This window comes from Dipodomys spectabilis, unplaced genomic scaffold (assembly GCF_019054845.1).
Source record: "Dipodomys spectabilis isolate Male_0828 unplaced genomic scaffold, ASM1905484v1 ptg000125l, whole genome shotgun sequence".
Lineage (NCBI taxonomy): Eukaryota > Metazoa > Chordata > Mammalia > Rodentia > Heteromyidae > Dipodomys > Dipodomys spectabilis.
In genome coordinates this window covers 17,110,585-17,254,763 of record NW_024870802.1, presented here as the reverse complement: position 1 = coordinate 17,254,763, position 144,179 = coordinate 17,110,585, and the positions used below count along the sequence as shown (strand labels likewise).

The window sequence follows — 144,179 nt, the reverse complement described above, 5'->3', positions numbered from 1 at the left end:
ACCAATGATAAGGCTTATTGGACATTCCATGCTTGGTATATGTTTAATCCTCATTTGTACTCCTAACCAGTGTCAGATTACTGCTTTCAGATAACCTCTGAAGCTCTTACTGGTGAGAATATTACTTCCTTTGACAAACAAGAGAAACTGCAGTTTTAAGTCAGCACAGGTGTTTCTATAGGCAAGTGCAGTTTGGGATCTATCGGTATTAGAAGCAGAGGGTGGGCCCCACAGAGGCTGCCCTAGTACATGAAACATCCTCCCAAACAATTTCTCACCAGCAGCATTTTTTGCTCCAGACAAAGTTTTAAGCAAAAATCAAGGGGACTCTGATACCATCAGTATCCCCTAAATGGTCTCATGTCTTTATGTTCTCTCATCCTCACAGATAGTTCCTTTCAATCACTCACAGCTTCTCAGAGAAGTTAGCTTTCATGATTTAAAAAAAATCAATGTCTAATATGCTATATGAGTTTTTCAATTTAACTTTTAATCACAGAACTTTCCTTACCATGGAGCCTCAGAAAAAAAAATCATAAATTTGACTGTCTAACTAAGATGGGGAAAACCATCCATAACATTTGCAATTTTGTGGCTGAGACTAAAATAGACAGTAACCCACTCACATAATACATTAGTTCATTCCGTGATTAAAATAGAAACTGGAAAAGTCACAAGCATGTTACACTTTTTACATGGATTTTGTTTTATGATAACAAATCATGCTATTCTACCTTCAGCAGTACATTTAAAATATGGTTTCATTCATATCTTTCAGAGAACATTGGCCAAACATGAAGAGTACTTACCTTGGTTAAAGATTTAGTGATGTCTTTAATGTCTATCTGCAGTATATTTCCAATAATTGGGAAAGGAGTGGGACCTGGAGGGAGCTTCCTTCTCCCAGAGTTCTGTCTCCATATTGAAAAGAGAAGAAGACAAGAGAGACCCAGCACCAAGACACCTACTGGACCCATTGAGGGTTTCTCTTCTTCTGAGAGTACTGTGAGCTTGCAGGGCAGACCTTTTATAATGCTCCCTGAGACTGTAGGTGTGCCTCTTTAATGTTTTAGTCATGATTAGGTAGAAGTTTACTTTAACCTCTCTTCTGATTAGACTTTGTCCTGATGATAGAGATAAAAGTAGAATGACCTGTACACATGTCCCTCTTTCCAGAGGCCACAGAGGCAATTGTGATTTAGTTGCACTTGTTAGCGATCAAATACTGCTACTTAAAATACAAACCTACCTGCTTTCAATGTTCAGCTATGGTTAAGAAGTATTAAAGTGAACAACTTGAACATTATTCAAACATGGCATTCATTTAAAAAAATGGTTGCTATTCTAAGGTAGATGTACAGAGGGGTTACAATTAATAAGTCAAAGAAAGAGTATATTTCTTGATTCTCAGATTAGTGACACGTTGGGAAGTTTTGGAAATTAGGGTATTCTGTATTTTCTAGGAAATGTGTATTTAAACTTGTTTTTTGCTCTATTCAACACTTCCAGATGTGTTGTCACTACTGAGACTCTTCAACAAGTTGGTAGACTTGTCCATGGTTATTTCTAACTCAATGTAAAATATCTAGCATCAGTTATGCATTCTGAAAAGCCCAATATATATTGAGTACTGAGCAAAAGTTGCAGGTCCTTGACCATTATACAACAGAAAAATGGAAAGCTAAGATCTTTATTATTTTTCTTTTTCTAGTGAGGTAAGGGAGGAGGAGCATGAGTACAGAACTGTGGATGCCACATGGCTCATAGGTGGAAGAGCTCGGGTTTCAAGGAGATGTCTCATGGCCATTGCCATGCACCATGGCTTCTTGAAGAACAGTCCTGGAATTCTCTTCCCACCATTGCAGCATTGAAACTTGTTCAGTATAACTGAAGAGAAAGCCTTCGTCATGTGATTTAGTGGTGCAGTAGGAGGAGTAGTGGTGCAGCTTTTCTATTTTTCATTCACAACTAGAAAAGCTGTTATGCTGATTTTGGTCTCTTTTTAAGGAAAGGAAAATAAAACAAGATACAATGTTTGCATAAATGAACATGTCAATGTGAAAGCCTCTTGTATAACTCATTGATGCCAATAAATAATACACAGTAAAGAAGGGACAGTATAGAGAGTAATAGTTACTGAATTATGTGGTTATAATTGAGTCATCAAGGATCATAAGGACATCTAAACTCAAGTAAAATACAACCACAGGATGCAAAACTGAAAGACTCATATACTACTAAATTAACATATAATGTTTGGAAAGTAATGCATTACTAAAGGTATGTTTGTAAGGATATCATATTTGTTCTAAGTTGACTAGAGCAGATAGTTTTAATTTTAATTTTTGGTGGTACTGGGATTGAAACTCAGGCTTTGTACTTACAAGTGCAAAGTGCTTTAACACTTAAGACACACCTCCATCCTTGCTTTAGTTATTTATTTTAAATATAGCATTTTATATTTATGATCACTCAAGCTATCCTGGACTATAATCATCCTACCTAGCCCTCCACCAAAGCTAAAACTACAAGCACACACCCCCATGCCTGAAGCAGGGTTTTGCTATTTCTCAAGTTGGCTCATTGCAATCCTCTGAAACTTTGCTTCCTAAATGGTAGTTGCCCCTAATGGGATTACAGGCCTGAGCCACTGTACTTGGTCTCTTATCTTCCTTTGTATGGAAAATTAAGACTTGTTAAAATCCAGTTGCCTACCATTGTTTCAGCCTGATATATAGGGATTTTGAGATCTTACATAGTTATCATAACCATTTTTATTCTCTCCTTTTTCCTTGCCTGCCATTAAATTGTTTCCTTTTAATGCTTAGAAACTGAATATTAGATATTGAGGACATTGGTGAAAGTCATAAATACCAGTTAGTTGAACTGAGCCTAAAACACACATTTCCTTAGATTCTATTTGTCTTACATTAGCTATGATGTCTACATTCCCTTCCTCCAGATGAAAACATTCAGTTCAATGTGTTTACAAAAAATTCTTGACTTTGTTCTTAATCAGTGACATTCCAATAAATATACCTTTAGTTAATAATTAATAGAGTTCAGAAAAGTATGCGTTTATAACCTTTAGAGTTTGAGTGACCCCAGATGCTGGAAAGCACTTTATGTAGAAAGAGGAAGTGGTAACTGCTTGACCTACATAGCTATAGAAGAAAAAAGTATCACACCACCTTATTCTGCGTAAAACAAGCTCAGTACTTTTGATGCATCGTTTTATACCATGAGAAATAGATGCCCCTTCTTTGGTCTTCTTTCTGGTGAAATGAGGATCCCACATGACCCTTTTCGTTTTACAATGATATGAACAATCTTTGAGACCAAGTAGTCTGAATTTTATAAAAAAAAAAATGTTGTTTTTTTTTTTTCCAGAAAGTGAGCACATGGTTGTTGGGTCTTTGTCTGTCTTTGGACAGACGGGGTCCAAGGAGAGGTAAGTGCAAAGTGAGGCCACTTGCCCATTCTCCAGCCTTCCTTAGCCCAGGAGACAATCAGAAGCAGCAGGGAGTCAAGTCAAGCAGGAACTCGTTAATTAACAGGGAGCATCCCCCTTTTTTTTTTTTAAATTTTATTTTATTTTATTTGAGAACATACTGTACAGAGGGGTTACAATTACATGGGCAGGATAATGCATACATTTCTTACCAAGCATTGCAGCCTCCTGCTTTGTTTACCCTTCACCTCCCTTCCCAGCCTCCCCTTCCCACCCACCCAATCCTTCCCCCCCTCTGCCCCCCACACAGACATTGTAAACCTCGTTTTTGACATGACATTTTGTACTTCTCATTGTTGCAACAGGTCCACCTGAATCCTTAAACGACTTGTTTGTCCCCATCTCCTCCACATGTTATACTGACATCAAATATAGTGAAAGTGGGGGTTACAATGTGGGGGAGGGACATACAAAGCAACAAAGAAATAATCTTATAAATGCGTTAGAAACACATGCATGAAAGAAACGAAAACATTAAAATACATATTTAAGGGTTCATTTTCCTAACATCACATTATCTGACCTTTTCCGCTTGACTCATACCTATACTAGATATTGCAAATAAGGGAAACCATGGGACCTATGTTTCTTTGGGCCTGGCTTACTTCACTTAATATCATTTTTTCCAAGCCTTTCCATTTCCTAACAAATGGGGAAATGTCATTCTTTCTGATGGAGGCATAGAATTCCATTGTGTATATATACCACAATTTCTTGATCCATTCATCTACTGAGGGGCATCTGGGTTGGTTCCATACCTTAGCTATAGTAAATAATGCTGCAATAAACATAGTTGTGCTGGTAGCTTTAGTGTGGTCTTTTTTGTAAACATTAGGGTAAATGCCCAAAAGTGGGATTGCTGGGTCATAGGGGAGTTCTATGTGAAGTCTTTTGAGGAACCTCCATACTGCTTTCCAAAGTGGTTGAACAAGTTTACATTCCCACTAAGAATTAAGTAAGGTTCCTTTCTGTCCACATCACCTCCAGCATCTGTTCTTGTTAGAGTTCTTGATTTTTGCTGTTCTAACTGGAGTGAGGTGATATCTCAATGTTGTTTTGATTTGCATTTCTTTTATGGCTAGAGATGTTGAACATTTCTTCATGTGTCTATTGGCCATCCTTCTTTCTTCTTCAGAGAAGCTTCTCCTTAAGTCTTTTGCCCACTTACTTATTGGGCAGTTGTTTCTTTGAGGATTTGTTGTTGGGTGGTTTAATTTTTTGAGTTCCAAGTATATTTTAGATATGAGACCCTTGTCCGTTGTATGGCTAGTAAAGATCTTCTCCCAATTTGTGGGCTTTCTATTGATCTTGCTAGCTATGTCATTTGCCCTGCAGAAGCTCTGCAACCTTATGCAATCCCATTTGTCCAACCTTTCTTTGATTTGTTGTGTTTCCGGGTCTCTATTCAGAAAATTTCGGCCTGAGCCAAGGAGACCTAGGGTTTCTCCTATTCCATCTTGTAATGTTTTCAGAGTGACTGCTTTGACTTCAAGGTCTTTGATCCATTTGGAGTTAATTCTGGTGCAGGGTGATATATAAGGATCTAGCTTTAGTTATCTACATGTAGTTAACCAATTTTGCCAGCACCATTTACTGAAGAGGCTGTCTTTCTTCCATTCTATTGTTTTAGCTCCCTTATCGAAGATTAGATGGCTATAGGTCTGTAGCTTCATTTCTGGGTTTTCAATTCTCTTTCATTGGTACTGAGGTCTGTTCTTATGCCAATACCAAGCTGTTTTGATTACTATGGCTTTATAGTAGAGTTTGAAATTTGGTATTGATATTCCTCCAGCAGTGTTCTTTCCGTTGAAGAGCGTTTATGCTATTCGGGGTCTTTTATTGTTCCATATGAATTTTTGGATTGGCTCCTCTATTTCCTTGAAGAATGAGGTTGGAATTTTGATAGGTATTGCGTTGAATTTGTAGATAGCCATGGGAAGTATTGCCATTTTCACGATGTTAATCTTTCCAATCCAGGAGCATGGGAGGTTTTGCCATTTTTTAAGTTCTGTGTTGATTTCCTTTTTCAAGATTTTAAAGTTTTCATCATAGAGGTCCTTCACTTCTTTAGTTAAGTTAATTCCTAGGTATTTTATTTTTTGTGGGGCTATTACAAATGGAGTTGCTTTCCTAATTTCAGCCACACTTTTCTCATTGTTGGCATACAGAAAAGCCATTGATTTTGGGGGGTTAATTTTATAACCTGCTACTTTGCCAAAGTTTTGAATCAGCTTGAGTAATTTGAGAGTGGAGTCTATGGGATTCTTTAAATACAAGATCATGTCATCTGCAAAGAGGGAGAGTTTTATTTCTTCTTTCCCTATTTGGATCCCCTTTATGTCTGCATCTTGTCTTTTTGCTGTAGCTAGGCATTCTAATACTAGATTGAAGAGAAGTGGAGAGAGTGGGCATCCTTGCCTTGTTCCTCAGTTAAGAGGAAATGGCTTTAGTTTTTCACCATTGAGTACAATGCTGGCTGTAGGTTTGTCATATACAGCCTTTATTGTATTGAGGAATGTTCCACGGATTCCTACTTTTTCCAAAACCTTCATCATGTAGGGGTGTTGGATCTTGTCGAATGCTTTTTCTGTGTCTATTGAGATAACCATGTGGTTCTTATTCTTTCTCCTGTTGATGTGATGAATAATATTAATTGATTTGCGTATATTGAACCAGCTTTGCATCCCTGAAATGAATCCTGTTTGATCGTGGTGTATGATTTTTTGGATGAATTGTTGAAGTCGGTTGGCCCAAATTTTGTTGAGAAGTTTTGCATCAGTGTTCATCAAAGAAATGGGTCTATAGTTCTCTTTCTTTGATGAGTCCCTTCCTGGTTTTGGTATGAAGGTTATGATGGCTTCATAGAATGTGTTCGGTAGTGAGCTTTCTCTTTCAATTTCAATGAATAGTTGGAGGAGAATTGGTGTGAGCTCTGCTTTGAAGGCCTTGTAAAATTCCACTGTAAAACCATCTGGTCATGGACTTTTCTTAGCTGGGAGGTCTCTTATTGCTGTTTCTATTTCAGTGCTTGATATGGGCCTGTTAAGATAGTTTTACTCATCTTGGTTTAGTTTTGGCATGTCAATATTTGCTAGGAAGAGGTCCATTTCTGTCAAGTTCTCAAACTTATTAGCATAAAGTTTTGAGAAGTATTCCCTTATAATGTTTTGAATCTTGGTTGTTTCCATGGTGATGTTTCCATTCTCATCTCTGTGTTTATTAATTTGGGTGTGTTCTCTTCTTTTTCTGATAAGATTTGCTAAGGGTCTGTCAATTTTGTTAATTTTTTTGAAGAACCAACTTTTTGTTTTGTTGATTCTTTTTATAGTTTTTTTCGATTCTAATTCATTTAATTCTGATTTGATTTTGATTATTTCTTTCCGTCTACTGGATTGGGGTTTATCTTGCTGCTCTTTTTCAAGGAGGTTTAGATGTGTCATTAAATTGTTAGTTTCAGATCTCTCCAATTTGTTGATGTAGGAGCTCAGAGCTATAAACTTGCCTGTGAGTACTGCCTTTGCTGTGTCCCAGAGGAGCTGGTAATTTGTGTGTTCATTTTTGTTGAATAGCATGAACATTTGAATTTCCTTTCTAATCTCTTCCATGACCCACTCATGATTCAGCAGTGTGTTGTTCAGCCTCGATGTGATGCCGGACTTTCTTTGGTGGCTTTTGGTGTTGAGTTCTAATTTTATTCCCTTGTGGTCAGAGAGGATGCAAGGTATAACTTCAATGTTTCTGAATTTAGACAAGTTTGCTTTGTGGCCTAAAATGTGGTCTATTTTAGAAAATGTTCCATGTGCTGCTGAGAAAAACGTGTGTTCTGATGCTGCTGGGTGAAATGTTCGGTAGATGTCTGTTAAGTCTAGTTGATCTATGCAGCTGTTTAGATCTGCGGTTTCTCTGTTGAGTTTTGCCGAGTTGACCTATCTAGTGGGGAGAGTGGTGTGTTAAAATCCCCAACAATTAATGTCTTTGGATCTATATGGGATTTGAGGGAAAGTAGTGTTTCTTTGATAAATTTGGATGCTCCATTGTTTGGCGAATAGATATTTAGAATTGTAATATCCTCCTGAAGGAGAGATCCTTTAATTAGTATGTAGCGACCTTCTTTATCTCTTCTCACGAATTTTAATTTGAAGTCTATTTTATCTGATATTAGGATTGCAACTCCCGCCTGTTTATGGGGGCTGTTTGTTTGGTAGATTTTGTTCCAGCCTTTAACATTGAAAATGTGTTTGTTTTTTCAGGCAAGATGTGACTCCTGCAGGCAGCAGATAGAAGGGTCTTGTTTTTTAATCCAACTAGACAGTCTATGTCGCTTAATTGGAGAGTTCAGTCCGTTAACTTTAAGAGATAGGACTGAGAGGTATTTGGGAGTTCCTGCCGTGTTATCCACCTTCTTGGGGGCTGCGAAAACTGTGTTCTTCCCATGGTTTTTGGATTCTCAGTTTGGGTGCAGTTTCTTGGTCTTTATTGTGGTCTTGTTGGTTTTCTATGTGTAGGACATCTTTAAGAAACTTTTGTAGGGCTGGTTTGGTGGAGATGTATTGTTTCAATTTTTCTTTGCTATGGAAGGTTTTTATTTGGCCTTCAGTTATGAAGGAGAGTTTAGCTGGGTACAGTATTCTTGGTTGATAGTTGTTTGTTTTTAGGGCATGGCATACATCATTCCAGGCTCTTCTTGCTTTGATTGTCTCTGCTGAGAAATCTGAGGTGATTCTAATTGGTTTCCCTTTATAGGTGATTAACCTTTTCTCCTTGACAGCTTTAAGGATCTTTTCCTTGGTCTGAGTTGATCCTGTGTGGATTATAATGTGATGGTGGGATGTCCTATTCTGGTCTGGTCTATTTAGGGCTCTAAAAGCTTCTTGTATCTGAATAGGCCTATCTTTTTGTATGTTTGGGAAGTTTTCTGCTAGGATCCTGTTAAACAAATTTCCTAGACCATTAACTTCTGTTTCTAGGTGTTCCTCTACACCCATTATCCTTAGATTAGGCCTTCTGATGGTGTCTTCCAGGTGTTGGATAGATCTATCATATTTCTTGGACTTGTCTTGGATGGTTGTATGTTCTTTCTCTATAATATCTAGGTTGTCTTCAATACCTGAGATTTGATCTTCTGCATGGTCTAACCTGCTGTCAAGACTCTCTATTTTGTTTTTTATCTCTTTTCCTTCTAATTGGTCAGCTTTGATGGCTTCAAGTTCTTTGTTGAAGCTCTGTTTTAGGTCTTGTATGAATTCCTTTACTTCTTTAATTTGGTGGTCAGTGTTTGTTCTCAAATCACTTAGTTGATTGGTTATGGTTTCTTTGGACTCCCATTCCTTCTGTTGGGTTCCATTCAGCATTCCCGTTGTGGTCTCCCTGACTTCCTTCAGCTCTTTGTTGATGGATTCCATGAATGCCTTTACTGATCTTTGTGTGTTCTCTACCTGGTCTCTCAATTCTTGTATTACTCTTTGAATAGCTTCCTCCCGTTCGTGGGATTCCTGTAGTTCTCTTTCCTCCCGTTCCTGGGATTCCTGCAGTTCTCTTTGAGTGTTCTCAGCCTGCTCACGCCATTCCTCCCTTTCTCTTTGAGTATTCTCAAGTTGTTCACACAAATCCTGTATCAGTTTTTGAATAGCTTCCTCACACTTATGATATTCCTGTATAAGCTTTTGGGATGCCTCCTCTCTCTCCCTTTCATGCTCATACAGAGTCCTTTGTAAGTTGTCAAACTTCTCATTTATCATGCTTGCCAGCAGTGTTTGTAGAGCTTTTTGGGAACTCTCCTCTGGACTATTCATTATCTGTTCTGACCCCTGATTATCAAGATTGGGAATTGAGATATCCGGATTTGCCATTTTTCTTGTGTTTTTCCGGCTTACTCTGCCCATTTGAGATGAAAATAGCACCAGTTTTGTGCTAGAACACTATCTTAAGGCAACCATCAATCAAAGTTTGCATTTGTACAGTCAATAGTCTACAGATACAATCTAGTTCAACAGATACATCTATTCAACATCAAACAACTATATGTTAATGGGCTTTGAACCACAGAGAAGAATTTGGAAAACCAGAAATTAATAGGGTTAGGGAGAGATGTGGTTAAAAAGTAGGAATAGATTGGTATGGCGAAGCACAGGGAGAGTTAACTATGTCCTAATCTCAATGCAGGAAATAGGTTGGGTAGGATGAAAGTAGAGACAGAAAAAGAAGAAAGGGAAAGGGAAATGAAAAGAGACCAGAAAAAAATGATATTATTATGGAGATTAAAAGACCATCTATTTAGAGAGGAATGTGAGTATATTAAGAGAAGGGAAGGGACATAGAAGAGAAGTGAAAAACTTAAAAAAAATGCTTAAAATATTATATAGGTATAAAGAGGTAGTACTGCTATTAAGGAATTTAAGTCTCAGAGGTTTTGAATTGAGTAATAAATTTGTGGATTAAGTGTGTACACAATGGGGGATAGGGTCTACTAGTTAACTACGGGTTTATCTGAGGATGTGCAGGACAAGAGTTAAGTCACATAAAGAAGATCAAAAGAGAGGAAAAGGTGGAAAGGATAAGAGAAAAAAAGATCAGAAGTTCACTAGAGCTAGACAAAAAACAAAAAGATAGTTAAGAAAGAAAGAAAAAGAGAAATAAGACAAGAAAAGAAAGGAAAACGCACATTCACGTATTCCTAAAATAAAAATTATAAGAGGGAAAAAAAGTTACTGGATAACAATTATTTTTTCAAAAAAGGCAAAAATTAAAGATTAATAAAATTTTTAGAAAAGGAAAAAAATTTTTTATATATATAAGGTACCAAAAAAAAAAAGAAAAAAAAAGTTCTTTGATTTTTTTTTTGATTTTTTTGGGAGGGGTGGGAAGAATCCTGTATCTCCCTTTTGTCTGTAACCAGCCTCTTGTTGGAGTCTCTGGTCAGCTTGAGGTCCTGTGGCTTGATTGGTTTCTTAAGTCAGTTTGTTCGAACAGGCAGAAAAATGCTCTGCTTTACCCAAGATTTTGAGATCCCCCTCCCAGATTAGTTTAATGGGAGGGTGATCTGCTTTGAGAATCACAAAAGAGGGGGAATGCAGTGGTGAGGCTAGGTTCTGGGTAGAGTTGAGGCCTTTCAACAATCAGTAGCTTTTCCCTGGGGCTATTTTGTGAAAAAACTCACAGACCCCAGTCTGAAGCCATTCTCAGTGTTTCTGTTTTTCAATTGATTGTTGAGGCTGCTAGAGGGAGGGGCAGCCTCTGGCTCTGGTTACCCAGTGAGGAAAGCCACTCCAATGGCTGGCGCCTGAGCTGGGTGACTTTTCCCTGGATGGAGCTGAGTCTGGCAGGTCACTTCGCCGTTAAGTTCTTGTGACCTGCTAAATGACTCGTTTTATTCCAAGGCCTGAGTTGGAGCTGGCAGCTCCTCCGAGCTTTGTCGCTATCCAAGATGGAGATCACCGGTGCTGGGGGGGAGGGATGGCCTTCCCTCCTCTGATCCCTGAGAAGGAGTCAGAACGTCGGGCTTCTACTCACGCCGAGTCTTGGATCCTGGGTTGTCTCTGGTCTGCAAACTGCAGGATGAAGATGTCCGCTCCTTGTCGGTTCTTGCTGGTGTTCAGTAGAATCCGCTCGCCCGCTGTGTCTGGCTCCTTTGTCCCAGACTCTCTGTGTGAGCGTTCAGGTATGGCCCCGGCTGCGGTCTCCGCCGCGACCCTGCCGCTGCCGCTGCGGCGGCTGCTGGCAAGCGCTCAGATGTGTCTTCTTGCCTTGGCTTTCCCTCTCTTGTCTAACTCTCTGTCCTGTGATGGCACACTTGGTGTGATTCTCTGGCTTAGGACTGTTCACTGGAACTCTAAAACTGCTTTCTATGCGAGAGCTTGTTCAGATTCCAACTTCTCCTCTGCCATCTTCCCTGAATCCCCTCTCTTCCTTCTTTTGTGATATAGCATTACCCATACTTAGGGTTTTACTTACCCCAAAAGACTGCTTAGCCTCGGCCGGTATCTTTTCCCCTCGTGCCCCACGTTAGGCACCAGATGTTGGGTTTTTGTCTGTCTTTGGATGGACGGGGTTCCAGGAGAGGTAAGTGCCAAGTGTGGCCTCTTGCCCATTCCCCAGCCTCCCTTAGCCCAGGAGACAATCAGAAGCAGCGGGAGTCAAGTCAAGCAGGAACTCATTTATTAATAGGGAGCATCCCCTTTTTAAAGCAAAAGACTGCTTGGGAGGGGAGGAAATGGAACCAACCAATCACTGAAAGGCCATACCTTATCATGCACCTAAGCTTCCATGAGTTGTTTACACACTGAACCTAAACAAATCCGGGTCTGCCCACTCAACTTCCTCTCAGGGACATCTTTGCTACCTGTGTTCCCCACAGATTTCCCCACACATTGTGACAAGGTAAGATTAGAACCAAATGTCTGGGGCTGAGAAGGTGGCTCAGTGGTAGAGGGCTTGCCTTGTATGCATGAGGCCCTGGGTTTGATTCCTCAGCACCACATAAGCAGAAAAAAAAGCTGGAAGTGGTGCTATGGCTCAAGTGGTAGAGTGCTAGCCTTGAGCTGAAGAGCTGAGGGACAGTGCCCAGGCCCAGAGTTCAGGGCCCAGGACCAGACAGGAAAAAAAAAAGAACCAAATGACTGGGTGGCTTTGCCACGGATCATTTTCACCTATTTGTGAAAATCTTCTCTTGGCCTTAATTCATTAACACTTCTCTATTCTACCATTATTACAAATACTTGAGTACGGTACATGTGTCATAAGACTTGAAGATAAGTCCACTCTACTCAGCCCTCTGACTTTTCTCTCCTTGAGTACACATACTCTGCCAGTCACAGACTCAGTGCTTTGGATCTACTGTGACTTAGGGCTTCTGACCACTGCACCCTTCACTACTTGAGACACTGAAACTTCACTGTGGGTCCATGTGAAGCCTTCTCCCTGTCCACAACCAACTCTTGTGTTCATATTTCACCCAAACATTGTTGCAAGCTATCCCAAGATTCCCTGAGCTATGACTGTTTTCAAGCCTGCAACAAACTTATTCTCAGCAGATTGCCCTTTGTTAGAAGCCCCTGAGATGAGAGGAGCAATGACACATTTTTCTTTAAGAGAGGCCAGCCTTATACCTCAAAGTAGTCATTATTTCCTTAAATCCCCATCCTGGCTTTAGGGTTTGTGGAAGAGGTGTATTTAGTATGCTGGTAGAATTGTCAGTCTTGCCAGTGCCATCTGACTTACCTTGTAATTGTGTCTTGGGATTCCTCTAACCCTCCTGTTGGACTATTAACAGTGTCCAGAGCTGTTTTCTAATTGTTTCTATTGAGAATGCCTCTCTGTGCTTCTCTTTTGTCAGTGAAAATGTGAACTCATCCCTCTTGTCTTCTAGTCTTGATTTTCTCTCTTTCACTTGATCTTCCCTACTGGTAGGGCTTTCAACCAAGTATTTTCTTTTATTTGATCTATTGTTCTCTTAGCTTTTCAAACCCCCAATTAATTTCTTACCAAATTGCATCTCTTGAGTCATTCTTTGTGTCATAAATTGGCTTCTTAATATTATGTAGCTGCCTATTTTATTCTGTTTGATCTCATTAAAGTATTCTTGGCCCTTTGGATTTCATTGACAATAGTTACAATCATTTTCATTATGTTCAAATAGTTGTACAAAGGAGTTTTCATGAAACCTGTTCCTCTATGTATGTGATGCATTTGATCAGCTACCCCTTCCTTCATTCTATCTTATCTGTCTAATTCCCATGATTCTCCTCCATCTTCCTGGTTCCACTCTCAGTGAATGATGTGACTTCATTCACTGGACATTCCTCTCTCCACATGACAGCTCCTCCCCTTAAATTGTATCCTGGCTCAGACCAGCCAGGTTTCAGCTTCCTAACATACACATCGTTGAACTGTTAAATGTGTTCAAGGAGTTATACCATGAAACCCAGGCCTTTTCAGTTTGACTGTGTATATACTCCTGTGTGTGCTGTAATATATGTTTATATTTTAAATGTAACTTCCATATATTAGATAAGTCATGCACTCCATCTCTCTCAGGCTGATTTAACTCAATATGAATTTTTTCTAGCTCCATCCATTTCTCTGTAAATGATGCAGTAGTATTATTTCTGATAGATTAATAATAGATATACAATACATGTGTGTGTCTATGTAAAGTGTATGTGTATGTTTCATTAAGTCATTGTGGGCTCTTATGTATGCATTGTCTATTTTCTGCTGATTCTCTTGCTGATTTCTGTACTGATTTCGAGGTGTCCATGCATGGAATGTTCTCAGGCTTCAGTGCCCACTGTGAGTTCCTTGGGCTTCTACTTCTACCGTCTATGGATCTGCATTTCTCTCAGTATGCTCTCAGCACTCTTGATGAAATCAAAATTATTTTTCCATAGGACTCACTTTCAGAGCAGTTTTGTCAAGATTTAGCTGTGAGAATATAGAGCGTATATTGAGTGTGTCTCTAGGAAGAATAGTTAGCAATGTCACCCACCATCATCTTATCTCTTTTTTCTATGTTTATCTTGTGCTAGCTCTGGGGCTTGAACTAGGACTTGGATGCAGTCACTGACTATTTGTGCTCAAGGTTAGTGCCCTACCATTGAAGACAAAGCTCTAGTTCCATATTTTATTAGGAGTTAGAGATAAGAGTCTCAGAGACTTTCCTTCCTAATTTTTGAACAACAATTCTCAGATCTCAGCCCCCTAAGATATATATATATATATATATATATATATATATATATATATATATATATATATATATATATATATATATATATATTACTCACACTGGCTAGTGATCCATATACTCAACCCTCTTTAGATTTAGTTTTGAGACTAGGTCCTATAAGAGCTAACCCAAACAACAAAGAGATAATACCTTATCCTCCACCTAAGAATTGTTGATTGCAATAAGAAAATAGATAACAAATGCTGGTGGTAAGATGGGTTAACTAGAGTTCTTGTGCATACTGGTGTAAATCAAAAGTAGTATAGACATTCTGTAATATTGTCTGTGAGCTCTGCAATTTTTTTGTAAAAAAAACTATAGTAGGATCAATCAATCCCAATGCTTCTAAATTTCCACAGAAAATTTAAACAATATGTTGATGACAAAACTGTAGCCCATTTTACTACACCTAAGGCACAGACATGTTGCACAAGCACCCAAAAGTTAAAAAGGTAAACAATAGGCTACATGTTTACACTATAATACTAAACATATTCACAAATATAATCTTTTTGTAAAACATGTTGAAGTAGAAACATTACATTATTGAAATAGTCCAACTATAAACATAATTATTGGATTATTGAACTCCTTGAAATTGAGCATAGAATAGATATTATCAGGCTTTGAGAAGAGTTTTGTCTAATGAGAATTTAGGAAGTTTGATTGCTGTTATTAAGTTACAATTAGAGAGGAATAAAAGTATATGATGCTAGCTGGGAGCCAGTGATTCATAATTGTAATCCTAGCTACTCAGGATGTTGAGATCTGAGCATCATGGTATCAAGTTAGCACAGGCAGGAAAGTCGTCAGACTATGAACTGCAATTAACTACCAAAATCTCAGAAGTGGGCTCTGGTTCAAGTGGTAGAGCACTATCTGTGAGGAAAAAAATAAACTCCAGAAAAGCACCTAGGCCCTGAGTTCAAGCCCTTGGACCAGTACCAAAACAGCACAGATAAAAGCCCATAATGTCTAATATATAGTAGAGGAACTGGGTTATGATAATATGTTATGCCAAGGTCACAGGACCCCCTGCAAGAAGACCACCGAGAGTCAGACTCTACAGCTGTTTTATTTAAATGTGCTTCAGCTCAGTCCTCATCCTACACTCTGACACAGCAGAGCCCAGGAGGAGAGCTCAGAGCTAAGGATTTGTGGGTCTTATATAGGCACACAATCAACCAGGTGTTTTGATTACCACCACATGTTGCTTTGCTAGACAGAAACAAGCAACAAGTGGTGGTCACTGCTTCAAACTTTAACTTTTCATTCCCCCCCTTGACTTATGGTCCTAAGCCACAATCTTGTGGCTCTGGCCCAAAACTAAACTCCAACAGTTCTTGATCTTGAACGAGTATACCAATAACAATCAGTCCATTTTTCTTTTCTTGAGGCATATGTGCAGTGGTTGGGTAGGATGCTTGGAGAATTCCCATGTTTCCACATGGTCATCCAAGGCAAAGGGGTCAGCTGGTCTGGAGTGGGAGCAGTGGATCCAAGCAGCAATGCCGCCCATCTTAAGGTCAGTGGGTGTAGCCAGTAGCACCATGTAAGGTTCCTTCCACCGTGGTTCCAGAGATGGCAAGTTGTGCCTTCAACACCCAGTCCCCTGGTTGAAACAAATGGGGGGTAGGAATAGAAGTAGAATCATATAATACTCTAAGCTGGGGCCACATACTCTTATGTACCAGCTGTAAATAGTAAAGCTTACACAGAAATTCAGTTTCATCCAAATCAGCAAGCAATTCAGTCTGAAGGCTAGGGATAATGGGTGGAGGGTGTCCATACATTATTTCAAAAGGAGTAAAGCCAAGCCGATAGGGTGAATTTCTTATTCTAAACAAGGCAAAAGGAAGGAGTGATACCCAGTCTGTGCCAGTCTCCAAGGCCAATTTAGTGAAGGTCTCTTTTAGAGTCTGATTCATTCTTTCTACCTGACCTGAACTCTGGGGTCTATAAGCACAGTGCAATTTCCAATCCGTCCCCAGTGCGTCGGCTATTCCCTGACTTACTTTTGAGACAAAGGCCGGTCCATTGTCCGACTCGATGGTGGATGGGAAGCCATACCTGGGTAGGATTTCTTCCAGGATCTTCTTAGCCACAACGTTCACAGTCTCATGCTTTGTTGGGTAGGCTTCAACCTATCCTGAAAAAGTGTCTACAAAAACTAGCAAATATTTATATCCAAATTTTCCAGTTTTAATTTCTGTGAAGTCTACTTACCAATACACACCTGGCCTATCTGCACAGAGTCGAGCTCCTTTTTTAACAAGTTGATTGGGGGCATTGGTGAGCTGACAGGCCTTACAATTTTTAACAATGTCTTCAATGAGTTGATTTCCTTGCCTAATTTTTACTTCTGAGTGTGGGAGCAAGTCTTGCATTCTTTGGGTTCCCATGTGAGAGACTCAATGGATTCTCTTAAGAATCCCCTTGCCCAATCTTTGTGGCAAGATAAGTTTCCCCTCACCAGTTTTCTACCAGTCTTTGTTTCCTTCTCTGTCCCGGGGTTTATAGGCCATGGGAATTTTCTTTATCCACTCCAAGTCTTCTTGGGAGTACTGAGGCTCAGGAGGAAAGCTCATGGTCCTGAATCTCCTAAAGTCAGTACTTCCGCTCTGGGCTTGAGGGCTGCCTCCTTAGCTGCCTGATCAGCCAAGTTATTTCTTTTGGTTATAGAATCAGTTCCCTTTTGATGGCCAGGGCAGTGCATAATGGCAATATTTGCTGGTTCCCATATGGCCCGGATGAGGCTTAAAATTTCTTGTTTGTTTTTAATAGTCTTTCTCTCAGCTGTCAGCAGCCCCCTCTCTTGGTAAATGGCTCCAGGGATATGCACAGTGGCAAAAGCATACCTACTGTCCGTGTAAATGTTTAGTCTCTTCCCTTTTCCCATTTGTAGGGCTTTTGTTAGTGCCACTAGTTCTGCTCTTTGTGCAGATGTTCCCTGGGGGAGTGCTTCTGCCCACACTATCTCAGTGTCCGTGGTGACTGCTGTGCCCACGTACCTTTTTCCATCTCGAATGAAACTGCTGCCGTCTGTGAACCAGGTATGCTCAGCATGCGATAGTGACGAGTCCAACAAGTCTGGCACCTTTTCCTTGGCCAGGTCTCTCTTTTCACGCTCAATTTCATGTTCTCTGTCCTTCCTTTTCTGTCTTTGCTCCTCTGTCTCTCTCTTATTGTAAACCTTTTCCACCATGGCTACTAGATCCCTAATAGACTTTTCACCAAATCGGTCTAGAGCCTGCAACTTTTGCTTTATGTCTGGTGAGGCAAACATAATCATCTGAGCCAACTCTTGGGTGTCAAGATCATACGGAGTATATTGACTAAAAGTTTCCATGAGCTGCTCAAGATATGCTGCCAGACTTTCACTTCCTCCCTGTCTAACATCATAAACTTTGGCCATATTAGTAGGTCGGCGAGCTGCTGCCTTGAGACCTGCCAACAGAGCCTGGCGGTAGACAAGGAGTTACTCCATACCTTCAACTGTATTGTAGTCCCATGTTGGTCAGATCTCAGGAAAATAGGCAGCGATCAGGGCAGGATCCGTGATGGGCGCTCCTATGGGGCCAGGGATATGTTTCCGGGCCGCCTCTCCGATACGGTCTATCTCTTCAGTGGTAAAAAGGACCTGTAAAAGCTGACTGCAATCATCCCAAGTGGGCTGATGAGTAAAGAGAATAGTTTCAAGCAAACGAATTAAATCCTGGGGTTTCTCAGAAAAGGGGGCATTTGGGTGCACCAATTGTATAGATCACTGGTAGACAATGGCCAATATTGCAGTTGCTGTTGACCATTCACATTTACAGGACCTACAGCACGTAAAGGAAAAACAGCTGCACTAGAATGGGGGTTGATACCACAGCGTCGTCGAGTGACTGGCCCCTCAGAAACTTTAAGGGCAGGTGCCAAGGGTTCTATAGCTCCCTCCTCCCCTGGATCCTTCTCAGGTTCTGCAAAAGGAACCTGGAAAGGGGAGTATGGGGGAGGAAACATTTCTTCTTCCAAGTTATCTCCCTGAAAAACCAGGGGGTACCTTTTCTTTTCCTCTGTCTCAGTTTCTTTTTGTAAGTCTAGGGGGTTAGATGGAGTGGTGCCCATGGTTTCCAGTCCCATCAGTCGTTCAGTCTAAAAAACAATAAACAGTACAAACAAGACACATGCAGGCCTGACAGTTACAAAAAAAAAGCTTACGAAGTGGAGATCTCCCGAATTGGTCCGCTGACTCCTGTAATGGGACACCCATGCCCCACAGCAGAAGGAGCAGACCCACAGTGGGTGAGTTGGGCCTTGGTTAGGATGCCCTCTGGGTCAGTTCCGGCCCAAGACCGAACCGACCCCTGCCCCACAATTCACAAGGGCGAGGTTCCAAGGACCCACGCCCCACATGGCAGGGTTCCAAGGACCCACAACCCACATGACAGGGTTCCAAGAACCCCCCTCCCCAAACGGCGGGGTTCCAAGTACCCCTGTTCCACATGGCAGGGTTACCTCCAACCCACAAGAGGATCTGGGACGTCTCCCAGTTCCTCCAGAGTTGTCGTGCAAGCACGTCCACTTGGACAACCCTTTAGGAATCGGAGCTGCTGTCCTCACAAAGGAAAGCGAAAGTTAAACAGACAAAAAACAGGACAAGACAAACTAACAAAGACAGTGCTGTTTTACCTTTGGAGTCTGAGGTCTTGGGGGTCTTTGGGGAGTATCCAGGACGAGCCCCCAGACACTCCAGCTGTTTTATTTAAATGGGCTGCAGCTCGGGCCTCGTCCTATACTCCGACACAGTGGAGTCCAGGAGGAGAGCCCCGAGCTAAGGATTTGTAGGTCTTATATAGGCACTCAATCAACCAGGTGCTTTGATTACCACCACGTGTTGCTTTGCTAGACAGAAACAAGAAACAAGTGGTGGTCACTGCTTCAAACTTTAACCTTTCCAATTGTGTCTATTTTCCAAAGAGAAGACATGACTGAGAATGATTTATCACCCACAAATTGCAAATATGTAAGGATACAAATATGTTTATACTGATGTGAACTACATACTACATATATATATGCTTCAAAAATACCGAAAATATACCATAATTTTAGCTTTTCAACATATCAGTTGAAATTAACTTAAATATCAAAAATCGTGTCTCATATTTTTACAATCTTGAAGGTTTTCTTGGCATATGGTTTAGTGGCATAACAACACATTGTACACACTTCATGCACCTGAACCTACAAACAATTCTATAAAGAATTCTATTTATAAAGCCATATCTATAAAGAATATGTATAATATGTGGATCTGTGTCAGTGTACTCATGTATTTCAGAGTCACATCTCCACATAGACTTTAGTGTTAACTGAAAATTGCCAGACAAGTTTGTTCCCTTTGGGAGAGTGGAGGAAGTGTAATGACAAGTTACTTTGCATTATAATATTTTAAGATGAAAGGCAAGGAAAAGAATTTCAGTCCTGTTTTAGATGTACACTATCATGGAATAATGACTTTAGGTTCTTGCTGTACTCATTTAGATGGAATGTAAAACTACATGGAAGGTAGAAAAATAATAGAAAAGGAGATGTTTTCTAGGATTTTTGTCTTGGGGAGAAAGAAGAAGACTCAACCCATATGAATAACACCCACAAATATGGAAATACACATTCCCACATGGATCTAGGTTGTCTAAATAGTATTTCAAGTTTTCTTATATGTTCACAGAAACATCAAAACAGGATCATGATTTTTAACTTTAATTTATTTTCCTAACTATGATTCATTTCCATTCTATTTCCTTATAGGCCGGATATGCTTTTAAGAATTGTCCATCTGTTTTGAAATAAAAGCTCAAGAAACACTGAGTGACACTCAGTTGACTCTGTTTTCTACCATCCTCCCCTTAAATTCTTTAGTTTTTCATTGAGTGCAAAAGGGGCCTCTTTGCATTTCTGTTTTCTTTCAACTTCCTTGACACAGGAAAGGAGAATAAGAATGGTCAGAACAATCAAGAATATTTGTTATCAAGAACATACAGAGGAAAAATGGCTCCAAATTATCATCTGTGAGTCATTTTGTCATTTTTCAGTGATAGCATACAAACCACACAGATGCAGCTGTGCACTGGAAATTGGCATGGTCAAAACAACTGCAATAAAACACAAGGAATAGCAGGTGTGTTTGTGCAATGACACCCTTCCTCCCCACCCCCCCCACTCTCACCCCACCTTCCACTAATGTACAAAGTGATGAATGGGTTTCCTGGATCTTGAGCACAGCAGGTGAAATGAGCATGGAATGGAGGGAAGGCATCCTACACAGGGCAAGAAGGAGCCAGGGTCTCAGAAGAAGTGCTATCACAGTGCACCTACTCAGACAAGAATGAAGCAGAGCTGGTAAGTGGGTGGAAATACAGCAAATACATTGGCCGCTGGGATGGTGTAGATGTCCTTTGAGTCAACTAGAGATTTTAGTTTAAAGTTCTGTAAAATGGTAGTCAGCAATAAAAACAGCTCCATATGGGCCCAACCCTCTCCTACAAAAGTCCATTTTCCTAGAGAAACAAAAAAATCCACTAGCATGTAGTTATTCCTGGTATGTAATTGTTACAATATTAAGCCCTGTGTTTGCATCTACCCCAGAGAATATGCTTGTTGGATGGACTTTGGAATGGGTGATACACAGGCAAATGGACTAATGGTAGACTGATACCTGTTGAGAAAGGCATGAAGTAGTCACTTTTCTTAAAGTTGCCACTCTTATCTAGAAAGTGGCCAGGATCAAACATTTCTGTATTAGGGAATTCCTTGTTATCATATAGCACAGACATCAAAATGGTTGTGCACTGGAAACCACATGTACAGAACATCAGGCTAATAAAATAATTCATGAAGTTGAGAATTACATTTGGAATAAATTAGTTCTATTTTTCAAAAAAAGAGCAATGACATTTCCATTGAGACAGATGTTGCAATCAATGGGACTGTTTCTGAGAATAGGGACAAAGATAAGAATAATGTGCCCTCAAAAAGCATTTGAAGTTCCAATCACTCTGGTATTGCAAAAACTTTTGAGCCTTTCATGCTTTCTTCAAGAGTGGGCTCTTGTGCCTGTCCCACCTCTCACTCCAGTTTGTCGCTGAACATTCCACACAACTCACGTGGATTATGGATTCAAATGATAGATTTAAGGGGGAATTCTCAGAGCACAGGATTAAAGGATTTTAAAAATAAACATCAAAAGGGTGAACAAAGAAAGCAATGGTACTCTCTAGACTCTACGGTGAAAATGAACCATCTTATGAATGAATCATGAATGAAGTCATGAATCATGAATGAAAATGAATCATCTTATGGGTGAAGATGGGAGGAAACAAACTTGGAGAGAAAAAGGGAAAGGGAGACTTGGTCCAAAAGGAATATACTCTACCTGACATGCAACTGTAACCTCTCTCTACATTACCTTTATAATAACAATAAAACATTTAAATAAAATCATCAGGTGTGTTCTTCTAAAATAAAAACAAGTTCAAAAAGCAGGCCTAACACCTGTCATAATTCAGTTTGTTTCAATACAAAAAAGTCTTTACGAAACAGTAAGCCTTTGAGAAAACAAAAGTGAGGATAGAATTAGAAATTTCATCCTGTTTAGCCTTTCAGGTCAGGATCATTGAGTCAAGCAAGGGTCATTAATGGAAACAAAAGTAAAGAAGGTAACTTAGTTATTTCTACCCAGTATTAAGTACTTTGCCATTTTGCATAATAACATGTAAAATGCAAACATCCACAACAGAGGGATCTGACACATACCATCTTATTAAATGAAGGAGTCAGCATACATGGTATTGGATTATGTGAAGTTATTGTCTCCCTCACTGACATGATTGTCATACTATGCCATCTTCATTATGAATTATTTCTGGAATCTAAACCATCAAAAACAATGACACAAAAATCACCCTTTGGAACTTTGGAAATGCTGCTAGTTTGCTTCTTTGGGAAGGTCGAGATACTGAAAGAAACACTGAAAGATTCCTAATTTATGAAAATAAAAAGTAGAAACATCAATCAGGGGCTGATGGCTCCTGCCTATAAACCTAGCTACTCAGGGAGCTGAGATCTGAGGATGCCAGTTCAAAGCCAGATCTTGGAGGAAAGTCTGTATACACGTTTCTCCAATAAGCTACCAAAAGAAAAGTCACAAGTAGAGCTATGGCTCAAGTGGTAAAGCACAAGCTTTACTAAAAGAAGCTCAGGGATAGAGCCCAAGACCTGAGCTCCAACCCCATGGCTGGCACACAAACAAACAAACAAACAAGTGAAGATATCTATAGTCAGTCAAGGATGGAAGCCTATCAAGTGTCTGAGGCAAGATGACAGCTACTTTGGACCTGCTGGAATGAAGACTTTTGTGTCACCCTTTTGTCAACTCCTTCCCCAGATAGTTGCATTACAGGCATGAGCCACCTACATAAAATCTCTAATTTTGATGACAGAATAGCCCACAAATTTATCTCACATATGCCAGGCACCAGTGGTTCATGACTGTAATCCTAGCTACTCCGGAGGCTGAGATGTGAGGATCCAGGTTCAAAGACAGCCCAGGTAGGAAAGTCCATCAGACTCTTCAACTAACCACCAGAAACTAAGCATTTTGTTCAATTGGTAACTGTGTAGAACAGTATCTCAAAATCCACAAAAGTCAACTATGTCTAAGTTAATTAATATTTGGATTTTATTGGAGTTGGTGTGGGTTTACTCCCTCAGGATGGATATGTACCATTTTAACCACTGAGAAAAAGTCTGCCTTCTCTTCCCCTCTCTTCCCTTCTTTGCCCTTTCCTTCATTTCTCTTCTAGCTTTATTCTTTCCTTCCTTCCTCCCTCCCTCCTTCCCTTTCTTTCTTTCTTTCTTCTTTTCTTTCTCTTTCTTCCTTTCTCTCATTTTCCTTCTTTTTTTTTCCTCCCTAAAGTCTTTTTTTTAATTTAATTTAAGCTCCCTAAAGTCTTTTTTTTTATTTAATTTAATTTTATTTTTGTGAACATACTGTACAGAGGGGTTACAATTACATGGGCAAGATAATGCGTACACTTCTTATCAAGCATTGCAGCCTCCTCCTTTGTTTACCCTTCACATCCTTTCCCCGCCTACCCCACGCCCCACCCAATCCTCCCCCCTCCCCCCCCCCCCCCACCACCAACGTTGTAAAGCTCGTTTTCGACATGACAACTTGTACTTCTCATTGCTGCAGCAGGTCCACCTATATCCTTAAACGACTTGTTTTTTCCCATCTCCTCCACAAGTTATACTGACATCAAATATAGTGAGAGCAGGTGTTATACTGTGGGGGAGGGGAATACAAAGCAACAAAGAGATGATCTTATAAATGCATTAGAAACAAACGCATGAGAGAAAAAAACATTAAAATACATATCTAAGGGTTCATTTTCCTAACATCACATTATCTGACCTTTTCCGCTTGACTCATACATATACTAGATATTGCAATAAGGGAAACTATGGGACCTATGTTTCTTTGGACCTGGCTTACTTCACTTAATATTATTTTTCCAAGTTTTTCCATTTCCTAACAAATGGGACAATGTCATTCTTTCTGATGGAGGCATAGAATTCCATTGTGTATATATACCACATTTTCTTGATCCATTCATCTACTGAGGGCCATCTGGGTTGGTTCCATATCTTAGCTATGGTAAATAATGCTGCAATAAACATAGTTGTGCTGGTGGCTTTAGTGGGGTCTTGTTTGTAAACATTTGGGTAAATGCCCAAAAGTGGGATTGCTGGGTCATAGGGGAGCTCTATGTGGAGTCTTTCTAGGAACCTCCAAACTGCTTTCCAAAGTGGTTGAACAAGTTTACATTCCCACCAACAATGAAATAAGGTTCCCTTCTGTCCACATACCCTCCAGCATCTGTTGTTGTTAGATTTCTTGCTTTTTGCCATTCTAACTTGAGTGAAGTGGTATCTCAATGTTGTTTTGATTTGCATTTCTTTTATGGCTAGGGATGTTGAGCATTTCTTCCTGTGTCTATTGGCCATCCTTCTTTCTTCTTCAGAGAAGTTTCTCTTTAAGCCTTTAGCCCACTTACTTACTGGGTAGTTGTTTCTTTGACGATTTGTTGTTGGAGGATTTAATTTTTTGAGTTCCAAGTATATTTTAGATATGAGACCCTTGTCTGTTGTATGGCTAGTGAAAATCTTCTCCCAATCCATGGGCTTTCTATTGATCTTACTAGCTATGTTCTTTGCCATGCAGAAGCTCTGCAACTTCATGCAATCCCATTTATCCAACCTTCCTTTAATTTGTTGTGTTTCCGGGTCTCTATTCAGAAATTTTCGGCCTGAACCAAGTAGACCTAGGGTTTCTCCTATTCCATCCTGTAATGTAATGTTTTCAGAGTGTATGCTTTGACTTCGAGGTCTTTGATCCATTTGGAGTTGATTCTGGTGCAGGGTGATATATAAGGATCTAGCTTTAGTTTTTTGGTTTTTTTTTGTAGGTCGTGGGGCTTGAACTCTGGGCCTGGGCGCTGTTCCTCAGCTCTTCAGCTCAAAGCGAGTGCTCTACCACTTGAGCTACAGCGCCACTTCCGGTTTTCTGGTGGTTTATTGGAGATAGGAGTCTCACGGTCTCTCCTGCCCGGGCTGGCTTTGAACTGCGATCCTCAGATCTCAGCCTCCTGAGTAGCTAGGATTACAGGCGTGAGCCACCAGCGCCCGGCTTAGCTTCACTTTTCTACAAGTAATTAACCAATTTTGCCAGCACCATTTACTGAAGAGGCTGTCTTTCTTCCATTCTATTGTTTTACCTCCCTTATTAAGATTAGATGGCTATATGTCTGTAGGTTCATTTCTGGGTTTTCAATTCTATTCCATTGGTCCTCAGGTCTGTTCTTATGCCAATACCAAGCTGTTTTGATTACTATGGCTTTATAGTAGAGTTTGAAAATTGGTATTGATAATTTTGATAGGTATCACGTTGAATTTGTAGATAGCCTTGGGAAGTATTGCCATTTTCACGATGTTAATCTTTGCAATCCAGGAACATTGGAGGTTTTGCCATTTTCTAAGTTCTGTTTTGATTTCCTTTTTCAAGATTTTAAAGTTTTCATCATAGAGGTCCTTCACTTCTTTGGTTAAGTTAATTTCTAGGTATTTTATTTTTTGTGGGGCTATTACAAATGAAGTTGCTTTCCTAATTTCAGCCACACTTTTCTCATTGTTGGCATACAGAAAAGCCATTGATTTTTGAGGGTTAATTTTACACCTTGCTACTTTGCCAAAGTTTTGAATCAGCTTGAGTAATTTGGGAGTGGAGTCTATGGGATTCTTTAAATACCAGATCGTGTCATCTGTAGAGGGAGAGTTTTATTTCTTCTTTCCCTATTTGGATCCCCTTTATGTCTGCATCTTGTCTTATTGCTGTACCTAGGCTTTCTAATACTAGATTGAAGAGAAGTGGAGAGAGTGGACATCCTTGTCTTGTTCCTGAGTTAAGACGAAATGGCTTTAGTTTTTCACCATTGAGTATAATGCTGGCTGTAGGTTTGTCATATACAGCCTATATTGTATTGAGGAATGTTCCATGGATTCCTAATTTTTCCGAAACCTTCATCATAAAGGGATGTTGGATCTTGTCGAATGCTTTTTCTGCATCTAGTGAGATAACCATGTGGTTCTTATTCTTGCTCCTGTTGATGTGATGAATAATATTAATTGATTTGCGTATATTGAATCAGCTTTGCATCCCTGAAATGAATCCTGTTTGATCGTGGTGTATGATTTTTTGGATTTATTGTTTTTTTTTTGTTTTTTTTTTTTAAATTTTATTTTATTTTATTTGAGAACATACTGTACAGAGGGGTTACAATTACATGGGCAGGATAATGCATACATTTCTTACCAAGCATTGCAGCCTCCTCCTTTGTTTACCCTTCACCTCCCTTCCCAGCCTCCCCCCCCACCTAATCATACCTCCCTTCCCCCCCCCACACCGACATTGTAAAGCTGGTTTTGACATGACATTTTGTACTTCTCATTGTTGCAACAGGTCCACATGAATCCTTAAACGACTTGTTTGTCCCCGTCTCCTCCACATGTTATACTGACATCAAATATAGTGAAAGCGGGAGTTACACTGTGGGGGAGGGACATACAAAGCAACAAAGAAATAATCTTATAAATGCGTTAGAAACACATGCATGAAAGAAACAAAAACATTAAAATACATATTTGAGGGTTCGTTTTCCTAACATCACATTATCTGACTTTTTCCGCTTGACTCATACCTATACTAGATATTGCAAATAAGGGAAACCATGGGACCTATGTTTCTTTGGGCCTGCCTTACTTCACTTAATATAATTTTTTCCCAGCCTTTCCATTTCCTAACAAATGGGGAAATGTCATTCTTTCTGATGGAGGCATAGAATTCCATTGTGTATATATACCACATTTTCTTGATCCATTCATATACTGAGGGCCATCTGGGTTGGTTCCATATCTTAGCTATGGTAAATAATGCTGCAATAAACATAGTTGTGCTGGTAGCTTTAGTGTGGTCTTTTTTGTAAACATTAGGGTAAATGCCTAAAAGTGGGATTGCTGGGTCATAGGGGAGTTCTATGTGAAGTCTTTTGAGGAACCTCCATACAGCTTTCCAAAGTGGTTGAACAAGTTTACATTCTCACCAACAATGAAGTAAGGTTCCTTTCTGTCCACATCCCCTCCAGCATCTGTTGTTGTTAGAGTTCTTGATTTTTGCTGTTCTAACTGGAGTGAGGTGCTATCTCAATGTTGTTTTGATTTGCATTTCTTTTATGGCTAGAGATGTTGAACATTTCTTCATGTGTCTATTGGCCATCCTTCTTTCTTCTTCAGAGAAGCTTCTCTTTAAGTCTTTCGCCCACTTACTTATTGGGCTGTTGTTTCTTTGAGGATTTGTTGTTGGGTGGTTTAATTTTTTGAGTTCCAAGTATATTTTAGATATGAGACGCTTGTCCGTTGTATGGCTAGTAAAGATCTTCTCCCAATCCGTGGGCTTTCTATTGATCTTGCTAGCTATGTCATTTTCCCTGCAGAAGCTCTGCAACCTTATGCAATCCCATTTGTCCAACCTTTCTTTGATTTATTGTGTTTCCGGGTCTCTATTCAGAAAATTTCGGCCTGAGCCAAGGAGACCCAGGGTTTCTCCTATTCCATCCTGTAATGTTTTCAGAGTGTCTGCTTTGATTTCAAGGACTTTGATCCATTTGGAGTTGATTCTGGTGCAGGGTGATATATAAGGATCTAGCTTTAGTTTTCTACATGTAGTTAACCAGTTTTGCCAGCACCATTTACTGAAGAGGCTGTCAGTTTTCCATTCTATTGTTTTAGCTCCCTTATCGAAGATTAGATGGCTATAGGTCTGTAGGTTCATTTCTTGGTTTTCAATTCTTTTCCATTAGTCCTGAGGTCTGTTCTTATGCCAATACCAAGCTGTTTTGATTACTATGGCTTTATAGTAGAGTTTGAAATTTGGTATTGATATTCCTCCAGCAGTGTTCTTTCCGTTGAGGAGCGTTTTGGCTATTCGGGGTCTTTTATTGTTCCATATGAATTTTTGGATTGCCTCTTCTATTTCCTTGTAGAATGAGGGTGGAATTTTGATAGGTATCACGTTGAATTTGTAGATAGCCTTGGGAAGTATTGCCATTTTCACGATGTTAATCTTTCCAATCCAGGAGCATGGGAGGTTTTGCCATTTTTTAAGTTCTGTGTTGATTTCCTTTTTCAAGATTTTAAAGTTTTCATCATAGAGGTCCTTCACTTCTTTAGTTAAGTTAATTCCTAGGTATTTTATTTTTTGTGGGGCTATTACAAATGGAGTTGCTTTTCTAATTTCAGCCACACTTTTCTCATTGTTGGCATACAGAAAACCCATTGTTTTTTGGGGGTTAATTTTATAACCTGCTACTTTGCCAAAGTTTTGAATCAGCTTGAGTAATTTGGGAGTGGAGTCTATGGGATTCTTTAAATACAAGATCATGCTTCTTTCCCTATTTGGATCCACTTTATGTCTGCATCTTGTCTTATTGCTGTACCTAGGCATTCTAATACTAGATTGAAGAGAAGTGAAGAGAATGGACATCCTTGTCTTGTTCCTGAGTTAAGAGGAAATGGCTTTAGTTTTTCACCATTGAGTGTAGTGCTGGCTGTAGGTTTGTCATATACAGCCTTTATTGTATTGAGGAATGTTCCATGGATTCCTAATTTTTCCAAAACCTTCATCATAAAGGGGTGTTGGATCTTGTCGAATGGTTTTTCTGTGTCTATTGAGATAACCATGTGGTTCTTATTCTTGCTCCTGTTGATGTGATGAATAGTATTAATTGATTTGCGTATATTGAATCAGCTTTGCATCCCTGAAATGAATCCTGTTTGATCGTGGTGTATGATTTTTTGGATGAATTGTTGAAGTTGGTTGGCCAAAAATTTGTTGAGAATTTTGCATCAATGTTCATCAAAGAAATGGGTCTATAGTTCTCTTTCTTTGATGAGTCCCTGCCTGGTTTTGGGATGAGGGTTATGATGGCTTCATAGAATGTGTTCGGTAGTGAAATCTCTCAATTTCATTGAAGAGTTGGAGGAGGAGCTGTGAAGGTGGCTCAGTGGTAGAGTGCTTGCCTTGCATGCATGAGGCCCTGGTTTCGATTCCTCAGCACCACATAAGCAGAAAAAGCTGCAAGTGGTGCCGTGGCTCAAGTGGTAGAGCACTAGCCTTGAGCTGAAGAGCTGAGGGACAGTTCCCAGGCCCAGAGTTCAGGCACGATGACTAGCAAAAAAAAAAAAAAAAAGAGTTGGAGGAGTATTGCTGTGAGCTCTGTTTTAAAGGCCTTGTAAAATTCCACTGTAAAAGCATCTGGTCGTGGACTTTTCTTAGCTGGGAAGTCTCTTATTGCTGTTTCTATTTCAATGCTTCATATGGGCCTGTTAAGATGGTTTAACTCATCTTGGTTTAGTTTTGGCATGTCAATACTTGCTAGGAAATGGTCCATTTCTGCCAAGTTCTCAAACTTATTAGCATAAAGTTTTGAGAAGTATTCCCTTATAATGTTCTGAATCGTGGTTGTTTTTGTGGTGATGTTTCCATTCTCATCTCTGAGTTTATTTATTTGGGTGTGTTCGCTTCTTTTTCTGATAAGATTTGCTAAGGGTCTGTCAATTTTGTTAATTTTTTCGAAGAACCAACTCTTTGTTTTGTTGATTCTTTCTATAGTTTTTTTGGATTCTAATTCATTTAATACTGATTTAATTTTAATTATTTCTTTCTGTCTACTGGATTGGGGTTTATTTTGCTGCTCTTTTTCAAGGAGGTTTAGATGTGTCATTAAATTGTTGGTTTCAGATCTCTCCAATTTGTTGATGTAGGAGCTCAGAGTTATAAACTTGCCTGTGAGTACTGCCTTTGCTGTGTCCCAGAGGAGCTGGTAATTTGTGTGTTCATTTTTGTTGAATAGCATGAACATTTGAATTTCCTTTCTAATCTCTTCCATGACCCACTCATGATTCAGCAGTGTGTTGTTCAGCCTCGATGTGATACCGGACTTTCTTTGGTGGCTTTTGGTGTTGAGTTCTAATTTTATTCCCTTGTGGTCAGAGAGAATGCAAGGTATATCTTCAATATTTCTGAATTTAGACAAGTTTGCTTTGTGGCCTAAATGTGGTCTATTTTAGAAAATGTTCCATGTGCTGCTGAGAAAAACGTGTATTCTGATGCTGCTGGGTGAAATGTTCTGTAGATGTCTGTTAAGTCTAGTTGATCCATGCAGCTGTTTAGATCTGCGGTTTCTCTGTTGAGTTTTTGCCGAGTTGATCTATCTAGTAGGGAGAGTGGTGTGTTAAAATCCCCAACAATTAATGTCTTTGGATCTATATGGGATTTGAGGGCAAGTAGTGTTTTTGGATAAATTTGGGTGCTCCATTGTTTGGCGAATAGATATTTAGAATTGTAATATCCTCTTGAAGGAGAGATCCCTTAATTAGTATGTAGCAACCTTCTTTATCTCTTCTCACGTATTTTAATTTGAAGTCTATTTTATCTGATATTATTATTGCAACTCCCACCTGTTTATGGGGTCCGTTTGCTTGGTAGATTTTGTTCCAGCCTTTCACATTGAAAATGTGTTTGTTTTGATGGGCAAGATGTGACTCCTGAAGGCAGCAGATAGAAGGCTCTTTTTTTTAATCCAACTAGACAGTCCATGTCACTTAATTGGAGAGTCAAGTCCGTTAACGTTAAGAGATAGGAGTGAGAGGTATTTGGGAGTTCCTGCCCTGTTATTCACCTTCGTGGGGGCTGTGAAAACTGGGTTCTTCCTATGGTTCTTGGATTCTCAGTTTGGGTGCAGTTTCTTGGCCTTTATTGTGGTCTTGTTGGTTTTCTATGTGTAGGACATCTTTAAGAATATTTTGTAGGGCTGGTTTGGTGGAGATGTATTGTTCTTTGCTATGGAAGGTTTTTATTTGGCCTTCAGTTATGAAAGAGAGTTTAGCTGGGTACAGTATTCTTGGTTGATAGTTGTTTGTTTTTAGGGCATGGCATACATCATTCCAGGCTCTTCTTGCTTTGATTGTCTCTGCTGAGAAATCTGAGGTGATTCTAATTGGTTTCCCTTTATAGGTGATTAACCTTTTCTCCTTGACAGCTTTAAGGATCTTTTCCTTGGTCTGAGTTGATCCTGTGTGGATTATAATGTGATGGTGGGATGCCCTATTCTGGTCTGGTCTATTTAGGGCTCTAAAAGCTTCTTGTATCTGAATAGGCCTATCTTTTTGTATGTTTGGGAAGTTTTCTGCTAGGATCCTGTTAAACAAATTTCTTAGACCATTAACTTCTGTTTCTAGGTGTTCCTCTACACCCATTATCCTTAGATTAGGCCTTCTGATGGTGTCTTCCAGGTGTTGGATAGATCTATCATATTTCTTGGACTTGTCTTGGATGGTTGTATGTTCTTTCTCTATAATATCTAGGCTGTCTTCAATACCTGAGATTTGATCTTCTGCATGGTCTAACCTGCTGTCAAGACTCTCTATTTTGTTTTTTATCTCTTTTCCTTCTAATTGGTCAGCTTTGATGGCTTCAAACTCTTTGTTGAAGGTTTGTTTTAGATCTTGTATAAACTTCTTTACTTCCTTAATTTGGTGTTCAGTGTTTATTCTCAAATCACTTAGTTGATTGGTTATGGTTTCCTTGGACTCCCATTCCTTCTGTTGGGTTCCATTCAGAATTGCCTTTGTGGTCTCCCTGACTTCCTTCAGCTCTTTGTTAATGGATTCCATGAATGCCTTTACTGATCTTTGTGTATTCTCTTCCTGCTCTCTCAATTCCTCTATTACTCTTTGATTAGCTTCCTCCTGTTCTTGGGCTTCCTGTAGTTCTCTTTGAGTGTTCTCCGCCTGCTCACGCCATTCCTGCCTTTCTCTTTGAGTATTCTCAAGCTGCTCATGCAAATCCTGTATCAGTTTTTGAGTAGCTTCCTCACGCTTATGATATTCCTGTATAAACTTTTGGATTGCCTCCTTTCTTTCCCTATCACACTCATACAGAGTCCTTTGTAGGTTTCCAATCTTTTCATTTATCATGTTTGCCAGCAGTGTTTGTAGAGATATTTCAGAACTCTCCTCTGGATTATTCATTATCTGTTCTGTCCCCTGATTATCAAGATTGGGAATTGAGATATCCGGATTTGCCATTTTTCTAGTGTTTTTCCGGCTTACTCTGCCCATTTGAGATGAAAATAGCACCAGTTTTGTGCTAGATCACTATCTTAAGGCAAGCATCAACCAAAGTCTGAATTTGCACAGTCAATAGTCTACAGATACAATCTATTTAAACAGATACATCTTTTCATCATCAAACAACTATATGTTAATGGGCTATGAACCACAAAGGAGAATTTGGAAAACCAGAAATTATTAGGGTTAGGGAGAGATGTGGGTAAAAAAATAGGAATAGATTGCTGTGGGGAGGCACAGGGAGAGTTAACTAAGTCCTAATCTCAAAGCAGGAAATAGGTTGGGTAGGATGAAAGTAGAGAGAGAGAGAAAAAGAAGAAAGGGAAAGGGAAAAGAGAAGAGACCAGAAAAAATAGAAAAGTAAAAATTAATAATATTATGCAAATAGAAAACAATCTATTTAGAGAAGAATGTGAACATATAGAGAGAAGGGGAGGGATATAAAAGAGATGTGAAAAACTTAAAAATAAAAATGCTTAAAATATATGTATAAAGAGGTAGTACTGCTATTAAGGAATTTAAGTCTCAGAGGTTTTGAATTGAGTAATAAATTTGTGGATTAAGTGTGTACACAATAGGGGATAGAGTCTAATAGTCAACTACGGGTTTATCTGAGGATGTGCAGGACAAGAATTAGGTCACATAAAGAAGAAAGAAAGAGAGGAAAAGGTGAAAAGGATAAGAAAGGAAGAAAAAAGATCAGAAGTGCAGTAGAGCTAAACAAAAAAAACCAAAAAGATAATTAAGAAAGAAAAGAGAGAGAAAGAAAACAAAAAAGAAAGAAAAATGCACACTCACGTATCCCTATACACTCGTATATACGTATACACTCACGTATACAAGAGATGCTGGGTGCCTTCCTCCAAATAACCTTATTTCATAGAAATGTTATTGCTAGGATAACATTCTTCCTTGATAGCTTTCCTGTCTCTATTTTAAACATATTGTGCTAACACATGCTGACTTCCACAGTTTCTAAGGGAAAGTAAGCCAGTTGTTCATATTGAGACTACTGTATGTGAGGAATTGCTTCCCTCTTGCTGCTTTTAAGTGTTTTCTTTCTCTTTAATTTTAGGCAGATTGATTAAAATATGCTGTGGTATGAATCTCTTTGGCTTTGTCTTGACTTTCATTGAATTTCCTACATGAATATCAATCATGACTTTCCGTGAATTGGAAACTTTTGAGCCATTATTTCTTGTTTTTTTGAAAAATAGAAAGAGTGGTTTAATATTTCCAGTAATTCTACTCTCTCCTCCTGAATACAAAGTAACTAGCACAAATTCAAGACTAACAGATCCTAATTGAAATCCTAAAAGACAAATATCCAGGTTAATTATCCATTTTGAAGTTCAACATTTTGAAGACAGTTCTATGTGAAAAAAAATTGTTCAAAGACCAAACACATGTCATACTATAGAAAGAAGAACACTGAGCAGGAGCTGGTGGCTCACACCTGTAATCCTAGCTACTCAGGAGGCTGAGAGCTGAGGATCAGGGTTCAAAGCCAGCGGGGGCAGGAAAGTCCCTGAGACTCTTATCTCCAATAAACCACTAGAAAACCAGAAGTAGCAATGTGGCTCAAGCGGTAGTGTGCTCACCTTGAGCTGAAGAGCTGAGGGATAGCACCCAAGCCTAGAGTTCAAGCCCCAGGACTGACCAAAAAAATAAAACATAAAAAAAAAAGAAAGAAATGAGCACTGATTTCTCTAGATATTTTCAATATCTGACAACATATGGTATTTTATATTGCCTTTGTAACCAAACACCATATTTTTTAATAGATGTCATTTCTCTTCTGATTATTCTTTTTTGTTTGTTCGTTTTGTTTTTTGTGTCCTGTCGTGGGTCCTGAACTCTGGGCCTGGGCGCTGTCCCTCAGCTCTTCAGCTCAAGGCTAGCGCTCTGCCACTTAAACCATAGCACCACTTCTGGTTTTTTTCTTTGTGCTTATGTGGTGCTGGGGAATCGAACCCAGGGCCTCAGGCATGCAAGGCAAGCACTCTACCACTGAGCCACCTTCCCAGCCCCGTCTTCTGATTATTCTATCCCATTATGAATTACTTCTGTTGGGAAAAGGAGCAGAAAAAAATGTTTTCATCCAAACATAAATCTGTCTGCTTGAAATACATGGTGTTCTGAATATAATAAAAATACACACAAACAGTAATCTATCTTTACCAATTTGAAAAATCATCCAATAATTACAGCAGAAATACTGAGGTCTTGGGAGACACCATAAAACCAATAGAGCAGTATATTCATACATTCAGAGGTGATATTCTACCCCCAATAAAACCATTCCTTTATGCAAGGAACACTGGCAGCAAGGTAAATTGAATTATCTATAAAAATATTATGTTTCTCTTTTACTGTTGCTAAAAATTATTTTAGGCTATAATGCTGTGATAGAATGCTATCATGTTGTACATACCAAGACTTCTAAGTAGACATGCCAATCACTGATTGATTACCACCATAGAAAGTAAGACCAATTGCATCTCAGAAATTATATTATCTTAAGGGTACAAAATGCACTGTTCTGCTCTCAGCTGTCAGCAGGGTTTTGTTGAATGAAAGTTTGTTCTCTCACCACAGGCTGTGCAAAGGCCCTTCTGAGAACCTAACTAACACTTATGCTCCAGAAATATTGCTACCCAAAAGAAAAAAATGTAGTCAAATGAAATTGACTAAATTTTAATTGATGAATGAGAAATCTCATGGCTCTGTGTCCTCATATTCTGTAATTCTAGGATAATATGGTCTATGGAACCATTCAGAAATACTTGGAATTCCCATAATCCATGTGATTTCCTTCCTATATCTCTTTTTCTATTTTACTTCTCTCTCTCTCTCACTCTCTCTCTCCTCGACTTTCTATTTCTTTCTTCCTCATATTGTCACTTCTGTACATTTCTGAGTAGACAGACATTCCTTCTATATTGAAATTCTCTTTCCTAATTAAAAAAATATTTAGACAGTGCCTAATATTTATATTTCTTTTTAAAATTTTTTATTATTATCTTTAATCAGTTCTACAAAGAAGTTCCAATTCTGCAAAATAGTATATGAATACAAGATGTCTGACAATATTGTCACCCATCGCTCCTGACCTATTCCTTCTCTCACTTAAAAAAAAAATTGATATTAGGTGATTACATAAATTTCACATATTTCACTGTATTGTAGAATACTGATAGTTAAAATCACAAACAAGGGCTGGGAAGGTGGCTCAGTGGTAGAACGCTTGCCTTGCATTCCTGAGGCCCTGGGTTCAATTCCTCAGCATCTTATCAAGCATTGTTGCCGCCTCCTTTGTTTCCCCTTCCCATCCCTTCCCATCTCCCCCCTCACCCCTTGTACTCGCCCCCCCAAAAGTAGTAAAGTTCGTTTTTCCACATAATGATTTGTACACTCATTGTTGCAATGGGTCTACCTCTATCCCTATATAAACGATTTGTTTTTTTCCTTCCCCTCCACAAATTATACCAACATTAAATGCAGTGAAAGCAGGCGTTATACTGTGGGGGAGGGACATACAAAGCAATAAAGAAATCATCTTATATATCTGTTAGAAACAATTGCATGAAAGCAAAAACATTTGAATACTTATCTTGGGGTTCATTTCACCTAACGTCAACTTATCTGACCTTGACCTTTTCTGCTTGTCTCAGACATATACCAGTTAATACAAATAAGGGAAACCATGGGACCTATGTTTCCTTGAGCCTGGATTACTTCACTTAATATAATTTTTTCCAAGTCTTTCCATAAAATTCTAACTTTATCAGATGTAAGTTTTATGGAAATAGACTTCTGAAATTTTATAATTCCTTCAAGTATGGCTCCTGCCTCAATAGTACCTTTCTAATGAGTCTCTGTTTTTAGAACATGTCCAAGAATGGACTTTATCTCAGACATCCTCATTAATTTCTAGGACTTCTACTTATGCATTGATTACAAGAATTCTCTTGGCTTATGGCAGCGTTAGAATGAGGAAAGGTATATAGAAGTGCCACGGACCGGCTCTGAGGGGACGACGAAGGACACCTAGTGGAGGAACTGGAATAGGTGGAGAGATGGCAAACAGACAACTCACACACAAGAGAAGTGGATGCTGAGTGCGATTTAATGCAGAGGATAACAAGCTTTTATAGCAAAAGTCTCCATGAGAAAGGGCAAAAGGATACACAATCTTGCTGCAAGGCTTCATTATTGGGTGGTCACCAGCTGGTCGCCTAATCTTGTTTTTTGGATGAGGAGTTATGACGATAGGCACTTGTTTTCGGCTTTACCTCTATTTTTAAGAAATACAATGGGTTTTGATGTTTATCACCTATTAACCATTAACCAGAGCATATGGGCAAGGTGTTGAACAGAAAGGCATGAACTCTAGTACTTCATAGTTAGTTTTGTACTTTATATGTTTTAAATCTTTTCTAAGCAATTGTGCTTAGAGGGTTCCCAATTTGTGGCCAAAAATCATGATATTCAGTATACTTAGTTAAATCTGGCCATATATCAAATTTAAGCTCATAATGTCTTTTCTGTAACCCTTTCACATAATCGTTTACTCTTTTTTATAGAGGCCTTAACTGTCTCATAAGATCTTTCTTGTTCCTTCTTTAATAGTAAGCACCAAGGAGACCTAGATCTAGCAAGTCTCTCACTAAATGAAAGAGAGTAATAGGAAGTTCTTTCTCCTAAGTAGTTTTCCCAACAATTGCCATCCTTATCATACACACCTGTAAAAGGCTATGGCTCTGGGGGAAGTCTCTGGGGTCCTCTAGATAATGGAGGATCCCACCATTTTCCTCTGATAAGCCATTGCCACCTTTCATCTACCAACCTTTTAGGAATCTTATTTAGCTTTTGGTCTAAATATCCCTCTACATCTTTCTTATCTACAGGATATCTATATGAATCTATTGTATATGCTTTAGAATTAAAGGAAAGTCTCCAGTAGCCATACACTCTTTCTGCTCTAGCCGTGTCTACAGCTTCTTGTACATCTCTTACAAACAATTCCTTCTGCTGAAGTGACGTCATGAAACCCCCAATACTTTTATATTTACTTATGACTTGTCTACTAGCCTCCATAAGAGGGTCTTTCAGGGTAGTACTTAACTCTGGTGAGTTAGTCATATTCTCTAGACATTCATCAGATGTTGGAGTCATCAACACTTTTAAGAAAGAGCCTTGAATAAGGGAACGTTGAGCATGAGTAAGTACAATAAGCAGCAGGAACAGTAAAAGATTAATAGGCGCTCCTATACAGCGAAGAAAAGAAAAACAGCAACACATCTTTCCCAGGGGCTTGCCAGCCTTTTCCAGGAGGTAGGCCTCTTTGAAGCCCCATTCTCAGATCTAAAAGCAGGTTTCCCATGCTAAGCAGACTCCACCGGAGTAGGCGTGGCATAGAAGAACTTACCTATTATAAAAACTGGCATTTTTGGTGTAAAATTCATGTAAAATTGTATATCAACTTGTGCTGGGGCAGTTTTCCAATAATTACATTCCAGAAAATCCAGACACCAGAGGAGAATCTTGTTGCTTTTCCTACTGCTTTGTTCTCATCATTTCTCTTTGATTACAGCTGGTGGCACAGGATGCTGAATTGTGAGACATATCTGCAAATCTCTAGCAGCATCTTACCCATGTTTTCCTGAAATTCGCCTACCTGTGATGTGGGGGTGCTTTATCAGGAGTAGCAGTGAGTATCTCAGTGTTTTGTTTGTCATTTCTGTCTCAGCACCAAATAAAGCAGATGCAACTTTCAGTATGAAATCAAACTTTCATTATTAACTTCCAGTGGCTCCTTCTGATTTTCCTGCTCCTAGGATTAATATAATTATCTGCTACATTATTTACCAGTAGAAGTGATTATAGTGAATCTACACCATCTTACATAAACCTGGAGAGTAAAGCACTAAGAGAAATGCACAATGTCATGGCAGGGGTGACCTTAGTTGAGTCCAAGGCTTTAGGGCTACTGTGTTGTCTCTACTCTAACTGATATGATACTGTGACTCTGTATTTGAAACCATGAAACTCACCACTCATTTAAGCCACTAATAACTGTATTTTCTCTAATTTTTAATGGGTAAGAAAATTGAGTAATAGAAGTAGGAAAATTAGCCAGGCGCTGGTGGCTCACACCTTTAATTCTACCTACTCTTGAGGCTGAGATCTGAGGAGTGCAGTTTGAAGCCAGGCTGGGTGGGAAAGTCCATGAGATTCCAATTAACCACAAGAAAACTATTAATGTTGCTGTGGCTCAAGTGGAAGACTGTTTGTCTTGAGCTGAAGAGCTCAGGGACCGTGCCCAGGCCCAGAGTTCAAGCCCTATGTCCAACAACAACAATAACAACAACAACAAAACAAGTAAGAAAATTAGGGACATGGGTATTACAAGTCCAAAGCAAATTCTGCAATCATCTTTCTTATTGATGCTGTTGTTGGTCCTAGGGCTTGAACTCAGGGCCTGGGTGTGGCCCTTGAGCATTTTTGCTCAAGGCTAGTGTGATACCACTTGAACCAGAATTCCACTTCCCACTTTTGCTGGTAAGTGGATATAAGAGTCTTAAAGACTTTTGTGCCCAGCCTGGCTTCAAACTTCGATCCTCAGATCTCTATCTCATGAATAGTAGAATTATAGGACTGAGCTTCTTGTTCCAATTTAACTTCTTGTATCAAAAATTTGCACATGCTAAATATTACATGTGAAAATGGTAAAAGGCAGCAAAACTTAGGAGTCACAAGGATTCAGAATGGGTTCATCAAAACAACATGGTCCAGCAGATGGGAAGCACCAAGTCAGGTTGTCTAGGGAACCTGAGAAGGAATGACTAGGAATGCATGAGTTGAAGAGACAGTAATCATGAAGACAAAAAATGTTCACATTAACTTGTCTTTGGTACGAAGGAGAGAGGATGCATAAAGCAGTGCCAAGGAATGAGAAGATGATGTGAAACTAAGTTGTCGACAAGGTTGCAGTTTTAAATGTTGAATGAGGAAATCATTAAGTGGTTAAACTACATCATGTTCTAGCTAGTCTTGGGCCACCATTAAATCCATCACGCTTTTATATTCTCCAGCTGACTTGTAATGTGTCTAATAATATGTAATTAAAATAATTAAAATATACAAAACCTCTCAACATTTGTACTTGCTAGGAAAAGAGATATCTCCTTTGACTATATCAACTTCATGTGCTTTCTAAGCTCATCAAGTGAAACCAACTTAGGGAATATCCACTTTATGTACCTTTCTATGATCATCAAATTACAATTACTCTTAATTCTTACGGTAAAATTACTCTAGATAGTGTGCTCAAACACCAATACTAAAATTTCCATCTGTTGAAATGAATTTGAAGATTTAATAGTCACAGAGCAGATAGCCTATTATAATCAAAGCTGTATAAATGTTGAAAAAAATTAATGAAAATCTAAGAGGTGGAAATGATTCCATGTCATGGACTAAAACACTCATTTCATATCATATCCTGCTATCATGCAAGAGAAATTAATAACCCTAAGATAAACAAAAGAGAGTCTGTCACGAATAGATTTATAATACAAGAAGTGCTAAGTGTAGTCAAGTTTTGAGTAGAAACTAAAACATATTGAACAACAAATCCATGCCATATGAAGAAATACATATCCTTTTTATGTATCACCCTACAGATGAACAGGAATATTAATACTATAATTTTATATTCAACCTCTATTTAGTTTATATGCACTTTTTAAAGATAATACATGAGGCAATAATCATGGATGGATGCTATGGGTGCCAATATATTAAAGATGTACTTTGTGACCAAAACAACGGAAGTAGGATGTAATTGGAAGAGAGGAGGATTAAATATGTAGTCAGAAGCTAATTTGCTGTAATTTCACACTAGACTGACATATGTTAGTTACAGTAATCCCCATGGTACCCAATAAGGAATCAACTATGTTTAGTTGATTGCAGCGCATTACAGATTATATATACACCTATAATCTATGCATTATCTATGTTTATTGAACATATATGCTACATATATATTAGGTATATATTCATGTGAATACATCGTAATGAAACCCACTGAAATTTATATACAAAGAGAGAAGAGGGATTAGGAAACATAATAGAAGAGGTGAAATTGACTGAAATACACTATGTGCATCTATAAAATATCACAATAAATCATTGTACAAGATGATAAATTTGTGAAAAGTATACCAATATAATACCGATATACATATATTTTAAATACTACAATGTAAAAATACTTTTAGAGGATGATGAACCATGACCAGTTAAGGATCTTACCAGGATTATTTCCTCAAGGCCAATTCTACCTCTCAGAACATGCAGGACATGCACACTGATTAGGTCTTCTATTCTAGACAATGTGTAAAAATGACACACATCTTTATATAATGACACAATTGTTTGCATGGCAATTGTTTTTATTTCACCTCCCCTCAGATTCTGCTTCTCCTTAATTAGATTTTTTTTGTCGATTGTAGGGCCTGAACTCTGGGCCTGGACACTGTCCCTCAGCTCTTCAGCTCAAGGCTAACACTCTACCACTTGAGCCACAGCCCCACATCCAGCCTCTTCTGATTATGTGGTGCTAAGGGAGGAATCAAACCCAGGGACTCATGGATGCAAGGCAAGCACTCTACCACTGAGCCACTTTCCCAGCCCCCTTAATTAAATTTTTATATGGAGAAAAACAACATATGTATTCTAATTATTTAATAAATTAATTTTAAGTTTTCTAGGATGAGTAGTGTAGTTTTCCTAATTGCTATTTAGTTTTTCAAGCACTGCTGGTCTAATAGTTTAAACATCTCTCATAACACCAACTACTCATTGTATCATAAAATGCTCAAGGATTCAAATAACTGTGCAGATATTTTAACATTTTACCTGTTTCATTTTAATCTCTTCGATTTTTAACAACCAGTGATGCTTCATGGTCTTTTACTTTCTCCAAAAGATAGTTTTGTATATAAGCAACATTTTTCATTGCTGTGTTATGACTCCCTGGTACATAATACTTGAGATCAGGGGATATATTATAGATCTAAAAGTAAAAACAATAATTTACTAAAATTTCATTTGTATAGTCATACTATACATATTATATAAAAGTTGGCTGTAAATAGAAATGTTACATGGCAACCATCTTGAAGGGAAATTTTTTTCTTTGGCCTGTCCTGGGGTTTGAACTCATGGCCTGGCCTCTGTCTCTGAGCCTCTCTGTGCTCAAGCCTAGTGCTCTACCACTTGAGCCACAGTCTTACTTCTGGCTTTTTCTGAGTAGTTTCTTTAGGAGATCATAGTTTCACAAATTTTTCTGCCTGGGCTGTCTTTGAACTGCAACCCCCAGATCTTCGCCTCCTAAGTAGCTAGGATTACAGGCATAAGTCACAGGTGCCCAGTTGGAAGGGAAGTTTTGATGGAACATATGAAGTGGGAGGGGTTCAAGGATGCGCTAACACTCAGCCTCAGGCCAGACCATCTAACTGACTTCTCCATGATCACATAGTTATTATTTTTATAGAGTTTAGGGCTTGCCAAATTAGTACAAGGGAAGACATTTTGAGGAATTTTTATAGTTGAGTTTTCTCATTTCTCCCCAGGCTACTTCATCATCTAGGATCACAGTGGAATCAGCTAACACTCTGACTCTACTCAGTGATTTCTAGCAGCTTCCATTGTCCCAAATATGCTTCTTCTGTAAGAAAAAATACTTCTGCTCAGAATAGCATGAATATGAGATGTCTTAGTGGAAAACAAACCTGTGGGAAATGTAAAACTTCACTAAGGACCTGGATATCCACTGATCCACTAGGCATCTCTCTGGAACTGAACAATGCAATTTAGAAGCAAATCCTTTGGGATTTAATGGGAAATATCAAAGTAGTTGCTTGAGTTCATTAGCTTGAGTCAATCCTATAGGCTTAGACAGCTTTCTCAGCTGATTACTATATACTCGGTTTCTTCCCTTTCTTTTAGCATCTGTTAGCTCTCAAAGGCTTTCATTATGACATGTCCACATGCAAATAGAATGCTTTCTTCCTTTTAGTGCCAGTACTGGGGTTTGAACTCAAGGCTTCAGGCTCTTGCTTGGCTTTCTTGCTCGTGGCTGGTGCTCTGCTATTTGAGCCATATCTCCTGACCTGAGTTTTGGTGACTATTTGGGAGATGGATTCTGTCAGACTTCTCTGTCCTGCCTAGGTCCAATCCTTGATCTTCCAGGTCTCAGTCTCCCGGGTAACTAGCATTTTAGGCGTGAGCCAACAGGGCACAGCTGTGCAATATATCTAGATGAGACTCACCTCCTCTGCTACTCTCCCTCATCCTTCCCTTCCCTGCTTCCCAAACCACTTCCAACAAGCTTCATTGTTCTATTTTGGAACTGCAGTAAATGAATTATAACTCTTTCTCTTGCCCTGTAGTGATATGAATTCCAAGTTGATCAAGGATCTTAATATAAAACCAGAAATTTTGAAGCTACTACAAAAATAGAATAGGGAAAATGGTAGAACACGTTGCCATAGGCAGTAACTTCCTGAATGGCACTCTACCGTTCTTTAGGCAGCACAGTTGTGTCCAGGTATTCACCTTACTAGTGGCTCTTTATTTAATTTGAGTCTGTTGAACAACAACAAAAAGAGACAAGTGTTTTCTTAGGAAGCAAAGATCTTGGCTTCACCTGTATCCATGGTGAGCTCTGAATCTCGATGTTCTCATCCAATTTCTCCATCAAGTTAAGGAAGTTCTGGTCTTTATAATCAAACCGATTCACATTGCAGGGAGCAAAGCCCTGCAGTAAACTACCAAACAAAAAAAAGCTGAAGTGGAGCTGTGGCTGAAGTGATAGAATTATAGCCAAGCGTTAAAGCAGCTGAAAGCCCCAAGATGGGCACACACACGCACATGCACACACACACACACACATACAAATGCACACACACACATGCACACATGCACACACACAAGCACACAAATACGCACACATGCACACACACAAATCAACATATCATTTTGAAAAGAGCTTATTATTTCCTGCAAATTGTGGATGATACTATGTCCCTTATTCGTTCAGAGAGTGCTTCATTTTCTTTTTTTTTAATTTTTTTATTGTGCAAATACTGTACAGAGGGGTTACAATTACATTGCAAGATAATGAGTACTTTTCTTATCAAGCATTGTAGCCTCCTCCTTTGTTTCCCCTTCCCATCCTCAACCGCCCCCCCTCCTAATCTGACCCCCTCACCGAAGTTGTGAAGTTCGTTTTCGACATAACGACTTGTACATCTCATTGTTGCACTGGGTCCACCTGTATCCCTATTTAAATGATTTGTTTTTCCCCTTCCCCTCCACAAATTATACCGACATCAAATACAGTGGAAACAGAAATTATACTGTGGGGAGGAACATACAAAGCAACAAAGAAAGAATCTTATACATGCGTTAGAAACAATCACATGAAAGAAAAAGAACATTTGAATACATATCTTAGGGTTCATTCCCCTAACATCAACTTACCTGACCTTTTCTGCTTGACTCAGACATATACTAGTTATTGCAAATAAGGGAAACTATGGGACCTATGTTTGTTTGGGCCTGGCTTACTTCACTTAATATAATTTTTTCCAAGTCTTTCCATTTCCTCACAAATGAGATAATGTCATTCTTTCTGATGGAGGCATAGAGTTCCATTGTGTATGTATACCACATTTTCTTGATCCATAAATCTACTGAGGGGCATCTGGGGTGGTTCCATATCTTAGCTATGGTAAATAATGCTGCAATAAACAGAGTCGTGCTGGCAGATTTAGTATGGTCTTGTTTGTAAACATTTGGGTAAATGTCCAAAAGTGGGATTGCTGGGTCATGGGGGAGCTCTATGTGGAGTCTTTTGAGGAACCTCCATACAACTTTCCAAAGTGGTTGAATGAGTTTACACTCCCACCAACAATGCAGTAAGGTTCCCTTCTGTCCACATCCCCTCCAGCATCTGTTGTTGTAATGCTATGTTTTAAGCACTGTAGCTTGTAAAGATTTTGTTATTTTTTCCCTGTGTAATTAATATTTTTGTTATGTAATCACATCAGTGAGGGAGACAATAATTTTACTACCATCTATGCTAACTCCCTCATTTGATAAGATGGTATCTGTCAGATCCCTCTCTCCTGTCTGTTTGCTTTTATATGTTAACATGAAAACATGGCTAAGTACTTAATGTGTGGTAATAACAACTACGTTACCCTCTCTAGCCTTTGCTTCATTGATGATCTTTGCATGACATAGTGATGCCCACCTGCAATGATAAAAAGCTAATGAAATTTCCAATTTTAGCATCATTTTTGTTTCCTCAAAGGCTTAATGTTTCCTAAAGAATTTCGGAGGAGGCAACAATGCTTGATAAGAAATGTCCTCACTATCTTGCCCATGTAATTATAACCCCTCTGTATGGTATTTTCACAATAAAAAAATTCTCTGTATTTTTTTTAACTTGAAACATACTGAATTATAACACGTTTTAGGCCTGCTTTTTGGGCTTGTTTTTATTTTAGAAGAGAACAGCTGACTTTTTGTTTATTTTTATGTTTTTATTGTAATTGTAAAGGAGATCTGAAGAGGGGTTATATAAGGTGTTATCAAATCCCGTGGAACCCTGTGTAGGGTAGGAACCCTTTACTCCTTTAATTTTGATGGGAACCTGGAGAAAAGTTTTAAGTAAGATGATAAAAATATAGACGGATTCCTGCTTGTTTTTTTAAACTATACAGGAATATATCTGGTTGCTACATTCAGGAGTTATGAGTGAGGGAAAAAGAGATGATTGTCAAAATTGAAGGTAAGTCTTTCACAAACATTCCTATTTAGCCCAATGTACAACTTTCTCTGCTAGCCAAAATCTAGTGTGCAGGACTTTTCAGGCTCAGGTCCTCTCCTAAGTGACCCTCCTCTTGTGGAGGAAAACCAGTTCCCTGATGAATGGAGACCTGGAGGAAGGCTGGGAAGGGAAACCTCCATTGTCAGCCTTGTATCCTATCTTCTCTGACATCTGTTATTTCCAAACAAAAATTTGTTAGAGCTTGAAGGAACACTGATCGCCTATCTCTCTCTCCCTCTCTTTCTCTTCATTAGAATTATCTAACAAGAAGATATGAATCCACAATAGACTTATTATTCAAATGAATTTTACTTTTTGTGGTACTGGGTTTGGAGCTCAGAGCCTTGCTATAGCTTGGCAGCTGCTCTTCCACTCGCACCTTGGCTCCCATTCTTATTTACTTTTTATTTTACAGGTAGAACCTTGCAATTTTGGCAGTTGGGCAAACACTGCCATCTTCCTCATCATAGGCATCTGGTTAGCTATAATTATAGATTTGTAGCATGACATCTGATGGCCTGTCCATCAGATGGCATCTTGCAAATTTTCTGTCTTGCCTGGTCTTGAACTATGAGCCTCCTGATCGCCATGTCCTTAGTAACTAGAATTATAGGTGTGAACCATTATATGCATCCTCAACTTGCTTTTGGTATTAAGACCAGTATGTGATCCCCATGCCAGTTTGTCACACTCCTGCCAAAAATCGCCTTCCAAGAAAAACAGTTACAGCAACAGAGTGTATTGCCCTGCCTTTCTTACCATCCCGCTATCCCTCCTTCTCTCAGCTGTCTTCCCCAGTTATTTTTAGTTGGTGGCACAGATGGTTAAACAGTAAGCTGTTGTTAGCAAATAAAATGAAGGACACTAGCAGTGTCTTGGCAACATTTGTTTTCTGGAAATCACTTAATTCTCATCTGTGGTTGTACCTGCAACCTGCAGGTGCTTCATCAGGAATAACAGAGTGTACCTCAGGGCCATGCTTGTGGTCTCTGTGCCAGCTGCAAACAGATCAGTAGCACAGATTACCAAGTTTTCATAAGTAAATTTTGACTGTTTATTGTCTTTTTCCTAGGAGTACAAGGATGAAATTATTCCATATATGGCTTGCCAACAAAAATAGAATAAATAAAAGGAGAAAAATTAGCAGCAGACACTAGCAACAAATATATGACAGAACAGAACGACAACAATATCTTGTCACTAGAGTGTCAGACAGAGAGAAGGCAAAGGGGCAGAATATATTTGAAGAAATAATGGCTGACATTAGAAAGGACAAAATAATGGCATTTGCAGGGAAATGGATGGAACTAGAGCATATTATTTTGAGTGAGTTAAGACAACAACAAACAGACAAATGGCACATAGTCTCCCTGATATGTGGATGTTAAAGCCAAAATGCAAGAAGATATGACAAAGTAAACAGGACTTGAGAAACAAAGGACAGCCACTCATTCTGTCATATCATTACTAAATGACCCCATATTTTTGACAATATATGGTAGATATATGCACCCAATGGAGAGAAGCCGGGAGTAGGACACAGAATAAGTGGGAAAGGGAACAACATAAAACAAAGGGGCCCATCAGCTGCACTGGACATAGAAGAAAAAGGACTAAGCAACCAAAGACAGCCATGGGAAGGAAGGAAGAAGAGGGAAAGAGGGAACAGCTTACACTAAGCAAAAGGAAAGAAATGTAAACATCACCTGATATAGAAAAAATAATTTGTATTGTGAAAGCTCATAGAATTCACAAACTGTATAGACCATGATAATCACAATATGTTTGTGATTTTTTTTGGGGGGGACGAGGTCAGGTCGTGGGGCCTGAACTCGGGCAGGATGTTGTCCCTGAGCTCTTCAGCTCAAGGCTAGCGCTCTACCACTGGAGCCACAGAGCCACTTCTGGCTTTTTTTCCCCCTGCTTATCTTGCCCATGTATTTGTATCCCCTTTGTATGGTATTTTCACAATAAAAAAAAGAATTTTACAAGGACACTCATAATTTTTATCCTTTACAGTGTTATTTTACATTTAAAGAGCTGTACTTATGAAAACACTGTGTTAAGATTTAATAAATAATGATAAAATAATTTTAAATGAGAATTAGTCCTCTGAGGGAAAAAAGGAGAGAATAGTAAACAGATAAGAATTGTTTCCCAAAAAGCTGACCCTCAGAGTAGATTTATTTGTGATAAAAAAAAAATAACTGAGCCAGATACATGATGTTTTCACCTAAATGTGGCAACAGAAAAAATTCTGAAGGAAGAAAAAACAAGATATGTCTCTAAAGCTCCCATAAAGTTTACTATTTAGAAATAACAAGTGTGTGAAAGAAGATAGAAAAAGAACTTAGCAAACAGATTCTCTATGCTCAAATTCTCGCCACACCTCCACTCATCCGGTGAAAAGAAGTTTGAACCAGGAAAACTCTGTACTCAGAAATTTTGGGTAAAGACAGTGAAGTACAAAAATGAGAGGTCAGGAAAAACCCTCTTGTTGTTTGTGATGCACAACTTTCTATCTCTCTTGTTTCCTGGAATTCTTCCAGAGTGAAGAACTATAAGAACCTCCATATTTTACCAGTTTGATAGAAAATTATCTCCAAGTACCCAGAAGAATAGATGGAATAAAAACATTCACTCATTATAAGGTTGTACCATTCCAGAATACCAGGATCAGGAAGATCATCACAACTTCCAGAAAGATACAACTAAGTCATATGTAAAGAGAAGATGGAGACTGTATCAGAATTCTACCTAGATATTGGTGAGAAAAGGTGGAAGAATTAGACTTCCACATCAGGCAAAATAGTCATACCTCATTTTCTCTTTTTTCGCAAAATAGCATATAGCATATTTCATTCAGTTAGCTAAAGCCAAGACAAAGAAAATTATGGACTCCAGAAACAGGGACAGAAAAGTCATGGGGTTCTCTGAGACTGTCACTGAGGCTGCTAGAAACTCAACTAAGGAAACACCCACATCAGAACAAACCAGAAACCAATGATGCAAGGAGGGAGAGGAGACACTGAGAATGAAGGAGACATGGCCAAGAGTCTCAGATTTCCCACTACTGACCATTTTCATACACTTTTCAAATACTGAGTGTTTTGATTGTATTCTTTTTGGGGGTATAGGGGGAGGAGGGTCTTGGCCTTCAGCGTTGGGCCGGGGCAATATCCATGACTTCTTTTTGCTCAAGGCTGGCACTCAACCACTTTGAGCCAAAGCACCACATCCAGCTTTCTGGTAGTTAATTGCAGATAAGGGGCTCATGGACTTTTCTACCTGGCTGGCTTGTAACCACGATCCTCAGATCTTAGTCTCCTAAGCAGCTAGAATTACAGATGTGAGAAACCACTGCCCCTTTTGCTTCTTCATATTTTTATGGTGCCTTTGCAATACTTCCTACATGATATATAGAAACATAATTCCTTTAACCATCTGGTGACCTTATAATATGTAAGCTCAGGAAATTTATTACTCATTGCTAATGATTTATTTATAGATATATTTGGAGCTTTCAGATGCATTACCATAATATCTGAGTTAATATTTTTATGCGGGCATTTCCAATTCTTGAGTCCATAATTTTGATTTGCTGAATTTTTGCACTGGTAGCCAGGATGGTGTAAAACAAAACTGGTGTTGGTGGTCATCTTTGTTTCATTTGTGATTGGCAAAAAATGTTCAAGCTTGGTATTACACTGTCAAGTTTCATATCCTAAGTAGATTTCAGAAGATTTTTTTTTTTTTGGGTCTGGTCATGGGGCCTGAACTCTGGGCCAGTGCGCTGTCCCTCAGCTCTTCAGCTCAAGGCTAGCGCTCTACCACTTGAGCCACAGCGCCACTTCTGGCTTTTTTCTTTCTGCTTATGTGGTGCTGAGGAATCGAACCCAGGGCTTCATGCATGCAAAGCAAGTGCTCTACCACTGAGCTACCTTCCCAGCCCAAGATTTCAGAAAATTTTTAAAAATATAACATTAGGGAAGTTTACTCTATATTTTTATTTATGTATGAGTTTTGACATTATTACATTTATGTTTTGAATAAGATAATTTCTCTGTAATGATTTTTCTTTTTAAAATTTGTATTAGAAGGGTGATGTGCAGGGAGGTTACAGTTGCATAAGTCAGGTTGAATACATTTCTTCTTGAACACTGTCACTCCTTCCCAGGTTTTTTTTCCCTTCCCAGTTTTTCCCTTCCATCCCCACCCAAAAGTTGTACAGTTCATTTTCAACATAGTGTCTCTTGAATTCCACTGTTGCATTTACTCTCCCTTTGTCCCTCATTTCTCTGCATATTATCCATAAGAAGTATTATTTTTCATGCCTGGGTAATTCTTGGACTGTCCTCCTTTGTTTACAATTCAGTGAAGCAATGAAACAAAATAGAGTCTCATGATGTCCACATTATGGGAAGCACTGGGAATGGGAAGGGGAAGATGGTAGGATAACTCCTTGGCTATGTCACCTGTCATATCTGGAGATGTGGATTCAGTGAACAAAAGCAATGTCCAGAAGCAGCTCCTCCTGGAAGAAAATACTCTGTGATGCAGACATAGACAGCAATAAACATTAGAGGCTAGTGTTTGTGTCTTTACTTTGGTATTAGTGTGAACACAAAATAATAATTGGAAAAATTCTTGTCAATTGATGTTTCCAACTGAAAGCCAGATATGAGTTTATGTTTTTATATACACAAAGAATGAGGAAAGGGAGAAAGGGAGAAGGGAAATATTTAAAAAGAGAATGTATCATGTAGAAATAATTAGAGGTTAACATGATGCTGGTGATCTGTATTTCTTTTAAATATAATTTAGTTTGGTGTAGTTTGCCTTTGATTGTTTTAAAGACAGCATGTTAAAAATGTAGCTCAAATGTTTTATCAACTCAAGTTTCTTCTGTTTTAGTTTCTTGTGGTGGAATTACAGGTGTGTACTGCTATTCTCAGATTAAAAAAATAGTTCAATGATGTACAAGTTAAGATTATATGTTAGTAGACAAATTGTCTTACCTGTGTACCTCCCCGTATCCATCTGCCATGAATTCAGTAATCTTTGAACAAAATATTGACACATCTTTTGTCAGTTACAAAAACAATGCTTCATACTCTCACATTTACATACAAAGTGTCATTTCTTCCTTTGAATTTTTTTTTTTTACAAAAATTTCAGGCAAAAGGATTTGTGTTGGAGAAGGCCTGTCCAGCATGGAGCTGTTTTTATTCCTGACCACCATTCTACAGAATTTCAAGCTGAAATCTCTCATGGATCCACAGGACCTCGATACCACTCCAGTTCTGAATGGGTTTATCTCTGTGCCAACGTCATACCAGCTGCCCTTCATTCCAGTGTAAAGAAGAGCTCTGCTGTCTGGCTCCAGCTGTGCAGCAATCTGCAGTTCCCTCCTCTGAGGCATCACTCACCAACTTCCCCTGCCAGGAATGCTTTCCTGTCCTCCCTTCTCACATCTCCCCTCTCCCTCCAGATCTTTGAAGATCCATTCTCCATTTTGGATGGTTTCCTGTGTCATGGCACTGTCACATCTATAGTCCCCTGTGATTTATACTAGTCTTATTCAACACCCCACATGCTAACACTTCTCTAATGCTGATTTGCTAATATGCTAGTATGACAAAACCAAAAAACGATTACCATGTGACAACTCAGACTCCTTTCTCTCTATATTATCCATAATAAATATTATTTTTCATGCATGAAATATTCTTGGACTCTCTTACTTTGTTTAAAATTCAGTGAAGCAATGAAACAAAATAGAGTGCCATGTTGTCCATATTATGGCAAGCACTGGGAATGGGAAGGGGAAGATGGTAGGAAAACTCCTTGGCTATGTCACCTGTCATATCTGGAGATGTGGATTCAATAAACAAAAGCAATGACCAGAAGCAGCTCCTCCTGGAGGAAAATACTCTGTGACACAGACATAGACAGGAATAAACATTAAAAACTAGGGTTCGTGTCTTTTCTTCAGCATTAGTGTGATGCAAGCTAAAAACTCTAAATATTGTTGTCAATAGAAGTTTCCAACTGAAAGCCAGATATGAGTTTATGTTTTTATATTACTAATCACCTGTTCTAGTATATTTATTGATGTACATCAATTGTACAATTTGAGGTGCTTCCTACATGTGTACAATATACTTTGACCATGTCATTTTCCCTTCATTTTTCACAGCACTAAAGTTTAAATTCAGGGCCTGCTCATCTGGCTCTCATACTATATGAAGTCTGGCATACTGCTGGGGTGGTACATCTCTGCATCATGCCTAAGGAGCAGGCTTCAGTTTTTCTGTTTCTGTCTTGATCTTGTCTCGTTTTGTTTTGATAAGAATTGGTACTCATTTGTAGGGGGATCCTTCTTTAGTGTGTCATGGTTCCAACTGTATACTTTGGGCTTTCTTATGGGAAGAGAAGCAGGGAAGTGGAGGTGGCCCTGGGCCTGGTTTGGACCCTTAGTTAACCTTGGTAGTTAGGAAGCTTATCTTCCACCAAAGAAGCCACAAGTGAAGCTGTGGCTCAAGTGGTAGAGTGCTAGCCTTGAACAAAAAAGCTCAGTGTTACTACCCAGGCCCTGCCCATCAGCACACTCACTCACACACACACACATACACACACACACACACATAAACACACACACACACATAAACACACAAATGATACATACAGAAACTTCAATGCTACTTTCAATCTACCTTTGGCTAAAGAAAAATCATTTCCTCAATATAACTCAGGTGTCAGGTTCATTTTTTGGACAAGGATATGCCACTGCAAGGCTAAAGATATAACCCATACACACCAAGTCTCATAAGCTGCTCCATAGTTAAAACAAATTAAAAGTTCTCTGTTAGTACTGTTTTTCCATATTCATGTTAATCACTGATTTCAAAACAAATAAGAGTTTCATAATTGCAGTATCCATTGATTAAAATGAGGGTTAGGACCCCTGTGTGTTTTTTATCTTGAGAACTTGCAAATACTTTATGATGAATGAACTCTTTTTCCAGGACAAAACTAAACAGTAACTTTTTTGAATTCATTCATCAAATATAGTTTGTAATTCACAGAGCTCTGAACTCTAAACCATTACAATTTAGTTTAAGATTGACAGAAGAAAATCTTCTATTTTGGATAAACTATATTTGGTGGCTATTTTGTAGATTATCTACCTTATTCCCTATGAGTATTCCCACTCTTCTCTTCATGTCATGAGGCAAAGAAGGGTTTTGAAGGGTTTTACAATAGATAAATGATATATGACATACTGCATATTCCAAGAAATGTATATAGTTACCTGATTTAAATACTGTATAGTGTATACAATTATTAAAAACCTAACATGGAGCTTGGGTCCAGTGGCACCTGCCAATATTACTAACTACTCAGAAGGCTGAGATCTGGAGGACTGCAGTTTGAAGCCAGCCCCCGCAGAAATGTACATGACACTCAATCTCCAAAATTACTAGTGCATCAGGCTACAGGGATGTTTCAAGTGGTAGAACAACACCAAAGAAAGTATGCCAACAAAGGATGGAATCCTGAGTGCAAACTCCAACTCCACCAAAAATAAAAACATGGGGCTCCTTAAGTATAATATTTATATTTTATATATTATTTATTTCAAATATCAAACAATCATATCCAATTTTTCCATATCTTGAAAGTTTGACTGGCATATTTTTCAACAGGAAAACAGCAAGTTGTACAAAAAGCTTTTTTAGGGGCTGAGTAGCAGGTCTTGGGGATCAATGCAGGACCTGGGCACTGTCCCTGAGCTTTTTGCTCAAGGATAGTGCTTTATCAGTTGAGCCACAACACCACTTCTAGCATTTTCGTGATTAATTGAAGGTAAGATTCTCATGGACTTTCCTGCCTGGGCTGGCTTGGAACCCCAATCCTCTGATCTCAGCCTCCGGAGTAGCTAGGATTATAGGCGTGAGCTACCAGTACCTGTTCAATAGACTCTTATAGTGAGCCAATTTTATGGAAAACCATATATAATGTATGCTTATGTCCTGTATAAATACATCTTGTATATATAAACAGGCATAACAATCCACTGATACATGTACAGATTGTGTATGCATCTAGGCCCAAATATATGAGATTAATAATTGCTATGTACATATGACCATATAGGCTGACGCTAAGCAAAATGAACCCCAAGATATGAGCACAAGAGGTTTTTCTTTGTTGTTGGTGTTTTTGGGTTCTTTTTGTTTGTTTGTTTGTTTTACGAATACATTAGCAAGGTAATGAGTACATTTCTCTTTTTGTGTTTTTAAATTTATATATATATTTTTTTTTAATTGTGAAAATTGCGTTCGGAGGAGTTACAATTACATGGGCAAGATAAAGTGTACATTTCTTCTCAAGCATTGTTGCCTCTCTTTGTTTCCCCTTCCTCTTCCTTCCTATACTGCCCCCACCTTCCCACACCCGATCCTTCTCCCCCCACCAAAGTTGTAAAGTTCGTTTTTCGACATTATGACTTGTACGTCTCTTGGTTGCAATGGGTCCACCTGTAATTTTTTTGTTTCTTTGGTATGTTCTTCCTACTATGATATATCCACTGTTGTCAGTGTATTTGATTTTGGTTCCCTGAATCTTGTATATACTTTTATATAATTTTGGGAGGGAATGGGAAACGAAAAGATGCTGAAACGAGGACACAGCGTAACCCACAGCAACAATGACACTCACAAGACACTGTTGGAAATGAACTTTACAACTTCTGTGGAAGGGAGGATTGGGGGAGGTGAGAGAGAGAAAGGATAGTAGGAAAATATCAAAGAATGGGTTAACAATGTTCGACAAGAAATGTACTCATTACCTTTCGCATGTAACAGTAACCTGTCTGTAAGAAGCTTTACAATAAAATAAAATTTAAAATAAAATCCTGGATCAAAGGGCTTCCTTTTAGGAAAGAGTCCACCACAGATAATGAATGACGGTACTTCTCATGTGATACATGGCAAGATAGAAGGAAGGGAAAATTGTGTGTTAATGCACAATTGTGAAAGTTTGAAGAATTAAATGGGAGGAGTGATTTCAGTGCCCTTATTATCATTGACATCACATTTATGTTGAGTGTAAAACAATGTGTACAAAGTAGAAAAAATAGATGCAGGAAATGGTCCAATCACTAGAGTTCTTGTGTAGGAAGAACAAAACCCAAATTTAAAACTTAGTACTGCCAAAAGTGAAGGAAAAACTGGTATGCTCAAACTAAATTGTATGCAGCTATGAAACATCTTAAAATGTACTATTGATGTGCATAAATAAAAATAATAGAGGAAATGATTATCAATATCTGGCTTTCAGTTGCAAAGATCAATTGACAAGAATACTTTGATTTTATTTTTTGTTCATACTAACACCAAAATAAAGATGTGAACAATAGCCTTTAGTGTTTATTCTGTCCATGTCTGTCTCAAATATTTTCCTCCAGGAGGAGATATTCTGCACATTGCTTTTGTTCGTTAAATCCACATCTCCAGATATGACAAGTGACGTAGCTAAAGAGTTTTCCTACCATCTCCCATTCTCATTCCCAGTGCTTGCCCTAAAGGGGTCAACATGGGACTCTAGTTTGTTTCATTGCTTCATTGAATTTTGAAGAAAGGAGGACAATTCAAGAATGACCAAAGGCACGAAAAATAATATTTATTATGGATGATATACAGAGAAAGCATTCTGACCTGTCACACGGTAATCATCTTTTGGTTTTGTCATACTAGCATATTAGTCAATCAGCATTAGAGAAGTATTGGCACGTGGAGTGGTTAATAAAACTGTTATAAAGCATAAGAGGTTTCAGATGTCATAGTGCAATTACACAGCAATCCCTCCCAAATAGAGAACGGATCCTCCTGGATCTGGGAAAGGAGGGAGATTGGCAGGGGAAGGAGGTAAGTGATGGCTCAGAGGAGGGAACTGCAGATTGCTGCACAGCTAGAGCCAGACAGCAGAGCTCTTCTTTACACTGGAATAAAGCAGAGCTTGTACGCTGGTGGCAAAGAGGCAAGCCATTCAGAACAGGAGTAGTATCAAGGTCCTGTGGATCCACGAGAGGTTTCAGGTTGAAGTTCTGTAAAATGGTGGTTAGGAATAAAAACAGCTCCATGCGGGCCAGGCCTTCTCCAGCACAAATCCGTTTCCCTGAAATTTTTGTAAAATAAACCAAAAACCAAAAAACAAGTCAAAACAAGAAAAGACTCCATGTATATAAGTGTGACAGTGTGAAGCATTGCATTTGTAACTGGTAAAAGAATGTGTCAATGTATTGAAAGCCTTGAGTTCAAACTCCAGTAATGCAAATCTTTTTTTAAAAAAATAAACTTTGACTGAGCTTAGTCACTCATGCCTTTAATCCCAGCCACTCAAGAGGCTGAGATCTGAGGATCATGGTTGGAAGCTAGCCCAGTCAGGAAAGCACCCATCAGACTCTTATCTCCAATTACCCACTCCAGATTGGAAGGAGTACTGTGATTCAAGTGGTAGAGTGCTCGCCTTGAATACAAAGAGGCTCAAGCACAGTGCCCAGGCCCTGAATTCAAGCCCGACAACCAAGAAAGGTAGAAAGGAAGGAAGGAAGGAAGGAAGGAAGGAAGGAAGGAAGGAAGGAAGGAAGGAAGGAAGGAAGGAAGGAAGGAAGGAAGGAAGGAAGGAAGGAAGGAAGGAAGGAAGGAAGGAAGGGAGGGAGGGAGGGAGGGAGGGAGGAAGGGAAACTTTGAACTTTAGTTAATAATAATGTGCCATTATTGATTTCATTATTATAGTGAATGTACCATACTAATGTATGGCACAGTAGGGGGAAAGAGGAGTAAGCATGTAAGAACTCTAGGTACTTCCTTCTCCATTTCTCTGTAAATCTAAAAACTGTTCTTGGAAAATAAAATTGACAAGGCCATACTAAAGCTACCAACAACAACAAAAAAAAAGTGTCAATGTGCCTTCAGTGAATTACTGAATGCACAGAGAGCAGGAACGCTGTACAGATACCTGGGAATATGTAATCTTCACTAATACATTTGTTTGTTTTTTAAATCTGAGAATGGTAGCACAGGCACACACAAACTTGTAAGTCTAACATAGGAGATTAATGCAGAAGAATCTTGAGTTGATAACCACTTTTGTCTTCTCTTCCCTCTTTTCTCTTTCTCTATGCCAGGTTGTGGGTTGCCAAATTATTATATCATTACTCTAATATGTTCTCTGCTAAAGGAAAGGATCATAATTCTGGAAGATCTTTTGGCTTCCAATTGTACTTTTTTCCTGTGGTTGAGATGAGGATTTAATACAGTCTGTCCTCAGCCTTAAGACCTACTCCCATCCTTCTCTTTTAGTATTATCCCTACTAATCAGAAAGGACTGTGATCATGTGTTTTGGGATTTCCTATAAACCTTTGTACCTATAGAATAGTAAATATGTAGGAGTGCAGGACATAGACCTACCCATGACTCCAAGTGGAATTCATCACATGTAAAAATAGTGGTAGGAAATACTGCTTTCCAAGTCAACTCAGAAGTCAAATCTTGACACCGGCATTAACTACCCATGTGGGGTAAGTTAGTAAAATATCTGAGCCTTATTTTCTTCAAATATTAATGGGGATGCTAATAATTCCTTTATAAAATGTTGGTGAGAAATTAAAATAATAATTGATTTAGATTTATTACAATTTTAATCAGGGATTCATTATTGATTTATAAAAATTTTGAGTCTCAGTTTTCAATGATACACTTTGTATGTTCTAGAGACATCTATATTTTTCTAAGAAAACCCATTCATATTGCTCATGTGCACTGTCCCCAGAAAAATGATGAACACTTTTAGCATTTTAATATTGACAGCCCAACTGTCCATTTTATCAGCCTACATAAAATTACAAAGTTTAAGTACTACATCATGAAATTCCTTTTGGCTATGATACATTTCCCCACAGACATCAAGACACAGACCACATTTCATGTCCTTTCTTGTGCTCTTTGTGTCCCTTCAAGCCATAAAATCTTGCCCTCATTCAGCTTCCCAAATATCATATTCAGATTTTCACTGATACTCAAATCATTTGAAAGCATAATTTTCTCATTATTTAAAATGTTTCCCGTTGTGTAAAAAAAAAAGTGAATTTTTGAAGAGAGATCACTGCCTTTCCCATGGTATCTATATGACAGATGTGAAACAGATATCAAAGGTCAGGTAATTAGCTGGGTGCAGTGGCTCATGACTACAATCCAACTACTTGGGAAGCTGAGATCAGAGGATCATGATTAGAAATGAGCCTGGGGAAAGAAAGTCCCTGAGACTCTTACCTGCAATTATCCACCAAAAAGCAGAAGTAGAGCTGTGGCGCAAAGTGGGAGAATGCTAGCATTGAGCAACAAAGGTCAGGAACAGGGACCAAACCCTGATTTCAAGCCCCACAACTGACAAAAAAAATAACCCCAAAACCAGACAAATAAATGAACAAACAAAAAAGACAAAGAGTCACAATGTCAGTGAAGGAAGGCTGCTCCCTGGTCAGACACACAGCACACATACTGAAGGTATGGGGATACAATATCCAGACACATGTCTTAGACAGAAAGAAGAGCTGAGTGCTCTGTGATCATTGTGGGAAATCTACCAATATTTGACAGTTTCTGACAGGTTTGAAAAAAGTGTTCTGTTCTTGTGGTTCTTGACTTTCTTTCTAATGTTCTGCTCTGTCTTCCATCTACTATCTGTCCCTGTTGAAGTACCTTAAATGTCTTAAAATGTTGCTTATGCTATTTTCTGTTTAATAATCAAGTTCAAGAACGTGACAAATGAGTTAATACTCCACCCACAAATCCTCATGTCTTGTCATCTGTGATGATCTTCCCTCACTGCCCTTTGGTGTTCTTCTGTGTATATTGGGAGAGATTCATTCTATAGAGAAGCCTGGGGGGAGCAACAAATGCCACAAAAAGATGTGGGAGGGACCTCTGATGAGATCATATTTCTCATTGTCAGTGAGGGCAGTCTAAATGAGTTTCACTGTTTAGGAAGAGATCATTATGATATATGCAAAGAAAGAATACCAGAATTGCTTGCTTTACCCTGTTGAACTTGGAAGAAATGCACAGAGAAACTGAGGTCTCCCTAATCTGATCAAACAGTGGAGATGCATCATGAACAGGAAAGCGCAAGGGTATTGAGAGTGCTGCTCCTAATCAGGAGCTTACGAGAAATACACCAGCCCCAAGGAGGCTTCATGTAAGTTCCCACTGACATCCCCCCCTGAAAGTTATCCTGAGATATGGAAATGAAATTTTATTACCTGCTGAGAAAGGCATAAAGTAGTTACTTTTCTTAAAGTTACCACTTTCGTCCAAAAAGTGGCCAGGGTCAAACTTCTCTGGATTGGGGAATTCCTTGGGGTCATGCAGCACAGATGTCAGTGATATCAATATGGTTGTGCCCTGGGAACAATAAACACAGATAACATAAGCTAATTAGATACGTAGGTAGATAGATAGATAGATAGAACTATAGATCTACATAGATTGATACATATATATACCTAGATCTATATAAACCTATTCATATATATAAACTATATATATATGCATATATATGTAAATAGAGGCTCACACCTATAATCCTAGATACTCAGGAGGCTGAGATCTGAGGACTACAGTTCAAAGACAGTTCAGGCAGGAAAGCCCATGATGCTCTTATCTCCAATTTGCCACTGTGGATCAGAGTGGTAAACCACTTGAACAAAAAAGGTCAGGGACAGTGCTCAGGCTCTGAGTTCAAGCCCCATGACCACCACCCCCCCATTACCCTCGCCAAAAAAACACAGAACACAAATAGTTAAAACGGTGACAGATACAATGAGAATCACTTAGTTCAATCTTCTGGTCTATAGGTAATGAAGGCTTCCAACCAATGAACTGGCTTCAGAACCAAAAAATATCAACACAGAATGTATGGAAAAAAGAGAAGTATCTCCAAAGTTTAACAATTCTATAACAATAGACATAAAGGATATTGAAGAAGATTAAAGCCCAAAGAACTCAAATGTATGATTGCAAGAAAAATTATTTCAAGTGGCAAAAACTCCTATGCTTCTGGATTAGAAAGATCAACATCATGAAAATGGCAATACTTCCCAAGGCTATCTACAAATTCAATGCGATACCTGTCAATATTCCATCCTCATTCCTCAAGGAAATAGAAGAGGCAATCTAAAAATTCATATGGAACAATAAAAGACCCCAGATAGCTAAAACAATCCTCAACAGAAAGAACAGTGCTGGAGGAATATCAATACCAATTTCAAACTCTACTACAAAGCCATAGTAATCAAAACAGCTTGGTACTGGCACAAGAACAGACCTCAGGATCAATGAAATAGAATTGAAACCCCAGAAATGAACCTACAGACCCATAGCCATCTAATTTTCAATAAGGGAGCTAAAAAAGTAGAATGGAAAAAAGACAGCCCCTTCAGTAAATGGTGCTGGCAAAATTGGTTAACTACTTGCAGAAAACTAAAGCTAGATCCTTATATATCACCCTGCATCAGAATCAACCCCAAATGGATCAAAGACGTCGGAGTCAAAGCAGACACCCTGAAAACATTAGAATAGGAGACACCCTAGGACTCCTTGGCACAGGCCAAAATTTTCTTAATAGAGACCCAGAAACACAACAAATCAAAGAAAGGTTGGACAAATTGGGTTGCATGAAATTGCAGAGCTTCTGTATGCGAAAGGACATAGCTAGCAAGATTAATAGAAAACCCTCATATCTAAAATATATCTGGAACTCAAAAACTTAAATCCCCCAACAACAAATCTTCCAAGAAACAACTGCCCAATAAATAAGTGGGCTAAAGACTTAAAGGAAACTTCTGTGAAGAGGAAAGAAGGATGGCCAATAGACACATGAAAAAATGCTCAACCTCTCTAGCCATAAAAGAAATGCAAATCCAAACAACATTGAGATACCACCTCACCCATGAACTCTAATAACAACAGATGCTGGAGGAGATGTGGACAGAAGGGAACCTTAGTGCACTGTTGGTGGGAGTGTAAACTTGTTCAACCACTTTGGAAAGTAGTATGGAGGTTCCTCAAAAGACTCCACATAGAACTCTCTTCTGACCCAGCAATCCCACTTTTGGGCATTTACCTAAATGATCACAAACAAGGCCACACTAAAGCTACCAGCAGCACTATGTTTATTGCAGCATTATTTACCATAGCTAAGATATGGAACAAACCCAGATGCCCCTCAGTAGATGAATGGATCAAGAAAATGTCTCCATCAGAAAGAATGACATTGCCCCATTTGTTAGGAAATGGAAAGACTTGTAAAAAATTATATTAAGTGAAGTAAGCCAGGCCCAAAAAACTTAGGTCCCATGGTTTCCCTTATTTGCAATAACTAGTATATGTCTGAGTCAAGCAGAAAAGGTCTGATAAGTTGATGTTAGGGAAATGAACCCTAAGATATGTATTCAAATGTTTTTTTTCTTTCAGGCGATTGTTTTTAACATATTTATAAGATTATTTCTTTGTTGCTTTGTATGTTACCCCCTCCCATGGTATAATCCCTTCTTTCACTGTATTTGAAGTTGGTAAATACGTGGAAGGGAAGGCAAAAAACAAATCGTTTAAATAGGGATACAGGTGGATCCATTTCAACAATGAGATGTACAAGTCGTTATGTGGAAAAACAAAATTTACAACTTTAGAAGGGGGGAGGAGAATGGAGTCAGTGGGTGGAGGGAGGATGGGATGGGATTTGAAGGGGAAACAAAGGAGGAGGGTAAAATGCTTGATAAGAAATGTACTCATTATCTTGCCCATGTAATTGTAACTTCTCTGTACAGTATTTTCACAATAAAAATTAAAATTAAAAGAAAAATTATTTCACCAAAATGATTTCAATACAATAAAAAGAACAAGTATAAAAAAATGAGTGAATTTGAAATGGATACTAATAAACAGCTAAATGAAGTAAGACAAACAATGCAATATATAAATGAGGAGTTCAATAAAGATACAGAAATATTAAAAAAGAGTTAAACTAAAATTTTGAAAATGAAAAGCTATATGAATAAAAAGAACTCAATAGAAAAGAGTGAATCAAATTGAAACAGAATATCAGGGATCAAGGAAAAAGTAGATAGATTAGTCAGATGAAGAACTAGGTAAAAGGTACAAAAAGATTAATCAAGCCCACCTTGGGAACTTGAAAGGTCAAATCTATAAACATAGACATAGAGGTTGAAGAAAAGGCCCATCCTAAAACAATACAAAACATAGTCAATAAAATGATGTGAGAATATTTCCTAAATCTTTATAAATCCAGGTACACGAGGTTTTTAGAGCAGCAAACAGATCATATCAAAAAAGAATCACTCCAAGACACATTATAGTTACATTAAATGTTCAGAAACAGTAAAGAGTACTGACAGCTGCCAAAGAAAAGCAATGAGTCATCTATGGTGGCAAGCCCATCAGCATAATACCAGATTTCTCAACAGCAGAAACCTTAAAAGCAAGAAGGGCATAAAGCAATAGAAGGTCAACAACTACCCATCTAGAATACAATGACTGCATTTGCTTATCAGACCTTCCTCCATTCCTGTGCCCCTAATGTCCCTCCTCCAGTGTTTCCATTGCCCGGTATCCATTTTGATAAAAATATGGAATGATTCACAAATTTGAGTCACCCTTATGCAGGGGCCATGCTAATCTTCTCTGTATTGTTTCTTTTTACCATATGTGCTGCCTAAGACAGCACCATACTAAAATTTTAAACACATAAAAAGAAGAAACCTAGGCATTCACACTGTGAGACCACAAGAGGATACTTTGGGGAGAGGAACACAAAGGTTCAATGCCTATGTGCATCTGATCATACAAAGAAATATTTATTGGAATGAACTCCAGGAAATGAAAATGTGGGTTTTTTCCTTCTTTTGCTGTTTTTTGTTTTCTTCCTCTTTGTTCTGTTTGTTCATTTATCTTTCTTTGGGAGTGTAAGGGGAGGCACAGAAATGGAGGGACAAAGGGTGAACAAATGCAGCAGTGGCACTCACCAGACACTGTTCAAAATGAACTATACAACCTGTGGATGGAATGGGAAGGAAAAACTGGGAGAGAGCCAAGGAAGGGGTGGCAGTGTCCAAGAAGAAACCTACTCTACCTGAATTATGGAACTGTAACCCCTCTGCACATCACCTGTATAATTAAAACTTTTCAAAGAAGAAGAATCATTACAGAGAATAGATCTGATTCAAAATATTATCATGTTTATGGTCAAAATTCATACATAAGTAAGAACATAGGGTAAATTTCCCTAATGTTATTTAAAAAAAAAAAAAACAAAGATACTTAAGATACCAGAATTGACTGTGAAATACCAAGTTAGAAATCTTTTCTGCCAATCATAATGAAACAAAGATGACCACTAAAATCTATTTTGTTTACACTACCCTGGCTGTCAGTACAAAAATTCAACAAAGCACAATTATAGGCACAAGAATCAGAAAAGGAAGTACAATCTATTAAACCAGATATTATGGTAATACACCTTAAACTTCCGAACAAATCTGCAGAGAATTCATTAGCAATGACTAGTAAATTTCATGAGTCTACATTTCATGAGCTCATCAGAATGATTAAGGTAATTATGTTTCTATATATCAGGTACAAATGATAGCAAAGGCATCATAAAAATAATAACAATCAAGCTAGGCACTGGTGGTTCATGTCTGTAATCTTAGCTGCTCAGGAGGCTGAGATCTAAGGATCATGGTTCAAAGCCAGCCCAGGCAACAAAGTCCATGAGTCTCTTATCTCCAGTTAACCACCAGAAAACTGGAAGTGGAACTGTGGTGCAAACTGGTAGAGCACTAGCTTTGAGCAAATGAGCTCACGGACAGTGCACAGGCCAACAAGCACGAAAGTCAATGAAAAACTAAAATAGTAATAGGCAAAGCGCTATGCATTTAAACAAAGTCTATGAATTTATTTGTAGTAGACTCAATTGAAAACAAAGTATTACTTGGAAAATAAAGTAAGGCGTAGGTAAATTGGAAGCATGACTCATTCATGACTTGAGGAAATCAAGTTAACATTTTCTCCCAAATTTATCTATAACTTTACTGGAGGCATAATATACATCCCAGCACAACATATTGGGAAATTGATCAATAATAAGTTTTGTACTCATTTGGTAATACAAAAACTAAGCATAGCCAATAGATCAAGGAGGAGGAGAAGGAGAAGAAAGAGGAATAGAAGGAGGAGGAAGAGGAGGAGGAGGAGGAACAGCAGGAAGAACAGGAAGAGGAGGAGGAGGAACTAGAAGAAAAAAAAAGACAACAAGAACAAGGAGAAGTCTCTAAAACAAGAAGAATTTAAGGGGCATAACAAAATTGGGATTCACAGTGTGGGATACCAGGGATAATTCGCATGGATATACAACCCCAAACTTGCTGTACCACAACCTCTCCTGACCAGCCAACTGTGAGACTTTTGCAGCTCTCTCATGTGGAGGAGAGGAATCCTCCAGTGACCCCAAGAACTCAGGCTCCCTATGGAGGCTCAGTAGAAAAGAAACAAGCTCACCTTGGGAATGATGTAGTCTCTGAACTTAATGTCACGGGTCACTGCATGGGGCACGTTCATTGGTAGGAGATCAATGTATCTCTGGATCTCATGCAGCACAGCATCTGTGTAGGGCATTTGGCTCCTGTCCTGCATGCAGGGGCTGCGGTGCCTGCCAATCACATGGTCAATCTCTTCCTTCACTTTAGCTGGTGAGACATAATAAGAGATGTGAAGTAAGGTTCAATGAAGTAAGGTTACTTCATTGTTGGTGGGAGTGTAAACTTGTTCAACCACTTTGGAAAGCAGTATGGAGGTTCCTCAAAAGACTCCACGTAGAGCTCCCCTATGACCCTGAAATCCCACTTTTGGGCATTTACCCAAATGCTTATAAACAAGACCACACTAAAGCTACCAGCACAACTATGTTTATTGCAGCATTATTTACCATAGCTAAGATATGGAACCAACCCAGATGCCCCTCAGTAGATGAATGGATCAAGAAAATGTGGTATATATACACAATGGAATTCTATGCCTCCATCAGAAAGAATGACATTGCCCCATTTGTTAGGAAATGGAAAGACTTGGAAAAAATTATATTAAGTGAAGTAAGCCAGGCCCAAAGAAACATAGGTCCCATGGTTTCCCTTATTTGCAATATCTAGTGTATATATGCATCAAGGAGAAAGGTTAGATAAGGTGATGTTAAGAAAATGAACCCTAAGATATGTATTTAAATGTTTTTTTTCTTTCATGCATTTGTTTCTAAAGCATTTATAAGATTATTTCTTTGTTGCTTTCTATGTCCTTCTCCCACAGTATAACACCTGCTTTCACTATATTTGATGTCGGTATAATTTGTGGAGGGGAAGGGCAAAAACAAGTCGTTTAAATAAGGATACAGGTGGACCCGTTTCAACAATGAGAAGTACAAGTTGTCATGTTGAAAACGAACTTTACAACTTTGGTGTGGGGTGGGGAGGATTAGGTGGGGGGGGAGGCTGGGAAGGGATGGGAAGGGTAAACAAAGGAGGAGGCTACAATACTTGATAAGAAATGTACTCACTATCTTTCCCATGTAATTGTAACCCCTCTGTACAGTATTTTCACAATAAAAAAAAAAGAAATGGCGAAACAGGAAGAGACACATTGATCATAGTAAGTCAGTGCTAAATAAATTATGATAGTAAATCTTAACAAGATTTGAAGTAAAAAAATTCATATCCCATGGAGTATTAAGACTTCAGTATGTACACACATCATCCTCCTGCTTAGTAGACTTATAATGAGTTAATCAAGGCATAGAGGTTAGTTTCTTGTTAAGAAAAACACAAAAAAACACTATTAATGTACATTTAATATAGTTTATATATTGAAGTAAAATATCTTTATTTAGTATAACTTTATTTAATATGTAAGAAGTATATTATCATAGGAATGGTATGCTTATAAAACTGTAATAATAAAACATTTTAAATTAAAGGGAATAAAATATTGAAAATAAAAGTACATTTTGAGGACACTATTATCTTCACTTATATCTCCAGATTTCACAAATCTCCACAAATATGAATGGTAATTCATGGGCTAGCCAACATAAATTGTTCTAAGTATAAATTTTAAGATGTTATTAAAATAGTCCCATTTTGTTCAAATTCAGAAATATTTTTGTTGATAAAAGAGATAATTTTAAAATAAAATGACTTTCAAATTCTATTAGTTTATGGATACTAAGTAAATAATGTGTCTTTTTTAAAAGGAGTTTAGTTTTTTCTGTAGTTGATATGAAGAGAAGAATATATTTCACAAACTAGAACATAATTAAGTGAAACTATGAATGAATGTATATTATAGGAATTGACTTTGGTCCAGACACATTGTAATGCATGAAAGGCTTGTTGAATTGAAACAGCTATTTAATTGTACAGCTATTTAATAATAAAAATGAAAATCTTTGTATGCATCTATGGAAGTATCTGCATTAAATACTTTTGTATAATACATGTAAACTAATAAAAATGCAGAAGAAGAAATGTCTGTCCTCAAAGAAAAACGAAAATAAACATTATTTTTATTTTCAAATAATTATTATTTAAGCATTATATAAATAGTGTATGGGCTTTGAAGGTGGCTCAGAGGTAGAGCACTTGCCTTGCACGCATGAGGCCCTGGGTTTTCTATTCCTCAGCACCACATAAGCAGAACAAAAAAGCCGGAAGTGGTGCCGTGGCTCAAAAGGTAGAGCGCTAGTCTTGAGCTGAAGAGCTGAGAGACAGCGCCCAGGCCCAGAGTTCAGACCCACGACCAGACTCAAAAACAAAAAAAACACAAATAGTGTATATCTTTATGTATGCATGTGTACAGTGTACAGTACTACTTCCATTATTGAACCACTTTCTGATGATATCCATATTGGACATCGTAGATTCTGCTTTGGAAAATAATGTTCATTTTCTAAACAATGATGCTTTCTTTTTTCTTTTACTGGACCTGGAGCTTGAATCAGGGCCTGGCTGCTGTCCTAGAGCTTCTTTGTGCTCAATAATATGTACTTTGTGCTCTACCGTTTGAGCCACACAACCACTTCTGGCTTTTCCTGAGTAGTTTATTGGAGATAAGAGTCTCATCGACTTTAATAACTGGCCTCAGTTATCAGCCTCCTGAGTACATAGGAAGCCAGGTGTGAGCCACCAGTGCCCGATTCCCAGTTGATTTTTTAATCATTTTAGAGAATATTTATTGATATCCTAGCATGGGAGAGTAAAATGTGCATTCACATCTCTGTCTTATATATTTACCCACATCTACAAATAAGCACATAGAGATAAACATGTATGTTTCCCTTTACTTCATTCACAATAATATACTAGATAAAACATCAGTTTTTTTTTTATTTGAAAATACTGTACAGAGGGGTTACAATTACATGGGCAAGGTAATGAGTAAATTTCTTATCAAGCATTGTATCCTCCTCCTTTGTTTCCCTTTCCCATCTCTTCCCATCCTCAAGAGGCCATCCCCCAATCCGTCCCGCTCCTCCCCAAGCAAAGTTGTGAAGTTCATTTTCGACGTAACGACTTGTACATCTCATTGTTGCACTGGGTCCACCTGTATCCCTATTTAAATGATTTGTTTTTCCCCTTCCCCTCCACAAATTATACAGACATCAAATACAGTGAAAACTGAGGTTATACCATGGGGGAGGGACATACAAAGCAACAAAGAAATAATCTTATAAATGTGTTAGAAACAATCGCATGAAAGAAAAAAAAAATTTGAATACATAGCTTAGGGTTCATTTCCCTAACTTCACCTTATCTGACCTTTTCTGCTTGACTCAGACATATACTAGTATTGCAAATAAGAGAACCCATGGTACCTATGTTTCTTTGGGCCTGGCTTACTTCACTTAATATAATTTTTTCCAAGCCTTTCCATTTCCTAACAAATGGGGCATTATCATTCTTTCTAATGGAGGAATAGAATTCCATTGTGTATATATACCACATTTTCTTGATCCATTCATCTACTGAGGGGCATCTGGGTTGGTTCCATATCTTAGCTATAGTAAATAATGCTGCAATAAACATAGTCGTGCTGGTAGCTTTAGTGTGGTCTTAAAACATCAGTTTTTGAACCAGTATTCACAGTTTCAATCATTCTGGCTCAGCAATATTGTTCCCTGGGTGGAAATTAGAATTGCATTCCATTTATTGTGCTTCCCATTTCTTTCTTATCAGTCAGTTCATGATTTTCTATTTCCTGACCTAAAATTATTTGAACATGCAGAAATACTTGTGTAAAACACCTAGCAATACATGATCAGTAAGTGAGAATTCTGAGACTCTTGTCTATGTCTCCTTCATTCTCAGTGTCTTCCTTCCCTCCTTGCATCATTGGTTTCTGGTTTGTTCTGATGTGGGTGTTATCTGAGTTTGTAGCAGCCTCAGTGAGTTTCAGATTACACCATAACATTCCTGTCCTGGTTTCTGGAATCCATGATTTCCTTAACTTGGTTTGAGATAACTGAACAAAATGCATTACACCATATTATACCATATCGTGTGAAAAAAGAGAAAATGGGTATGAAGTTTATGGCTGATATGGAAGTCTACTCTCCCATCTTTTCTTTTTACTCTTAATAATTTTTTTTCGGGGGGGTGGTCCTGTAGTGGAGCCTGAACTCTGGGCCAGGGCAACATCCCTCAGCTCTTCAGCTCAAGACTAGTGCTCTACCACTTGAGCCATATTGCCACTTCGGGCTTTTTTTTCTGCTTATGTGGTGCTGAGGAATCAAACTCAGGGCTTCATGCATGCAATGCAAGTGCTCTACCACTGAGCCACCTTCCCAGTCCACTCTTAAGAATTATGATGCAATCCGATCATCTTTTGATATCTCACCTAGTTGTGTCTTTCTGAAACTTGGGATGATCTTCTTTCTAACCCTGGTATTCTGGAATGCTACAACTTTATGCTGAGTGAAGACTTTTATCCCTTTTTTCTGCTGGACACTTCCAGAGAATTTTCTATCAAATTGGTAAAATATGGAGGTTGTTAGAGTTCTTCTTTATTGAAAAATTTCAGGAAAAAAGACAGACAGAAAGTTGTGCATCACCTGCAGGGGATGTGGTCAAAAAGGAACCCTACTGCATTGTTGGTGTGAGTGTAAACTTGTGCAACCACTTTGGAAAGCAGTATGGAGGTTCCTCAAACGATTACACATAGAGCTCCCCTATGACCCAGCAATCCCCCTTTTGGATTTACCCAAACAATCACAAACAAGGCTATACTAAATCTACCAGCACAACTATGTTTATCACAGCATTATTCACCATAGCAAAGACATGGAACCAACCCAGATGACCCTCAGTAGATGAATGGATCAAGAAAATTTGCTATATAATATAATATACATATAACTACTATATGTCTATGACTAGCAAAAAAGGTCAAAAGCTATGTACATATGAACATACAAGGTGATGCTAAGTGAAATGACCCAAAGATAGAGACACAAGAAGTTTTACCTTTTTTGCTGTAGTTTTCAATGTATTTATAATGTACTATGTGATATTTTTGTTTCTTCTGTATGTTCTTCCCCTATGATATAACCACTGTCTTCACTGTATTTGATTCCAGTGCCCTGCATCTTGTATAAACATTTTTCTAATTTGGGGAGGGGAAGGGAAATAACAAAATGCTGAAATAGGATACAGGTTGACCCATTGTAACAATGAGATGTACAAGACACTATGTTGAAAACCAACTTTACAACTTTGTGGGTGGGGGAGGGAGGAAGTTGAGGTGGGGAGGAAAGGAATTGTAGGGGAAAAACAAAGGAGGAGGTAACAATGTTCCATAGGAAATTTACTCATTACCTTTTTCATGTAACTGTAACCCCTCTGTACAGTGCCTTTACAATAAAAGATATATACAAAAAAAGTTATGCATCAAAAACAAGAGGGCTTGGCCAGGCCTCTCAATTTTATACTTCACTGTCTTTACCGAAAATTTCTGAGTACAGAGTTCTTTGTACAGAGAGAGAGAGAGAGAGAGAGAGAGAGAGAGAGAGAGAGAGAGAGAGAGAGAGAGAGAGAGAGAGAGAGACAGAGAGAGAGAGAGACAGAGAGAGAGACAGAGAGAGAGAGAGAGAGAGAGAGAGAGAGAGAGAGAGTCTCCTTGGAGTGGAGAGAGTTTTTCTTTTCACCTGAGGAGTGGAGGTATGATAAGAATTTGAACATGGAGAGTCTGTTTGCTAAATTTTTTTTCTATTTTCTTTGATATTGTTACTTCTAAATAGGAAAGTTTATGAGGTTGGGGATGTGGCTTATTGGTAGAGTGCTTGCCTACCATGCATGAAGCCCTGGGTTTTATTCCTCAGTACCACATACACAGAAGAAGGCAGAAGTAGGGTTGTGGCTCAAGTGTGGAGTGACAGCCTTGAGCAAAAGAAGCTCAAGGACAGTACCCAGCTCCTGAGTTCAAGCTCAGGACCGGCAAAATAAAAAGGGAGAAACTTTAAGGGAATTTTGGAGACATAGCTTGGTTTTTCTTCCCTCAGAACTATTCCTGTTACTACATTTAAGTTAAAGCAACATGTGTCTGGCTCAGTTATTTTATCACAGTTACATCTACTCTGAGTATCAGAATTTTGGTAGACTTCTTATCCAGTTAGTATTCTCTTCTCCTTTTTGTGGTGAGAGGTCTAATTCTCATTTAAATTATTTTATAATATCTCCTAAAACTTTACATAGTGTTTCCATAGCTAAAACTCTATAAATACAAAACAACATTGCAAAAGATAAAATTTATAGATGCCCTTGTAAAATTCTAACTTTACCAAACATAAGTTTTATGGACTTAGACTTCTAAATTGTAAAATACCTTCTGGTATGGCATCTGTACATTTCTAATGAGAAAATATTCAGGAATAGAATTTATCTCATACATCCTCATTAATTTCTAGGACTTGTACTTATGCATTGGTGACAAGAGATCTCTTTGGCCTACGGCACCATTTGAATAGTCAGAATGAGGAAAAATATATAGAAGAACCCATTGTAAAAGCTGGAGTTTGGGGTGTAAAATCAATATGTTATTGTATGTCAATTTATGCTAGAGCAGTTTTCCAATGATTACCTGCCAGAAAATCCAGACACAAGACAGTCTTGCTGCTTTTCCTACCTGCCGTGTTCTCATCACTTGTCTCTGATTCCAGCTGGTGGCACAGGATGTTGAGCTGTGAGACATACCTGACAAGGCAAATCACTACCAGCATCTTTCCTATATTTTCCAAAGTTTCACCTAGGTCTCCCTTGTACTCCTACCTGTGACGTGAGGGTGCTTCATCAGGAGCAGCAGGGAGTATCTCAGTGTTGTGCTCGTCGTTTCTGTCCCAGCACCAAATAAATCATTTGCAAGTATTGTCAAACCTTCATTAGTAAATTCCGATGACTCCTTGTGATTTTCCTGCTCCTAAGATTTGATGCAATTTTATTATTTACCAGCACATGTGATGACAGTGAATTCACAGTATCCCACAGTGGTATGAAGTTGGAGAGTAAAAGAGTAAGAGGAATGTACAATTGACAGTGGGATGGTGACTAGTTTAGACTAAGTAAGGCTTCAGGCCTCCTGGGCTGTCCTTACTCTGATCTGGTGCTGTGACTGAATCTGAGATGATGAAACTCATCATTCCTTTAAGCTACTAATAACTGAATTTTCTCTAAATATTAAAAGATCAGAAAATTGAATACTGCAAGTAAGAAAGTTAGGGACACAGGTGTTGTAAGCCTGAAGCAAAAATCTGCAATTAAAATTTTTTTGCAGTTGATGCTATTGAACAGTGTGTGGGCATTGTCCTTGAGCTTCTTTTCCTCAAGGCTAGTGCTATACCACTTGAACCACAGCTCCACTTCCCACTATTTTCTGTGTAATTTGGAGATAAGAGTCTCAAAGACTTTTATGTCCAGGCTGCCTTCAAACTTTGATCCTTAGATCTCAGCCCCTTGATAGTAGTTTTACAGGCATGGCTCCTCATTGCAATTTAACTTCTTGTATCACACATTTGCATATGCTCAATACTGCTTGTGAAAATGCTAAAAGGCAGCAAAACAGGAGTCACAAGGAATGAGAATGGGTTCATCAAAACCCGATGAGTCAGCAGATGGGAAGCACCAAGTCAGGTGGTCTAGGGAACCTGAGTAGGAATGAGTAGGAATGCATGAGCTGAAGAGACACTAATCATGAAGACAAAACGTGTTCACATTAACTTGTCATTGGATCAAAGGAGAGAGGATGGATGAAGCAGTGCCAAGGACTGAGAAGATGGCCCAAAACCAAGTTGTCAACAAGGCTGCAGTTTTAGATGTTGAATGAGGAAATCATTAAATGGTCAAAATACATCATTTTCTAACTGGTGTCTGGGCTAACATTAAATCCATCATGCTTTTGTAATCTCCAGATGATGTGCAGTATGTCTAATAATGTTATTAAAACAATTTAATTAAACGGCTCCTCTCAACGTACTCTCTTGGAAAAGGGTCATCTCCTTTGACTATATCAACATCACATGCTTTGAAAGCTGGTCAAGTTGAACAAACTTTGGTAATATCTACTTTATGTACTTTTCTATGATCATCAAATTACAGCTACTCTTACATCTTGAGGTCAACTTACTCTAGAATAGTATATTCAAACACCAATATTAAAGGTTCCATTTGTCATAATAAATTTGGAGATTTAATAGTTGCAGGTCACATACACTATTATACCCTAGACTGTATAAGTGTTGAAAAATTAATGGAAATCTAAATGAATGAAAATCTAATGATTCCATGTCATGGACTAAAACACTAATTTTATCTCATATGCTATCATCATGCAGGAGAAGTTAATACTGCTAAGATAAATAAAAGAGAAGAGAGTCTGTCATGAATAGATCTACCAGACAAGAAGTACTAAGGGGAATCGGTTTTCAAGTCGAAACTAAAGCATATTCAACAATAAGTTCACACCAAGTCAAGAAATACATATCCTTGTTAAATATAACCATACAGAAAATCTGAATGTTAATTATACTACATTTTTTATTCAACCTCTTTTTTGATTTTATATATATATGTATATATATATGTATATATATGTATATATATATACATATATATGTATATTTTAAGGGAAGCATAGGAGGCAATAATCATAGATGAATTCTATGGATACCCAATGTATTAAAGATATAAAGTGTGACAAAAACAACCAAAGAAGGATGCAATTTTAGGGGGAGTATTAAAAGTGTTCTCAGACACTAATTCACTCTAATTTCACAGTAGACTGTCATAAGTGTGTTATAGTAATCCCATGGTAAATAATAAGGATTCAAATTTGCTTAGCTTAACTATATATCCCCATGCTGCTGACCACATGTATGGTGTATAACATGCGTACACCGCTATATGTTATTGTCTGTGATAGACAATTTGCTCCAGGAAAGTCAGAAAAAACTTGTGACTTTAAATGAGCATCATTATTCCACAATACTGTGAAATTCGGGAAATTATGTAATCACTTAATCACAATCAAAAAAAAAAAAAAAAAGGACCTCGGGGAAGGTAGGTAGGGAAGAGATGGTAGGAGGAAAACAATGGAGGGGGTAACAATGCACAATAGGAAGTGTACTCATTACCTTACTCATATAACTGTAACCCTTTGTATAGTATCTTTACAATAAAAAATAAAATTTAAAAAATTTGCTTAGCTTATTGCAATATATCATATATGTATATAATATCTATATTATCTATGCATTATCTATATGTATTTTACATATCTGTTGCATATATAACATACTCATTATATGTTTATGTGATAAAACATAAGGAAAACCTCTAAAATCAATATAAAGAAGATGAATTAGTAAACATAACAGAAGAGGCGAAATTGATTACATTACATTATACACATCAGTAACATACCACAATAGAAGCCTTTGCACAATAAATTTGTTAATAAAAATGTGAAAAGCATAATAAAATGATATTGTGATATGTCTATTTTTAAATACCACAATTAAAAATCCTTTATAAGGAATGTTTACCTGACCAATTAAGGATTATTCCAGAATTATCTCTTCAAAACCAATTCTGACTTAGAGAACATGCATAATATTTACATATTCTATTCCATATAATAATGACACCCATCTTTACATAATGACACATATTTTGCAGGAAAATTGTTTCTATTCACCTGCCATGTGCATTCTGCTTCTCCTTATTATATTATTTTATATAAAAAGAATAAGTGTATTCTAATGATTTGAGAAATTAATTTTGTTTCCCAGGATGCTTAGTGTAGCTTCCTTTATACAACTGATAACTTACTTTTTCAAGCACTGCTGGTCTGATGGTTTAAACATTTCAAGTAACACAGACTATTTAACACAGAATGCTCAAGGATTCAAATAAATGTAATTTTTGATATCTTACCTGTTTCTTCTTAATAAGGAAACAATCAATCAAGTCTCTTGGATTGTTAACATCCAGTGATTCTTCATGGTCATTTATTTTCTTCAAAATGTAACTATTTATATCATCAAAATTTTTTAGTAATGTTTTATGACTTCCTGGTAGACAATCAGTGAGATCAGGGAAAAGGTTGTAGATCTAAATACAAAAGTAATAATTTATTAAATATATTTGCATATAAATACTATATATATATTATAGAAAACTTGGCTGTAAATAAAAATGACACATGGCTTCCATCTTGAAGGGAATTTTCGATGGAACATATAAAATGAGAAGGGTTCAAAGATGCTCTAAAAGTTAGTCTCATGATAGAGTATCTAACCTCTCTGTGATCACATAGTTATTAACTTTTACAGAGTTTAAGCCATGCCAAACTCTATAAAACATTGTGAAGATTTTTTTTTTGGTCGGTCGTGGGGCTTGAACTCTGGGCTTGGGTGCTGTTCTTGCGCTTGAGCCACAACGCCACTTCCATTGTGAAGATTTTTATAGTTTAATTTTGTCATTTCTCCCCAGGCTACCTCTTCATCTAGGATCACAGTGGAATCAGCAAACACTCTGACTCTACTCAGTGATTCCTAGTAGTTTCTATTGTTGCAAATATGCTTCCTTTCTGAGGAAAAATACTTCTGCTCAATAATAGCTTGAATATGAGATGTGGGAAATGTAAGCTTTCAGTAAGCACCTGGACATCCACTGATCCACCAGGCATCTATCAGGACCTGAACAAAGCAATTTATAGGAAAAATCCCTTTGGGATTTAATGGGAAATGTCAAATTAATTGCTTGAGTTCATTAGCTTGAGTAAATCCTAAAGGTTTAGACATCTTTCTCAGCTGATTATATTGTTTTTCTTCCATTTCTATTATTATAAGTTAGCTGTCAAAGGTTCTCATTTTGACATGTCCATATATTAATAAAATGCATTTTTCCTTTTAGTGTCAGTACCAGGGTTTGAACTCAGAGCCCTAGATTCTTGCTTCACTTTCTTGGTCATGACTTGTTTTTGCTGACTTTTTATTTGGGAGATGGATTCAGTCAGACTTCTCTGCCCTGGCTGGCTCAAATCCCTGATCTTCCAGGTCTCAGTCTCCTGAGTAACTAACATTTTAGGTATGAGCCAACAAGGGCCAGTTTTACAGTATATCTAGATGAGACAATAAATCTAGACTCCTCTAATACTCTCCCTCATCATTTCCTTCCCTGCTTCCCAAACCAATTTCAACAGGCTTCATTTTGGAACTGCAGAAAATGAACTAGACCTTATCTATTAACCTGAAGTAATATCAATTGAAAGTTAATCAAGGATCTTAATATAAAACCAGAAACTTTGAAGCTACTACAAAAATAGAATAGAGAAAATGCTAGAATGTGTGGCCATAGGCAGTAACTTCCTGAATGGCACTCTACCATTTTTTAGGTAGCACTGTTGGGTCCAAGTGTTCACCTTACTAGGGCTCTTTATTTAATTTGGGTCTGGTGGAAAAAAAAAAAAAAAGATAAGTGTTTTCTTAGGAAGAAAAGATCTTGGCTTTACCTGCATCCATGGTGAGCTCGCAATTTTGACATTCTCATTCAATTTCTTCATCAAGTTCAGGAAGTTCTGGTCTTTATAATCAAATCAATTCTGGAAAACAATGGAGCAGATGACATTGCAGGGAGCACAGGCCAGGATGAAGGTGGGGTCACAGGGTGAGCCTGAAGAGTCAGAAACAAATTTAAATATGCATATGAAATACTGTACTCAGCCTTTGTCATCTTTACCATTTTATTACTATTTTACTTGTAAATTCCTCTAACAGCCAAATATCCCATTTGAATTAAACCTGCTTATCTTTAACCTGGAGCTTGAGTTGGCCAGTACAAACCAACTAGCAAAATAATGTCAATTCATACTAATTGCCTTTACCTATAGTCTTTCAATCAGATAAATGCTATTTTGGAAAAAGAAGACTTTTACATACCTAATAGTCAACCATTCAGAGTAGCAATATATCTGTTTCCAAAATCTATAGACTACACAAAACTGAGAAGGATGGTGATGGAATATCAGGTGTCTATACCTTTTTTGAATCACCAATGGAGAGAAACTAAAGAGAGATTTTACCAGAGTTCAAGTACTAGAAGGAACCAAGGTAAAAAGCAGAATGGTTTCATGTTTTATGAAGAAAAGGGGAATGACTAATTTTTTTAATTTTTTATTATTATATTTAAGTAGTTGTACAAAGAAGTTCTCATTCTAGAAAACAGTATATGAGTGTCTAATAACATTGTGACCCATATCTCCTAACCCATCTCTTCTCTCACTAATATTACTAATTTAGTAATAATTAAGTTTAAGCCTGTTATTAAATGTAAAATCAGGGAAGGCAAACAAATACATAGCACTAATAAATGGGAGAATCTTTTTCATTTTAAAATTATTAAGTAAATTTCCCCTCCCTAAGGAATACGTAGACACTAAATCTAATCAAATACAAAATTTAATTTATGGATAGGGCTGAATTTTTGGAATTCTACAATAAACAATATGTACATATATATTTAAATTTGTCTGCCTGTGAGGTTCTATTATTTGACAGGTTAATTAAAGAAAACACTATTTTTGGCACTCTGTGCAATGAAATGGCTATGAGCAAATCATCAACATGTAAAATGCTACTGACTTTAAACTGAAAGTAAGTAGTCACGAATTAAAGACATTGTGAATTGATGTGGTTGTTTGGATTAAACAAGTGTCATTGAGCTGGTTGCATGTATGTAGGCTAGTTAATGATTGAAATGAGTCTAAGCTCTCAGAAAAACTTTTATTATAACTATGAAGGGGACAGTTATTTGGGAAGTTGTTGAGATTTGCTATGACTGCAGGTGTGACATTCACAGGTTAAGTCTGATTTAAGTCTTCAATTTAATTGGAATAATGAATTTAAAAAGCCAGGTAATGTGGAATCCAAGTAGACAATGCTATCCATTGTAACTATAGGTTAGTAGATTTGTTAAGTGAGTAATTAACAGAAGATTTTTTTAACATAAAATCCAATACACATGGAGAAAAAGTGATAGACAAAATTGAAAATTGAACTACAATACACTAAAAGAAGATCGGACCCAAAAAATAAATAAACAAATAAATAAATAAATAAAGCTCCCACCCTTGGTTTTCCTCAACTCCTCCACGAGACAGCGGGCTTCCTCCTGAACACGCTCTTCAATGCTCCTCTTCCCCATCCCAAAATTCCGCAAGGTCATGAGTGAGAAGCGCCTCATCTCTCTCCATCTGTATCCATTGCTGAAAACAATTCCTAAATGAAAGGAAGTAGAAACATGGATGGAGTAGTCAAGCAAGGAAAAGGAAGCCGACAGATGGCAGGTACAGGGATGGCCATAGTTTGGCTCTTTTCCCATCCTCCTTATCCACACATCCTCTGCCCACACACAAATATACACACAAATGGATATGTACACTTACCAAGGCCTCTGTTAGCTTTTTCAGCCAATGGGAACCTGCCTCTTGCAGAGAACTCCTCTCCATGGTCAATCAGAGCTTCCTTCACTGCTTCATATCCATGCAACACCACAGTGGGCTTCATGCCCAAATACAGAGTGAACACAGGGCCATAGACTTTCGAGAACTGGAAAATGAGAAAAAAAAAAAAAAGTAGCGAAAGAAGTCACTATTTGCTCCTCAGAGTGAGCCTGACCAAAACTGATACCATTAGTTTATTTTTGTGTTTCATTATTTTGGCAAACACAACTTAAAATATTTGCAAAGATCATATGTTATAGAGGAGGCTTGTTACAGCTGTCATTTAGAGATGGCCTGCACTGTGCCATGCAATGGAGCAGGGAGTTGATACTCCATTATAACTCATCTTCACATCAAAACACACACAAGCTTGTCATGATTCACAAAGAACAAATCAGAGGGCTGTGGGATCTAAATTCATTTCTAGAGGCCCACTGATAATGAATAGACAATTTGTAGTTGAACTCTGCTTATTCAACATTCCATGCTTGAGATATGTTTAATTCTCATTTGTACACCAAACCAGTGGCATATTATTGCTTTCAGATAACTTCTGAAGCACTTATTCATGAGAATCTTACTTCCTTTGACAATCAAGGAAAACCGGCAGTTTTTAGCCAGCACAGGTGCTTGTACAGGCAAGTATAGTTTGGGATCTATTGGTATTAGAAACAGAGTGTGTGCCCCACAGAGGCTGCCCTAGTACATGAATCATCTTCAAAAACAATTTCTCAACTAGCAACATTCTTTGCCCCAGACAAAAGTTTTATGCAAAAATCCAGGTGGATTCTGATACCGTCAGTGTTCCCCTAAATGGTCTCATGTCTTTATGTTCTCTCATCCTCACAGATATTACCTATCAATCACTCACAGCTTCTCAGAGAAGTTAACTTTCATAATGATTCTGAAAAAAAAATCAGTGTCTAATATGCTATATGACTTTTTGAATTGACCATTTAATCACAGAACTTTCTTTTCAAAGAATCTGCAGGAAAAAAATCATAGCTTCACTGTCTAACTAAGATGGAGAGAACCATCCATACCATTTGCAATTTTGTGATGGAGACTAAAATAGACAGTAACCCACTCACATAATACATTATTTCATTCCATGACTAAAATACAAACTTGAAAAGTCACAAGCATGTAACACTTTATACAAGGATTTTGTTTTATGATAACAAATCATACTATTCTACCTTCAGCAATACATTTAAAATAAATAAATATTCATTTATATCTGTCAGAGACCATTGGGCAAACATGAAGAGTACTTACCTTGGTTAAAGATTTAGTGATGTCTTTAATGTCTATCTGCAGTATATTTCCAATAATTGGGAAAGGAGTGGGACCTGGAGGGAGCTTCCTTCTCCCAGAGTTCTGTCTCCATATTGAAAAGAGAAACAGACAGGAGAGACCCAGCACCAGGATAACTACTGGAACCATTGAGGCCGTCTCTTCTTCTGAGAGTACTGTGAGCTTGCAGGGCAGACCTTTTATAATGCTCCCTGAGACTGTAGTGTGCCTCTTTAATGCTTTAGTCATGAATTAGGTAGAAGTTTACTTTAATCTCTCTTCTGATTAGACTTTGTCCTGATGATAGAGATAAAAGTAGAATGACCTGTACACATGTCCCTCTTTCCAGAGGGCACAGAGGCAATTGTGATTTAGTTGCATTTGTTAGCGATCAAATATTGCTACTTAAAATACAAACCTACCTGCTTTCAATGTTCAGCTATGGTTGAGAAGTATTAAAGTCAACAACTTGAACATTATTCAAACATGGTATTCATTTTTAAACATTTTTGTTGCTATTCTAAGGTAGATGTACAGAGGGGTTACAATTACATAAGTCAAAGAAAGAGTATATTTCTTGATTCTCAGATTAGTGACACGTTGGGAACTTTTGGAATTTAGAATATTCTGTATTTTCCAGGAAATGTGTATTTAAACTTGTTTTTTGCTCTATACAACACTTCCAGATGTGTTGTCACTACTGAGACTCTTCAACAAGTTGGTAGACTTGTCCATTGTTATGTCTAACCAAATGTAAAATTCTTAGCATCAGTCATGCATTTTGAAAAGTACTGACCAAAAGTTGCAGGTCCTTGACCATTACAGGACAGAAAAATGGAAAGCTAAGCTCATTATTATTTTTCTTTTTCTAATGAGGTAAAGGAGGAGCAGGAGTACAGGAGAACTGTGGATGCTGCGTGGCTCATAGACGTCATACCCTCGACATTCATCTCTCCACATGACCGCGCCTCCCCTTAGATTGTACCCTGGCTCAGACCAGCCAGCTTTCAGCTTCCTAGTATTCACTTGGCTGAATTGCTTGTTAAATGTTCAAGGAGTTATACCATGCTAACCAGGCTTTTTCAATTTGACTGTGTATATATTCCTATGTATGCTTTAATATGTGTTTATATTTTAAATATAATTTCAATATAGTAGATAAATCAAGCACTCCATCTCTCTCAGGCTGATTTAACTCACTCAGTATGAATTTTTTCTAGGTCCATCCTTTTTTCTGTAATTGATGCAGTATTATTATTCCTGATAGATTAATAATACATATATATGTGTGTCTATGTATAGTTTATGCGTGTGTGAGTGTGTGTATGTTACATTAACTCATCATGGGCTCTTATGTATGCATTATCTCTTGTCTCTGCCGATTTTCTTGCTGGTGTTTCCTCTGATTAGAGGCATCCATGCATGGAATGTATTCAGGCTTCAGTGCCCACTGTGTGTGCCTTGGGGCTTCTATCTCTACAGTCTATGTAACAACTTTTCCATCAGTATGGCCTCAGCACTCTTGATAAATCAAAACTTCTTTCCATAGCACTCACGTTCATAGCAGTTTTGTTATCTTTTTTTATTTTTATTGTGAAAATATTGTACAGAGGGGTTACAATTACATTGGCAAGATAGTGAGTACATTTCTTATCAAGTATTGTAGCCTCCTCCTTTGTTTACCCTTCCCATCCCTTCCCAGCCTCCCACCACCCTCCTACCCAATCCTCCCCTCTCCCCACCAAAGTTGTAAAGTTCGTTTTCAACATGACAACTTGTACTTCTCATTGTTGCAACGGGTCCACCTGTATCCTTATTTAAATGACTTGTTTTTCCCCTTCCCCTCCACAAATTATACCGACATCAAATACAGTGAAAGCAGGGGTTTTACTGTGGGGGAAGGACATAGAAAACAACAAAGAAATAATCATATAAATGCTTTAGAAACAAATGTATGAAAGAAAATAAAACATTTAAATACATATCTTAAGGTTCATTTTCCTAACATCACCTTATCTGACCTTTTCTGCTTGACTCATATATATACTAAATATTGCAAATAAGGGAAACCATGGGACCTGTGTTTCTTTGGGCCTGGCTTACTTCACTTAATATAATTTTTTCCAAGTCTTTCCATTTCCTAACAAATGGGGCAATGTCATTCTTTCTGATGGAGGCATAGAATTCCATTGTGTATATATACCACATTTTCTTGATCCATTCATCTACTGAGGGGCATCTGGGTTGGTTCCATATCTTAGTTATGGTAAATAATGCTGCAATAAACATAGTTGTGCTGGTAGCTTTAGTGTGGTCTTGTTTGTAATCATTTGGGTAAATGCCCCAAAGTGGGATTGCTGGGTTATACAGTGTATATGGAGTGTATCCATAGGAAGAATAGTGAGCTATGTCACTCGTCATCATCTTATCTCTTTTATTTTGTGTGTGCCAGCTCTGGGGTCTTGAACTTAGGACTTGGATGCTATCCCTGAGTATTTGTGCTCAAAGCTAGTGCCCTACCATTGAAGACAAAGCTCTAGTTCCATATTTTTGTTAGTAGTGAATTAAAGATAAGAATCTAATGGACTTTCTTTTCCTGGTTTTCAGCAGCCATTTTCAAAGCTCAGCCTCTGAAGTTACATATATGTACTCAGGGCCTCTCACTGTCTAGAAAAGCTAGTGATCCATATACCCAATCCTCTTTAAACTTAGCTTTGAGATTAAATCATGTAAAAGCTAACACAAACAACAAGGAGATAATTCCTCATTCCCATAAGAATTGTTATTCTTAATAAGAAAATAGATAGCAAGTGCTTGTGGTATTTTTGATTAACTATAACTCTTGTACATACTGGTGTGAATATGAAGTAGTGTCAATATTCTGCAATATTATCTGTGAGCTCAGCAATTTTTTAAAAGAACTATTGTAGGATCAAAAAATCCCAATGCTTCTAAATTTCCAAAGAAAAGTAAAACATTATGTTGATGACGTACAACAGGATAGCATTTTCTAACAGCATTATAGCCTAAAATATTTTTTAGCAACAGTAAAAGAGAAACATAATATTTTTATAGATAATTCAATTTACCTTGCTGCCAGTATTCCTCACATAAAGGAAAAGTTTTATTGGGGGTAGAATATCACCTTTGGATGTATGAATATACTGCACTATTGATTTTATGGTGTCTCCCAAGACCTCACAGTATTTCCACTGTAATGATTTGATGATTTTTCAAATTGGTAAAAATAGATTATTGTTTGTGTGTATTTTTTATTATATTCAGAACACCATGTATTTCAGACACACAGATTTAAGCTTTGATGCAAACATTTTTTTCTGCTCTTTTTCCCAACAGAGGTAATTCATAATGGGATACAATCATCAGAAGAGAAATGACATCTGTTAAAAAATATGGTGCTTGGTTACAAAGTCAATATAAAATACCATATGTTGTCAAATGTTGAAAATATCTAGAAAAATCAGTGCTCCTTTCTTTCTTTCTTTTTCTTCTTTCTTTTTTTTTTTTTTTTTTTTGGTCAGTCCTGGGGCTTGAACTCTGGGCTTGGGTGCTATCCCTCAGCTCTTCAGCTCAAGGCGAGCACACTACCGCTTGAGCCACACGGCCACTCCTGGTTTTCTAGTAGTTTATTGGAGCTAAGAGTCTCAAGGACTTTCCTGACTGGGCTGGCTTTGAACCATGATCCTCAGCTCTCAGCCTCCTGAGTAGCTAGGATTACAGGCGTGAGCCACCATCTCATGCTCAGTGCTCTTCTTTCTATAGTATGACATGTGTTTAGTCTCAGAACAATTTTTTTTTCACATAGAACTGTCTTCAAAATGTTGAACTTCAAAATGGATAATTACCCTGCATATTTATCTTTTAGCATTTCAATTAGGATCTGTTAATCTTGAACTTGTGCTATTTACTTTGTATTCAGAAGTAGAGACTTGAATTACTGAAAATATTAAAACACTCTTCCCATTCTTTAAAAAACAACAAATAATGGCTGAAAACTTTCCAATTCAAGGAAAGTCATGAATGATATTCATGTAGGAAATTCACTGAAAGTCAAGACAAAGCCAAAGAAATTCATAACACAGCATATTTTAATCAATCTGCCTAATATTAAAGAGAAAGAAAACACTTAAAAGCAGCAAGAGAGAAGCAATTCCTCATGTACAGTAGTCTCAATATGAACAACTGGCTTACTTATCTTTAGAGACTGTGGAAGTCAGCACGTGTTACCATAACATATTTAAAATACAGACAGGAAAGCTTCAAGGAAGAATTTTATACCTAGCAATAACATTTCTATGAAATAATGTGGAAAGGCACCCAGCATCTCTTGTATACTAAGCAATTATTCTACTACTTGAGCCATAACCCCAGCCCTTTTGTTTGAATTTCATTTTTGAGACAATGTGTCTGGAGCTTTGCTGTGCCTAACCTTAAACTTATCATCATCCTGCCTCAACCTCTCAAGTAACTGGGATTATAAGAATCTATTACCATGCTTGTAATATAGCAGTAATTAAGATATTTTAAGCAAATACAAACAGTAAAGTAATCCCATATGCAGATCTGAGAATGCTAAAGGGTGTCAACTTTTAGACCAAACAAACAAACAACACTGGACAATAAATCAGTGCAATATTAAGAAACAAAAATCCTCAGTAAGAGAAACTATAGATGTATGAATATTAACACTAATGTTCTTTTATGTTTAACAATCTTAACTTCTCTATGCCTTTAAAAGAATGCATAAGATAATCATAGGAAAGACATTGTATGTACACAATGCATGAAAGCGGAAATCATAACAAACAAATGCAAAGAGGGAATTGGATGAGATGAAAGTTAAAATGTGTAGTGAGAAGAATCATTTCCAATTGTTCTATGTCTAGGATGCTAACAGTGAACTCTTTCAAATACACCGAGAAAAAAAAATCAAGAGCTTTATGACTGCCATTCAGATTTCATTGTATATATCACAAATCTAAGAAAAGTAAGGGAAAGAGTAGGTTGAAGTGGGGTGAGAATGTTAAAGGGGCTATCACTGATGAACTTGCATCCTGTTTATAAACTACTTTGTTAAATAGAACTTGTTTTGTACAACTACTTAACGATAAGAAATTTAAAAAATTTAAATTCAATAGTCAGGTGCTAGTGGCTCACACCTGTAACATCAACATATGTTGTATTTTTTAGCTCATTTGAAAATAGTTTTTATTTTGTCTACTCTGTACAATCAGTTTGTCCTCAGTGCGAGGATTTTTATGTAAAGAAAGGAAATATGAACTAATTATTGAGCAAATTCAGCTCATGTTTTTAAGGATACTTGATGTAGAATCAAATCCATAATAAAACTTGAAGTGCTTTCAGTCCTTTGTGGCCTGAGCATGTGAGTGTCTCTAGTAATTACAGAAAATCCAGTGATCCACAGAACTCTTAAATAAGGAAAGGACCAAGCTGATGTAAGCACTTTACCTGCTCCATATTTATCATGAAAGTCCTGAGGGCTGTTTATTTCCAGCTTCGTTTTGTGTTCTTTCACAACATAATTTTTTTGCATAGTTCGCATTTCCAAGAATTGTTTTTATGACTTTCTGTAGATAATCAATGAGAGCAGGAAATCTGTTATAGATCTACAAGAAGAAAATAATTTATTTAATGAAATATACAGTTAAGTTCATACATATGTATATATAATAGGTGTGTTGTATGCAATATATGCACATGTACAATAGATATGAATTAATATACACACATATATACACAAATTATATAGATATAACATAATATATATAACAAACTAGTATGCCATGGGCATATTTATTTCTACAACTAAGTATCAAATATGTCTGTCTGTAGCCGTTAGTGTATCCGTGGGAACCCCGAAACCAGCTCTCCTGGATTTCTGTCAGAAATCCTCCAGAAAGTCAGCCAGCTGTAAAGATGGAGGCCTCAGCGACCTTAATAACCTGCCCCGTGCCCCATTCTGAGGCCTAGCTGTAGGCTGTGGCTACAGTAGGCTTCTGGAACGTGCTGCTGCTCTCAAAGTAACTACTCTGTTTGGGTCTTCTGGAACGTGCTGCTTATCTCAAAGTAACTACTCTGTTCGGGTCATCTGTGCTAGGCTCTGGTGTATCGTTTACATTTTGAGTTGTCTGCAGCAACTCCAAATCAACTTCCACCAGACTTGGGTCCACCAGTGGGACAAGGCTGGGAGAGAAGCGTTTCTTTGCATGGTGCTTTTTCTGTGGTCCACAGGAAGGCCTGTTATTGCTTTGACTTGGAATGAGTCCTTTGACCATGCACAGGTTAGAACTGTGACCTGTCGACGAATTCGCCAGCCTCAAGTGGAACCAAATAGCCTCCCTACAAAAGGGCGCAGGACGAGGGGGCACAGGACGAGGGTCGCCCTCCTGGAATCTGGACCGAGGTGTGTGGCGCATGTGCTGAAGGAGCTGGCGTCTGTGCGGAAGTTGCCGGTGGATCCAGGCCTGTCCTGAGCCCTTCAGAGCGGCTCTCTGTCCGCGGCTTTCTGCTCTCTCCTCGCGGCTTGCGGCTCCCTGGAAAGGTGCTGGGTGTTCTGTAGGCACCATGGTTGTCTAACCAGCTCTGCTCACCCCCTTTGCTGAGTCTGTGCCGTGTTCATCGGAGAGAGCAGGGTGACACACGCAGCGCTTGTGTGCTAATCCTCCTTCTTCTTCCGGACCACACAAGTGTGGATCCAGCTGACTGGATTTCCCTGCGCTTGAGCTGTAAGGCTCCGAAGGGGGGTGTGGATTCAGCATGGCAGGCCTGGGCAGTGGGATGCCGGGTCCTCCGCCAGCTGGTTGTGATGCATTGCAAGTGTGAGACCTGGCTCCGGGGCCAGCCTCTGGACAGCAATGCTAGCTTTAGGTGAGATGGTCATTCATGCATTCAGAGCAAGTCCCATCTCTCTGTAAGCACACAGACAAAACAGCACTAAGAGGGACGGAAATCAATTAGTGGGTACCTGGAACTTTTTATGTTCAATTAACCATTCAAAGAACCTTGCTTTAAATAAGAAAGCTTAAGTGTTCTATGAGATCTTTTTTTATTCCTTTGGTTTGATTCTTTTGTATGTTCTTCCCCAATGGTATAACCCCTGTCTTCACTGTATTTGGGTCTGGTGCCCTGCATCTTGTATATACATTTTTCTGATTGGGGAGGGGAGGGGAAATAACAAAATACTGAAATAAGGATACAGGTTGACCCATTGTAACAATGAAATGTACAAGACCTTATGTTGAAATCAAACTGTACAACTTCCGAGGAGAGGAGGGAGGAGCTGGGGAGGTGGGGGAGGGAAAGCAGGGTAGAGGAAAACAAAGGAGGGGGTAACAATGCTCGATAGGAAATGTACTCATTACTTTACTCATGCAACTGTAAACTCTCTGTACAGTATCCCTACAATAAAAAATATATACAAAAATGAAAGCTAAAGTGAGAAAAAATATGTTAACTTATGAGTTGAAGGAAATAAAGATGAAAAGCAGAGCACACAAACTATGCGAGTTGAAAGAGTAATGTGAACAATAGAAAACATAATATGGAATTTTTAGTATAAACAAATAAAAGTTTCTTACTCAGGTAAAGAAAACAAAAGAAGAATTAAAAAATGATGCCCGAGTGTGGTGTTTGGTATCCCTAATGTGTATTTAAGAGACAAAAGTAGGGTAAAAACAGTCCAAGGCTAGACTGGGGCAATAAAAAGCCCTAAGTGAACAATAATTAATGACATTGGATAGTAGAAAGGAAGAAAAAAGAAAAGAAAGGAAAGAAGAAAGAGAAAGATAAAGTAAGAAAGGAAAAAGAAGGAAGGAACGAAAGAAGGAAAGAAAAAAGGAAAGAAGGGAGGATAAAGAAGGAAAATGAGAGAAAGGAAGAAAGAGAAAGAAAAAGAGGAAGAAAGAAAGAGTGAAAGAGGGAGGGAGGAAGGGAAGAAAGAATAAAGCAAGAAGAGAAATGAAGGAAAGGGATAAGAAGGGAAGAGGGGAAGAGAAGGAGACTTTTTTCTCAATGTTTAAAATGATACATATCCATACTGAGGGAGTAAATGCACATCAACTCCAAGAAAATCCAAACATTAATTAATTTAGACATAATTGACTTTTGTGGATTCTTTGATACTGTTCTACACAGTAACCAATTGAACAATATGTTTAATACTATTTAGGATTTATTCATCACTTAAAACAAGTTTATATTGCTGGACCATAATAAAGAAATTGAATTCTACTCAAGATTTCTTTTTGGCTGTGACCTCTGCAGCAAAATGGCTGTGATCAATTGATCAATATGCTTTATGGGTAACAATCTCACAAATTCACATATAGACTCTAACTAAGGGTGACATGACTTAAATTGTTCTGACTAAATAGTAGGGCCTCTGAGCATAAGTAACTTGTTATCTTCCTGTATGCCATGCTTTATAGACATTATAGTGTTCTAATATGTCAGAAAATCTATTGTTTTAGCCCAGGGTACTGAGGACAATTTGGAAAACATTGAGACCGAAGGTTTACAAGTGTATCATTTACAGTTAAACTCTTATTTTCAATCTTTTCACTTTACTTGGAAGAGAGAATTTCAAAACAGTCATTTAGATGCAAATGAGTAATCAGATTCACTTTTGAAAATGATTTAGTTAGTAGGTGAGTAGAGTTGACCATGTTAGGGAAATAATCACCATAAATTTTGAATATACAATTCAAACAAGGCCAAGTAAAATGACTTATCAGTAAGTCCAGGAGGCAGATATAAGAAAGTTGCAGTTAATAAGTGAGCACAGGCAAAATGTTAATGCAATCCTATCTCAAAATTAAGTGGCACAGATAGAGAATGTCTGCAATGCCAGTGCTCAGGAGGCTGAGGCAAGAGGACCATGGTCCTAGACTGGCTATGGCAAAAAAGATAAATAACTCACATTTATGTGAAGAAGAAAACACTGTTCATTAGCCCAGAACATAGCCACAATATCTACATTCATAAGGTTATTCTTTGCACACCTAACAAAGTTCGGGATAGAATAGGATGAACACACGTTTGATGACCACTCTGCATGTACAACCATGCTTGATACTCACAACCTGGATGCACAACTACTGCCTGCCATTTGACTGAAGTTTTCCCCTTCTACTTGAACTCATAGCTCAGACCCAAAGTGAAAGATCTGGCTGCTCCTGAAATGTTCCCAAGGGAATCAAGAACAAGGAGAGCAATCTGTATGGGTCAGTGAGAAAGCAGCACCCACCATTGGTTTTCCTCAACCCCTCCATCAGGCAGCTAGCTTCCTCTTGAACTCTGTCCTCAATGCTCCTCTTCCCCATCCCCAAATTCCACAGAGTCATGAGTGAGAAATGTCTCATCTCTTTCCATTACTGAAAATGATTCCTAGTAGAAGGAGCATCAGAAACTGAGAGGGAGATCCAAGGCCAGACAGATGAAGGTGAAAGCCACACATCACTGTGTTCTTTTCTTCCAAAACCACACCCACTGCCCACTATGCAAATATGCACACTCTCAGGCACACTTAACATGGCGTTTACTAAATTGGTGTACTGCTGGAAATGTGTCTCTTCCAGAAAACTCCTCGCCATGATCAACCAGGGCTTCCTTCACAGCTTCATATCTATGAAGCACCACAGTGGGCTTCATAGGAAAATACACAGTAAATACAGGGCCATAGAGTTTTGAGAACTGAAAATTTGAAGGGAAACGTAAATTTTAGCAAGAGAAGTCATTATTTGGTCTATTTCAACCAGATATTATCATCGAAATGTTTATGCTCTTAGTCTAGTACACAGAGTGTGAAATAGTTCCGAAGTTCATACATGGACACAGTGGTGAGTTTTATAGCTGTCACTTTCTGAACAACAGGCAATATGCCATGCACCTGCTGAGGCAGTTGGTTCACAGATTAATCTGTACATGACTACAGCTATTGAGTGTATTCATCATGCTTCATAGTATCCAATGAGTGTATTCATCATGTTTCATAGTGAATGCAGCTGAGGTCTTGGCATTCTAAACTCATTTCCAATGTCTCTGGACTAATGATTAGAAGATTCAGTTTTGAACCTGTGTTTATTCAACATTTGATGCTTGATCAGTTAGTTTATCATTCCTTTAGGCTCCTGTTGAAGTCAATGCCGATATCAACTGCTTCAGGATGAACTGCACACTCTGGGTGTGGATAATCTAGCTCTGAAGCCCTCACAACAGTAATGGCTTGCAACAACAGGTGACTTTTACTGCCTAAATAATTTTGGAGTATAATGATATAACAAACACGGGGAGTGTCCCTCCTCCCCAGGCAGCCTCAGGAAATGAAGCATCTCCTGAAAGAATAATTTCTTCCATATTCACTATTCTTTGCTGCAAATAATAAATAAAGTTTAATATTGTTGTTCAACATTTTGTGATTCATCTTCACCAGTGACTTAGCATAAACATGAGCATCGTTAATAGTTATAGAAGCAGTGAGTAAAATGGAGGTCAGGAAAGTTTGGCTTGATAAGATTAGAGCTTGAGCAATCCCAAGTATTTTTGAGCCTTGATTATAGGGCAAAGTAAGCAGTAAGTTGCAGCATCACTCATATAATTATAGAAACAGTTGAAGTCAGAAAATACAGGTCAAAAAAGTTTATGTGTTAGAATGTGAATGATCTCATTTCTTGGTGAACCTTGTATCAAGGGCTAAGTAAGAAGTCATTTACTGTATAACACAAATAATTATGAAAAATGGTTAAGGTCAGAAAATGAAAGTCAGATAATTTGTTTTTTCTCAGTTGTGGTGTTTGAACTCTGGGCCTGGGCACTACCCCTGACCTCTTCAGCTCAAGGCAAGCACTCTACCAATGGAGCCACAGTGCGACTTCTGGGTTTCTGGTGGTTAGTTGAGGAGTCTGAGGGACTTTCCTACTTGGGCTGGCTTTGAACCTTGATCCTCAGATCTAAGCCTCCTGAGTAGCTAGAAATACAGTCATGAGCCACTGGTGCCTGGCATATGTGAGATAAATTTGTGGGTTATTTTGTCATTAAAATTGGAGATTTTATGTAGGTTCTGGTGGCTCATGCCTGTAATGCAACCATCTGGGGAAAGAGTTGACAGAAGGGTGACACAAAGGTCTTCATTCCAGCAGATCCGAAGTAGCTGTCCTCTTGCCTCAGACACTTGATAGGCTTCCATACTTGACTGACTATAGACATCTTTACTTGTTTGTTTGTTTGATTGTTTGTGTGCCAGCCATGGGGTTGGAGCTCAGGGTCTGGGCTCTATCCCTGAGCTTCTTTTAGTAAAGCTTGTGCTTTACCACTTGGGCCATAGCTCTAATTGTGACTTTTTTTGGTAGCTTATTGGAGAAAAGAGTCTATAGAGTTTCCTCCAAGATCTGGCTTTGAACTGGCATCCTCAGATCTCAGCTCCATGAGTAGCTAGGATTACAGGCAGGAGCCATCAGCCCCCCATTGATGTTTCTACTTTGTGTTTTCCTAAATCAGGAATCTTTGAGTGTTTCCTTCAGGATCGCGACCTTCCCAAAGAAGCAAACTATCAGCATTTCCAAAGTTCCAAAGGGTGATTTTGTGTCATTGTTTTTGATGGTTTAGATTCCAGAAATAATTCATAATGAAGATGGCATAGTACGACAATCACGTCAGTGAGGGGGACAATATTATCACCTACTCCACTACCACGTGCTCTAACTCCTTCTTTTAATAAGATGGCATCTGTCAGATCCCTCTCTTGTGGATGTTTGCATTTTACATGTTATTATGCAAACATGGCAAAGTACTTACTACTGGATGGAAAAACTAAGTTATCTTATTTACTTTTGTTTCCATTAATGATCCTTGCTTGACTCAATGATCCTGACCTGAAAGGCTAAACAGGATGAAATTTCTAATTCTATCCTCACTTTTGTTTTCTCAAAGGTTTACTGTTTCTTAAAGACTTTTTTGTATTGAAACAAACTGAATTATAACAGGTGTTAGGCCTGCTTTTTGGGCTTGTTTATATTTTAGAGGAACACACCTGATGTTTTTATTAAAATGTTTTTATTGTTATTATAAAGGTAATGTACAGAGAGGTTACAGTTGCATAAGTCAGGTAGAGTATATTTCTTTTTGGACCAAGTCTCCCCTTTCCTTTTTCTCTCCAAATTTGTTCCCTCCCATCTTCACTCATAAGATGATTCCTTTTCATTATATGATTCATGATTTCATTCATGATTCATTCATTAGATGGTTCATTTTCACCATAGAGTCTAGAGAGTACCATTGCTTTCTTGGTTCACCCTTTTGATGTTTATTTTTGAAATCCTTTAAACCCATGCTCTGAGAATTCACCCTTAACTCTAGCATTTGAATCCATAATCCACATGAGTTGTGTGGAATGTTCAGCGACAAACTGGAGTGAGAGGTGGGACAGGCACAAGAACCACTCTTGAAGAAAACATGAGCAGCTCAGAAGTTTTTGCAATACCAGAGTGATTAGAACTTCAAATGCTTCTTTTCTTGGCCCCCATTCTCAGAAACAGCCCCTTTGATTGCAACATCTGTCTCAATGGAAATGTCATTGCTCTGTTTTTGAAAACTAGAACTAATTTATTCCAAATGTAATTCTCAACTTCATGATTTTTTTTATTAGCCTTATTTTCTGTGTATGTGGTTTCCAGGGCATAACCATTTTGATTTCTGTGCTATATGATAACAAGGTAGACCCTAACACAGAAATGTTTGACCCTGGCCACTTTCTAGATAAGAATGGCAACTTTAAGAAACATGACTACTTCATGCCTTTCTCAAGAGGTATCAGTCTACTATTAGTCCATTTGTCTGTGTATCACCCACTCCAAATTCCATCCAACAGCCATATTCTCTAGGGTAGATGCAATCACAGGGCTTAATATTGTAACAATTACATGCCAGGAATAACTACACTAGTGGATTTTTTTTTGTTTCTCTAGGAAAATGGACTTGTGTAGGAGAAGGTCTGGCCCATATGGAGCTGTTTTTATTCCTGACTACCGTTTTACAGAACTTTGAACTAAAATCTCTAGTTGACCCATAGGACAGCCATACCATCCCAGCCATACCATCCCAGTGGCCAATGGATATGCTGCCTTTCCACACACTTACCAGCTCTGCCTCATTCTTGTCAGGCCAGGAATACTTGAATGAGATCAAACAGAATCAAGTAGGCAGCTACATAATATTAAGAAGCCAATGTATGATACAAAGAATGACTCAAGAGATGCAATCTGGTAAAAAATTAATTGGGAGTTTAAAAAGCTAAGAGAACAACAGATCAAATAAAAGAAAATACTTGGTTGAAAGCCCTACCAATGGGGAAGATCAAGTGAAAGAGAGAAAATCAAGACTAGAAGACAAGAGGGATGAGTTCACATTTTCACTGACAAAAGAGAAGCACAGAGAGGCAGTCTCAATAGAAACAATTAGAAAACAGTTCTGGACACTGTTAATAGTCCAACAGGAGGATTAGAGGAATCCCAAGACACAATCACAAGGTAAGTCAGATGGCACTGGCAAGACTAACAATTCTACCAGCATAGTAAATACACCTCTTCCACAAAACTTAAATCCAGGGTGGGGATTTAAGGAAATAATGACTACTTTGAGGTATAGGGCTGGCTTCTCTAAAGAAAAATGTGTCATTGCTCCTCTTGTCACAGGGGCTTCTAACAAAGGGAAATCTGTTGAGCATGAGTTTGTTGCAGGCTTGAAAACAGTCATAGCTCAGGGAATCTTGGGATAGCTTGTAACAGTGTTTGGGTGAAATATGAACTGGCTCAAATAGTGAAGGGTGCAGTGGTCAGATGCCCTAAGTCATGGTCTAGCCCAAGCACCGAGCCTGTGGCTGGCAGAGTGTGTGTACTGAGGGAGAGGAAAGTCAGAGGGCTGAATAGAGTGGATTTAGCTTCAAGTCTTATGACACATGTACAGAACTCAAGTATTTGTCATAATGGTAGAATAGAAAAGTGATAATGAATACAGGCCAAGAGGAGATTTTCACAAATAGGTGAAAGTGATCTGTGGCAAAGCCAACCAGTCATTTGGTTCCAATCTTACCTTGTCACCATGTATTCAATCCTTAGGGAAAAAAAAGTTTTTTTATAAAATTCAGACTACTTGGTCTCAAAGATTGTTCATATCATTGTAAGAGGAAAAGGTCATGTGGGATCTTCATTTCACCAGAAAGAAGGGGCATCTATTTCTCAGGGTATAAAAAGATGAATCAAAACTACTGAGCTTCTTTTATGCAGAAGAAGGTGATGTGATACTTTTTTCATCTAGAGCTATGTAGGTCAAGCAGTTACTACTTCCTCTTTCTACGTAATGTGTTTTCCAGCATCTGGGGTCACTCAAACTCTAAAGGTTATAAATGTATACTTTTCTGAACTCTATCAATTATTAACTAAATGCATATTTATTGGAATGTCACTGATTAAGAACAAAATCATGTATTTTTAATTTTTTATTATGAAAATACCATACAGAGTTACAATTACATGGGCAAGATAATGAGTACATTTCTTACCAAACATTGTTTCCTCCTCCTTTGTTTCCCCTTCATATCCCTTCCCATGTCCCGCCCCCCCCCCCCCCCACCACCATATCTCCTCCGGCCAAAGTTGTAAAGTTTGTTTTTTGACATAACAACTTGTACATCTCATTGTTGCAATGGGTCCACCTGTATCCCTATTTAAACGATTTGTTTGTTCCCTTCCCCACCACAAATTATATCAACATCAAATACAGTGAAAGCAGAAGTTATATCGTGGGGGAGGGACATACAAAGCAACAAAGAAATCATCTTACATATGTGTTAGAAACAATCGCATGAAAGTAAAAAAACATTTGAATACTTATCTTGTGGTTCATTTCACCTAACATCAATATATCTGCCCTTTTCAGACATATACTAGTTCAAGTATTTTTTTGTAAACACAATTGAATTGGATGTCTTCCTCTAGAGGAAGGGAATGTAGACATCATAGCTAATGTGAGACAGAAATAGAAATTAAGGAAATGTGTGTTTTAGGCTCAGTTCAACTAACTGGTATTTATGACTTTCACCAATGTCCTCAATATCTAATATTCAGTTTCTAAGCACTAAAAGGGAACAATTTAATGGTGGGCAAGGAAAAATGAGAGAATAAAAATGGTTATGATAACTAGGTAAGATCTCAAAATCCCTATATCCAGACTGAAACAATGATAGGCAACTGAATTTTAACAAGTTTTAATTTTCCATACAAAGAAAGAAAAGAGGCCAAGTATAGGGGCTCAGGCCTGTAATCCCATTAGGGGCAACTGCTATTTAGGAAGCAAAGATTCAGAGGACTGCAGTGAGCCAACTTAAGCAAATAGCAAAACCCTGCCTCAGGCATGGGGGTGTGTGCTTGTAGTTTTAGCTTTGGTGGAGGGCTAGGTAGGAAGATTATGATAGCTTTAGTGAGCATAAATATAAAATTCAATTTTTAAATAAATAATTAAAACAAAGATGGAGGTGTGTCTTAAGTGTTATAGCACTTTGCACTTGTAAGTACAAGGCCTGAGTTTCAATCCCAGTACCACCAAAAATTAAAATTAAAACTATCGACTGTAGTCAATTTAGAACAAATATGATATCCTTACAAACATACCTTTAGTAACACATTACTTTCCAAACATTATATGTTAATTTAGTAGTATTTGAGTCTTTCAGTGTTGCATCCTGTGGTTGTATTTTACTTGAGTTTAGATGTCCTTATGATCCATGATGACTCAATTATGTCTACATAATTCAGTAACTGTTACTCTCTATACTGTCCCTTCTTTACTGTGTATTATTTATGAATTATTTAATGTCATCAATGGGTTATACAAGAGGCTTTCATATTGACATATTCATTTATACAAACATTGTATCTTATTTTATTTTCCTTTCATTAAGAAGAGACCAAAATCAGCCTAACAGCTTCTCTGGTTTGAATGACAAATAGAAAAGCTGTCATTCCTCTTATCGCACCACTAAATCACATGATGAAGGCTTTCCCTTCAGTAATACTGAGCAAATTTCAATGCTGCAGTGGTGGGAAGAGAATTCCAGGACTGTTCTTCATGAAGCCATGGTGCATGGCAACGGCCATGAGACAATCTCCCTGAAACCCTAGCTCTTCCACCTATGAGCCACGTGGCATCCACAGTTCTGAACTCCTGATCCTCCCTTACCTCACTAGAAAAAGAAAAATAATAAACATCTTAGCTTTCCATTTTTCTCTTCTATAATGATCAAGGACCTGCAACTTTGGATCAGTACTCAATATATATTTGGCTTTTCAAAATGAAGGACTGATGCTAGGTATTTTACATTTGGTTAGAAATAAAAATAGACAAGTCTACCAACTTCTTGAAGAGTCTCAGTAGTGACAACACATCTGGAAGTTTTATATAGAGCAAAAAACAAGTTTAAATACACATTTCCTGGAAAATACAGAATATCCTAAATTCCAAAACTTCCCAACGTGTCACTATACTCTTTATTTGACTTATGCAATTGTAACCCCTCTGTACATCTACCTTAGAATAGCAACAAAGTTTTTTTTAAATGAATACCATATTTGAATAATGTTCAAGTTGTTGACTTTAATACTTCTCAACCATAGCTGAACATTGAAAGCAGGTAGGTTTGTATTTTAAGTAGCAATATTTGATCGCTAACAAGTGCAACTAAATCACAATTACCTCTGTGCCCTCTGGAAAGAGGGACATGTGTACAGGTCATTCTACTTTTATCACTATAATGACAAAGTCTAATCAGAAGAGAGATTAAAGTAAACTTCTACCTAATTCATGACTAAAGCATTCAAGAGGCACACCTACAGTCTCAGGGAGCCTTATAAAAGTCTGCCCTGCAAGCTCACAGTACTCTCAGAAGACGAGAAGGCCTCAATGGGTCCAGTAGTTATCCTGGTGCTGGGTCTCTCCTGTCTTCTCTTTTCAATATGGAGACAGAACTCTGGGAAAAGGAAGCTCCCTCCGGGCCCCACTCCTTTCCCAATTATAGGAAATATACTGCAGGTTGATATGAAAGACATCACTAAATCTTTAAACAAGGTAAGTACTCTTCATGTTTGCCCAATAGTCTCTGACAGATATTAATGAAGCCATATTTCCAATGTACTGCTGAAGGTAGAATAGCCTGATTTATTATCATAAAACAAAATCCTTGTAAAAAGTGTAACATGCTTGTAACCATTCCAGTTTGTATTTTAGTCATGGAATGAAGTAATGTATTATGTGAGTGGGTTACTGTCTATTTTAGTCTCCGTCACAAAACTGAAAATGTTATGGATGGTTCTCCCCATCTTAGTTAGTCAAATTTATGATGATTTTTTCCTGAAGCTTCATGGTAAGAAAAGTTCTGTGATTAAAAGTTAAATTGAAAAACTCATATAGCATATTAGACATTGATTTTTTTTAATCATGAAAGCTAATTCTCTGAGAAGCTGTGAGTGATTGAAAGGAACTATCTGTGAGGATGAGAGAACATAAAGACATGAGACCATTTAGGGGATACTGATGGTGTCAGAGTCCACCTGGATTTTTGCTTAAAACTTTGGAGCAAAAAATGCTGCTGGGTGAGAAATTGTTTGGGAGGATTTTTCATGTACTAGGGCAGCCTCTGTGGGGCCCACTCTCTGCTTCTAATACCGATAGATCCCACACTGCACTTGCCTATAGAAACACCTGTGCTGACTTAAAACTGCAGTTTCTCTTGTTTGTCAAAGGAAGTAATATTCTCACCAGTAAGAGATTCAGAGGTTATCTGAAAGCAGTAATCTGATGCTGGTTAGGAGTACAAATGAGAATTAAACATATACCAAGCATGGAATTGTCCAATAAACCTTATCAATGGTGCTCTAGAAATGAACTTAGAATCCACAGACCTTTGTTTTGTTCTTTGTGAATCATGACAAGCCTTCTGTGTGTGTTGATGTAAAGATGAATGATAATGTTGTATCAACTGCTCCATCCATTGCATGGCACATTATAGGCCATCTCCAAGTGACAGCTATAGTAAACCTCCTTTATAGCATATGATCTTTGCAAATATTTTAATTTGTGTTTGCCAAAATAAAGAAGCATAAAAAATACAATGATGATATCAGTTTTGCTCAGGCTCACTATGAGGAACAAATAATGGCTTCTTTCACTAGTATTTTTTTTCTTTTCATTTTCAAGTTCTCAGAAGTCTATGGCTCTGTGTTCACTCTGTATTTGGGCATGCAGCCCACTGTGGTGTTGCATGGATATGAAGCAGTGAAGGAAGCTCTGATTGACCAAGGGGAGGAGTTCTCTGGGAGAGGCAGGTTCCCATTGGCTGAAAAAGCTAACAGAGGCCTTGGTAAGTGTACATATCCATGTATGTGTATATTTGTGTGTGGGCAGAGGATGTGTTGATAAGGAGGATGGAAAAAGAGCCAAAGCTTGGCCATCCCTATACCTGCCATCTGTCAGCTTCTTTTTCCTTGCTTGACTTCGTCCATGTTTCTGCTTCCCTTAATTTAGGAATTGTTTTCAGCAATGGACACAGATGGAGAGAGATGAGACGCTTCTCACTCATGACCTTGCGGAATTTTGGGATGGGGAAGAGGAGCATTGAAGAGCGTGTTCAAGAGGAAGCCCGCTGCCTCGTGGAGGAGTTGAGGAAAACCAAGGGTGAGTGCTGCTTTATATCACTATTTTAGAGAGGAATATAAAGGCTCCATTAAATCCCTTCTGTTTCAGAAATGGCTTATTTTGTCTTCCAATCAGAAATCATGAATGTAATTTTTTTGTTTTATGGCAGTAATTGGGGTTTGAACTCTGGGCTTTAAACTCTTGCCCAGATCATGGCTGGTGCTCTACCATTTCAGCTATACCTCCAGTTCAAGCTTCTAGCTGGTGAGAGATTTGCAGCGATCTATTTGCCTGGGCTTGTTCCCAACCACAATCCCCAGATTTCAGCCTCCTGTGTATCTGGATTCTTGTCAAGAACATCACATCATCATGTAAAGGTTGCCAAAAGGGAACTCAAGCGTGGTTGAAGGGAAGAGTGTTTATTGAGAGAGGGAGAGAGCAAACCTTGAGCCTCACAAAACGGAGTTGGGCGGAGCAAGAGAGATTATGAGGGGAGGAGAAAAATTATATAGGGAGGGGGTGTGTCCACAGTGGAAGCAGAGATGATCTCAGAGGGAGCTTGAGCTGCACCCAGGCATGCCAGTTGTTTGGGTTTCAAGTTCTGGCCAGGGACTTCTAGGATTCAAGAGGAGAGAACCAAAGGAATGAGCCTCTAGCCTCTGGCTTTCCATGTGGACCTAACACACCAGTGTCTGGCAAAATAGATATTTTCTGTTTCTTTTCTGAAGAGTTAAGGAACAATGCTTCCCTCTTAGCATAATTGAGGTTATGTAATGTAGCCATTGCATGATCGTGCTCGCTAATTGAACAGTGTGGTAATGACCCTGTCTACCCACAAAGGTGCAACTATATAGTATGCTTATTATCATTGACATTTCAGTGATTTCTCAGTATCCATGCCTACAATTTTGGATAGTCGTGGTATGGTGTAAGATTTTATTTTCTTTATTGTCTCAATAAAATTCATTTCAAAAATTATTTCTCTGAAAATATAGTACAATTTCTATAGGTCAACATTACTTATTTCTTCTTACCCAGTATTTTAGAATTTTATTTATGTATTTTGAATAAATATGTGCTCTATCTGTAAAATACACACAATTAGCTATATTTCAACTATTATGATCAGTTCTTTATCCAGTCTTCTTTTAGTGTATTCCAGCTCATTTTTCAATTTCTCTCCATGTGTATTGGATTTTATGTTAAAAATCTTCTGTTAATTACACATTTACCTAAATCTACCAACCTATAGTTACAATGGATATAATTGTCCACTCAGATTCCACATAACCTGGCTTTTTAAATTCATTGTTCCAAATAAATTGAAAGACTTAAAATCAGATTTAACCTGTGAATGTCACACCTGCAGTCATAGCAAATCTCAACAACTTCCCAAATAACTGCCCCCTTCATAGATATAATAAAAGTTTTTCTGAGAGCTTAGACTCATTTCAATCATTAACTAGCCTACATATATGCAACCAGCTCAATGACACTTGTTTAATCCAAAAAACCCACGTCAATTCACAATATCTTTAATTCATGACTATTTACTTTCAGTTTAAACTCAGTAGCATTTTACATGTTGATGATTTGCTCATAGCCATTTCATTGTACAGAGTGCCAAAAAATAAAATTAATCTGTCAAATAATAGAACCTGAGAGGCAGACAATTTAAATATATATGTATATATTGTTTATTGCAGAATTTCAAAAATTCAGCCCTGTCCATAAATTAAATTTTGTGTTTGATTAGACTTAGTGTCTACTTATTCCTTAGGGAGAGGAAATTTACTTATTAATTTTGAAATGAAAAAAAATCTCCCATTTATTAATGCTATGTTTTTGTTTGCCTTCCCTGACATTTACATTTAATAACAGGCTTAAACTTAGTTATTACCCTTTTTCCTCATGCAACATGAAAGCCTTCTGCTTTTTACCTTTGTTCATTCTAGTACTTGAACTCTGGTAAAATCTCTCTTTAGTTTCTCTCCATTGGTGATTCAAAAAAGCTATAGACACCTGATATTCCATCACAGTCTTTCTCAGTTTTGTGTAGTCTATAGGTTTTGGAAACAGATATATTGCTACTCTGAATGGTTGACTATTAGGTATGTAAAAGTCTTCTTTTTCCAAAATAGCATATATCTGATTGAATGACTATAGGTAAAGGCAATTAGTATGAACTGACATTATTTTGCTAGTTGGTTTGTACTGGCCAACTCAGGTTCCAGGTTAAAGATATGCAGGTTTAATTAAAATGGGATATTTGGCTGTTAGAGGAATTTACAAGTAAAACAGTAATAAAAATTGGTAAAGATGACAAAGGCTGAGTACAGTATTTCATATGTATGTTTCATTTGTTTCTAACTCTTCAGGCTCACCCTGTGACCCCACCTTCATCCTGGCCTGTGCTCCCTGCAATGTCATCTGCTCCATTGTTTTCCAGAATCGGTTTGATTATAAAGACCAGAACTTCCTGAACTTGATGAAGAAATTGAATAAGAATGTTGAGATACTGAGCTCACCATGGATACAGGTGAAGCCAAGATCTTTTCTTCCTAAAAAAACACTTGTCTTTTTTTGTTGTTGTTCAGCAGACCCAAATTAAATAAATAGTAAGGTGAATACTTGGACCCAACAGTGCTACCTAAAGAATGATAGAGTGCCATTCAGGAAGTTACTGCCTATGACAACACACTCTAGCATTTTCCCTATTAGTTTCCAGTTTTATATTAAAACTCTTGATCAACTTTCAATTGATATAACTTCAGGGAAATAGATAAGGGTCTGGGTCATTTTCTGCAGTTCCAAAATGAAGCATGTTGAAACTCGTTTAGGAAACAGGGAAGGAAATGATGAGGGAGAGTAATGGATGAGTCTAGATATATTGTCTCATCTAGATGTATTGTGTAGCTGGGCCTTGTTGGCTCATAGATAAACATTAGTTACGCAGGAGAGTGAGACCTGGAAGATCAGGGATTTGAGCCAGCCAGGGCAGAGAAGTGTGACAGAATCCATCTCCCAAATAGTCAGCAAAAACCAGCCATGACCAAGAAAGCCAAGCAACAGTCTGGGGCTCTGAGTTCAAACCCCGGTCCTGGCACCAAAAGGAAAAACGCATTTTATTTATATATGGACATGTCAAAAGGAGAACCTTTGACAGCTAACTGATGTTGAAATGGAAGAAAAACAATATAATCAGCTGAGAAAGATGTCTAAGCCTAGAGGATTGACTCAAGTTAATGCGCTTAAGCAATTAATTTGATATTTCCCAATTTAAGCAATTAATTTGATATTTCCCAATAAATCCCAAAGGGATTTTCCTATAAATTGCTTTGTTCAGGTCCTGATAGATGCCTAGTGGATCAGTGGATATCCAGGTGCTTACTGAAAGCTTACATTTCCCACAGGTTTATTTTGCAATCAGACATCTCATATTCATGCTATTACTGAGCAGAAGTATTTTTCCTCAGAGAGGAAGCATATTTGCAACAATAGAAACTACTAGGAACCACTGAGTAGAGTCAGAGTGTTTGCTGATTCCACTGTGATCCTAGATGAAGAGGTAGCCTGGGGAGAAATGACAAAATTGAACTATAAAAGTCTTCACAATTAGGACTGGGAAGGTGGCTCAGTGGTAGAGCGCTTGCCTTGCATGCATGAGACCCTGGGTTCAATTCCTCAGCACCACATAGGCAAAAAGAAAAAAGCTGGAAGTGGCACTGTGGCTCAAGTGGTAGAGTGCTAGCCTTGAGTTGAAGAGCTGAGGGACAGCGCCCAGGCCCAGAGTTCAGGCCCCATGACCGGACCCCCAAAAAAAAAATCTTCACAATGTTTTACAGAGTTTGGCATGGCTTAAACTCTGTAAAAGTTAATAAAATGTGATCACAGAGAGGCTAGGTACTCTATCATGAGACTGTATTTTAGTGTATCCTTGAACCCCTCTCATTTTATGTGTTCCATTGAAATTTCCCTTCAAGATGGAAGCCATGTGTCATTTTTATTTACAGCCAAATTTTCTATGATATATATGGTATGTACATGCAAATATGTTTATTAAGTTATTACTTTTGCTTTTAGATCTACAACCTTTTCCCTGATCTCATTGATTATCTACCAGGAAGACATAAAATATTACTAAAAAATTTTGATGATATACATAGTTACATTTTGAAGAAAATAAATGACCATGAAGAATCACTGGATGTTAATAATCCAAGAGACTTGATTGATTGTTTCCTGATTAAAAAGAAACAGGTAAAATGTCAAAAATCACGTTTATTTGAATCCTTGAGCATTCTGTGACATACTAACTAGTCTGTTTTACTAGAGATGTTTAAACCATCAGACCAGCAGTGCTTGAAAAAGCAAGTTATCAGTTATATAAAGGAATCTACATTAAGCATCCTGGGAAACTTAAAATTAATTTCTCAAATAATTAGAATACATTTACTCTTTTTATATAAAATAATATAATAAGGAGAAGCAGAATGCACATGGCAGGTAAATAGAAACAATTTTCCTGCAAAATATGTGTCATTATATAAAGATGAGTGTCATTATTATATACTGTATAGAATAGATTATGTAATTATGGTGGACTTCCTGCACGTTCTCTAAGTCAGAATAGGTTTTGAAGAAATAATTTTGGAATGATTCTTAATTGGTCTTGGTTAATCTTCCTTATAATGGATTGTTAATTGTGGTATTTAAAAATAGATACACAATATTATTTTATTATGCCTTTCACATTTTTATTAACAAATTTATTATGTAAAGGCTTCTATTGTGATATGTTATAGATGTGTATAATGTAATTTAGTCAAATTCACCCCTTCTGTTAGGTTTACTAATTCATCTTCTTTATATAGATTTTAGAGGTTTCCCTTATGTTTTTTCACATAAACATATAATGAGTATATTATATAGGCAACATATATGTAAAATACATATAGATAATTCATAGATAATGTGTATTATATATCTATATAATATACTGCAATCAAGCAAGTAGAATTGAATCCTTATAATTTACCATGGGATTACTATAACACACTTATGACAATCTAGTGTGAAATTAGAGCGAATTAGTGTCTGACTACACTTTTAATCCTCCCCCCTCAAATTGCATCCTTCCTCGGTTGTTTTGTCACACATTACATCTTAGTTTATCTTAGTAGTACTAACTTCTCCTGCATGATGATAGCATATGAGATAAAATTAGTGCTTTAGTCCATAATATGGAAACATTAGATTTTCGTTCATTTAGATTTCCATTAATTTTTCAACATTTATACAGCCTAGAGTATAATAATCTAAGTGACCTGCAACTATTAAGTCTCCAAATTTATTATGACAGATGGAGCTTTAATATTGGTGTTTGAACATACTATGTTAGAGTAAGTTGACCTCAAGTTTTAAGAGTAGCTATAGTTTGATGATCATAGAAAAGTAGATATTACCAAAGATTGTTTAACTTGACCAGCTTTCAAAGCATGTGATGCTGATATAGTCAAAGAGATGACTCTTTTCCAAGAGTGTACAAATATTGAGAGGATCCGTTTAATTAAATTGTTTTAATAACACATTATTAGCCATACTGCAAGTCCTCTGGAGATTACAAAAGCATGATGGATTTAATGTTGGCCCAGACACCAGTTAGAAAATGATGTGTTTTGACCATTTAATGATTTCCTCATTCAACATCTAAAACTACAACCTTGTTGACAACTTGGTTTTGGACCATCTTCTCAGTCCTTGGCACTGCTTCATCCATCCCCTCTCCTTTGTTCCAATGACAAGTTAATGTGAACATATTTTGTCTTCATGATTAGTGTCTCTTCAGCCCATGCATTCCTAGTCATTCCTACTCAGGTTCCCTAGACCACCTGACTTGGTGCTTCCCATCTGCTGACTCATCGGGTTTTGATGAACCCATTCTCATTCCTTGTGACTCCTAAGTTTTGCTGCCTTTTAGCTTTTTCACAAGCAATATTTAGCATATGCAAATGTGTGATACAAGAAGTTAAATTGCAATGAGGAGCCATGCCTGTAAAACTACTATCAAGGGGCTGAGATCTAAGGATCAAAGTTTGAAGGCAGCCTGGACATAAAAGTCTTTGAGACTCTTATCTCCAAATTAAACAGAAAATAGTGGGAAGTGGAGCTGTGGTTCAAGTGGTATAGCACTAGCCTTGAGGAAAAGAAGCTCAAGGACAATGCCCACACACTGTTCAATAGCATCAACTGCAAAAAAATTTTAATTGCAGATTTTTGCTTCAGGCTTACAACACCTGTGTCCCTAACTTTCCTACTTGCAGTATTCAATTTTCTGATCTTTTAATATTTAGAGAAAATTCAGTTATTAGTAGCTTAAATGAATGATGAGTTTCATCATCTCAGATTCAGTCACAGCACCAGATCAGAGTAAGGACAGCCCAGGAGGGCTGAAGCCTTACTTAGTCTAAACTAGTCACCATCCCACTGTCAATTGTACATTCCTCTTACTGTTTTACTCTCCAACTTCATACCACTGTGGGATACTGTGAATTCACTGTCATCACATGTGCTGGTAAATAATAAAATTGCATCAAATCTTAGGAGCAGGAAAATCACAAGGAGCCATCAGAATTTACTAATGAAGGTTTGACAATACTTGCAAATGATTTATTTGGTGCTGGGACAGAAACGACGAGCACAACACTGAGATACTCCCTGCTGCTCCTGATGAAGCACCCTCACGTCACAGGTAGGAGCACAGGGGGAGACCTAGGTGAAACTTCGGAAAATATAGGAAAGATGCTGGTAGTATTTGCCTTGTCAGATACGTCTCACAGCTCAACATCCTGTGCCACCACCTGAAATCAGAGACAAGTGATGAGAACACGGCAGGTAGGAAAAGCAGCAAGACTGTCTTGTGTGTGGATTTTCTGTTAGGTAATCGTTGGAAAACTGCTGTAGCATAAATTGACATACAATAACTTGTTTATTTTACACCAAAAACAAGAGCTTTTACAGTAGGCTCTTCTATATATTTTTCAACATTCTGACTATTCTAGTGCTGCCATAGGCCAAAGAGATCTCTTGTCACCAATGCGTAAGTACAAGTCCTAGAAATTAATGAGGATGTATGAGATAAATTCCATTCCAGAACATTTTCTAAAAAGAAACTCATTAGAAAGGTATTATTGAGACAGATGTCATACCTGAAGGAATTTTAAAATTTCAGAAATCTAAGTCCATAAAACTTATGTTTGGTAAAGTTAGAATTTTACAAAGGCATCGGTGATTTTTATCTTTTATAATATTGTTTTATATTCATTGCTTTTAGGTGTAGAAACACTATGTAAAGGTTTAGGACATAAGTATAAAATAATTTCAATGAGAATTAGTCCTCTCACAACAAAAAAGAGAAGAGAATACTTTATTCTCTAACCATCTTATCTAACCAGATAAGATGTCTACCAAAATTCTGATACTCAGAGTAGATGTAATTGTGATAAAGTAACTGAGCCAGACACATGTTGCTTTCACCTAAATTTGGTAACAGGAAAAGTTCTGAGGGAAGGAAAACCAAGCTATGTCTCCAAAATTCCATAAAGTTTCCCCCTTTAATTTTGCCAGTCCTGGGGCTTGAACTCAGGGCCTGGGCCCTGTGAATATTGGTTCAAAAACTGATATGTAATATCTAGTATATTGTTGTGAATGAAGTAAGGGGAAACATACATGTTTATCTCTAAGCGCCTATTTGTAGATGTGGCTAAATATATAAGACAGAGGTGTGAATGCACATTTCACTCTCACATACTAGGATATCAATAAATATTCTCTAACAGTGATTTAAAAAAATCAACTGGGTATCAGGAACCAGTGGCTCATGCCTAGATTCTTATGTACTCAGGAGGCTGAGATGTGAGGATTGAAATTTGAAGCCAGGCCAGGTATTAAAGTCAATGAGACTCTTATTCTTATCTCCAATAAACTACTCAGAAAAAACGCAGAAGTAGTGTTGTGGCTCAAGTGATAGAGCACAAAGTACATATTATTGAGCACAAAGAAGTTCAAGGACAGCACCCAGGCCCTGAATTCAAGCTCCAGGTCCAGTAAAAAAAAAAAAAAAAAAAAGAAAGCATCATTATTTAGAAAATGAACATAATTTTCCAAAGCAGATTCTAGGATGCCCAATATGGATATCATCAGAAAGTGGTTTGATAATGTGAGTAGTACTGTACATTTGTACACATGCATACACAAAGATATACACTATTTGTATAATGCTTAAATAATAATCATTTAAAAATAAAAAATGTTTATTGTTTTTCTTTGAGAACCACCATTTCTTCTTCTTCATTTTTATTACGGTACATTTATTGTTCAAATGTATTTAGTGCTGATACTTCCATAGATGCATACAAATATTTTCATTTTTATTATTTAATAGATGTACAAAGGGTTTCAATTCAGCACAGTCTTTCATGCATTACAATGTGTCTGGACCAAAGTCAGTCCCTATAACATACATTCATTCATAGTTTTACTTAATTATGTCCTGTTTAGTTTTTGAAATATATTCTTCTATTGATATCAACTACAGAAAAAGTAAACTCCTTTTTAAAAAGACACATTATTTACTTTTTATCTATAAACTAATAGAATTTAAAAGTCTTTACTGTAGAATTATCTCTTTTATCAGCAAAAAATATTTCTGAATTCAAACAAAATGGGAATATTTTATTAACATCTTCAAAGTCATACTTAGAACGATTTATGTTGGCTAGCCCATAAATTAGCATTCATATTTGCGGAAATTTGTGAAATCCCCTAAGATACAAGTAAAGATAATAGTGTCCTCAAAAATGTACTTTTATTGTCAATATTTTATTCCCTTTATTTTAAAATGCTTTATTATTACAGTTTTATAAGTATGTAGTTCCTATGATAATATACTTTTTACATATTAAATAAAGGTATTTTACTTCAATGTAAAGTATATTACATGTACATTAATAGTCTTTTTGTTTTTTTGTGTTTTTCTTAACAAGAAACTAAATTAACTTATTATAAGGCTACTAAGTAGGATGATGTGTGTACATGCTGATGTATTAATACTCCATGGGGCATGTATTTTTTTTACTTCAAATCTTTTTTTTTTTTTTGGTCCAGTTGTGGGGCCTGAACTCTGGGCCTGGGTGCTGTCCCTCAGCTCTTCAGCTCAAGGCTAGCGCTCTACCACTTGAGCCACAGCGCCACTTCCGGCATTTTTCTTTTTGCTTATGTGGTGCTGAGGAATCGAAACCAGAGCCTCATTCATGCAAGGCAAGCGCTCTACCACTAAGCCACATTCCCAGCCCTTACTTTAAATCCTGTTAAGATTCACTATCACAATTTATGTAGCACTGACGTACTGTGATCAATGTGTCTCTTTCTTCCTGTTTCACCATTTCTTATTATGTCTCACCAGCCAAAGTGAAGGAAGAGATTGACCGTGTGATTGGCAGGCACCGCAGCCCCTGCATGCAGGACAGGAGCCAAATGCCCTACACAGATGCTGTGCTGCATGAGATCCAGAGATACATTGATCTTGTACCCATGAATCTGCCCCATGCAGTAGTGACCCGTGACATTAAGTTCAGAGACTACATCATTCCCAAAGTGAGCTTCTTTTCTGCTGAGTCTCCATAGGGAGCTTGAGTTCTTGAGGTCACTGCAGGATTCCTCTCCTCCATACCACCTGAGAGAGCTGCAAAAGTCTCACAGTTGGCTGGTCAGGAGAGGTTGTGGTATAGCAACATTGGGGTTGTATATCCATGCCAAATTATCCTTGGTCTCCCACGCTGTGAATCCCAATTTTGTTCTGCCCCTTAAATTCTTCTTGTTTTGGGGTCTTCTCCTTCTTCTCTTTGTTGTCTTTCCTCTTCCTCCTCCTACTATTCTTCCTTCTCCTTCTTCTTGATCTTTTGGCTATGCTTAGTTTTTGTATTTCCAAATGAATGCAAAAGCTTGTTATTTTTCAATTTCCCAATATGTTCTGCTATAGATAAATTTGGGGGAAAATGTTACCTCAATTTCTTCAATTCACGAATGAGTCCTGCTTCTAATGTACCTATGCTTTACTTTAGTTTCCAAGTAATATTTTGTTTTCAAGATCGATTACAAATATATTCATAGACTCTCTCTGAATACATAGCATTTTCACTATTACTGTTTTATTTTTTCATTGGCTTGGTGCTTGTTGGCCTGTGCACTGTCCATGAGCTCATTTGCTCAAAGCTAGTGCTCTACCAGTTTGCACCACAGTTCCATTTCCAGTTTTCTGGTGGTTAACTGGAGATAAGAGACTCATGGACTTTGTTGACTGGGCTGGCTTTGAACCATGATCCTTAGATCTCCTGAGTAGCTAGGATTACAGACATGAACCACCAGTGCCTGGTTTGATTGTTATTATTTTTATGGTGCCTTTGCTATCATTTGTACCTGATATATAGAAACATAATTGTCTTAATCATTCTGATGACCTCATGAAATGTAAACTCATGAAATTTACTAGTCATTGCTAATGAATTCTCTGTAGATTTGTTTGGAACTTTAAGGTCCGTTACCATAATATCTGCTTTAATATTTTATACTTGCTTTTCCAATTCCTGTGCCTATAATTTTGCTTTGTTGAATTTTTGCACTGGCAGCCAGGATGGTATAAACATCTTTGTTTCATTATGACTGGCAGAAAAGATTTCAAGCTTGGTATTTCACAGTCAATTTTGATATCTTAAGTAGATTAAAAAAAAATAACAGTAGGGAAATTTACCCTATGTTCTTACTTATGTATGAATTTTGACCATAAACATGATAATATTTTGAATCAGATCTATTCTCTGTAATGATTCTTCTTCTTTGAAAAGTTTTAATTATACAGGTGATGTGCAGAGGGGTTACAGTTCCATAATTCAGGTAGAGTAGGTTTCTTCTTGGACACTGCCACCCCTTCCTTGGCTCTCTCCCAGTTTTTCCTTCCCATTCCATCCACAGGTTGTATAGTTCATTTTGAACACAGTGTCTGGTGAGTGCCACTGCTGCATTTGTTCACCCTTTGTCCCTCCATTTCTGTGCCTCCCCTTACACTCCCAAAGAAAGATAAATGAACAAACAGAACAAAGAGGAAGAAAACAAAAAACAGCAAAAGAAGGAAAAAACCCTCATTTTCATTTCCTGGAGTTCATTCCAATAAATATTTCTTTGTATGATCAGATGCACATAGGCATTGAACCTTTGTGTTCCTCTCCCCAAAGTATCCTCTTGTGGTCTCACAGTGTGAATGCCTAGGTTTCTTCTTTTTATGTGTTTAAAATTTTAGTATGGTGCTGTCTTAGGCAGCACATATGGTAAAAAGAAACAATACAGAGAAGATTAGCATGGCCCCTGCATAAGGGTGACTCTCAAATTTGTGAATCATTCCATATTTTTATCAAAATGGATACCGGGCAATGGAAACACTGGAGGAGGGACATTAGGGGCACAGGAATGGAGGAAGGTCTGATAAGCAAATGCAGTCATTGTATTCTAGATGGGTAGTTGTTGACCTTCTATTGCTTTATGCCCTTCTTGCTTTTAAGGTTTCTGCTGTTGAGAAATCTGGTATTATGCTGATGGGCTTGCCACCATAGATGACTCATTGCTTTTCTTTGGCAGCTGTCAGTACTCTTTACTGTTTCTGAACATTTAATGTAACTATAATGTGTCTTGGAGTGATTCTTTTCTGATATGACCTGTTTGCTGTCCTAAAAACTCTTGTACCTGGATTGTTAAAGATTGAGGAAATAGTCTCACATAATTTTATTGACTATGTTTTGTATGGTTTTAGCATGGGCCTTTTCTTCAACCTCTATGTCTATGTTCCATAGGTTTGACTTTTCAAATTTCCCAGGTGGGCTTGTATAATCATTTCATACTTTACTTTTCACCTAGTTCTTCATCTGACTATTCTAATATATCTACATTTTCCTTGATCCCTGATATTCTGTTTCAATTTGATACACTCTTTTGTATTGTTTTTATGATTCATATAGTTTTTCATTTCCAAAATTTTAGTTTAACTATTTTTTAATATTTATGTATCATTATTGAACTTCTTATTTATATATATTTCATTGTTTGTCTTACTTCATTCATCTGCTTATTTATATCCACTTCAAATTCACTCATTTCTTATACTTGTTCATTTTATTGTATTGAAATCATTTTGTTGAAATAATTTTTCTTGTAGTCATACTTTTGAGTTCCTTGGGCTTTAATCTGCTTCAATATCCTTTATGTCTATTGGTATAGAATTGTTAAAATTAGACGATACTTGCCTTTTTTCAATACATTCTTTGTTGATATTTATTGGTTCTGAAGCCAGTTCACTGGATGGAAGTCTTCATTACCTATAGACCAGAAGATTGAACTAAGTGATTTTCATTGTATCTGTCACTGCTTTAACTATTTTTTATTGTTCATGGGGCTTGAACTCAGAGCCTGAGAACTGTCTCTGACCTTTTTCTCAAGGCTACTGGTTTATCACTTAACCACAGTGCCACTTCTGAATTTCTGGTAATTGATTGGAGAAAACAACACCATGGGCTTTCCTGCCTGAACTGTCTGTGAACTGTAGTCCTCAGATCTCAGCCTCCTGAGCATCTAGGATTACAGGTGTGAGCCTTTGGCACCTGGCTTTATATACATACATACATACATATATCTATATATCTACATATGTGTGTATAGATTTATATAGATCTATATACATATAAATTCATACAGATCTTGGTATATATATGTATAGATCTATGTATATATAGATATAGATATAGGTGTCTCTATACATATATCTGCATCTATATCTATATAATTAACTTGCTTATCTGTGTATTGTTCCCAGGGCACAACCATATTGACATCACTGACATCTGTGCTGCATGACCCCAAGGAATTCCCCAATCCAGACAAGTTTGACCCTGGCCACTTTCTGGATGAAAGTGGTAACTTTAAGAAAAGTAACTACTTTATGCCTTTCTCAGCAGGTAACAAAATTTCATTTCCATACCTCAGGATAACTTGGGGGAGGGGGATGTCAGTGGGAACTTACATAAAGCCTCCTTGGGGCTGGCGTATTTCCCATAAACTCTATATTAGAAGTAGCACTCTCAATGCCAATGCACTTTCCTGTTCATGATGCATCTCCACTGTTTGATCAGATTAGTGAGTCTTCATTTTCTCTGTGCATTTCTTCCAAGTTCAACAGGGTAAAGCAAGCAATTCTGGCATTCTTTCTTTACGTATCTCATAATGATCTCTTCCTAAACAGTGAAACTCATTTAGACTGCCCTCACTCACAGTGAGACAGATGGTCTCATCAGAGGTCCCTCCCACATCTTTTTGTGGCATTTGTCACCCCCAGGCTTCTCTATAGAATGAATCTCTCCCAATAGACACAGAAGAACACCAAAGTTCAGTGAGGGAAGATCATTACAGATGACAAGACATGAGGATTTGTGGGTGGAGTATTAACCCATTTGTCACGTTCTTGAACTTGATTATTAAACAGAAAATGGCATAAGCAACATTTTAAGACACTTAAGTTACTTCAACAGGGACAGATAGTAGATGGAAAACAGAGTAAAACATTTTTAAGAAAGTCATGAACCACAGGAACAGAACATTTACTCTTAACAGTGTCAGAAACTGTGAAATAATCCTATGGGTATATCAGCAATGTATGATAGATATCCCACAATGATCACAGAGCACTCTGCTCTTCTTTCAATCTAAGACATGTGTCTGGATATTGAATCCCCACACCTGCAGTATGTGTGCTGTGTGTCTGACCAGGGAGCAGCCTTCCTTCACTGACACTGTGACTTTTTATCTTTTTTGTTTGTTCCTTTATTTATTTGGGTTTTGGTTTTTTTTTTAAGTGTCAGTTGTAGTGCTTGAAGTCAGGGTTTCGGTCCTGTTCTTAAACTTTGTTGCTCAAATCTAGCATTCTACCAATTTGAGCCACAGCTGTACTTCTGCTTTTTTGGTGGATAATTGCAGGTAAGAGTCTCAGGGACTTTCTTACCCTAGGCTCACTTCTAATCATGATCCTCTGATATGAGCCTCCTGAGTAGTTGGATTGTAGGCATGAGTCACTGGCACCCAACTAATGACCTGACCTTTGATATCTGCTTTACATCTATCAATAGATACCATGGGAAAGGCAGTGATCTCTCTTCAAAAATTCACTTTTTTTTACACAAAAGGAAACATTTTAAGTAATGAGAAAATTATGGCTTCAAATGATTTGAGTGTCAGTGACAATCTGAATATGGTATTTGGGAAGCTGAATGAAGGCAAGATTTTATGACTTGATGGACACAAAGAGCACAAGAAAGGACATGAAATGTGGTCTGTGTCTTGATGTCTGTAGGGAAATGTATCATAGACAAAAGGAATTTCATGATATAATACTTAAACTTTGTAATTTAATGTAGGCTGATAAAATGGATAGTTGGGCTGGCAATATTAAAATGCAAAATGTGTTCGCTATTTTTCTGGGGACAGTTCACATGAGCAATATGAATAGGTTTTCTTAGAAAAACACAGATGTCTCTAGAACATACAAAGTGTATCATTGAAACCTGAGACTCAAAATTTTTATAAATCAATAATGAATCCCTGATTAAAATTGTAATAAATCAAAATCAATTATTATTTTAATTTCTCACCAACATTTTATAAAGAAATTATTAGCATCCCCATTTAATATTTGAAGAAAGGCTCAGATATTTTACTAACTTACCCCACATGGGCTGTTAATGATGGTGTCAAGATTTGACTTCTGAGTTGACTTGGAAAGCAGTATTTCCTACCACTAATTTTACATGTAATGAATTCCACTTGCAGTCATGGGTAGGTCTATGTCCTCCACTCTTACATATTTATTATTCTATAGGTACGAAGGTTTAGAGGAAATCGCAAAATATGATCATAGGCCTTCTTGATTAGTTGGGATAATACTAAGAGAGAAGGAATGGGAGTAAGCATCCAGGTTGAAAACAGGAAAAAAGTAAGATTGGGAGCTAAAAGATCTTCCAGAATTATGATCTTTTCCTTTAGCAGGGAATATATTAGAATAACTGATATAATAATTTGGCAGTCCTCAACCAAGCATAGAGAAAGAGTAAAGAGGGAGGAGAGGAAGAGAATTTTTTTGAAGAGCATTTATCATGTAAAAATACTTAATAAAATCCTTACATGAAGATGGTAATCTGTTTTCTTAAAATATAATTTAGTTTGGTATGATTTTCTTTGGATTTGTTTTAGAGAGGATCTTAAAAATGTAGCCCAAAGTAGTTACCAACTCAGGATTCTATTAGTCTCCTGTGCTAGACTTATAAGTTTGTGTGTGCCTGTGCTGCCATTCTCAGATACTGTATTAGTGAAGATTACATATTGCCGGGTATCTGTACACCTTTCCTGCTCTCTGTGCAGGTAATTCACTGAAGGCACATTGACACTTTCTTTTACCAGTTACAAATGCAATGCTTCACACTCTCCCACTTACATACCTGGAGTCATTTCCTGTCTTGACTTTTTTTTTTTTTTTTTACAAAAATTTCAGGCAAACGGATTTGTGCTGGAGAAGGCCTGGCCCGCATGGAGCTGTTTTTATTCCTAACCACCATTTTACAGAACTTCAACCTGAAATCTCTCGTGGATCCACAGGATCTCGATACCACTCCAGTTCTGAATGGGTTTATCTCTGTGCCACCGTCATACCAGCTGAGCTTCATTCCAGTGTAAAGAAGAGCTCTGCTGTCTGGCTCCAGCTGTGCAGCAATCTGCAATTCCCTCCTCTGAGCCATCACTCACCTCCTTCTCCTGCCAGGAATGCTTTCCTGTCCTCCCTTCTCATAATTCCTCTCTCCCTCCCAGATCCAGGAAGATCCATTCTCCATTTTGGAGGGATTCCTGTGTCACTGCACTATTACATCTATAGTCTCTTATGCTTTATAATAGTTTTGTTCACCACTCCATGTTCTAATATTTCTCTAATGCTGATTTACTAATATGCTAGTATGACAAAAATAAAAAATGATTACCATGTGATAGGTCAGACTGCTTTCTCTGTATATAATCCATAATAAACATCATGCCTTTTGTCATTCTTAGACTGTCCTACTTTGTTTAAAATTCAGTGAAGCATTGAAACAAACTAGAGTCCCATGTTGACCCCATTACGACAAGCACTGGGATTGGGAAGGTGGAGATTGTAGGAAAACTCTTCAATGATGTCACCTGTCATATCTAGGGATGCAGATTTAATGAACAAAAGCAATGTCCACAAGTGTCTCTTCCTGGAGGAAAATATTGTAAGACACAGACATACAGAGAATAACGTTAAAGGCTAATGTTCACGTCTTTACTTTGGTGTTAGTGTAAAAAAAAAAAAAAGAGGGAAAGCCGGGGGCCGGTGGCTCACACCTGTAATCCTAGCTACTCAGGAGGCTTAGATCTGAGGATCGAGGTTCAAAGCCAGCCCGGGCGGGAAAGTCCGTGAGACTCTTATCTCCAATAAAGCACTAGAAAACCGGAACAGCCTCTGTGGCTCAAGCGGTAGAGCACTCACTTTGAACTGTAGAGTGCAGGGACAGCGCCTAAACCCAGAGTTCAAGCCCCACAACCAACCAAAAAAATAAATAAATAAAAGTGAAATTTTCGTGTCAATTGATCTTTGCAACTGAAAGCCTGATATGAGTTTATGTTTTCATATTGATAATCATATGCTCCATTATTTTTATTTATGCACATCAACTGTACATTTTGAGATGCTTCATACCTGCATACAATTTACTTTAACCATACCAGTTTTTCCTTCACTTTTGGAAGTACTAAGTTTTAAATTCGGGGCTTTCTTCTTCCTAGACAAGAACTCTATTGATTGGACTATATCCTGCATTGTCTTTCTACTTTGTACACACTGTTTTACACTCGACATAAATGTGATGACAATTATAATAAGGGCACTGAAATTACTCCTCCCATTTCATTCTTCAAACCTTCACAATTATTCATTTTACATACAATTTTCCCTTCCTTCTACCTTGCTATGCATCATATGAGAACTACTGTCATTCTTCACCAATGCTGGACTCATTCACAAGAGGAAGCCCCTTGGCCCAGGATTTATTTATTTTTGTAAAGATGCTGTACAGAGGGGTTACTGTTTCATGGGTAAGGTAATGAGTATATTTCATGTCGAACATTGTTACCCCATTCTTTGATTTACCCCTACTATCCCTTTTCTCTCCCACCTCCCCCAATCCTCCCTTCCACAGAAGTTGTAAAGTTCATTTCCAACAGTGTCTTGTGACAGGGGTACCCTGTGTCCTCGTTTCAGCATTTTGCCATTCCTCATCCCCAAATTATGTAAAAGTATATGCAAGATGCAGGGTACCAAAATCAAATACACTGACAACAGGGGATATATCATAGGGGGAAGAACATACCAAAGAAACAAACAAAAAAATCACATAGTACATTAAAAACAACAACAAAGAAAAATATCTTGTGCCCATATCTTGGGGTTCATTTTGCTTAGCATCATCTTATATGGTCATATGTACATAGCAATTTTTAATCTCATATATTTGGGCCTAGATGCATACACAATCTGTACATGTATCAGTGAATCGTTATGCCTGTTTATATACACAAGATGTATTTATACAGGACAAAAGCATACATTATATATAGTTTTCCATAAAATTGTCTCACTATAAGAGGATATTGAGGGGGGTTCCAGGAAGATGGCGGAGGAGAAGCTGGAATCTGAACAAGCTCTCGCATAGAAAGCAGTTTTAGAGTTCCAGTGAACAGTCCTAAGCCAGAGAATCACACCAAGTGTACCATCACAGGACAGGCAAGAGAGGGGAAGCCAAGGCAAGGAGACACATCTGAGCGCTTGCCAGCAGCCGCCGCAGCGGCGGCGGCAGGGTCGCAGCGGCAACCGCCACAGAGAGCCACAGAGAGTCCGGGACGAAGGAGCCAGATGCAGCGGGCGAGCGGATTCTACTCAACACCAGCAAGAACCGACAAGGAGCGGACATCTTCATCCTGCAGTTTGCAGACCAGAGAGGACCCAGGATCCAAGACTCGGCGTGAGTAGAAGCCCGATGTCCTCACTCCTTCTCAGGGAGCAGAGGAGGGAAGGCCACCCCTCCCCCCCAGCACCGGTGATCTCCATCTTGGATAGCGACAAAGCTCGGAGGAGCTGCCAGCTCCAACTCAGGCCTTGGAATAAAACGAGTCATTTAGCAGGTCACAAGAACTTAACGGTGAAGTGACCTGCCAGACTCAGCTCCATCCAGGGAAAAGTCACCCAGCTCAGGCGCCAGCCATTGGAGTGGCTCTCCTCACTGGGTAACCAGAGCCAGAGGCTGCCCCTCCCTCTAGCAGCCTCCACAATCAATTGAAAATCAGAAACCCTGAGAATGGCTCCAGGCTGGGCTCTGTGAGTTTTTCACAAAATAGCCCCAGGGAAAAGCTACTGTTTGTTGAAAGGCCTCAACTCTACCCAGAACCTAGCCTCATCACTGCATCCCCCTCTTTTGTGATTCTCAAAGCAGATCTCCCTCCCATTAAACTAACCTGGGAGGGGGATCTCAAAATCTTGGGTAAAGCAGAGTATTTTTCTGCCTGTTTTAACAAACTGACTTAAGAAATCAATCAAGCCACAGGACCTCAAGCTGACCAGAGACTCCAACAAGAGGCTGGTTACAGACAAAAGGGAGATACAGGATTCTTCCCACCCCTCCCAAAAAAAAAAAAAAAGAACTTTTTTTTTTCTTCTTCTTCTTCTTCTTTTCTTCTTCTTTTTTTTTTTTTTGGTACCATATATATATAAAAAAAATTTTTTTCCTTTTCTAAAACTTTTATTAATCTTTAATTTTTGCCTTTTTTGAAAAAATAATTGTTTTCCAGTAACTTTTTTTTCCTCTTATAATTTTTATTTTAGGAATATGTGAATGTGGGTTTTCCTTTCTTTTCTTGTCTTCTTTCTCTTTTTCTTTCTTTCTTAATTATCTTTTGGTTTTTTGTCTAGCTCTACTGAACTTCTGATCTTTTTTTTCTCCCTTTCCTATCCTTTTCACCTTTTCCTCTCTTTTGTTCTTCTTTATTTGACTTAACTCTTGTCCTGCACATCCTCACATAAACCCTTAGTTAACTAGTAGACCCTATCCCCCGTTGTGTACACACTTAATCCACAAATTTATTACTCAATTCAAAACCTCTGAGACTTAAATTCCTTAATAGCAGTACTACCTCTTTACACCTATATAATATTTTAAGCATTTTTTTAAGTTTTTCACATCTCCTCTATGTCCCTCCCCTTCTCCCAATATATTCACATTCCTCTCTAAATAGATGGTCTTTTAATCTCCATAATAATATCATTTTTTTCTGGTCTCTTTTCATTTCCCTTTCCCTTTCTTCTTTTTCTCTCTCTCTCTACTTGCATCCTACCCAACCTATTTCCTGCATTGAGATTAGGACATAGTTAACTCTCCCTGTGCCTCCTCACAACAATCTATTCCTATTTTTTACCCACATCTCTCCCTAACCCTAATAATTTCTGGTTTTCCAAATTCTTCTCTGCAGTTCAAAGCCCATTAACATATAGTTGTTTGATGTTGAATAGATGTATCTGTTGAACTAGATTGTATCTGTAGACTATTGACTGTACAAATGCAAACTTTGGTTGATGGTTGCCTTAAGATAGTGGTCTAGCACAAAACTGGTGCTATCTTCATCTCAAATGGGCAGAGTAAGCTGGAAAAACACTAGAAAAATGGCAAATTCGGGTATCTCAATTCCCAATCTTGATAATCAGAGGTCGGAACAGATAATGAATAATCCAGAGGAGCGTTCCCAAATAGCTCTACAAACACTGCTGGCAAACATGATAAATGAGAAGTTTGACAACTTACAAAGGACTCTGTATGAGCGTGACAGGGAGAGAGAGGAGGCATCCCAAAAGTTTATACAGGAATATCATAAGCGTGAGGAAGCTACTCAAAAACTGGTACAGGATTTGCATGAACAACTTGAGAATACTCAAAGAGAAAGGGAGCAATGGCGTGAGCAGGCTGAGAACACTCAAAGAGAACTGCAGGAATCCCACGAACGGGAGGAAAGAGAACTGCAGAAATCCCACGAACAGGAGGAAGCTAATCAAAGAGTAATACAGGAATTGAAAGACCAGGTAGAGAACACAAAAAGATCACTAAAGGCATTCATGGAATCCATTAACAAAGAGCTGAAGGAAGTCAGGGAGACCACAACGGGAATGCTGAATGGAACCCAACAGAAGGAATGGGAGTCCAAAGAAACCATAACCAATCAACTAAGTGATTTGAGAACAAACACTGAACACCAAATTAAGGAAGTAAAGGAATTCATACAAGACCTAAAACAGAGCTTCAACAAAGAACTTGAAGCCATCAAAGCTGACCAATTAGAAGGAAAAGAGATAAAAAACAAAGTAGAGAGTCTTGACAGCAGGTTAGACCATGCAGAAGATCGAATCTCAGGGATTGAAGACAGCCTAGATATTATAGAGAAAGAACATACAACCATCCAAGACAAGTCCAAGATATATGATAGATCTATCCAACACCTGGAAGACACCATCAGAAGGCCTAATCTAAGGATAATGGGTGTAGAGGAACACCTAGAAACAGAAGTTAATGATCTGGGAAATTTGTTTAACAGGATCCTAGCAGAGAACTTCCCAAACATGCAAAAAGATAGGCCTATTCAGATACAAGAAGCCGTTAGAACCCCAAATAAACCAGACCAGAATAGGACATCCCACCGTCACATTATAATCCACACAGGATCAACTCAGACCAAGGAAAAGATCCTTAAAGATGTCAAGGAGAAAATATCAATCACCTATAAAGGAAAACCAATTAGAATCACCTCAGATTTCTCAGCAGAGACAATCAAAGAAGAAGAGCCTGGAATGATGTATTCCATGCCCTAAAAACAAACAACTATCAAACAAGAATACTGTACCCAGCTAAACTCTCCTTCATAACTGAAGGCCAAATAAAAACCTTCCATAGCAAAGAAAAATTGAAACAATACATCTCCACCAAACCAGCCCTACAAAAGATTCTTAAAGATGTCCTACACATAGAAAACCAACAAGACGGCAATAAAGGCCAAAAAACTGCACCCAAACTGAGAATCCAAGAACCATAGGAAGAACCCAGTTTTCACAGCCCCAAGAAGGTGGATAACATGGCAGGAACTCCAAATACCTCTCAATCCTATCTCTTAACGTTAGCAGACTGAACTCTCAAATTAAGCTACATAGACTGTCTAGTTGGATTAAAAAACAAGACCCTTCTATCTGCTGCCTGCAGGAGTCACATCTTGCCCGTAAAAACAAACACATTTTCAATGTTAAAGGCTGGAACATAATCTACCAAGCAAACGGCCCCCATTAACAGGCGGGAGTTGCAATAATAATATCAGATAAAATAGACTTCAAATTAAAATTCATGAGAAGAGATAAAGAAGGTCGCTACATACTAATTAAAGGATCTCTACTTCAGGAGGATATTACAATTCTAAATATCTATTCGCCAAACAATGGAGCACCCAAATTTATCAAAGAAACACTACTTTCCCTCAAATCCCATATAGATCCAAAGACATAATTGTTGGGGATTTTAACACACCACTCTCCCCACTAGATAGGTCAACTCGGCAAAAACTCAACAGAGAAACCGCAGATCTAAACAGCTGCATAGATCAACTTGACTTAACAGACATCTACCGAACATTTCACCCAGCAGCATCAGAATACACGTTTTTCTCAGCAGCACATGGAACATTTTCTAAAATAGACCACATTTTAGGCCACAAAGCAAACTTGTCTAAATTCAGAAACATTGAAGTTATACCTTGCATTCTCTCTGACCACAAGGGAATAAAATTAGAACTCAACACCAAAAGCCACCAAAGAAAGTCCGGCATCACATGGAGGCTGAGCAACACACTGCTGAATCATGAGTGGGTCATGGAAGAGATTAGAAAGGAAATTCAAATGTTCATGCTATTCAACAAAAATGAACACACAAATTACCAGCTCCTCTGGGACACAGCAAAGGCAGTACTCACAGGCAAGTTTATAGCTCTGAGCTCCTACATCAACAAATTGGAGAGATCTGAAACTAACAATTTAATGACACATCTAAACCTCCTTGAAAAAGAGCAGCAAGATAAACCCCAATCCAGTAGACTGAAAGAGATAATCAAAATTAAATCAGAATTAAATGAATTAAAATAAAAAAAACTATAGAAAGAATCAACAAAACAAAGAGTTGGTTCTTCGAAAAACTTAACAAAATTGACAGACCCTTAGCAAATCTTATCAGAAAAAGAAGAGAACACACCCAAATTAATAAACTCAGAGATGAGAATGGAAACATCACCACGGAAACAACCAACATTCAGAACATTATAAGGGAATACTTCTCAAAACTTTATGCTAATAAGTTTGAGAACTTGACAGAAATGGACCTTTTCCTAGCAAATATTGACATGCCAAAACTAAACCAGGATGAGTTAAACTATCTTAACAGGCCCATATCAAGCATTGAAATAGAAACAACAATAAGAGACCTCCCAGCTAAGAAAAGCCCAGGACCAGATGGTTTTACAGCGGAATTTTACAAGACCTTCAAAGCAGAGCTCACACCAATTCTCCTCCAACTCTTTAATGAAATTGAAAGAGAAAGCTCACTACCGAACACATTCTATGAAGCCATCATAACCCTCATCCCAAAACCAGGAAGGGACTCATCAAGGAAAGAGAACTATAGACCCATTTCTTTGATGAACATTCATGGAAAACTTCTCAACAAAATTTTGGCCAATTGACTTCAACAATTCATCCAAAAAATCATACACCACGATCAAACAGGATTCATTTCAGGGATGTAAAGCTGGTTCAACATACGCAAATCAATTAATATTATTCACCACATCAACAGGAGCAAGAATAAGAACCACATGGTTATCTCAATAGACGCAGAAAAAGCATTCGACAAGATCCAACACCCCTTTATGATGAAGGTTTTGGAAAAATTAGGAATCCATGGAACATTCCTCAATACAATAAAGGCTGTATATGACAAACCTACAGACAGCATTATACTCAATGGTGAAAAACTAAAGCCATTTCCTCTTAACTCAGGAACAAGACAAGGATGCCCACTCTCTCCACTTCTCTTCAATCTAGTATTAGAATGCCTAGCTACAGCAATAAGACAAGATGCAGACATAAAGGGGATCCAAATAGGGAAAGAAGAAATAAAACTCTCCCTCTTTGCAGATGACATAATCTTGTATTTAAAGAATCCCATAGACTCCACTCCCAAATTACTCAAGCTGATTCAAAATTTTGGCAAAGTAGCAGGTTATAAAATTAACCCCCCAAAATCAATGGCTTTTCTGTATGCCAACAATGAGAAAAGTGTGGCTGAAATTAGGAAAGCAACTCCATTTGTAATAGCCCCACAAAAAATAAAATACCTAGGAATTAACTTAACTAAAGAAGTGAAGGACCTCTATGATGAAAACTTTAAAATCTTGAAAAAGGAAATCAACACAGAACTTAGAAAGTGGCAAAACCTCCCATGCTCCTGGATTGGAAAGATTAACATCGTGAAAATGGCAATACTTCCCAAGGCTATCTACAAATTGAACACAATACCTATCAAAATTCCACCCTCATTCTTCAAGGAAATAGAAGAGGCAATCCAAAAATTCATATGGAACAAGAAAAGACCCCGAATAGCCAAAACGCTCCTCATCGGAAAGAACACTGCTGGAGGAATATCAATACCAAATTTCAAACTCTACTATAAAGCCATAGTAATCAAAACAGCTTGGTATTGGCATAAGAACAGACCTCAGGACCATTGGAAGAGAATTGAAAACCCAGAAATGAACCTACAGACCTATAGCCATCTAATCTTCGATAAGGGAGCTAAAACAATAGAATGGAAGAAAGACAGCCTCTTCAGTAAATGGTGCTGGCAAAATTGGTTAACTACATGTAGAAAACTAAAGCTAGATCCTTATATATCACCCTGCACCAGAATCAACTCCAAATGGATCAAAGACCTTGGAGTCAAAGCAGACACTCTGAAAACATCACAGGATGGAATAGGAGAAACCCTAGGTATCCTTGGATCAGGCCGAAATTTTCTGAATAGAGACCCGGAAACACAACAAATCAAAGAAAGGTTGGACAAATGGGATTGCATAAAGTTGCAGAGCTTCTGCAGGGAAAATGACATAGCTAGCAAGATCAATAGAAAGCCCACGGATTGGGAGAAGATCTTTACTAGCCAAACAACGGACAAGGGTCTCATATCTAAAATGTACTTGGAACTCAAAATATTAAACCCCCCAACAACAAATCCTCAAAGAAACAACTGCCCAATGAATAAGTGGGTGAAAGACTTAAAGAGAAACTTCTGTGAAGAAGAAAGAAGGATGGCCAATAGACACATGAAGAAATGTTCAACATCTCTAGCCATAAAAGAAATGCAAATCAAAACAACATTGAGATAGCACCTCACTCCAGTTAGAACGGCAAAAATCAAGAACTCTAACAACAACAGATGCTGGAGGGGATGTGGACAAAAAGGAACCTTACTTCATTGTTGGTGGGAATGAAAACTTGTTCAACCACTTTGGAAAGCAGTATGGAGGTTCCTCAAAAGACTTCACATAGAACTCCCCTATGACCCAGCAATCCCACTTTTGGGCATTTACCCAAATGTTTACAAACAAGACCACACTAAAGCTACCAGCACAGCTATGTTTATTGCAGCATTATTTACCATAGCTAAGATATGGAACCAACCCAGATGCCCCTCAATAGATGAATGGATCAAGAAAATGTGGTATATATACACAATGGAATTCTATGCCTCCATCAGAAAGAATGACATTGCCCCATTTGTTAGGAAATGGAAAGGCTTGGAAAAAATTATATTAAGTGAAGTAAGCCAAGCCCAAAGAAACATAGGTCCCATGGTTTCCCTTATTTGCAATATCTAGTATATGTATGAGTCAAGCGGAAAAGGTCAGATAATGTGAGGTTAGGAAAATGAACCCTTAAATATGTATTTAAATGTTTTTTTTCTTTCATGCATGTGTATCTAATGCATTTATAAGATTATTTCTTTGTTGCTTTGTATGTCCCTCCCCCACAGTGTAACCCCCGCTTTCACTATATTTGATGTCAGTATAACTTGTGGAGGAGATGGGGAAAAACCAGTCGTTTAAGGATTCAGGTGGACCTGTTGCAACAATGAGAAGTACAAAATGTCATATCAAAAACGAGCTTTACAATGTTGGTGGGGGGGGGGGGGCAAGGGGGGAAGGATTGGGTAGGGGGGAGGAGGGAGGCTGGGAAGGGAGGTGAAGGGTAAACAAAGGAGGAGGCTGCAATGCTTGGTAAGAAATGTATGCATTATCCTGCCCATGTAATTGTAACCCCTCTATACAGAATGTTCTCAAATAAAATAAAATAAAATTTTAAAAAAAAAGAGTATATTGAACATGCACTGGAAGCTCATGGCTATAATCCTAGCTACTCAGGAGGCTGAGATCAGAGGATTGGGGTTCCAAGCTAGCCCAGACAGGAAAGTCCATGAGAATATTATCTCCAGTTCATCAAGAAAATGCCAGAAGTGGTGTTGTGGCTCAACTGATAAAGCACTATCCTTGAGCAAAAAGCTCAAGGACAGTGCCCAGGCCCTGCATTGATCCCCAGCACCTGCTACTCAACCCCTAAAAAAGCATTTTGTACAACTTGCTGTTTTCATGTTGAAAAATATGTCAGTCAAACGTTCAAGATATGGCAAAATTAGATATGATTGTTTGATATGTAAAATAATACACAAAATAAAAAATTATATTTATGGAGCCCCATGTTTTTATTTTTGGTGGAGTTGGAGTTTGCACTCAGGATTCCATACTTTGTTGGCATACTGTCTTTGGTGTTGTTCTACCACATGAAATATCCCTGTAGGCTTATTTACTAGTAATTTTGGAGATGAAGTGTCATGTACATTTCTGCTGGGGCTGGCTTCAAACTGCAGTCCTCCAGATCTCAACCCTCTGCGTAGTTAATAATACTGGCAAGTGCCACTGGACCCAAGCTGCAGGTTAGGTTTTTAGTAATTGTATGCACTATACAGTACTTAATTAAGGTAACTAGATATATTTTGTGGAACATGCAATATGTCATATATCATTTATCTATTGTAAACCTCTTCAAAACCCTTCTTTGCATCATGACATAAAGAGAAGAGTGGGAATACTCATAGGAAATAAGGTAGATAATCTACAATAGAGCCATCAAATGTAGTTCATCCAAAATAAAAGATTTTGTTCTATCCGTTGTGAACTAGATTGTAATGGCTTAGAGTTCAGAGCTCCGTGAGTTGCAAACACTATTTGATGAATTAACTCAAAAAGTTACTGCTTAGGGGCTGGGAAGGTGGATCAGTGGTAGAGTGCTTGACTTGCATGCATGAGGCCCTGGGTTCGATTCCTCAGCACCACAGAAGCAAAAAAGAAAAAACCGGAAGTGGCGCTATGGCTCAAGTGGTAGAGTGCTAGCCTTGAGCTGAAGAGCTGAGGGACAGCGCCCAGGCCCAGAGTTCAGGCCCCACTACCGGACCAAAAAAAATAGTTACTGCTTAGTTTTGTCCTGGAAAAAGAGTTCATTCATCATAAAGTATTTGCAAGTTATCAAGATGAAAAACACAAGGTGGTCCTAACCCTTATTTTAATCAATGGATACTACCATTATGAAACTCATTTGTTTTGAAAGTCAGTGATTAACATGAATATTGAAAAACAGTACAAACTGAGAGAACTTTTAATTTGTTTTAACTGAAGTTTTTAACTATGTAGCATCTTATGAGACTTGGGGTTTATGGGTTATGACCTCATCTCTAGCCCTTGCAGTGCTATATCCTTATCCAAAAAATGAACCTGAGGCCTGGGTTATAACAGGGAAATGATTTTTCTTTAGCCAAAAGTAGACTGAAGGTAGCATTCAAGTATCTATATGTATTATTGTGTGTGTGTGTGTGTGTGTGTGTGTGTGTGTGTGTGTGTGTGTGTGTGTGTGTGTGTGAGTGTGCTGATGAACAGGGCCTGGGTAGTGACACTGGGCTTTTTTGTTCAAGGCTAGCACTCTACCACTTGAGCCACAGATTCACTTGTGGCTTTTTTGGTGGAAGATAAGCTTCCAGACTGCCACGGTTAACTAAGGGTCCAAACCAGGCCCAGGGCCACCTGCACTTCCCCTCTTCTCTTCCCATAAGAAAGCCCAAAGAATAAAGTTAGAACCATGACACACTAAAGAAGGATCCCCATTACACGGTGTACTAATTGTTAAGAAAACAGAACGAGACAAGATCAAGACAGAAACAGAAAAACGGAAGCCTGCTGTTAGGCAGGACCTACCACCTCAGCAGTTCCCCAAACTCCCTACAGTATGAGAGCCAGATGAGCAGGCCCTGAATTGAAACTTTAGTATTGTGAAACGTAGGAAAAAATAGCATGGTCATAGTATATTGTACACATGTATGAAGCACCTCAAATTGTACAATTGATGTATGCCAATAAATGTACTAGAACAAGTGATTAGTAATATAAAAACATAAACTCATACCTGGCTTTCAGTTGGAAACATCTGTTGACAACAATATTTGCAGTTTTTATTTTGTATTCACACTAATGCCGAAGAAAGACACGAACCCTAGTTTTTGATGTTTATTGCTGTCTATGTCTGTGTCACAGAGTATTTTCCTCCAGGAGGAGCTGCTTCTGCTCATTGCTTTTGTTTATTGAATCCACATCTCCAGATATGACAGGTGACATAACCAAGGAGTTTTCCTACCATCTTCCCCTTCCCATTCCCAGTGCTTGCCGTAATGTGGACAACATGGCACTCTATTTTGTTTCATTGCTTCACTGAATTTTAAACAAAGTAAGAGAGTCCAAGAATGACTCATGCATAAAAAATAATATTTATTATGGGTGATATAGAGAGAAAGGAGTCTGAGTTGTCACATGGTAATCGTTTTTTTGTTTTGTCATACTAGCATATTAGTAAATCAGCATTAGAGAAGTGTTAGCATGTGGGGTGTTGAATAAGACTAGTATAAAGCACAGGGGACTATCGATGTGACAGTGCAGTGACACAGGAAACCATCCAAAATGGAGAATGGATCTTCCTGGATCTGGAGGGAAAGGGGAGATGTGAGAAGGGAGGACAGGAAAGCATTCCTGGCAGGGGAAGTTGGTGAGTGATGGCTCAGAGGAGGGAACTGCAGATTGCTGCACAGCTCCAGCCAGACAGCAGAGCTCTTCTTTACACTGGAATGAAGCTCAGCTGGTATGACGGTGGCACAGAGATAAACCCATTCAGAACTGGAGTGGTATCGAGGTCCTGTGGCTCCACGAGAGATTTCAGGTTGAAGTTCTGTAAAATGGTGCTTAGGAATAAAAACAGGTGTATGCAGGCCCGGCCTTCTTCAGCACAAATCTATTCGTCTGAAAAAATCTTTTTTTTTCTGGTCCTGGGGCCTGAACTCTAGGCCTGGGCGCCGTCCCTCAGCTCTTCATCTCAAGGCTAGCACTCTACCACTTGAGCCACAGCGCCACTTCCAGTTTTTTGCTTGTTCGTTTTTTGTTTATGTGTTTCTGAGGAATCGAACCCAGGGCCTCATTCATGCAAGGCAAGCGCTCTACCACTGAGCCACCATCCCAGCCCTGTCTGAAATTTTTGTAAAGAAAAAAAAAAGTCAAAGCAAGAAATGACTCCATGTATGTAAATGTGAGAATATGAGGCATTGCATTTGTAACTGGCAAAAGAAAGTATCAATATTTTGTTCAAAGATTACCGAATGCATGGCAGATGGATGCATGGAGGTACACAGGTAAGACAGACTATTTGTCTACTAACACGTAATCTTAACTAGTACATCATTGAACTATTTTTTTTATCTGAGTACACACCTGTAATTCCACCACAAGAAGTTATGACAGAAGAATCTTGAGCTGATAACCCATTTGGGCTATATTTTTAAGATCTTGTCTTTAAAAATATCAAAGGCAAACCACACCAAACTAAATTATATTTAAAAGAAATACAGATCACCAGCTTCATGTTAACCTCTTATTAAGTATTTCTACATGATGCGTTCTCTTTTTAAAAATTTACCTTCTTCCTTTCTCCCTTTTCTCATTCTCTGTATGCCAATTTGGAGAGTGCTGAATTATTAAGTCAGTTAGGTTCTCTGCTAAAGAGAGGAGTCATACTTCTGGAATATAATTAAGCTTCCAATCGTATTTCTTCCCCATGGTTGAAATGAGGATTTAATATGATTTGTCCTCAACCTGTAGGCTTATTCCCATTCTTTCTTTCTTAGTATTGTCCCTGCTTACCAAGAAGGCCTGTGACCATGTACTTTGGGATTTCCTCCAAATGTTTGTATCTATAGAGTAATATACATGTGGGGTAGAAGACATAGATCTACCTGACACTCCAAGTGAAATTCATCACTTGGAAGTAGTGGTGAGAAGCGCTGCTTTCCCAGTGAACTCAGAAGTCAAATCTTGACTCTGTCACTAAGTACCCATGTGGCTGAGTTACTTAAACTATTGGAGACCTCGTTTCTTCATATATTAAATGGTGATGCTAATAATTCCTTACGAAGTGTTGATGAGAAATTAAAACAATAATAGATTTTGATGTGTTACAGTTTTAATCAAGGTTTCATTATTCTATTTATAAAAATGTTGAGTTCAGGTTTCCATGAAACACTTTGTATGTTCTAGAGATAGAGACATATGTGTTTTTCTAAGAAAATACATTCCTATTGCTCATGTGATCTGTCCCCAGGAAAATATTCAATGAACTCTTTTTTTTGTCAGTTGTGGGTCCTGAACTCTGGGCCTAGGCGCTGTCCCAAAGCTATTTCTTTCAAGGCTAGACCCCCACCACTTGAGCCATAGTGCCACTCCGGGCCTTTTCTGCTCATGTGGTGCTGAGGAATCAAACCCAGGGTCTTAGGCATGCAAGGCAAGACTCTACCACTGAGCCACCTTCCCAGCCCCTCAACCAACACTTTTTGCATTTTAATACATCCCAACTCCCCGTTTTCTCAGCCTACAGTACTTTCCTGTCCTCCCTTCTCACATCTCCCCATTCTCTACAGATCCAGGAAGATCCATTCTCCATTTTGGATGGTTTCCTGTTCACTGCACTATCACATCTATAGTCCCCTGTGCTTTATAATAGTCTTATTCACCACCCCATGTGCTAATACTTACCTACTGCTGATTTACTAATATGCTAGTATGGCAAAACCATAACATGATTAATACTTTGGGCAATGATTATTTTCCCTAGAGACATGAAAACACAGACCACATTTCATGTCATTTCTTGTACTCTTTGTGTTCCTTAAAGCAATAATAACTTGCCTTCATTCACTTTCCCAAAGAACATATTCAGATTTTCATTGACTCTCAACATCATTTGAAAGCATACTTTTTTCATTGTTGAAAATGTTTCTCTTTGTGTAAAAAAGTGAACTTTTGAAGAGAGATCACTGCTTTTCCTCATGGTATGTAAGTGACAGATGTAAGGCAGATGTCAAAGGTCACATCATTAGTGGGGTGCCAGTGCCTCATGCCTACAATACTAGCTACTCAGGAGGCTGAGTCTGAGAATTGATTAGAAGTGAACCTGGGGTAAGAAAGTGGGTGAGACCCTCATCTTCAATTAACCACCAGTAAACCAGAAGTGGAGCTGTGGCTCAAACCTCTAGTTTGAGGGAAAATATCAGAAGGGGTCTATATAGGGAAGGAAGAAATTAAACTATGCCTATTTGCAGATGACATGATATTATGCTTTAGCAACCTGAAAAACTCCACTCCCAAATTCCTTGAACATATGAAACACTTCGACTATGTAGCAGGATACACAATTATCCCACAAAAATTAGTTGCCTTTCTGTACATCAACTATGTACAAAAAGAAAAGGAAATCATGGAAACAAACCCATTCACAATAACCTCCCCTAAAATCTAGAAATTAGCCTAACCAAAGAGGTAAAGGACCTATTTAGTGAAAAGTATAAAAACCTAAAGAAAGAAATCAAAGAGGACACCAGGAAATGGAAAGACCTTCCATGTTCTTGGATAGGCAGAATCCATATTGTGAAAATGGCCAGACTGCCAAAAATGATAGAAAAATTCAATGGAACCCCCATCAAAATCCCAATGATGTTCTTTACTGAAATAGAGAAAACAATCCAAAAATTCATTTGGAACAACAAAAGACCTAGAATGGCCAAGACAACTCTAGGCAAAAGGAACAACACAAGGGGATCATGATACCAGATTTCAAGCTCTACTACAGAGCCATAATAACAAAGACAGCTTGGTATTGGTACAAGAACATACTGGAAGACCAATGGAATAGATTAGAAGATCCAGAAATAAAATCAAGACCTATATTCAGCTGATATTTGACAAAGGAGCCAAAGACATACAGTGGAAGAAGCACAGCCTCTTCAACTATTGATGCTGGCAAAACTGGGCGGACACATGCAAAAACTAAAAGTGGACCCCAACCTGTTACCATGCACTAACATCAACTCAAAATGGACTAAAGACCTTAACATCAAATCTGTAACTCTGAAACTACTGCAGGACAGAGTAGGAGAGACACTTGAACTTACAGGCACAAGCAGGAACTTCCTGAACTGAGCAAAAATATTTACCAGCAACATCAAAGGCCTAATATCCATTATATACAGGAACTCAAGAAAATAATCCCTGCCAAATCTAACAAACCAATCATTAAATGGGCATGAGAACTAAAGAGAGACTTCTCGAAGAAGAGATAAAAATGGCAAAGAAACACACGAGGAAATGTTCATCAGCCCTGGCCGCAAAGGAAATACAACTAAAAACAACCCTGAGATACCACCTTACCCCAGTCAGAATGGCCCACAACCTAAATTTAGTCACCGACAAATGCTGGCGGGGATGCAGAGAAAAAGGAGCCTTATTGCATTGCTGGTGGGAATGTACACTGATACAACCACTTTGGAAAGCAGTCTGGAGTTTCCTCAGAAAGCTAAATATAGAACTCCCCTATGACCCAGCCACACTGCTCCTAGGTATCTATCCTGAGCAACAGGAATCAGGACACAAGGACACATGCACCTCCATGATCTCAGCCTCCTGAGTAGCTAGGATTACAGGCATGAGCCACTGGTACCCGGCTTTGTTTTTTAATGAAAAGTTTATGTTGTTAGGTATCAGGATGGCAACTCCTGCCTTCTTGCTGGGAGCACTTCCATGGAAGATCTTCCTCCATCCCTTTACTCAGAGTTTGTTTTTATCTTTGTCTATGAGATGGGTCTCTTGAAGACAACAAATAGATGGATCTTGTTTTCTGTTCCAATCTGCAGTTCTTTTTCTTTTGATTGGTGAATTGAGTCCATTCATATTTATGGTTATTATAGAGAGTCACACTGTGCTTCCTGCCATTTTCTTGCTTTCCTGTTTTTCTTCTTTCCTTTCCTCCTGTGCTTACTAAATTGGTCTCCTAGTCATCTGTCTGATGTGGCTCCATGATCTTGATTGTTTTCTTTGGACTATATTCCCCCTCTTAGTATTTTTTTTTGTAGTGGGGGCTTATTGCTTATGAATTCATTTTGTTTTCCTTTACTATTAAAAGTTTTAGTTTCTCTGTTGAATGTGAATGCTAGCTTTGCTGGAGATACCAGTCTGTGTTGGCAGGTGTTGGTTCTCAGGGCTTGGATGGTACTTTTCCAGGCTCTCCTTGCATTCAGGATTTTTGGGGAGGGGTCTGGAGTGATTCTTATTTTCCTTCCATTGAAGTACAGCTCCTTCTTTGATTTTGCCAATGCAATTTGCCTCTTTGTTACTCAGGTCTAGTGTTATTACTATGATGTGTTCAGAAGTGTTCCTCCTGGTATTCTGTTTGCTAGGTCTTCTACATGGTTTTGGTATGTAGGTGAGATTTTCTCTTTTAAGATTGGGGAAATTGGATGTGAGGGTGATCTGGCTGCGACATCTGTCACCCCATTGATCGCCAGGGTTGATTCGGCTGATCTGGCTGGCTAGGCGGGTGTCCCCTTCCTCCCTCACCGCTCCATGTGCGTCCCTCCCGAAGCTGCGCGCTTGGTCGAAGAGGACGACCATCCCTGATAGAGGAGGACCGGTCTTTGGTCAAGGGTATACCAGTAGCTGCACTCCCCTGCTAGAACCTCCAAACAAGCTCTCAAGATTGGGGAAATTTTTAGCAATAATCTTAGTGAATAAGTGTTGCATCCCTCTCTTCTGGTAGTCCTCTCCCTCATCCATCCCAATTATATGAAGATTAAATTTCTTGGCATTGTCTGCATGCTCTTAGATTTCCCTTTGGTAAATTTTGAGAATTTTTCCCCAAATCTGTGACCTTTTTTCTCCATCTGCTGCATTTTGTCTTCAGTGTCTGATATTCTATTTTGCAGCTCATTTGCTTTGTTAACTATGGATTCCATTGTAGTTTACATGGTGGAAACTGATCCATTTATGATTTCTATATTGATTCTCAAAGTGTTAATTTCACCTTTTAATGATGTGTGTATTGCATCTATTCTTGGTTGCATCTTTTTCTTTTCTTGTCTTTTTTTTTTTTTTTTTGAGATCCTGGAATTCTTTTGGTATTTCTTTTCTGTGTTCTTTGAATTGCTGACTCATTTCTCACTTTACTTCTGGGGCCATTTAGTTTATCATCTCATGGATAGAACATTTGTCCTCCATCTCTTCTTTGCTTTCACTACAGGGATGAGATGATTTGTTGTCTTGATTGTTGATGAAACTGTAATTTTTCGCTATGATTTTCGTGTGAAGATCAGGGATTATCAGACTGGACTCCCGAGCTCTGACTGTTTTTGGTCAGTAGATGGCAGTCTTTACTTGGTTCTGGGTTGGTTCCCTTGTCAGTTGCCTTTGCCCCTTCTTGGTTCCCAGGCTTGGCAGGTTCTGTCGGGGCTGTCCTGAAAGGGCTGTCTTCCAGATTCTGGGCGGATCTGCTCCCCTGGAGCAGGAAGATTTGACCCTGGGACTGGTTGTGGGCTGACTGACAGTGCTGTGGAAATGGCCTGGGGTCTCAGCCTGTCGGTGCTGTCCAGGTTCGTCTCTGTGGGGGTTTTCTGCGTCTGGGTTCTGCAGTCCGCTGATGATCCAGCAGTCCCCAGCAGCCCAGGGCAGTGTTTGTGGCTAGGCCTGGAGCTGGGCTGGGCTCTGGCGCCTGGAGGGCGGGGATGTCACCAGTTACCTTCTTTGTGTATGCAGTCTCTGGGAGTTGTTTTTTTGTTTTTCTCGTTTCTTCCTCAGTTCCTGTAGTTCTCGCTTGTTCAGCTTTTCTTGTTGTCTTTCTCTTGGGGTTTTGTGTGTGGAGATTCTTTCTCTCTTTTCGGTTGGACAGAGTTAGGATGACTCCTGTTGTTTCTGTGCCACTTTGGGGTCTCCGGGATATGATAGGCTTTTATCGTGTGTGTGTGTGTGTGTGTGTGTGTGTGTGTGTGTGTGTGTGTGTGTGTGTGTGTGTGTGTGTGTGTGTGCTTGTACTGGTCCAGGGGCTTGAACTCGGGGCCTGGGTGCTATTCTGGAATCTTTTTGCCTAAGGCTAGTGCGCTACCACTTGACCCAGTACTCCACTTCTGCCTTTTTGGTAGTTAATTGCAGCTAAGAGTCTGATAGACTTTCCTGCCAGTGCTGGCTTCCAACCATGATCCTCAGATCTCAGCCTCTTGAGTATCTAGGAATCCAGGCATGGGCCACTGGCACCCAACTCACAACACATGTTTTTATTCCTCTCTAATTGTTACTTAACACCGTTAATCAAACTTCCCAAAAATCTCATTCCACACAACTCTTCCCAGATTCTGAACACTCAATTTCAAGAAGTTCAATACTTCAATAATTATGTTTATACCAATACATTATGCCAATAATGTAATGTTTCCACTTATACACGGTTCACAAACAAGATTATATTTGTGTATCTGTTCAGCTTTATATCATATACATGTAGCCTATTTTTTTAGTGCTTGTGCAAAATGTCTCTGGCTTAGGTCTAGTAAAATGTGCTAGAGTTATATACATACCAAGACTTCTAAGTAGACATGCCAATTACTGATTGATTACCACCATAGAAAGTAAGACCAATTGCATCCCAGAAATTATATTATCTTAAGGGTACAAAATGCATTGTTCTGCTCTCAGCTGTCAGCAGGGTTTTGTTGAATGAAAGTTTGTTCTCTCACCACAGGCTGTGCAAAGGCCCTTCTGAGAACCTAACTAACACTTATGCTCCAAAAATATTGCTGCTCAAAAGAAAAAAATGTAGTCAAATGAAATTGACTAAATTTTAATTGATGAATGAGAAATCGCATGGCTCTGTGGCCTCATATTCTGTAATTCTAGGATAATATGGTCTATGGAACCATTCAGAAATACTTGGAATTCCCATAATCCATGTGATTTCCTTCCTATATCTCTTTTTCTATTTTACTTCTCTCTCTCTCTCTCTCTCTCTCTCTCTCTCTCCTCAACTTTCTATGTCTTTCTTCCTCATATTGTCACTGCAGTACTTTTCTGAGTAGACAGACATTCCTTCTATATTGAAATTCTCTTTCCTAATTAAAAAAGTATTTAGACAGTTCCTAATATTTATACTTCTTTTTAAATTTTTTTATTATTATCTTTAAGTAGTTGTACAAAGAAGTTCCCAATTCTACAAAACAGTAGATGAATACAAGGTGTCTGATAATATTGTCACCCATCGCTCCTGAACGTTTCCTTCTCTCACTTTTTTAAAAAATGAGATTAGGTGACCATAAATTTCACATATTTCACAGTATTGTAGAATACTGATATTAAAATCACAAACAGGGCTGGGAAGGTGGCTCAGTGGTAGAAAGCTTGCCTTGCATGCCTGAGGCCCTGGGTTCGATTCCTCAGCACCACATAAGCAAAAAGAAAAAGGCCCAAAGTGGCACTGTGGCTCAAGTGGTAGAGCACTAGAATTGAGCTGAAGAGCTGAGGGACAGTGCCCAGGCCCAGAGTTCAGGCCCCATGACCTGACCCCCCCCCCCAAAAAAAAATCACAAACACGTTGTCATTATTATGGTCTATACACTTTGTGAATGCTATGAGCTTTCACAATACAAATTATTTTTTCTATATCAGGTGATGTTTACATTTCTTTCCTTTTGCTTAGTGTAAGCTGTTCCCTCTTTCCCTCTTCTTCCTTCCTTCCCATGGCTGTCTTTTGGTTGCTTAGTTCTTTTTCTTTTATGTCCAGTGCAGCGGATGGGTCCCTTTGTTGTATCTTGTTCCCTTTCCCACTTATTCTGTGACCTCCTCCTGGCTTCCCTCTATTAGGTGCATGTATCTACCATATATATTGTCAAGTACATGGAGTCATTTAGTAAGGATATGACAGAATGAGTGGCCTTCCTTTGTTTCTCAAGTCCTCTTTGTCATATCTTCTTGCATTTTTGCTTTAGCATCCACATATCAGGAAGATGATGTGCCATTTGTCTCTTTGTTGTTGTCTTAACTCACTCAAAATAATTTGCTCCAGTTCCATCCATTTCCCTGCAAATGCCATTATTTTGTCCTTTCTAATGTCAGCCATTATTTCTTCAAATATATTCTGCCCCTTTGCCTTCTCTCTGTCTGGCATGCTAGTGACAAGTATTTTGTTGTCCTTGTGTTCTGTCATATATTTGTTGCTAGTGTCTGCTGCTAATTTTTCTTTTATTTATTCTATTTTTTGTTGACAAGCCATATATGGAATAATTACATCCACGTATTCCTAGGAAAAAGACAATAAACAGTCACAATTTTCTTACAAAAACTTGGTAATCTGTGCTACTGATCTGTTTGCAGCTGGCACAGAGACCACAAGCATGGCCCTGAGGTACGATCTGCTACTCCTGATGAAGCACCTGCAGGTTGCAGGTACAACCACAGATGAGAATTAAGTGATTTCCAGAAAACAAATGTTGTCAAGACACTGCTAGTGTCCTTCATTTTATTTGCTAACAACAGCTTACTGTTTAACCATCTGTGCCACCAACTAAAGATAACTGGGGAAGACAGCTGAGAGAAGGAAGGATAGCGGGGTGGTAAGAAAGGCAGGGAAATACACTCTGTTGCTGTAACTGTTTTTCTTGGAAGGCGATTTTTGGCAGGAGTGTGACAAACTGGCATGGGATCACATATTGGTCTTAATACCAAAAGCAAGTTGAGGATGCATATAATGGTTCACACCTATAATTCTAGTTACTAAGGACTTGGAGATCAGGAGGCTCATAGTTCAAGACCAGGCAAGACAGAAAATTTGCAAGATGCCATCTGATGGACAGGCCATCAGATGTCATGCTACAAATCTATAATTATAGCTAACCGGATGGCTATGATGAGGAAGATGGCAGTGTTTGCCCAACTGCCAAAATTGTAAGATGCTACCTGTAAAATTAAAAGTAAATAAGAATGGGAGCCAAGGCTTGAGTGGAAGAGCAGCTGCCAAGCTATAACAAGGCTCTGAGTTCCAAACCCAGTACCACAAAAAGTAAAATTCATTTGAATAATAAGCCTCTTGTGTATTGATTTCTTGTGGTCAGATAATTCTAATGAAGAGAAAGAGAGGGAGAGAGAGATAGGCGATCTGTGTTCCCTTAAGACTTGATCAAATTTTTGTTTGGAAATAGCAGATGTCAGAGAAGATAGGGTACAAGGCTGACAATGGAGGCTTCCCTTCCCAGGCTTCCTCCATGTCTCCATTCATCAGGGAACTGGTTTTCCTCCACAAGGAGATGGTTACTTAGGAGAGGACCTGAGCCTGAAAAGTTGCTGCACACTAGACTTTGCCTAACAGAGAAAGCTGTACGTTGGGCTAAATAAGAATGTTTGTTAAAGATTTACCTTCAATTTTGGCAAATCATCTTTTTTTTTATTGTGAAAATACTGTACAGAGAGGTTACAATTACATGAGAAAGATAATGAGTACATTTCTTATCAAGCATTGTAGCCTCCTCCTTTGTTTACCCTTCCCATCCCATCCCTCCCCCCAACCCTCCCCCAAACCTCCTCCCTCCCCACCAAAGTTGTAAAGTTCATTTTCGACATAACAACTTGTAAATCTCATTGTTGCAATGGGTCCACCGGTATCCCGATTTAAAGGATTTGTTTTTTCCCTTCCCTTCCACAAACTATAACAACATCAAATACAGTGAAAGCAGAGGTTATACTGTGGGGGAGGGACATACAGAGCAACAAAGAAATCATCTTATAAATGTGTTAGAAACAATCTCATGAAAGAAAAAAAACATTTGAATACATACCTTAGGGTTCATTTCCCTAAAATCAACTTACCTGACCTTTTCTGCTTGACTCAGACTTATACTAGTTATTGCAAATAAGGGAAACCATGGGACTGATGTTTCTTTGGGCCTGGCTTACTTCACTTAATATAATTTTTTCCAAGTCTTTCCATTTCCTAACAAATGGGGCAATGTCATTCTTTCTGATGGAGGCATAGAATTCCATTGTGTATATATACCATATTTTCTTGATCCATTCATCTACTGACAGGCATCTGGGTTGATCCCATATCTTAGCTATGGTAAATAAAGCTGCAATAAACATAGTCATGCTGGTAGCTTTAGTGTGGTCTTGCTTGTGAACATTTGGGTAAATGCCCAAAAGTGGGATTGCTGGGTCATAAGGGAGCTCAATGTGGAGTCTTTTGAGGAACCTCAATACTGTTTTCCAAAGTGGTTGAACAAGTTTACACTCCCACCAACATTGCAGTAAGGTTCCCTTCTGTCCACATCCCCTCCAGCATCTGTTGTTATTAGAGGTCTTGATTATAGCCATTCTAACTGGAGTGAGGTGCTACCTCAATGTTGTTTTGATTTGCATTTCTTTTATGGCTAGAGAGATTGAGCATTTCTTCATGTGTCTATTGGCCATCCTTCTTTCTTCTTCAGAGAAGTTTCTCTTTAAGTCTTTAGCCCACTTATTTATTGGGCAGTTGTTTCTTTGAGGATTTGGTGTTGGGGGATTTAATTTTTTGAGTTCAAGGTATATTTTAGATATAGACCCTTGTCCGTTGTGTGGCTAGTGAAGATCTTCTCCAATCCGTGGGCTTTCTATTGATCTTGCTAGCTATGTCCTTCGCCATGCAGAAGCGCTGCAATTTCATGCAATCCCATTTGTCCCACCTTTCTTTGATTTATTGTGTTTCTGGGTCTCTATTAAGAAAATTTTGGCCTGTGTCAAGGAGACCTAGGGTTTCTCCTAGTCCATTCTGTAATGTTTTCAGGGTGTCTGCTTTGACTCCATGGTCTTTGATCCATTTGGAGTTGATTCTGGTGCAGGGTAATATATAAGGATCTAGCTTTAGTTTTCTACAAGTAGTTAACCAATTTTGCCAGCACCATTTACTGAAGAAGCTGTCTTTCTTCCATTCTATTTTTTTAGCTCCCTCATCCAAGATTAGATGGCTATAGGTCTATAGGTTCATTTCTGGGTTTTTAATTTTATTCCATTGGTCCTGAGGTCTGTTCTTGTGCCAGTACCAAGCTGTTTTGATTGCTATGGCTTTGTAGTAGAGTTTGAAATTTGGTATTGATATTCCTCCAGCACTGTTCTTTCTTTTGAGGATCATTTTTCCTATTTGGGGTCTTTTATTGTTCCATATGTATTTTTGGATTGCCTCTTCTATTTCCTTGAAGAATGAGGTTGGAATTTTGATAGGTATTACATTGAATTTGTAGATAGCTTTGGGAAGTATTGCCATTTTCACGATGTTGATCTTTCCAATCGAGGAGCATGGGAGTTTTTGCCACTTTCTAAGTTCTGTTTCGATTTCCTTTTTCAAATTTTTAAAGTTTTCCTCATAGAGGTCCTTCACTTCTTTGGTTAAGTTAATTCCTAGGTATTTTTTTTTTGTGCGGCTATTACGAATGGAGTTGCTTTTGTAATTTCAGGCACACTTTTCTCATTGTTGGCATACAGAAAAGCCATTGATTTTTGAGGGTTAATTTTATGCCCTGCTACTTTGCCAAAGTTTTGAATCAGCTTGAGTAATTTGGGAGTGGAGTCTATGGGATTCTTTAAATACAAGATCATGTCATCTGCAAAGAGGGAGAGTTTTACTTCTTCTTTCCCTATCTGGATCCCCTTTATGTTTGTATCTTGTCTTATTGCTGTAGCTAGGCATTCTAATACTAGATTGAAGAGAAGTGGAGAGAGTGGGCATCCTTGTCTTGTTCCTGAGTTAAGAGTTTTTCACCATTAGGTATAATGCTGGCTGTAGGTTTGTCATATACAGCCTTCATTGTATTGAAGAATGTTCCATGGATTCCTAATTTTTCCAGAACCTTCATCATAAAGGGGTGTTGGATCTTGTCGAATGCTTTTTCTACATCTATTGAGATAACCATGTGGTTCTTATCCTTTCTCCTGTTGATGTGATGAATTATGTTAATTGATTTGCATATACAGAACCAGCTTAGCATCCCTGAAATGAATCCTGTTTGATCGTGGTGTATGATTTTTTGGATTTATTGTTGAAGTCAATTGGTCAAAATTTTGTTGAGAAGTTTTGCATCAATATTCATCAAAGAAATGGGTCTATAGTTCTCTTTCTTTGATGAATCCCTGCCTGGTTTGGTGATGAGGGTTATGATGGCTTCATAGAATGAATCCAGTAGAGAACTTTCTCTTTCAATTTCATTGAAGCGTTGGAGGAGTATTGGTGTGAGCTCTGTTTTGAAGGCCTTGTAGAATTCCGCTGTAAAGCCATCTGGTCCTGGGCTTTTCTTAGATGGGAGATCTCTTATTGCTGTTTCTATTTCAATGCTTGATATGGGCCTGTTAAGATGGTTTAAGTCATCTTGGTTTAGCTTCGCATGTCAATATTTGCTAGGAAAAGGACCATTTCTGCCAAGTTCTCAAACTTATTAGCATAAAGTTTTGAGAAGTATTCCCTTATAATGATCTGAATATTGGCTGTTTCTGTGGTGATGTTTCCATTCTCATCTCTGAGTTTATTAATTTGGGTGTGTTCTCTTCTTTTTCTGATAAGATTTGCTAAGGGTCTGTCAATTTTGTTAATTTTTTCAAAGAACCAACTCTTTCTTTTGTTGATTCTTTCTATGGTTTTTTTTTTTTTGGATTCTAATTCATTTAATTCTTATTTAATTTTAATTATTTCTTTCCATCTACTGGATTGAGATTTATCTTGCTGCTCTTTTTCAAAGAGGCTCAGATGTCTCATTAAATTATTGGTTTCAGATCTCTCCAATTTGTTGATGTAGGAACTCAGAGCTATAAGCTTGACCCTGGGTACTGCTTTTGCTGTGTCCCAGAGGAGCTGGTAATTTGTGTGTTCATTTTTGTTGAATATCCTGAACATTTGAATTTCCTTTCTAATCTCTTCCATGACCCACTCGTGATTCAGCAGTGTATTGTTCAGCCTCCATGTGTTACAGGATTTCCTTTGGTGGCTTTTGATGTTGAGTTCTAATTTTATTCCCTTGTGATCAGAGAGAATGCACGGTATAACTTCAATGTTTCTGAATTTGGACAATTTTGCTTTGTGGACTAAAATGTGGTCTATTTTGGAAAATGTTCCATGTGCTGCTGAGAAAAACGTGTATTCTGATGCTGCTGGGTGAAATATTCGGTAGATGTCTGTTAAATCTAGTTGATCTATGCAGTTGTTCAGATCTGCAATTTCTCTGTTGAGTTTTTGCTGAGTTGGTCTATATAGTGGGGAAAGTGGTGTGTTAAAGTCCCCAACAATTAATGTCTTTGGATCTATGTGGGATTTGAGGGAAAGTAGTGTTTGTTGGATAAATTTGGGTGCTCTGGTGTTTGACCAATAGATATTTAGAATTGTAATATCCTTCTGAAGGAGAGATCCCTTAATTAGTATGTAGTGACCTCCTTTATCTCTTCTCACGAATTTTAATTTGAAGTCTATTTTATCTGATATTAGGATTGCAACTCCTGCCTGTTTGTGGAGGCCATTTGCTTGGTAGATTTTCTTCCAGCCTTTCACATTGAAAATGTATTTATTTTTATGGGCAAGATGTGACTCCTGAAGGCAGCAGATAGAAGGATTTTGCTTTTTAATCCAACTAGACAGTCTATGTCGCTTAATTGGAGAGTTAAGTCCGTTAATGTTGAGAGATAGAACTGAGTGGTATTTGGGAGTTCCTGCCATGTTATCCACCTTCTTGGGGGTTGTGGCAACTGGGTTGTTTCTATGGTTCTTGGACTCTCAGTTTGGGTGTGGCTTCTTGGCCTTTATTGTGGTTTCTTGGCCTTTATTGTGGTCTTGTTGGTTTTCTATGTGTAGGACATCTTTAAGAATCTTTTGTAGGGCTGGCTTGGTGGAGGTATATTGTTTCAATTTTTCTTTGCTATGGAAGGTTTTTATTTGCCCTTCAGTTATGAAGGAGAGTTTAGCCGGGTACAGAATTTTTGGTTGATAGTTGTTTGTCTTTAGGGCATATCGTACATCATGCCAGGTTCTTCTAGCTTTGATTGTCTCCGCTCAGAAATAAATCTGAGGTGATTCTAATTGGTTTCCCTTTATAGGTGATTGATCTTTTCTCCTTGACAGCTTTAAAGATCTTTTCCTTGGTCTGAATTGATCCTGTGTGGATTATAATGTGACAGTGGGATGTCGTATTCTGGTCTGGTCTATTTGGAGTTCTAAAAGCTTCTTGTATCCGAATAGGCCTATCTTTTTGATGTTGGGAAGTTCTCTGCTAGGATCCTGTTAAACAAATTTCCTAGGCCATTAACTTCTGTCTCTAGGTGCTCCTCTACACCCATTATCCTCAGATTAGGCCTTCTGATGGTGTCTTCCAAGTGTTGAAAAGATCTATCTTATTTCTTGGATTTGTCTTGGATAGTTGTATGTTCTTTCTCTTATGATATCTAGGCTGTCTTTAATCCCCGAAATTCGATCTTCTGCGTGGTCTAATCTACTATCATGACTTTCTACTTTGTTTTTTATTTCTTTTCCTTCTATTTGGTCAGCTTTGATGGCTTCAAATTCTTTGTTGGGGCTTTGTTTTAGATCTTGTATGAACTTCTTTACTTCTTTAATTTGGTGTTCAGTGTTTATTCTCAAATCACTTAGTTGATTGTTTATGGTTTCCTTGGACTCCCATTCCTTCTATTGGGTTCTATTCAGCATTCCCTTTGTGGTCTCCCTGACTTTTTTCAGCTCTCTGTTTATGGATTCCATGAATGCCTTTGGTGAGCTTTCTGTATTCTCATCCCGCACTCTCAATTCCTGTATTACTCTTTGATTAGCTTCTTCACATTCACGCAGTTCCTGTAGTTCTCTTTGAGAGTTCTCAGCCTACTCACGCCATTCCTGACTTTCTTTTTGATTGATCTCAGCCTGCTCATGATATTCCCTTATTTCTCTTTGAGTGTTCTCAAGGTTCTCATGCAATTCCTGTATCAATCTTTTAGTAGCTTCCTCACGCTCATCATATTCCTGTATTAACATTTGTTTTGCCTCCTCTCTCTCCCTATCATGCTCATAGAGAGTGCTTTGCAGATTTTCAAACTTTTCATTTACCATGTTTACCAGTAGTGTTTGTAGAGCTTTTTGGGAACTCTCCTCTGGATTATTCATTATCTTTTCTGTCCCCTGATTATCAGGAGTGGGAGTTGAGGTACCCAAACATGCCATTTTTCTTGTGTTTTTCTGGGTTGCTCTGCCCATTTGGGATGAAAGTAACAGGAGTTATGTGATGGCACACTGTTTTCAGGCAAGCATCAACCAAAGTTTGTAGTTGCACAGTCAAAAGTCTGCAGATACAATCTAGTTGAACAGATATATCTATTCAACATCAAGCAACTATGTATTAATGGGCTATGAACCGCAAAGAAGAATTTGGCAAACAGAAATTATTAGGTTTAGGGAGAGATGTGGGTAAAAATAGGTATAGCGGGATGTGGAAAAGGCAGTGGGAGAGTTAACTAAATCCTAATCTCAAAGCGGGAATTATGTTGGATAGAATGATAGTAAAGAGAGAGAAAAGAAGAAGAAAGACAAAAAAAAACAAGAAAAAATAGAAAAACAAAAATTAAAAAGTGAAACACAAAAATTATGCAAATTTGAAAACGTAATATTCAGAGAAGAATATGGATAGAATAAGTGAATGGGAGGGATAGAAAGGAGATGTGAAAAACTTAAAAATGCTTAAAATGTTATATAGGTATAAAGAAGTAGTACTGCTATTAAGGAATTTAAGTCTAAGAGGTTTTAAATTGAGTAATAAATTTTTGGATTAAGTGTGTACACAATGGGGCATAAGGTCTAATAATCGACTACGGGTATATCTGAGGATGAGAGGAATGAAAGAGAAGAAAAAGTGAAAAGAATGAGAAGGATAGGGGAAAAAAAAGATCAAATGGTCAGTATAGCTAAACAAAAAAAATTTTTTAAGGAAAAAAAGAAAAAAAAAAAAGAAAAAAGAAATATACACACATATACCCCTAAAATGTATAAGAGGAAGAAAAAAAAATAGAAAACAAAAAAATTTTAAGTTAAAAATTAAAAAGTTTTAAAAAGTTTTAGAAAAGAAAATTTGTATAAAAGGTACAAAAAAAGATCTTTGATTTTTTTTTGGGGGGGGGATGGGAAGATCCTGTATTGCCCTTGTGTCCGTAACCAGTCTCTTGTTGTAGTCTCTGGTCTGCTTGTGGTGTTTGATTTTCCTGTGGCTTGGATTGTTTCTTAAGTTAGTTTGTTTGAGCAGGCAGAAAAATGCTCTGCTTTACCCAGGATTTTGTGATCCTCCTCCCAAGCTAGTTCAATGGGAGGGAGATCTGCTTTGAGTATCACAAAAGAGGGAGATGGCTGTTTCCTCTAGTTTGGAGATGCTGTGATGAGACTAGGTTCTGGGTAGAGTTGAGGCCTTTCAGCAAACAGCAGCTTTTCCCTGAGGAGCTAGCTTCTGAGAAACTCACAGAGCCCAGCCTGGAGCCATTCTCAGGGTTTATGTTTACTGAATTTCAATTGATTGTCAAGGCTCCTGTAGAGAGGGGAAGCCTCTGGCTCTTTTTACCCAGTGAAGAAAGCCACTCCTGGGGCTGGCACCTGAGCTAGGTGACTTTTCCCTGGAGGGAGCTGAGCCTGGCAGGTAAGGTTATGTTCCTATGACCTGCTAAATGACTCTTGTTTTCTTCCAAGGCCTGAGTAGGAGCTAGCTGCTCAGCCAGGCCTTTGTCAGTAGCAAAGATGGAGATCTCCGGTAGTGAGGGAGAAGGAGTGAGGATGTCAGGCTTCTACTCATACCAGAGTCTTGGTTCCTGGGTCATCTCTGGTCTGTGAACTGCAGGATGAAGATCTCTGCTCCTTGTCAGTTCTTGCTGGTGTTGAGTAGAATCCGCTCACCTGCTGCGTCTGGTGCCTTTGTCTCGGACTCTCTGTGTTGCAGGTATGGCAGCTACGGCCGCTGCCACCGCTGCCGCTACGGCCTCCACAGCCACGGCTGCTAGCAAGTCTTCAGATCTGTCTCCTTGCCTGGATTTTCCCTCTCTGGCCTAACTCTCTGTACTGTGATGGCACACTTGGTGTGATTCTCTGGCTTAGGACTGTTCACTGGAACACTAAAACTGCTTTCTATGAGCGAGCTTGTTTAGTCTCCAGCTTCTCCTTCGCCATCTTCCCAGAACATATCAAAATCATCTCTTTTTTCCTCACTCATAACTCCTGAATGTAGCAACCAGATATATTTCTAGATAGTTTTTAAAAAAAAACAGAATTCCCTTTATATTTTTATCATCTTACTTAAAACTTTTCTCCAGATTCCCATCAAAATTAAAGGAGTAAAGGGTATCTACCCTAGACAGGGTGCTTTTAACCTGTTATAATTCACTTTGTTTCAATTTTTAAAAATACGGAACATTTTTTTATTGTGAAAATACCATACAGAGGGGTTATAATTACATGGGCAAGATAGTGAGGACATTTCTTATCAACCATTGTTGCCTCCTCAGAGAATCCTTTAGGAAACATTAAGCCTTTGAGGAAACAAAAATGAAGCTAAAATTAGAAATTTCATTTGTTTTTTTATCATTGCAGTGGGCATCACTGTGTCAGGCAAAGATCATCAATGGAAGAAAAGAATAGGTAGCCTGGGGAGAAACGAGAAAACTGAACTATAAAAATTCTTCACAATGTGCTGGGAAGGTGGCTCAGTGGTAGAGCGCTTGCTTTGCATGCATGAGGCCCTGGGTTCGATTCCTCAGCACCACATAAACAAAAAGAGAAAAGCCGGAAGTGGAGCTGTGACTCAAGTGGTAGAGTGCTAGCCTTGAGCTGAAGAGCTGAGGGACAGCGCCCAGACCCAGAGTTCAGGCCCCACGACCGGACCCAAAAAAAAAAAATTTCTTCACAATGTCTTCCCTTGTTCTAAATTGGCATGCCCTAAACTATATAAAAATAATAACTATGTGATCATGGAGAAGTCAGTTAGATGGTTGGCATGAGACTGAGTTGTAGGGCATCCTTGAACCCCTCTCACTTTATATGTTCCATCAAAACTTCCCTTCCAACTGGGCACCAGTGACTTATGCCTGTAATCCTAGCTACTCAGGAGGCTGAGATCTGGGGGTTGCAGTTCAAAGACAGCCCAGGCAGAAAAATTTGTGAGACTATGATCTCCTAAAGAAACTACTCAGAAAAAGCCAGAAGTGGGATTGTGGCTCAAGTGGTAGAGCACTAGACTTGAGCACAGAGAGTCTCAGACACAGAGTCCAGGCCATGAGTTCAAGCC

General features: G+C 38.2%; 2 protein-coding genes, 2 non-coding genes and 1 pseudogene across 6 annotated transcripts in view; 2 read left to right on the top strand and 3 right to left on the bottom strand.

Annotated features, from left to right (window-relative positions):
- Positions 1-977, bottom strand: part of LOC122115694 (cytochrome P450 2C5-like) — an 18,735-nt gene extending 17,758 nt beyond the window's left edge. The window contains exon 1 of the mRNA XM_042689113.1: positions 810-977. Coding sequence (XP_042545047.1) covers positions 810-977 — 168 coding nt within the window. The remainder of the gene's footprint in view (positions 1-809) is intronic.
- A 53,958-nt stretch (positions 978-54,935) lies between these two features.
- LOC122115691 lies at positions 54,936-78,558 on the bottom strand (annotated as a pseudogene).
- LOC122116052 lies at positions 61,641-61,744 on the bottom strand. The gene has a single exon (XR_006148869.1). It is a non-coding gene; the product is annotated as a U6 spliceosomal RNA (small nuclear RNA).
- A 16,839-nt stretch (positions 78,559-95,397) lies between the features above and the next one.
- On the top strand, positions 95,398-113,107 carry LOC122115689 (cytochrome P450 2C5-like). 3 transcript variants are annotated; one of them, XM_042689104.1, is made up of 9 exons: positions 95,398-95,562; positions 96,691-96,853; positions 97,018-97,167; positions 99,507-99,667; positions 101,212-101,388; positions 103,738-103,879; positions 106,592-106,782; positions 110,045-110,186; positions 112,769-113,107. In XM_042689104.1, the coding sequence occupies exons 1-9, from the start codon at positions 95,398-95,400 to the stop codon at positions 112,948-112,950; spliced, it is 1,473 nt and encodes a 490-aa protein (XP_042545038.1). In that variant the 3' UTR covers positions 112,951-113,107. The 3 variants fall into 3 exon arrangements, with proteins under 3 accessions (XP_042545038.1, XP_042545037.1, XP_042545039.1); XM_042689103.1 differs by having other exon boundaries at positions 103,732-103,879; XM_042689105.1 differs by lacking the exon at positions 101,212-101,388.
- LOC122116046 lies at positions 108,486-108,591 on the top strand. Its single transcript, XR_006148864.1, has one exon. It is a non-coding gene; the product is annotated as a U6 spliceosomal RNA (small nuclear RNA).
- Positions 113,108-144,179: the final 31,072 nt, after the last annotated feature.

Bases quoted from the DNA above. Each gene is read 5' to 3' on its own strand.
- LOC122115689 (XM_042689103.1), top strand. From the start codon at position 95,398: ATGGGTCCAGTAGTTATCCTGGTGCTGGGTCTCTCCTGTCTTCTCTTT. The intron at 96,854-97,017 runs GTAAGTGTACAT...CCCTTAATTTAG, and splicing joins AAAAGCTAACAGAGGCCTTG to GAATTGTTTTCAGCAATGGA. The intron at 97,168-99,506 runs GTGAGTGCTGCT...CTAACTCTTCAG, and splicing joins GGAGTTGAGGAAAACCAAGG to GCTCACCCTGTGACCCCACC.